This window comes from Carcharodon carcharias, chromosome 31 (assembly GCF_017639515.1).
Source record: "Carcharodon carcharias isolate sCarCar2 chromosome 31, sCarCar2.pri, whole genome shotgun sequence".
Taxonomy (NCBI): Eukaryota; Metazoa; Chordata; class Chondrichthyes; order Lamniformes; family Lamnidae; genus Carcharodon; species Carcharodon carcharias.
In genome coordinates, this window is record NC_054497.1 from 24,734,099 (window position 1) to 24,878,277 (window position 144,179).

Genomic DNA, 144,179 nt, shown 5'->3' on the forward strand with positions numbered 1-144,179 from the left:
CCTGGCATTTGTGTTGCGTGAATGTTACTTGCCACTTGTTAGCAAGCCTAGATATTGACCAGGTATTATTAATGACAACCATGGACATGGACTGCTTCAGTATCTGAGGAGTCGTGGATGGTGCTGAACATTGTGCAATCATCAGCGGATATCCCCACTCCTGTCCGTATGATGAAGGTCATTAATGAAGCAGCGGAAGATGGTTGGGCCTAAGACACTACCCTGACGAACTCCTGCAGGGATGTCCTGGAACTGAGATGACTGACTTCCAACAACCACAACCATCTTCCTTTGTCTTAGGTATGACTCTGACCAGCGGAGAGTTTTCCCCCTAATTTCCATTGACTACGGTTTTGCTAGGGCTCCCTGATGCCCCATTCAATCAATTGCTGCCTTGATGTCAAGACCAGTAACAGTCACCTCACCTCTGGAGTTCAGCTCTTTTGTCCGTCTTTGAGTTAAGGCTGTGATGAGCTCAGGAGCTGAGTGACCCTAGCACAGCCCAAACTGGGTGTCAGTGAGCAGGTTATTGCTGAACAACTGCCACTCGATAGCACTGTTGATAGCCCCTTCCATCACTTTACTGATGATGGATATTAGACTGATGGGGCGGTAATTGGCTGTGTTGGATTTGTCCTGTTTTTTGTGTACAGGACATACGTGGGCAATTTTCCACATTGCTGGGTAGATGCCAGTGTTGTAGCTGTACTGGAACAGTTTGGCTAGGAGCGCAGCAGGTTCTGGAGTCTTCAGTACTGTTGCAGGAATATTGTCAGGGCCCACAGCCGTTTCGTGATATTACGTGGAGTGAAGAGAATTGCCCGAAGACTGGCATCTATGATGCTGGGGACCTCCGGAGTGTTACCACATTTGAAGTCCTGCTTGCTAATTTCCTACCTAGCTTGCTAAAATTCTGACTGCTGGACCATATCATCCCTCTTTCCACCTATGTCATTGGTACCGACGTGGACGACGATCGCTGGCTGTTCGCCCTCCTATGTTCAGCCATTCAAGGACATTCTTGATCCTGGCACCAGGGAGGGAACACACCATCCTGGATTCATATCTGCAGCTGCAGTAACACATATCCATTGCCCTAACTATCGAATCTGACAACATCTGAATTCAATAGTGCAGTAGATTTTTTGTGTAAATTAATGAGGCCTGCATTTCGCAACGTATTGTAATTATTTATATGTTGAAATTATAATTGGGCAATCCTTTTATACTCCGATTTTAATGGTTGTCTATAACTGTGTCATGAATGATGATTATTTGTTTTATTTGTCTTGCCATCACATTATGGCACCTGTCACCATGAATTTTAATCAAATCATTGAATTATCTGTCTCCTATCACTATTGCACTTGCAGTCTTCTTTGTGCCCACCCCCTGTACAGCTGAGCCAGCCGTGCTCCCCTGGGCTTATCTCTCCCCAGATGATCCATCACTTTCATCAGTAAATGCTGGTTGGAGAGCAGTGTCCAAATGTCATTGAGTTCCCTTCCCTCCTCAGCCCAGCATTGTGTTTATATGTCAACATGGCTCTCTTTCAGGCCAAAACAAAGACAACAAACAACGCACAACCTCACCTGATACTGCACTGGGCAGCAATGCGCGGCGATGAGTAATTCGGAAGACAAGCGGTCTCCCGTCACCATGGCGACGGACTGTGCCGATGTTGACGTCGCATCACCCCACCACCCGGAGCGCCCGGCGATTGGCCAGCCGGCGTCTCGTGTTCGCGTCCAAGACCAACGGCCGCCGCTCGCGCCACCTCTCGAGCAACACGCGCGCAGGAATGGGCGGGGCCAGAGGTACCTGGGAGGGCAGGGCCGGGATGTGAGGGGCGGGGCTAAGCGCCTGACGACATGGGGGCCAAGATGGCGGCGGCGTGAGTGAGGAAATGACAGTGAAAGCAACAATGTTGGGTTAAAGGAACAGGATCGTTAACTGAAATAGGCGAAAGCACGACTATCTTATTATAATCTCCCTGTTATAGCAATTCCAATCCATGGACTTTTTAAGCAATGGAGAGCGAGGATATATCGTTTGAGAACATGGACCCCTCACTGAGTGATTTCAGTGAGGGTCTCAATTTTGGGGATATTGATGGTGAGTTCATGTTTTTCCTCCACAAATGTACATTAACTTAATTAAAACCAATCTAAACCACTAAGTTAAGCATTCAGAATGTTTGGGGGTGGGTGGGACGGAAATGTGTGTAAAATTGTTTCCTTTGTTTACTGTCAGTAACCAGCTCACCACTGATCTGATGTTTAGATTGTCAACCTTTCAATTCTATACTGATAGTAAAATGCGGTACTGAGTGTAATTTTACACATTAGGTGGTCAGAGTGTAAAATCTTCTGAAAGCCACAGTTTGGTAATATATTGATTTGCAAAATATTGCAGCATTTTCATTTTTTTTTTGCAACTGTGCATTTTATATAGTACCTTTAACATAATAAAATGCTCCTTGGTGCTTCACAGGAACGTTATCCGCCAATATTTGCCATGTTGCTTTCCCAACATCCGGCATTGTATGAACAGCAATCTCCTCCAATTAAATATTACGAACACAGAAGCCATTGTCATTAGATCCTGCTACAAATTCCAATCTCTAGTCATCGACTTCCTCTCCCACCGTATCAACTCTCTGACATTTCACCAGGCAGTCCTTAATATCTTATTTGACCTCAAGATCGGCTTCCGACCACAAATCGGGCATCACCAAGTCCGAATACTTCCTCCTCTACCACATCGCCTGACTCCGAACTTGTCTCAACTTAACTGCTTTCGTTACCTCTATATTTGACTATTCCAGAGAATTCCTGGCCGGTCTCCCATCTTCCGCCCTCCATATAAAACTTATTTGAAACTCTGCTACCCATGTCCTAACTTGCACCAAATCCAGTTCACCCATCACACCTGTATTTGCTGGTGTACATTGGTTCCTGGTCTGGCAATAACATGATTTTAAAATTGCCATGCTTGTTTTCAAATTCATGCATGCCCTCTCTCTCTAACATCCTCGCATCCTTCAAACCCATCGTTGATGGCTGTGGCTTCAATAGACCTTAAGCTCTGGAATTTCTTCCTTACCACTGTCTCCTTTTCCGATCCTCCTTAAAACCTACATCTTTCACCAAGCTTTTGTCCTAATATCTGCTTCTTTGACATGGTGTCAATATTTTGTCTGAAAATGCTCTTGTGGAATGTGTAACTATGTTAAAGGTACTATACAAATGCAAGTTGTTGCTGTTGACACTGTTGATGGATCAGGAGTAATTTAAGCGGTCAGATCGTTATTATCTTGCCAGGTGCTGACTGAAAGAATGGATTTTGGCGAATGTGCAACATTTCAAAGCAATTGATATTGTGTTTATCAAAGACAATATAAATGCTTAAGCTACTGGCATTTAACAAATGACTTCCATCCTCAGTGATTAAATTTTTGATATCTTTATTTTGCTAAGTTCATACTTCTCCTTGTGTCAGATAAATTGTACAACTCAATATTAAACAATGTTTTGATATAATAAAACTCTTATGTTATGAATTTTGCCCATTTTTGGGATGCCTCAAGGATGTGAAAGGCACTATATAAATGCAAGCTTTTATGGAGAGAAGTCTTTCTTCACTTTAGAAGAATATGCTGAGGGGATGAGTTGAATTAGAGTGGGAGGAGGCTCTCGTAGACACTGTCATAGACCAAGGGGCAAACATCTGCGCAGGATCTCTGTCTTTGAAACAGAACACTCGACTGATTTACTTTTGGGCAATGCTTGTAATACAGCCATCAAGGATTGCGATCCCTGGTTAACTATTTATTCTGGACAAAAGCAAAATACTGTGGGTACTGAAAATCTGAGGTAGAAACAGAAAATGTCGGAAATATTCAGCAGGCCAGGCAGCATATGTGGGGAGAGAAACAGTTAATGTTTCAAGTTGCTCACCTTTCATCAGATCAGAGGTCACAGATCTGAAATGTTAGCCCTGTTTCTTTCTCAACAGATGCTGCCAGGCCAACTAAATATTTCCAGCATTTCCTGTATTTATTCTTGACTCAAGCCTTGGATGCTAAACATGATTGGATGTGTTTTCTGCCCCAGTTGGGAGTAGCTAACTCAGAACAAGGCGCAAATTGAACCTGGGACTTTTTGATCTGTATGACTTGCTACTAACTGGCAAGGTGTTTACCAACTGGGCATCCAGGAAGCTGGATTGTCTGTTGTTATTCCTGCTAATGAATGTTAAAAAAACTACCTGTGCTAAGCTGCAATGAGAGAATCCATTCAGTTCAAATAACAATTGTTGAACATTAGCCACAATCACTTTAACTTCTGACAACGAAACTTTAGGCCACAGTGCGTGCTTGGTGCAAGGGTTAATACACAGTTGGCTGCTTTCTTGGTCTTGTAATTTTTCTGGCTAAGATTCTGTGTGATGATGGGATGTGTTGCCATCTGGAGCAGTGCTGAATCCATGTCTGTGTTTTTTGGTGACTCTGGAATCTCTTGCTGCAGGATAAGATGGAACCTGGGGTTTGAGAGAAAAAAGTTAGCTGTTCTGTAGTGTTTGGTTCATGCTTTAGCTCAACCTCATTCCATGACTTTTGTACATTAGCACGTCCAGATGTGTTACTCTATCTAACACCATCATGTTCAGTTATCCACGCGGGCACAAGTGAGCCTGTGTCAGCATAATTTGTGTTTCCACACTGGAGTTTATAAGCAAACATACAGCTTGTCATCCTCTCAGCCTTTACTGACTGATAGCACTGGCATCTGTGAGTCAGAGGGTTTTGGGTTCAAGTCCCATTCCACAGATTGAAGCTCAAGAGTCTGAGCTGGTGCTTCAGTGCAGGACTGGGGGAGGGCTGCATTGTCAGATGCCATCTTCTGGTTGAGCTGCAAAAACTAGCTCTGGTCTCCCTACTCAAGTCGAGGTAAAAGATCACAGGGCTGGAACCAGAGAGGAAGATATCTCTCTGGTGCCCTGGCCAATGTTTATTCCTCCGTCAAAAGATTAAATCTGGTGGGAATTAGCTGTTCTCAAATTAGCTGTGTTTTCTATGTTATCAGACATTACAATTTATTAGCTGGGATGTCCTGAAGTGCTTTTTTATTTATTCATTTACAGGATGTGGGGGTGCCGTTGGCTAGGCCAGCATATGTTGCCCAACCCTAATTGCCCTTGAGAAGGTGGTGGTGAGCTGCCGCCTTGAACTGCTGCAGTCCATGTGGTGTAGGTACCTCTCACAGTGCTGTTAGGTGGGGAGTTCCAGGATTTTGACCCAGCGACAGTGAAGGAACGGCGATATATTTCTAAGTCAGGATGGTGAATAGCTTGGAGGGGAACTTCCAGGTGCTAGTGTTCCCATCTGTCTGCTGCCCTTATCCTTCTAGATGGTAGTGGTTGTGGAAGGTGCTACCTAAAGAACCTTGGTGAGTTTGTGCAGTGCACCTTGTAGATAGTACACACTATTGCCACTGTTTGTTGGCAGAGGAGGGAGTGATTGTCTGTGGAAGGGGTGCCAATCAATTGGGCTGCTTTATCCTGGATTGTGTCAAGCTTCTTGAGTGCTGTTGGAGCAGCACTCATCCATCCAGGCAAGTGGACAGTATTTCATCAAACTCCTGACTTGTGCCTTGTAGATGGTGGACAGACTTTGGGGAGTCAGGAAGTGATTTACTTGCTGTACGATTCCTAGTCTCTGACCTGCTTTTGTAGCCACAGTATTTATATGGCTAGTCCAGTTCAGTTTGTGGTCAATGGTAACCCCAAGGATGTTGATACTGGGGGATTCAGCGATGGTAACGCCATTGAATGCCTAGGGGCAATGGTTGGATTCTCTCTTGTTGGAGATGGTCATTGCCTGGCACTTGTGTGGCACAAATGTTACTTGCCACTTGTCAGCCCAAACCTGGATATTGTCCAGGTCTTGTTGCATTTGGAAATGGACTGCTTCAGTATCTGAGGAGTTGCGAATGGTGCTGAACATTATGCACTCATCAGTGAACATCCCCACTTCTATCTTATGATGGAAGGAAGGTCATTGATGAAGTAGCTGAAGATAGTTGAGCTGAGGAACTCCTGCAGCGATGTCCTGGAACTGAGATGATTGGCTTCCTACAACCACAACCAACTTCCTTTTGTGCCAGGTATAACTCCAGTTGACTCCAGTTTTGCTAGGGCTCCTTGATGCTACACTTGATCAAATGCTGTTTTGATGTCAAGAGCAGTCACTCTCACCTCACTCCTGGAGTTCAGCTCTTTTGTCCATGTTTGAGCCAAGGCTGTAATGAGGTCAGAAGATGAGTGACCCTGGCGGAACCCAAATGCAGGTTATTGCTAAGCAAGTGCTGCTTGATAGCATTATTGATGACCCCTTCCATCACTTTGCTGTTGATGGAGAGTAGACTGAAAGGGCGGTAATTAGCTGGATTCGATTTGTCCTGCATTTATGTATAGGACTTACCTGGGTAATTTTCCACATTGCCAGATAGATGCCAGTGTTGTAACTCTTTTGAGTACAAACCTGTTTCCATCTGTTTCAGATGAAGTTACATTGTTTCATAGTTTGCCATTGTGAGATTTGAACTCTTGATCTTGGGGTTACAAACCCAGTACCATAACCACTTGGCTGTACTGGAGCAGCTTGGCTAGGGATACAGCAAGTTCTGGAGCACAAGTCTTTAGTACTGTTGCCGGAATTTTATCAGGGCCCATAGCCTTTGCAGTATCCAGTGCCTTCAGCTGTTTCTTGATACCACGTGGAGTAAATCGAATTGGTCAAAGTCTGGCATCTGTGATGTTGGGCACCTCCATAGGAGTCTGAGATGGATCGTCTACTTGGTACCTCTGTTGTGAATGCTTCAGCCTTATCTTTTGCACTGATGTGCTGGGCTCCTCCATCATTGAGGATAGGGATATTTGTGGAGCATCATCCTCCATTGAGTTGTTTAATCGCCCACCACCATTCACGACTGGATGTGGCAGGACTGCAGAATTTAGATCTGATCCGTTGGTTGTGGAATTGCTTAGCTCTGTCTATCACTTGCTTCTTATGCTGTTTGGCATGCAAGTAATCCTGTGTTGTAGCTTCACCAGGTTGACACCTCATTTTTAGGTATGCCTGATGCTGCTCCTGGCATGCCCTCCTGCACTCTTCATTGAACCAGGGTTAATTCCTGGCTTGATGGTAATGGTAGAGTGGGGACATGCCGGGCCATGAGGTTAAGGATTACGGGTGAGTACAATTCTGCTGCTGCTGCTGATGGCCCACGGCGCCTCATGGATGCCCAGCCTTGAGTTGCTAGATCTATTCGAAATCTACCCCATTTAGCACAGTGGTAGTGCCACACAACACAATAGAGGGTATCCTCAACCTGAAGACGGACTTCGTCTCCACAACGACTATGCGGTGGTCACTCCTACCAATACTGTCATGGACAGGTGCATCTGCAGCAGGCAGGCTGGTGAGGATGAGGTCAAGTATACTTTTCCTTCATGTTGGTTCTCTTGCCACCTGCTGCAGACACAGTCTAGCAGCTATGTCCTTTAGGACTCAGCCAGCTCGGTCTGTGGTGGTACGACCGAGCCATTCTTGGTGATGGACACTGAAGTCCTTCACCCAAACTACACTCTATACCCTTGCCATCCTCAGTGTTTCCTCCGAGTTGTGTTCAACAAGCAAGAGCACTGATTCATCAACTGAGCGGGGGGTGCGGTACGTGGTAATCGGCAGGAGGGTTCCTTGCCCATGTTTGACCTGATGCCATGAGACCTCATGGGGTCCGAAATCAATGGTGAAGACGCCCAGGGCAACTCCCTCCCCGACTACAACACTGCCACCTCTGGTGGACCTGTCCTGCGGGTGATACAGTACGTACCCAGGGATGATGATAATGATATGATGAGACATGATCTGTAAGGTATGATTCCGTGAGTGTTACAATGTCAGGCTGTTGCTTGACTAGCCTGTGAGACAGCTCTCTGAATTTTGGCACAATCCCTCAGATGTTAGTAAGCAGGACTTTGCAGGATCGACAGGGCTGGATTTGCCATTGTCATTTCCGGTGCCTAGGTCGATGCTGGGTGGTCCATCAAGTTTCATTCCTTTTTTGTTGACTTTTTAGCGGTTTGATACAACTGAGTAGCTTGCTCGGGCATTTAGGAGTTGACCATGTTACTGCACACCTGGAGTCACATGTATGCCAGATTTCCTTCCCTAAAGGACATTAGAGAACCAGATGGGTTTTTATGACAACTGACAATGGTTTCATGGTGATCATTAGACTTTTAATTCCAGATTTTCATTGAATTCAAATTCCACCATCTGCTGTGGGTCCCCAGAGCATTGCCTTGGGTCTCTGGATTGCTAGTCCAGTGACAATACCACTACGCCACCCTTGTGAAAGGTATTATATTAATGCCATTCTTTCTTGTGTTTTTCCATGCTTGGTATGCTATCCCCCCCTTGTTAAATTGAAGAAAGTATTCATTTCTCTGTCATTTTTTTTAAGAATTGTTTTAAATTAATCCATAACCTTTAGCCCAACAATAATGATAGAACCCTGCTCCAAGAACACCACAAGTTTTGGCTGAAAGTTGTAATTATAGCATTTAGATTGTGTAATCTGGACAATTTTGCTCAGAAACAACTGAAATAGGTGCAAAAGTAGGCTATTCGGCCCCTCGAGCCTGCTCGGTCATTCAATAAGATCACGGCTGATCTATTTGTGTTTCGAATTCCCATATAGCCCTGATAACCTTTGATCCCCTTTCCTAACAAGAATCTACCTGCCTCCATCTTAAAAATATTCGATGACCCCGCCTCCACTGCCTTCTGAGACAGAGAGTTCCAAAGTCGCATGATCCTCTGGGAGAAAGAATTTCTCCTCTTCTCTGTTCTAAAAGGGCGACCCCTAATTTTAAAACACTACTTCTGGGCTCACCCACAAGAGGAAATATCCTTCCTATGTCAACCTTGTCTTGATCGTTCAGGATCTTATAAACCAAGTCACCCCTCCCTCTTCTAAACTCCAGTGGAAACAAGCCCAGTCTGTTCAGCCTTTCCTCATAGACACCCTGCTCATTCCAGGTGTCAATCTAGTAAATCACTTCTGACCTGCCTCCACTGCATTTACATCCTTCCTTAAATAAGGAGACCAAAATGGGTCATAGTTTTCAAGTTATGGTCTCACCATGCTCTGTCTAATTGCATTACATGCTTACTTTTAAGTTCAATTCCTCTCATAATAAAGGATAGTATTCCATTAGCTTTCTTTATTACATGCTGTACCTGCATATTAACTTTTTATAACTTATGAATGAGAACACCTAGATCCCCCTGCACCTCAGAATTCTGCAGTTGTTCTCCGTTTAAGTAATACTCTGCTTTTTTATCCTTCCTGCCAAAGTGAACAACTTCACATTTTCCCACATTATATTCCATCTGCCAGATATTTGCCAACTTACTCAACCTATCTACATTCGTCTGCAGCCTCCTTATGTCCTCTTCACAACCTACTTTCCTACCTATCTGTGTATCAACTGCAAATTTAGCTACCATGCCTTTGCTCCCCTCATCTATGTCATTGATATAAATTATGAAAAGTTGAGGCCCCAGCTCAGACCCCTGCAGGACTCCACTTGACACATCCTGCTAATCCAGAAAAGACCCATTTATGCCAGCCAGCCGATCTTCTAGCCATGCTAATATGTTACCCCCTACACCATGAGCTTTTATTTTGCACAATAACCTTTGATGTGGCACCTCATCAAATGCCTTCTGGGAATCCAAGTAGTATGCCTATAGGCTCCCCTTTATCCATGGTGCATGTTACTTCTTCGAAGAGCTCCAGTAAATTGGGTAAACATCATTTCCCTTTCATAAAATCATGCTGACTCTTCCCGATTACCTTGAATTTTTCGCAGTGCTCAGCTATAATGTCCTTTAATGGTCGATTCTAACACCCCCACAACATTTGTCAAGCTAACTGGCCTATACACTGGTCCCAGCCTGGTTTAGGTGTAGACTGTCCCAACAGTACAGCCCCATTTTCCCCAGTACTGATGTCATTGCTCCACAATTTTCACAAAGCTTTTTTTTCCCACTTTGCTGCTGAATACAAGCTACAGCTAACATTACTTCATTGAGAATGGATAAACAAAATAAATAATAATAGCTACTGTATTTGTACAGCGCCTTTAATGTAGGGGAGCATCTCCTGGCACTTCACAGGAACGTGACCCAAATCGACTTCGGGCTGGGACCAATGTTCTGGTGAGCCGCATAACTAGGGAAGTAGAGAGGGCTTTAAACTAAACAAGGTGGGATGAGGGATCAAGCTTGGATAGATATAGCAAAGCAAGGGGTAGAGCTAAGGTGAGAGAGCAAAATAGTAATATGGGAAATGAGGGTCGTGGAATAGCAGGAAAGGACTGACAAACAGTGGCAGCAGTGTATGCCATCCATAAGATACAGTGCAGAAACTCACCAAGCCACCTAAACACCTTCCAAACCCACTACCATTTAGAAGGACAAGAGTAGCAGACAATGGGAACACTACCACCTGCAAGTTTCCCTCCAAGCCACTCACCATCCTGACTTGGAAATACATTGCTGTTCCTTCACTGTCACTTACTCAAAATCCTGGAAGTCCCTTCCAAACAGTACTGTTGGTGTACCTACACCACGTGGACTGCAGTGGTTCAAGAAGGTAGCTCACCACCACCTTCTCTAGGGCAATTAGGGATGAGCAATACATGCCGGCCTAGCTAACAAAGCCCATATCCCATGAATCAATTTTTAAAAAGGGACTTTTTGTGAGTTAGAATACGGTCAGCGGAATTTTGGATGAGATTAAGATATCGTATGGAAGGTGGGAGGCTGCCCTAGACAGCATTGGAATAGGTGGATCTGGAGGAAACAAAAGCATTGTCGTGGATTTCAGCAGCAGGTAGTTACCATGTTTTAGTGTTGAAATAAGAAAAGGGAATGTTTCTGTATCTCGATGTTCTTGAAACTAAACCAAATTCTTCAATCAGTATTGCTAAAGACGTAATACCTGGTTAACTGTAAAGTTTGATAGCCACAGCAATAAATCTATTACAGGCTAATTGTTTAACAATCTATTCTCAGAAACCTTTCATAAAGATGCAGTTGACTGATAGAAGCAACATAATCAGCTGTGGCTCAGTTGGTAGCACTCTTGCCTGTGAGTCACAATGTTCCAGGTTCAAGCCCCAATTCAGGGCTTGAGCATAAAAATCCAGGTGGATGTTCGGAGGTGCCACCTCTTGGGTGAAATGTCAAACCAAGGCCCTGTCTGCCCTTCCAGGTGGATGTAAAAGATTGCAAGGCACTATTTTGAAGAAGAGATGTTATTTATTTTGTGTCCTAGCCAATATTTTCCCCCAATCAGCATCAATAAAACTTACAGTACTCCCTCACTTGACTTTATCATTTTGTTCCTGAAACAACATTAAGCAAATCAGATTTTCCCATTACAACTAATGTAAAAGTGGTAGTTAGGTTCTGTAGGACCATTCGTTTCAGAAAAAAAAAATTAAAATATTACACCCCATATGTTGGAAAAACTACGCTCCTAAATTCATATATGAAATAACTTTTAAAATAAAAATTAAAAATTACAAAAGAAATATGCTCACTCTTGCTACTTACCCACCGCTGGCTGAGATTCTCCTGCTGGCTGAGACTCTCCTGGTCGCTGCTTCCTTCTCCCGAACCCTCGCTGTGAGCACAGGGCGGTGAGAGGGAAGAAGTGAGTGAGGGAATGAGATGAGTTGCAAGTGGGAGGGTCTTGTGATCAGGAAAGAGTCAGCAAGTGGATAAGAGTCTACAAGCAGGCGAGGCTGCCCCAGAATGGGACTGATTGGGTCTTGCGATGCTTCACCGGCCCCGGCACAAACGTTAAAATGAAATTCCTGATGCATACCGACCCCGTTATATCCGCGATGTTAGAGTGGAATGAGGCAACTTAAAACAGGGACATTAGCACATTGTTATTTGTGGAAGCTTCAATGTCCAATTTGGCTGTCATGTTTCCTAAATTGCAATAGTAGCTACAGTGTGCTATATAAATGCAAGTCTTTTTTTAATCCATGCAAGTAGCATTGTGAAGGAATTTGGTTAATAGAATGAAACCTTGCGTGAAACTTTTTAAAGGTTATGAGAGCATCTCACTACGTTGAAGAAAAAGAAACACATTCCAAAAGACTGAAATATTATCACTGTCATTTTATGGTTAATGATGTTCATAACGAGGCTCATCAAGACTAAAAAAATAAACGTGAAAAGATCTGACTGTATATTCCTTCAGAGCTGTGGTAATACAGTAAATCCTTGATTGGCCAATGCAAATCTCCTATAAGCTAGATATGCTCTGAAATCTAAGTGTTCATAAACCTTTTTATCGTATAAAACTTATTTCATGCCACTGAAATTATATGATTATTGGTCTTTGTTTTTGTTTGTTAAAGTTTTGAACTTATGTTATGTTATGCCCCAGAGTCCATTCTCTAGTCACTCTCCTGTGAACATTCTGAGATTAAAGCTGAGTCTGTTTACAATCTTGGTGTCACATTCAATCCTGAGGTGACCATCCAACCTCATAATCATGGCGTCACAAAGACCCTCAATTTCCATCTCTGTAACTTTGCCCCTGTCTAAGCTCATCTGTTGAATCCCTTTCATGTCTTTGTTACCTCTAGACTGGACTATTCCAATGGACTCCTGGCTGCCCTCATTCTACCCCTCGTAAACTTGAGGTCATCCAAAGCTTTGCTATCCGCGTCTTGACTTGCAGCAAGTCCCATTCCCCTGTCACACTGACCTACATTGGCTTCCGGCCAAGGAAGTTCTTGATTTTAAAATTCTCGCCCTTGTTTTCAAATTCCCCCATGGCCTCACCCCTCCCTATCACTATAATCTCTTCCAACCCCACAACCCTTTGAAACATCTGCACTTTTTCAGTTCTGACCTTTTTGTGCATCCCCAATTTTAATTGCTCCACCATTGGTGGTTGTGCCTTCAGTTGTCTCAGTCCCAAGCTCTAGACTATTCCCTCTCTAAACCTCTCCCTTTCTCTATCTCACTTTCCTCCTTTAAGACACACCTTAAAATCTAACTCTTTGACCAAGCTTTTGGCCAACTGACTTAATATCGCTTTATGTACCTTGGTGTCATACTTTAGCCTATAATGCTCCTGTGAAGTACCTTGTGACCTTTCATGAATTTAAAGGTACTATATAAATATATTTTGTTATGGCAGTTATTGTTGAAAAGTGTGGCTCATAAGTAAGGTGTTCTCATAAACCCTGGATGTACTTTTACCTGCTTGATACTAGTTACTGTATTCTTTTACAGAAATGCTGCAATTTGTCAATGGCCAAGTTGGAGATTTTCCTGACCTATTTGATGAACAATTCAGCAGTGGGCTGACAGGGTGTGACAAGCTTGATCAACCTCCCGTCACCATGCAGCAACAGCAGCAGCAACTGGTGCAGCAACAAGTACAACTGCAGCAGCAACAACTACTGCAACAACAGGCTCAGCCCTCCACGTCACCAGCACTGCCCCAGACTCCATCATCTGCTTCTCAAAGGACCACCCCTGCACTTCAGCCTCGTCCGCCGGCACAGACACAACCACCACAGCAAACGTTCATGATAACTTCAAATTTTACCTCAACCCCAACACAGACCCGCTTCATCCAGCAACCATTACTAACCTACCAGAACCAAGGTGGATTTTCAGGTATCCCCTAATTCGAGCTTGGGTATTTTTTGCATAGGTAATGTGTATGTGGTTTTGGACTGTACCAACACAGGATGCAACAAAAAAAAATTCTGGAAGGCTGTTTTGTACCTAGTATGTAGCATATTCTTTACAGCACAAAAATAGACCATGCGGCCCAACAGGCCTATACTGATTTTGTTTTTTGTATATGGTCCACATGAGCCCCCTTCCATATCTGCATAATCTTCTGTTCCTTTCTCCCTCACGTTTACTAGCTTCTGCTTAAACGTACCTATACTATTTGCCTCAATTATGTCAATGTCTTGTTAGTTACTTTGTTAAGGTTTGTTAATGTCAATTACATTTTTAAGGTTAAAAGAAGCAGGTGATGGGTATTAACTTGACTCTTTGAGCACATATAAATAGGTGGGACAGTGGATTGTGTGGGAGGAGAGCTGTGAGACTGAACAAGTCAATAAATTCTCCCAATAAAGAAAAGCTTTGTGTTTTGGTTTTGGCTTCACCAATCAGCTTGGATCCTAATATCAAATCACTCCCCCATGTAGTAGCGAGTTCTATATTCTAACCACACTCTGGGTAATGAAGTTTCTCCTGAATTCCTTCTTAGATTTATTTGTAACTATCTTATATTTATGGCCCCTAGCATTCATCCTACCAACCCCCATCATAATTTTAAAGACGTCTGTCAGTTCATCTTCAGTTTTCTCATTTCTAGAGAAAGAAACTCCAGCCTGTTCGGCATCCCTGATGGTTGTAACTGACAGGTATTATTGTCAGGAAGATGACATAATTTTCATAATGTTATTGGAATTTATTGTAAAGTCGGGTAATAGTTGTGTGTGTGTGATTTGAATTAAAGGCAGCTGGTCTGAAGGTTTTGATGTATCGGAAGATAAGCTAGGTTTGAAATGTTAAATAGGTAAACATGGGTGAACATTTGCATTTTTAAATAAACCAGACTGGCTTGAATTCAAAGGGAGGGGTAAAATGTTTCACCTAGCCAGGGGAAGTTAAGAAACAGTGTGTTTATTTTTCCCAAAGATTACTGGTAATATTGGTGCTATGATAGATTTTTATTATTAGACAGTTAAAGTCCAAAAAGACAGTGAAACAATAGGAATTTGCATTCAAAGGGAAAATCTGTATAAAGGAGATGAAGTTGTGTGTAGGAAAGAAGGCCTTCTAAGATCTAACAGGTGTGAAAGCCTCTAAGCCTCAAACTGCTGTCTGCAAGAAATGAAGTTAAGAAAACTCACTTTGAATTCGACTATTCAGGGTATCGTGTTACTTTGCCTGGGTCTTTTAAAATATGTGTTTTCACTGTTGCCTTAATGGAGATGTAACTGGGAGTTAGATTAATCAGGGGAGTTAGAAGTTATTATAGTAATAACTTGTAAACCTATGTATGTACTTAAAATCATTTTTTAAATTTAATAAATGTTTAATTTAGTTTTTTAAGAAAGCCAAAAGAATTGGTGGCTGCCTTTTTACCGAATTCTAGGCTGCATCTCAAAATAAATACAAATTGAAAACTTGTGGCAGCTGCTTCAAGTTCAAATCCCTTTGGGATTTGGGCAGCTTGGCATTTACCATCTGCCTAACATTATAAAGAGCACCATTTAAAATTGCCCTTCAGCTCTGGCTTGTTGGTCTTTTTATTTAAGACATTTAGCTTAATTTTAAGCTTGTTGCTTAAAATATAATCATTTTAGATATTAGGTTCTCTTTTTTTTTTCAGTCACCAGAACAAAATTAGCAAGCGGGGGGATGATAAGCTACTGAGCAGGCTCAAGGGCTCGCACAGTCTGCTCCTGTTCCTATTTCTTGTTTTCTTGTGCTGTTATGTGTCTTGAAGCTAATTACAGAGCAGAAATAACAGACCTGAAAATGAGCCACTCACTTGTAATTTAATTTGGAGAATAGTGTCATGATTAAGAGGTGAGGGAATAGCTTTGTGGCTTCACAAATGTAGAGCACATTTCCCCATCCAATTTTACCCCTTCTTCCCTGAAAGTATTTGTGTTGGAATAGAGTTATACAGGGAGGAGGGGCACTTCTGTCCGTTGCCCCACACAGTGGCTATTCTCTTCGCATGCAAGGCAAGAGAAAGAATACTTGACCAAAGGGAGCATTCCTTCATATATCCAACAGTGCTCACTTTCCAGTGGGACCATGGCTCGGTGAGCAGAAGTTTTCCCACTTCCCAGAAACTGTTTGTGACATTGCTAATGCCACTCCTTCTGAATTCAGCTGATTCTGTACAAACCAGGATCTTCTGGTCCGTGCCTCAGTTACATACGTCACTGTCACTGGGACATGGGGAACTGCGGTCTTGACTTCTAAACAAATTTTAACCCTTAACACACATGCAGGATTTTTCAGGGTGGCTGGCTACTTTGCTTATCCCTCAGCAGCTCCTTCCAGTTTCACATGGAAAGGTAATTTACTGAGCCATCAAGGTGACACAAAACTAATTGGATCTTTAAACTAACCACTGTGATATGATTCAGGAGTGAGGAGAAAATGTTAACTTTCTTTTTACATAAACTGATCAGCATAGAATTAGGCCATTTGGCCCAACTGGTTGATGCTATGTTTTCCCCATGAGCCTCCGATCAACATATCCTTCTATTCCTTTCTCCCTCCGTTTATCTAGCTTCCCCTAAATGCAGCTCTGCCATTTATCTCAACCAGTCCTTGTAGTGAGTTCCGCATTCCCATCACTCTCTGAGAAAGCGATTTCTTTTGAATTCCCTATTTGATTTAATAGTTTTGTATCTTATATTCATTATAGTTATAAATATTTTATTTATGGCCCCTAGTTTTGGTTTCCTCTCTCCGCTGGCCTCATCCTATGGTTGGAAACATCTCTACATGTCCCCAATTGAATCCTTTCATCATCTGAAAGTTCCTGATAGTTTCTTCTCTCAGCCTTTTCTTTGCTAGAGAAAAGAGCCCCAGCCTATTCAGTCTTTTCTGATGGATGTAACCATTCCATTCTGGTATCATCCTTGTAAATCTTCTTTGTACCTTCTGGTGGCTCCATATTCTTTCTATAATGTGGAGACCAGAATTTTGCACAGTATTTTTTAATTGTGGCCTCATCAACGTTCTGTACATTTTAACATATCTTCTTTGCTTTACAATTCTATCCATACAGAAATGAATCCTCGTGCTTTGGTTCCTTTCTTTAATGGCCTTACTAACCTGCGCTTTTCAATTGCTGCTCTTTTCAATTGCTGCACTTGAGGCACAAATTGTAGCAGCGCAGCATTTGCTGCCTCGGACGAGAGAGTGGAAGTAGCTCTGCACAAACCTCACCCACTCAAATTTGCTCAATATGCTGGTTGTTCAGCAAACACCAGCTAACATATTAGACATACAAGGTCCTGTGACTTTTTTTTAGGTTCAGTGATGCCCTTACCATTCTGGGGAAGGGGAAGACAAAGAACCCTAAACATAGCCTGCCCTCCCTGCACTTGCCAGTTCACCGCTCCTGGCTGGTCACCAATCACTGCGGTCAAAATATAAAAAAAACAAATTCAAATTGCAGTTGAACCTGCAAATCAAGATTTGGTTTAACATCGCATATGAGACGACACCAGCCCAGATGGTGAACAGCTGGTCTTCTTGCTGAACACTCATCTGTTGAAGTGACAGGAGAATCCATCATCATTAACCTGTGTTGTTACTTTTAGTGATTTATTCATCTGTACCTCCTTTTGCTCCACTACTACATTTAAACTCTCATTTTCTAAGGGGCATGTGACCTCCTCATTCCCCCTACCAAAATTCATCATCACATACCTATATTGAATTAATCTGCCCACTAAGCACCCATTTACAAGTTTATTAAAGTCTGTGTATAGGATAGAGTTTATTTCGAGTACATATGGGTAACATGAAGTGCTGTGATTACTGCTGCACTTAGCCCAGGTTTACTTATTTTAACCTTGTATTTTACAGTTCTTCAGCCTCAGATACAGAACCTGGTCACTTCCCCGCAAGTCCAGCCAGTTACCTTCCAGCAGCAGGTGCAAGGTCTGTCCACTCACAGGATGCTTACTTCAGCCACCACCGTGGGCACCATTCAGACCCTGACCCCAGGCACTACCACTACTGTTCAAACCCTCTCGCCACAGGTACAGCAGGTACCTGTAAGTATACATTTTCTTTAAATTAGCCTCTTAGCTTATTTTTTTCATATATACTTAGACAAATTAAAATTATTTATCTCCTATCACTTAAGGTGGATGAATATCTAATTGGAAATACTCTTGTTGAAAGGGTGGAGATAACTGAATGCTATGTGGACCATGACGGTTTCTGAGCTGATGCAACTGTGGAAATACAGTGTCAAGGAAGGCAACTGGCTTAGGATGTTTGATCTAAATTTAGACAGGTCCAGTGGCTTCAGAGATGAGACATTGACTTCTGGAGCCAGTGTAATGGTCCCACCTGGAATAAACTAGGCTATAAGCAAGTTTAATTCTGAAAACACCAAGTCTTTCTCTTCAGTGTCAAAAAGTGCCTTTTATGGAATGGGAATCAGCAATTGAATGGTGGCCAGCAGTCAAACATCATGTTTTGGAAATAATTGTAACTTGCTGCAATTGTACAGAAGTAAAACAGGCTAGTTTGCTTTTCACAAGCAATGAGGTCTTTTGGTAGGAGGTAACCAAGATCATGTAGCAGATACCAATGCACGCAAATGACTTGGAGGTGGATTCGGAAGCAAAATTGTCCCAATTTTGCAAGTGATACCACACTTGGATGGATTGCAAACAATGAGGTTGTGGGGGGGGGACAGATTCATTAAATTGGGCAATTGAGTTGATGAGTGATAGATGACATTTAACATGGACAAATGCCAAATCATGAGATTGAGAAAAGACAATAAAATGGGCTATACAAGTTAAACGGTAATCCAAGGGCATAACACAGCAGAGGGATTAAGGGGGACTGGCGGATAGATCTTGGATTTATCAGCATAATGATGGCAGAACAAGAGCAAAAAGGATTTTGGATATACAGCTGGAGGAACAGAGCATAGTTCTTCGTAACTGATTCTGAGTTTGTGATGAAAACTGATCCAGCCCTTCCTGGGGCTGAGGTAGAATTATTTTAAAAATTTATCTTGGATTGGCATTTTACCTACATGCATAGAACGTATAGCACAGGCCAGTTGGCTGAACCAGTCTATGCTGATGTTTATGCTCTACATGAGCCTCCACCTACCTTACTCCATCTAACCTTTTTTTTCATTCGTTTATGGGATGTGGGTGTCGCTGGCAAGGCTAGTATTTATTGTTCATCCCTGATTGCCCTTGAGAAGGTGGTGGTGAGCTGCCTTCTTGAACTGCTGCGGCCTATGTGGTATAGGTGCACCCACAGTGCTGTTAGGGAGGGAGCTTCAGGATTTTGATCCAGTGACAGTGAAAAATGGTGATATGATCAAGTTGGTGCGTGACTTGGAGGGGAACTTGCAGGTAGTGGTGTTCCCAGGCATCTGCTGCCCTTGTCCTACTAGGTGGTAAAGGTCACAGGTTTGGAAGGTGCTGTCGAAGGAGCCTTGGTGAGTCACAGGACCTTGTATGTCTAATATGTTAGCTGGTGTTTGCTGAACAACCAGCATATTGAGCAAATTTGAGTGGGTGAGGTTTGTGCAGAGCTACTTCCACTCTCTCGTCCGAGGCAGCAAATGCTGCGCTGCTACAATTTGTGCCTCAAGTGCAGCAATTGAAAAGAGCAGCAATTGAAAAGCGCAGGTTAGTAAGGCCATTAAAGAAAGGAACCAAAGCACGAGGATTCATTTCTGTATGGATAGAATTGTAAAGCAAAGAAGTTAGCAGAATAAAAAGTAGAAAAGTCACTTAGCCTGGATTGGATAATTCTAGATCGCTAAGGTGGAACTTTAGCCAATTGACCTAACGATGGTCGAACCATAATCCAAATTAATTTTCACATGGGAAAATGTGGGTTAATTAATGACAACACCAATTTGTCAGTGGCAAATAGAGCCTGACAAACATGATTGTATCCCTTGATAAAATAAAGGGCCTAAGTGAGACTGCATCTAGAATACTGTGTACAGTTTTGGTCCCTTACTGGAGAAAGGATATAATTGCATTAGAAGCAGTTCAGAGAAGGTTCACTCAACTTACTTGAGGAAAAGTTGAGCAGGTTGGGCCTGTATCCATTGGAGTTTACAAGAATGAGAGGTGATCTTATTGAAATATAGAAGATCCTGAGGGGACTAGATAGGGTGGATGCTGAGAAGATGTTTCCCCTTCTTGGGGAGTCTAGAATGAGGGGACACAATTTAAAAATTAGGGCCCTCCCATTTAAAACTGAGATGAGAATTTTTTTCTGTCAAAGGGTATTTAATCTGTGGAATTCTCTAACCAGAGAGCAGTGGAGGCTGGATCATTGAATATATTCAAGGCTGAGTTAGACAGATTTTTGATCAAAAAGGGAATCAAAGGTTATGGGGGTGGTGGTGGCAGATAAGAAAGTGGAATTGAGGTCACAATCAAATCTTATTGAATGGCACAGCAGGCTTTAAGGGCCGAATGACCTGCTCCTGCTCCTAATTCTTGTGTTCTCTTCTGGGTAGTGCAGCTGATGTAGCGTATATGGACATTCAAAAGGCATTTGTTCAGATGACTGGTTTGCAAAATTGAAGCCAATGAGGCTAAAAGGTCAGTGGCTGCTTGAACAGAGGTCCTAGAGCGGAACTTAAACCCAAGACTGTTTGACTCGAATGTGAGATTGCTGCTAACTGAAACAAATTAACTTTTATTTGTTGCTTTTATCTGCTGCTTTATTATGTCATCGAGAACTTGACCCAAGAAACTAAAGTGAAAGTGCTCCTGCACCTTTCCATTTATCACAATGTAAAGTTTTTTTTTTAAATGCTCAAATGCTCTGTTTTTGTGCTGTACTGCATGGAAATGTTGAGCTTTTCTTCCAAAAAAATTCAACTTTTGGTGCAGAGTTCTTCTCTCCTCTTTTCCAGCAACAACACCACCCCCCACCCCTGCCACATTGAGTTAGCAAAGGCAGGATTCCTGACTAGGAAGAAAATTTAATTTATAAACCACATCCATCTCCTGTAGAATCACTGCTTTGAGCCTCAATTTGCCAAAGCTGAATGTGTTTTTGTTGCTAAATTTGGAATCCAACAAAATTGTGTGTGTGTAGTCGTAAGATTCAGAATCTCCCAGAAGTTAGGAGATTTCATAAATAGCTTTTTGTATAACCAAATAGGTAACAATCTTTACACTGTACTTCTGCTAACATCTAGAATTTTTCTAATTTGACAAGATTACTTTTTGGTGTCTTATCATTAATCAATTGCAGCTTAACATTTTGCTTTTGTATTTTAGATCAAACATTAGACCCTGTTCCCATTTGTGAAATTTTCCAATGCTTCTGAAACTAGTATTTCCATCAGTCAATTACCAGGAATGCCATTAGCAGCTTTTCTATGTTACATCTGGTGCTTTTTATTCTATTCCAGGTACTGGTGCAGCCTCAGCTCATAAAGACAGACTCCTTGGTCCTCACAACTTTGAAAGCTGACCGCAGTCCAGTCCTTGCAGCGATGCAGAATCCAACCATTACCACACTGGCCACCCCAGTGCAGACAACAGCTTTACAAGTCCCAGTACGTTCAATTCAAAGAGAAGTTTGCGTCGTTAATGCCAGTTCAAGTTGCTTTTTTTTAATATGTTGTTTGTTCTGTTATTAAAATATACACTTTCTGACAGGCTTAGGACCTCAAGTAAATGTTAAAGGAACTCTACTGAGACAATTCACTTGTTAGAGGAAAGCAATTTGCTACTGGAGCTCACCCGGTGGCTTAGTTAGTTTAAAAGGCAGCCTGTGACTGAACTGAGCTGATTTAAAGAGTCAGTCCCCCAATGGAGTAATCTACAAATAGCCTCTAACAAACATTTGTTATTATGCAAAGAGCATTTATTAATTTATTTTTAAACACGTACATTTAAAAATGGATGTGAGGCTTAGAGCATCAGGAAGAAAAGAAAATCAACAGCTTGGAAGTGTGTTTAACAAGGATCCTAAGGATCAAAAGAAGTTTGAGTTAGATGGTCTCAGTTGGGTTAGCAAGGGTACTACAGTTAGCTTAGTAACCATAATCTCTAACAAGGGAAAAATGAACTCACTTATAATCCCTGTTGCATGACTGTCGTTGGAGGGCAAGTTGAGGCTTGATTGTGATGCACGCTGGGTTTGAAAAACCAGCTAGTGTTGATTGTCTACACTCAACCACAAAGCCAAAATACCATTTAGAGGGATAGGAAGTGGGGAAAATGTCCATATATCGTCGTTGTCACCATCTAATTGCCACGTTGAGTGTATTAGGCGACCGTGGTCTCCCCACTTTCTGATCATAGCAACAGTGGATGACCTTGTTGTTGGAGTTTAGGTTAAGCCAGTCTTTAATGTTGTCTAGCAGCTCCCTTCATTGTTGGCCTCTTGCTCTTCTTCTGTTAATCCTTCCAGTGGTGTTTAGGCACTCCAACCCTTCTGCATGGATAACATGTCAGAGGAACTCCATTTGGCTTCTTTTGACATTATTTAAGGGTTCCCTTAATCCTCATTCAGTACTTCATTAGTTCTTTTTCCAACCAGCTTACCCCTAGGATCCTTGCTAAGCAGCACATTCCTAAACTGTTGATTTTCTTTACTTCCACATTCCTGATGCTGCAAGCCTCACATCCATAGGTAATGTACATGTTTAAAAAAATAATAAATAGTCTGCTGTTCTTTGTATAATAACGGATGTTTGTTGGAGGCTACTTGTAGATTACTCCATTAGGATAATCATTTTTTATTCATTCTTAGGATGTGAGTATCGCTAGCAAAACCAGTATCTATTCTCCATCCTTAATTACCTTTGAATAGGTGGTGATGACTAGGTAAAGACAACAGATTTCTTTCCCTAAAAGATATTAGTGAACCACATGGTTTTTAGACAACCGGGTAGTTTTATGATCACTATTAATGAGACTAGCGTTTCATTCCAGATTTATTAATTAATTGAATTTAAATTCCTCCAGCTGCCATGGTGGGATTTGAACCCGTGTCTCCAGAGCATTAATCCTCTGCATTACTAGTCTAACATTGCTACTATGCTGCTGCCTCCAATCATGTATTAAAGAATGTTAATGTTTACTAGCCCATCAAAAAAATGAAATTGGCGCTCTTACTAGTTTGATTTAAGTGTTAACTTCAAATGCATTTTGCCTTGGAAGGAGATAGTGGCGTAGTGGTATTATCACTGGGCTAGTAACCCAGAGGGTCAGGCTAATGCTCCAGGGTCATGGGTTCAAATCCAACCAAGGCAACAAGTGGGATTTAAATTCAATTAATAAATCTGGATTATAAAGTTAGTCTTGGTAATGGTAATCATGACAAGTATAATCCATTGCTGTAAAAATCCATCTGGTTCACTAATGTCCTTTATAACCTACATTTGACTTCAGATCCCCAGTAATGTGGTTGACTCTTAACTGCCCTCTGAAACGGCCTAGCAATTGGCCACTCAGTTGAAGGGCAAAGGATTAAAAATAAAGAACCATAGGTGACTGCAGAAGTTATTTTGACAGCTATGCTTGTGGCGTAATTTATGAGTTGATAGCTAATGTCTGCCGCATCATGGGCTCAAATTTCAGCCCTCCTGCCTGATAGTCAAATCTTACCAGTCTGTTGCTGTCATCAGCATTTTGCTGGGATCCTCCAAGTAGGCAGTTAATAATACAATTTGACCATTGTGGTGGCCATTTTAATTTTTAAATACAATTAGCTGCAAGCAGTAACAAGGGTGATTGAAGGGGAATTAATAAATAACTTTCAAAAGGGAATTGAGTAAATACTTGGAAGGGAAAATTTGTCGGTCTGTGGGGAAAGAGCAGGGGAGTGGAACTAATTGGATAGTTGTTTCAAATAGCCAGCACAGGCTTTTCTTGTATTGCATCATTCTATGATTCCAGGGCAATGAGTGCAAAAGATGGATATTATTCTGATTTTATGGAGAGCTGATGACTATATCTATATATGTAATATATATGAATCATACAATCTAGTTCTCAGGGTGCGCAGTTCTCTGCTGCTCTCCTCCCTCCACTTTGGAGAACCCTGTTGTACCTCAACCCCACACAGAGTGCATGTGACCATAAAGTTGTCCAACCATTGTTTATCTTGGACTGTAACTTGTGAACTCCAGAGCAATGTAATTGGGGGTGTACCCCAAAGATGCGCTTGGGTACACCCCACCCTTCCCCTTGGAAGTTCTCAGGTAAGGTTTGTATGGCACTTGTCTGGGAAGTGCAAACTTGCCTTGGGCAAGTGCCCTGCACTGGGAACCATCCAAAAACGTGATTTAAGTCGTAAACTTTGGATGGGCCTGACTGTGTTACATCAACAACAACCACCACCACCCCCCCATCCCCTCCCCGAAACGCAACAGGACTCCCCCCATATCCCCGAACCCCCACTGGATTCCCCCACCTCCCCAATTACCCTAGTCTCCCCCCCACCCCCCGCCAGCCCCAGCACTAATCCCTGTGGCACACCACTTGTCATATCCTACCAACTAGAAAATGACCCATTTATGCCTACTCTGTTTCCTTTTAGATTTTCTTTCTATCCATGCCAATATGTTATCCCTTACACCATGAGCTTTTATTTCTCGCAATAACCTCTGTGAGTCACCTTATCAAAAGCCTTCTCAAAATCTAAGTACAGTACATCCACAGGTTTCCCTTTATCCAGCATCTGGTAGTTCTTTAAAGAACTCTAATAAATTGGTCAAACATGCTTTCCTTTTCACAAAACCATGTTGACTCTGCCTGATTACTTTGGATTTATCTAAGGGCTCTGTTACAACATCTTTAATAATAGCTCCTAACATTTTCCCTATGACAGATGTTAAGCTAACTGGCCTATAGTTTCCTGCTTTCTGTTTCCCTCCCTTTTTGAATAAAGGAGTTACATTAGCTATTTTTCAATCCAATGGAACCTTCCCCAAATCTAGTGACTTTTGGAAAATTAAAACCAACACATCAACTATCTCACTAGCCGCTTCTTTTAAGACCCTAGGATGAAATCCGTTAGGTCCTGTGGACTTGTGAACTTGGGGTTTCAACAATTTGCTAAGTACCACTTCCCTGTTCATTGTAATTTTCTGGAGTTCCTCCCTCCCTCTAATTTCTGACTTACAGCCATTTCTGGGATGTTACTTGTATCCTCTATAGTGAAGACTGATGCAAAATACCCATTCAATTTATCTGCCATCTCCATATTTTCATTATTAACTCCCCAGTCTTACTTTCTATTGGACTAACGCTCACTTAGTTAGCTCCTTTCTTTTTAAAATATCAATAGAAACTCTTACCATCTGTATTTTATATTTTTAGCTATCTTTCTCTCGTACTCTAATTTTTCCCTCCTTATCAATCTTTCGGACGTTCTTCACTTTTTTACGTTCTGTCCAATCTTCTGGCCTGCCACCTATCTTTGTGCAATTATATGCTTTTTCTTTGAGTTTGATGCTATCTTTAACTTTTTTTTAGTTAACCACGAATAGTGGGTCCTCCCCTTGGAATTTTTCTTTCTTGTTGAAATATATCTATTCTGTGTATTCTAAAATATTCCCTTGAATGTCTGCCACTGCATCTCTGTTGATCTATCCCTTAACCTATATTGCCAGTTCACTTTCGCTAGCTCTGCTTTCATGTCCTTATAATTGCCCTTATTTAAATTTAAAATACTAGCCTTAGACTCACTCTTCTCTCTCTCAAACTGAATGTAAAATTCAATCATATTATGATCACTGCTACCTGGGGGTGCCTTCACCATGAGGTCATTAATTAATCCTGTCCCATTGCACAATACCAGGTCTACTATAGCCTGCTCCCAGCTTGGCTCCAGAATGTGTTGATCTAAGAAATTACCCCAAAAGCATTCTATGAATTTGTCATCTATGCTACCTTTACCCATCTGATTATTTCAGTCTCTCTATAGATTAAAATTCCCCATGATAATCACTGTACTTTTCTGCCAAACTCAATTTCTTTTTTGGCACCCCTTCTCACCGTGTGATTACTATTAGTGGCCTATAAACCACTCCCACAAGTGACTTCTTGCCTTTATTATTGCTCATCTCTACCCAAACTGCTTCTGTATCATGGTTTCCTGAACTTGGGTCATCCTTTTTCCCCAGGTGATTCCCCACACTCCCTCTCCCTCATCCCACCCCCACACCCCACCATGGGATTCACCCGCCCACCCCCCCCCCACTTCCCCACAGTGCTGTAAAAAGGAGTGTGGCCTCCTTACATCCGACCGAACTGCCTTCGACACTAGGCCCTGGGGACACATTGCATTGTCTGGATCTCACCCGGCCTGAGTCAGAAGGTCAGGCAAGATAGGATCAAAAAAAATTTCAGGTCAGAGAGTAGGAGCAAAGTGGCAATCCAACTCTGATTGCTACTCCGCGGAAGTTCAGACCCCTTGTTTGTCCACCCAGACTCTGCTGCACCTTGTAGGTTCCTCCCTGATTTCCTTCCCCCGCCTCAGCAGTAATATCACTACGCAATCTGGTTGTGCCTTGATCCAAGACTACAGCCCAAAGAGGGTGATAGGCTGACTGCAATTGAGGTCTGAACATATCAATAGGACCCTATGCCATTTTGTGTTCAATTAGTCTGGGCACGGGCACGATCTAATAACTCAGACTTCAGAAGGAGAGGCTCTGCTAGTCCGCCAGCATCTGTGGAGAGAGAAACAGAGTTAACATTTCAAGTCTGAAGGAGAGTCATAGGGACTCGAGACGTTAACTCTGTTTCTCTCTCCACAGATGCTGCCAGACCAGCGGAGCTTTTCCAGCATTTTCTGCTTTTATTTCAGATTTCCAGCATGTGCAGTATTTTGCTTTTATCTTTGGGGAGCTGAATGGATCTAATTTCCATTCCTCTCATAAGCCTTTGTCATTTTTTGGGTTTGGAATGGAAAATGTGTCATAGGTTTGTTAAAGCCTTGATAATATATTATTTATGGTTTATTTATTCATGTGCTGTGGATGCCAATGGCAAGGCTAGCATTTATTGTCCCATTGCTAATTGGCTTTGAGTAGGTAGCTTCTTGGACCACTGTAGTCTGCGCGGTATGGGTGCACCCACAGTGCTGTCAGGGAGGGAGTTCCCCAAATTCTGACCTAGTGGGAATGAACAAATGGGCTATGTATGTTCAAGTCCAAATGATGTATGACATGGAGGAGAACTTGGAGGTGATGGTGTTCAGATTCACCCGCTGCCTTTATCCTTCTAGAGCTTGTGTGTTTGAAGGTGCTGTTGAAGAAGTCCTAGAGTGTTACTGCGGTGCATCTTGTGGATAGTATACACTGCAAGCCACTGTATGCTGGTGGTGGAGGTAATCTTTGCTTCCCAGTGTCTCAAATCACTAGAAAAAGGACTCTCACTCGGGTCATTAGGTAATGAAATTGTCAGAACCAGTTATTATTTTTTTTTTTTAATTGTGAAGTTTCAGAGACTACCAAAGTTAAAAAGAGAAGATGACAAGCTCAGGAGGTAGTGATTACATGATTACAAGCTTGGGTTTCTAAGGCTTGAAGGTTCTAGGGATTAGGGAAGATTGAGAGGTAAGGGGTGAGGAATTCCACCTTGTTGAGGACCTGGAATGAATGAGTCGCTGTAGGAAACTAAAGACGCAGAATTTCAGCAGCAGAAGGAGAAAGGATGCAAACAATGGCGTATTAGGTTACAAGGAGTTAAAGATGCTTACAGTAGTATTGATGATTTAGACAAGAAAGGTCTGAGGAATTGTTAGGCTATTTTAAATGACCACTTAAAATAAATGGCCTAGTTTATAGTTTCAACCCTAGTGGTAGATGGAGTATTGTCCAGAAAGCCTTTCTGGCTCAACACAGTTGTGCTCCAAAATCCTTTGTTACAATTTCCAAAAGTACACTATCTTGGACGTGCTGGCAGCAGAGATGCCAGATTGCAGCTAGGAAGAAGTTCCAGTTGGGGAGCATATGTCCCCAAGCTACCCCTTTTTCTGTTCTGGCTATGGTCTGAAGGAAGAGGATTGGGAACAAGTTGCTTGCCCGTCCATTAGTGGAATGGCATGTCTTGTTTGAGGGACCTAAATTGAAGGCCAAAAGTACATCAGTGGTGATTCTAGGGAAAAAATAAAAACTGGAAAATGTATTAAACCTTGTATATAATGGATCGGTAGAGAATCACTTTCATGTTTTTCATCTCAGACATTGGTCAGCAGTAATGGAACTATTTTGACCACCGTGCCAATGATGGTTGGACCTGACAAGGTTCCAATCAAGCAGATTGTTGGGAATGGAAAAGCCCCAGTTGAGGGACTGAAGGAAGGTGAGAAGAGAACAACACACAATATCATTGAGAAACGCTATCGGTCATCCATCAATGATAAAATCATAGAACTCAAGGATCTTGTGATGGGGACAGAAGCTAAGGTAAGTTACTTATATGAATAATTTTTGTTAATAGAATGTTGCATTGTAATGGTGTGTTATGTTCATGTATGTCACAGCTCATAAGGGTTAAAGGGAGAAAATAGTATACTGTAAGTGGCATCGCTACATATGTTCCAGGCAATAAATTGCATTTCATTCATTGTTCAAACTAACTGCATTTATTAAATTATGCTATTTAAGCTATCTTATAGCCTTAGTAGATATGCGTATCACACGATGCTGTACTGATTTATTTGAGATCGGAAGATCTGCGGTTTAATCTCTGACTTTTGGATTTGGTGCTTAGATTACTCGGTGTGTTGAAGCAGAAGTAGTATTGTAATTCTTCTTGGCTCCCATGATTCAGAACATTATTAAAGTTTATGTGTAAGGGCATTCAGCAAGGACAGTGTCAGTGTTAGCTGTGAAATGGACCTTTTTTAAAATTCATTTATGGGATGTGGGTATTGCTGACAAAGCCAGCATTTACTGTCCATCCCTAATTGCCCTTGAGAAGGTGGAGATGAGCCACCTTCTTGAACCGCTGCAGTCCATGTGGTGTAGGTACACCCACAGTGCTGTTAGAGAGGGAGTTCCAAGATTTTGACCTGACGATATAGTTCCAAGTCAGTATAGTGGGTAGGTTGGAGGGGAACTTTTAGGCATGCATTTGATTTCCCATGCATCAGCTGCCCTTGTCCTTCTAGGTCGTAGATCGTAGATTTGGAAGGTACTGTCGATGGACCATGGTGAGTTGCTGCAGTGCATCTTGTAAATGGTACACACTGCTGCCACTGTGCGTTGGTGGTGGTGGAAGTGAATGTTTAAGGTAGTGAATGGGGTGTCAATGCATATCTAGAGACAGCAACTTCAGAGCAGGAGGCAAACTTTGAAAAAATATTTTTAACGCCCAGTTACCGGGCTTGCTCACAGCTTATCTTGATCTATAATAATGATCTTGATTTGGGTGTACAGGGCACAATTTCAAAATTTGCAGATGACACAAAACTTGGAAGTATTGTGAATTGTGAGGAGAATTTTGAGAGACTTCAAGTGGACATAGATAACCTGGTGGGATTGGCGGATACATGACAGATGAAATTTATTGCAGAAATGTGTGAAGTGGTTCGGTTTGATAGGAAGGAGAAGCAATATAAACTAAAGATGTATTGCTGGGTGTGATGCGGGGTCTTGTGACCTGACTGGTGCCATTTTGGGATAGCCTCTCCTGCTCCCCAACCCTCCCACCTGCAGATTGCCTCTGAAACCCTGCAACTCGAAGCTGCTCTCTGTTTGTAGTTTCCAGCCTCTTGCTGTCCATCTCCCGAGCCCTCGCTCACAGCGTGAGTTCAGGAGAGGAGAGCAGCAAGCGGGGGGATCAGGCACGAGAGGATGGCAGTGACCGGGAGCAGGAGGGATGGCCAGAGGGAGGGTCGGGGAGCAGGAGCGGCGAAGAGCGGGAGTAGGAGATAAGTAGAAAGAATTAGCATATTTCTTTTATAAATCTAAAAATATTTTATTTTAAAAGTTATTTTTTGTTTACAAATATAGTAATTTAGAAATATATAGCATCTAAACTTGGGGGATATAATATTTTAATGGTTTTTTTTCTGGTGAGAGGTCCCATAGAATCTAACTCAAAGCTTCGGGCAGAATTTTTAGTTCGGCATGTGGACGTGCACCTGACCCGCTCAAGCATAAAATAGCACATGATAACGTCGGGCGAGCATCCCGACATCATCTCGCGCAAGATTTCGGTCAGCGGGCATGCGCAAAAGTCAGAAGCACACCCGCCGACAATTGGGAGGGCAATTAATCCCACTAAAGTTCCAGCTGTTCCCTATTTTTCATGGTCCATCCAACCTTACAGTTGGCAGACGGGCGAATCTGCCAGGCGGACTTTACATTTTTGATGAAGCCTTATCCAAAGGTGGGATGAGGTTTCCGCTGTTAAATTTAGAAAAAATAAATATGCAAAATTTTCATCATGTATATGGTCAGGTGACTGATTCTGATGTGTGGATGCTTTTTTTCTGGATTTTGAAATCTTTATTTATTGCTTTTAAATTCTTCAGCTCCCTGAGGCAGCTCTCTGCCTTCAGGGAGCCTTCATTCTGCGCTCCCGTGCACCTGCGCTTATGTCAGTGCCCGCCCTCCTCCTGCCCCCACCCCGGCAGCGCTGTGTGAAATTGTGGTCGGGGGACGATTGTGAGTGGTGTCCGTTCTCCGGCTGCTCCCGGGCCCATTGATCACGCCCACAAGTCAACCTAAAAGTCCTGCCCTTTATGTTGGTAGTAAAGGGAAAACCTGATTTGCTTAATGTTGTTTCATTTCAAGTTCCTCTTTTCAGGAATGCCAATACTCAGTTAAGCAAGGAATTACTGTAATACTGGTTCAGCCTCAACTGCAGTATTGTGTCCAATTCTGGGCACCATACTTCAGGAAGGATTTACAAGATTGGTTCCAGGGATGACTAGATTCAATCGCTTGGATAAATTGAAAAAACTGGGGTAGTTCTCCTTAGAGAAGAGAAAGTTGAGAGATTTGACAGATGCGTTTGAAATTATGAAGGGTCTAGACAGAATAAATAAAGAGTAGCTGTTCCCATTGGCAGAAGGATTGAGAACCAAAGGACACCAATTTAAGGTGAATGGCAAAAGAACTAATAGTGACATGAGGAAAAACCTTTATGCAGCATGTGGGTTAGTATCTGGAATGTGTTGCCTGAGGGGGTGATGGAGGCAAATTAAATTGTGGTTTTCAAAAGGGAATTGGATAATTATCTGATGAGAAAAGAATAGGACTGTGGGGAAATTACAGGGGAGTGGGCCTGGCTGAGTTTCTCTTGTAGAGAGCCAGCATTGAAATGGCAGGCTGAATGGCCTCCTTCTGTGCTGTAGCCATTCTACAATTCTAGATTTACAGTTACCAATTTGAGAATTGGGAACTGTAGAATGACGGCCTATGAACTGAAAATAAGTTCAGCATCGTTGCTGTTCATGGAATCTAGCCTTTTTTAAATTCATTCTTCGGATCTGGGTGTTGCTGTCAAGGCTGGTATTGTCCTTTACTCGAGAAGGTGGTGGCGAGCACTCACCTTGAACTGCTGCAATGTGTGTACACCAAAAATGCTATTATGGAGTGAGTTCCGAGATTTTGACCCAGTGATGATGAAGGAATGCGGACATATTTTCAAGCCAGGGTAATTTGGAGATGATGTTCTTTAACATTTCTCTTTCCTGCGTCCCACATCCCATCCGTATTTGAGCATCAATACAAACTACGTGATCAAGTATTTTAAATTTATTAATATCGCAGTAACATGAAGAGAGAGAATGCAAATTTCATTGTTAGAAACAAACTGCCAATGAAATAAATGGTCATGGCAACTACACCAGTCTGCAGGGAGGACTTGCAAATATGGCAGCTGCATTCTTAGCCTTGAATAAATTCAATATAAAGATTTTAATGAAAGGATTGAGTTTGATAGATCTTTGGTAGACGGGGGAGTTGGGGTTGTGGAGGGCGGACAGAAGGGTGCAGTTGAGATCACAGTCAGTTTGGCCATGATCTTATAGAATGGCGGAGCAGGCTCGAAGGGCCAAATGGCTTACTCCTGATCCTAAGTCATGTGCTCATAAGTTCCTAAACGGAAAAAATATATTTTGGTGCTCTTACTTTTTAATAAATTAGTTTGAGCAGCCACATCTCATGTTTATGTAATGACTTTAAAATAGTAAATTGTCCCGAGGCATTTCACAGGAATGTAATCAAACAAAATTTGATGCTTAGCCGTGTGAAGAAATATTTAAATTCAAAATAACCGATCATTTATTGTGTTTAGCCTGAGTGACCTCGCTGTTGATAAATCGATTATCACATTTGTCTGCATAAATACACTTTTTTTAAAAAAAAAGCTGAAAGTATGTGGTCAGCAGTGAAGCTAAGGCACTTACCACTGACCTTGAAGAAAGCTACCCACAAAGATCCAGCAATCTCTGTAGGGTGTATTTTTCATCCCCAGAGGGCAGTTTAACTCTAGTGTCAGGTCAGGAGGATGTGTTGGAATGCAGCAGCAATGATCAACAAGCAGATAGGCCAACAATTAAATTGAAGCATTGGCATATAGCAGATCAGGAAGTTAAAAACATTTAAAAATCTTAACTTTTAATTTCAGTTTTTGGAAAGCAAAGTAAATGTATGACTGTTAAGATAGAGGCTAAAATAAAGAAAACAAGGCATTTCTAAAAAAAAATTCTTAAAAATACATGATATTTGTTATCATTGTGGAGAAATTTGACATTCTAGAAATATGCATAATTAACTTTTCAGGGCCAGAAGAGTATTTAGCAGTAATTATGAAGTTAGTACACTGTTAAAACCCAGTCACACCAACTTTAACAAGGTATAACGTTTTTACAGTGAGACTAACATGAATTGATGAGCAGAATTAAGGGAGACGGTGACCTAGCGGTAATGTCACTGGGCTAGTAATCCAGAGTCTCAGGCCAATGCCCTGAATTCAAATCCCACCACGGCAGATGATGGAATTTAACTTCAATTAATAAAATCTGGAATTGAAAACTGGTCTCCGTAATGGTGACCATGAAATTATCGTTGATTGTTGCTAAAAATGTCCTTTAGGGAAGAAATTCTGCCTCCTTGCCCAGTCTAGACCCACAGCAATGTGGTTGTCTCTTAACTACTCTCAAGGGCACTTAGAGATGGGCAACAAATGCTGGCCTTGCCAGTGATACCCACATCCCATGAGTGAAATAAAAAAGTAAATTATAGTTTGTGGCAACCACTGCCAGGCATCCTATGGAAGGATGTGGTTTCATTAGCAACAACTTCTGAGTTTCCATGTTGTTCAGCACATATCCAGTCTCATGAAGTCGCTGTCAATTTCAGTTGAGCAATAACAGAGAAAGCTGACCATTTTGCCATCATTAGCACCGCAAAACCTGGGCCAATGTACATCATTGGATTTGAAGTTTGGATGTCCTGACAACATGAAAGCAATATACTAATGTAAATCTTTCTTTCTAAAGAAAATAAGTTCCAGTGTTCCATGTACTATTAAATTTGAATGAAAATCTAGGCAAATGCTAACATGCTATATTTTGTAGATGAATAAATCTGGAGTGCTGAGGAAAGCCATCGATTACATTAAATACCTGCAACAGACCAACCACAAACTACGGCAGGAGAACATGACATTGAAAATAGCCAATCAGAAGAACAGTAAGTAGTGTCAATTTTGCATCACAGGGAGGTTCCCACTCTCTACAGTCTTTACCAGTAACTAACGTACAATTGTGCCAAACCTTCAATGCCATCCATTTATATTTAGATTCCTTCCTAACACACATGTATATTGAATACTGCCAAAGCTTATTCAGAATGATGTTTTCAAGTGTATTCATGCGTACGGACGTTAAGATGTAAAAATTAAGGTTAAGTTGATTTCTCTTTTCCCTTTACATAATTGCAGAGGGTCTAAAGGCGACTGAGATTTCCAGCCTTCTGGACGTTGATGTTGACTTGAAGACTGATGACTTCAAATCGCATTTATTGATAATGTCGCCACCACCTTCAGATTCTGGCTCCCCAGGCACTTTCTCACCATGTTCCATTGATTCAGAACCAGGAAGCCCTCTCCTTGATGAAGCCATGGTAGTAGCAGTTTAAATTGCTTTCATTTCCATGTGTTTTTACTTCATTAATATCCTGTTAACATTAATGTTAAATTATTGGAGATGGTATATATTACTTCAAAAAAAAAATTGTGCAAAAAAAAAAGGCCTTAGAACTCCAAAGATTTATGATCTACATTTGCTGTTTGTTTCGTTTAAAATGTCTTGTACACAATCTTCAGAATCACAGAATTTTAGCAGCACAGAAGGAGGCCATTCGGCCCATCGTGTTTGCACCAGCTCTCCAAATGAGCATTATGACCTAGTGCCACTGCCCTGCCTTTTCCCCGTACCCTGCACATTGTTTCTATTCAAATAATCATCTAATGCCCTCTTGAAAGCCTCGATTGAACCTGCCTCCACCACATTTCCAGGCAGTGCATTCCAGACCCGAACCACTCGGGTGGGTGAAAAAGTTTTTTCTCAAGTCACATTTGCTTCTTTTGCAAATCACTTTAAATCTGTGCCCTCTCATTCTTGATCCTTTTATGAGTGGGAACAGCTTCTCCCTATCTACTCTGTCTAGCCCCCTCATAATTTTGAACATCTCAATAAAATCTCCTCTTAGTCGCCTTCTCTCCAAGGAGAACAGTCCCAACCTCGCCAATCGATCTTCGTCACTGAAGTTTCTCATCCCTGGAACCATTCTTGTAAATTCTCTTCTGCACTCTCTCCAATGTGTTCACATCTTTCCTATAATGTGCCAGAATTGTACACAATACTTCAACTGAGGTCTAATGAGCGTCTTATATAAATTCAGCATAACCTCCTTGCCCTTGTAATCTCTGCCCCTATTAATAAAGCCCAGGGTACTATATACTTTATTAACTGCTCTCTCCACCTGTCCTGTCACTTTCATTGATCTATGCACATATACACCAAGGTGTTTCTGCTCTTGCACCCCCTTCAAGATTTCACCCCTTATTTTATATTCTGTCCATGTTCTTCCCTCCAAAATGCATCACCTCATACTGCTCCACATTGAACTTCATCTGCCACCTATCTGCCCACTCCACCAACTTGTCTGTGTCCTTTTGAAGTTCTACACTGTCCTCCTTGTAGTTTACAACACTCCCAAGCTTCATATCATCCACAAACTTTGAAATTGTCCCCTGCACACCAAGATCTAGATCATTAATATATATCAGGAAAAGCAAGGGCCCCAATACTGACCCCGGGGAACTCCACTACAAACTCCTCCAGCCCGAAAAGTATCCATTGACCATTACTCTCTGCTTTCTTTTTTTCAGATAATTTTGTATCCACATTGCTGCTGTCCCTTTTATTTCATGAGCAATAACTTTTCTCACAAGTCTGTGTCAAATGCCTTTTGAAAGTCCATGTACACCACATCAACAGCATTACCCTCATCAATCTTTTCTGTTACCTCTTCAAAAAACTCCAGCAAGTTAGTCTTGCTCCCCTTCCATTTCTTATTTGAATAATCCAAATGGACATTTTTAAAAATGTGTTATGCTAATAATGTGGTGTGTGTGTTACAGTGATAGTAGAGGCTCCAATGCTCTTTCCATCACATGGCTGACCAGGAATCTCTCCTGCTCTTAATGCCTGCCATTGGCTTGTTTTGGAAGATTTGCAGATTGATATTCAAGCTGTTTGGATGTGTTATGACCGCACCTTCTTTGAACAACATGTCCTCAGGTGGGACTCGAACCCAGAGTTTGTGACTCAAAGGCAGGGATGCCACCCACTGCGCCACAAGAGCTCCAATCAATAATATAGTCTCTTGCCCCCAAAGGCTGTGGATGCTGAGGGGCAATTGGAGCTTTTGAGAAAAAGATTGATTTTGGAATCAGGAATTCTTTGATTTCATGATTTTTGTAACAAGGGTATCAAAGGATATGGAGTTAAGATACAGATCAGCCATGGTCTAACTAAATGATGGAGCAGGCCTGAAGGACTTTATAGCTTCTTGTTCCTAATATTCCTAAATGTAGTGTTTATTTTAACAAAGTTTCTCTGTACAGGTAAAGGAGGAGCCATTGTCACCCCCTACCCTTGGTATGCTGGATAGCTCTCGGATTCTACTGTGTACCATTACCTTTCTCTGTCTCTCCTTCAACCCACTTACATCGCTCTTTGAGCGTCGAGCTCACTCAGCAACAGTTGAAGATTCTGGACACTATGGTAGAAGTATGCTTGGAATTGAGTCTGGTAAGTGTTAATAGACTTCTTGTAGCAGAATGATTGCTGATCCATAATCTAGTGATGGCTTCCTATTTACCTACCATAATTTTCACTTGATAAAGCTTTATATGGAGAAACATATTGAAATTGCAATACAGAAAGAGGCCATTTGGCTCAACCTGTCTTTGTCCCTCCATATAAACAAATAGTTCCAATCATATTTATCAGCCTTGTTCCAATATCCCTTCAGCTCCTGTTTTCTTTCATCCACCTATTCAATCTAATTTTGAATGTTGATGTAGCTTCTGCGTCAACCACTGGAAGTGCATACCGCAGCCTTCTGGATGTAGAGAGGTTTCTCCTCTTTTTGTGAATTTAGGATCTATAGTCCTTTTGTTCTTGACCTTCAACCATGAGAAAGAGCCTGCTTTCATTTGCCCAGCCGCATTTCTGCATAATTTTTAAACATTTCTATAGTGTTGTCGCATAATCTTCTTACGATAAAAGATCCAGTTTTTCAAGTCTTTACATTTTCTTGTACCAGGCAGCATTTTACAAAATCTGCATTATACCCTTTCTAATGCCTCAATATGCATCCTATAGTGTGGAGACCAATATTGTACACTGTGCCCTAACTGAGGTCTCTGTAAAGTTTTGTATAGGTTTATCATTACCTCTTCGCTTTTCTAATCTGTACAGATTACTATAAAACTATAAATTTTTATTCGTATTTTTATGTCTTTGAAGTGCTGCCTCAAGTTCTGTGAACCTGTACCTGAAAATTCCTCTGCTGTGGGAGTCTACCGTTCTTCAGAGTATTTTTTTTTTTAACCAAAGTACATCAATTGGCAATCATTGAATTCCATCTGTCATTTTTTTTAGCCCATTCCCCCTAATCTCAACAATTTCTCAACAAGCTTCCTTTGATCTTTTAAAGAATTAACTACACCTCCTATTTTATCTTTTTTCGTTCATGGGATGTGGGAGTCGCTGGCTGGGCCAGTATTTATTACCCATCCCTAATTGCCCATGAGAACTGAGTGGCTTAATAGGCCATTTCAGAGGGCATTTAAGAGTCAACCACATTGTTATAGGTCTGGAGTCACATGTAGGTCAGACCAGGTAAGGACGGCAGGTTTCCTTTCCTAAAGAACATTAGTGAACCAGATGAGTTTTTATGGCAATCAACAATGGTTTCATGGTCATCATTAGACTTTTAATTCCAGATTTTTTATTGAATTCAAATAACACCACCTACCGTGATGGCATTCGAACCCGGGTCCCCAGAGCATTACTCTGAGTATTTGGAGCGCTAGTCCAGTGACAATACCACTATGCCACAGCCTCCCCCTATCATCTGCAAACTTGGCACCCCTCTAGGTCTACATCCAAATCATTGATGTAGGCAGTGAACACAACACATCTCAGAATGGAACCTTTTCCATACATAAAAACATAAGAGTCAGGAGCAGGAGTAGACCATCTGTCCCATCAAGCCTGCACCACCATTCAATACGATCAAGCTAGATCTTCTGTCTCAACTCCACCTTTCTCCCTGTTCCACATATCCCTTGATTTCCTGAGGGAGCAAAAACCTGCATATCTCAACCTTAAATATAATCAGTGATGGAGCATCCATAATTCGCTGGGGTAGAGAATTCCAAAGATTCGCAACCTTCTGAATGAAGAAATTTCTTCTCCTCCTCAGTCAGAAATGATCAACCCCTTATTTTAAGACTGTGTCCCTATGTTCCAGAATCTCCAGCCAGGGGAAACAACCTCTTAGTATCTTCCCTGCAAAGCGCCTTCAGAATCTTGTATCTTTCAATGAGATCATCTCTCATTCTTCTAAACTCCAGTGAGCATAGGTCCAATTCACTCAGCTTCTCATCATAGGACAACCCTCACATCCCAGGAACCAATCTAGTGAATCTTCACTGTAATGCCTCCAATGCAAGTGTGCTTTCTTAAATATGGAGTTGAAAACTGCACAGTACTCCTCATGATCTCACCAAAACTCTATTATTATAGCAAGACTTCTTTATTTTTGTTTTTTTTTGCGGAGGACGGGGAGACTTCATTTTAAAGGAGGGCGGGGAGACTTCATTTTAAAGGAGGGCGGGGAGACTTCATTTTAAAGGAGGGCGGGGAGACTTCATTTTAAAGGAGGGCGGAGAGACTTCATTTTAAAGGAGGGCAGGGAGACTTCATTTTAAAGAAGGGGGGGAGACTTCATTTTAAAGGAGGGCAGGGAGACTTCATGTGAGGCTAGTGGCGGAGTGGCTTCACGAACCACGACTTCACGAAGCAAGTACAGGGAAAGCAGCTAATTGGTGAGTAGGATTGATGAGTGCTTCTAGTTTTTAAAGTAAAAGTAAGGTCTTTAGTTTGTGTTTAGGTCTCTAGTTTATTTTTTCTCTTTTTCTTAAAAATAGCTTGTTAAGTATCAGATCGACACTGGTGTGTAAAAAAAAAAAATTACATTAAAGTGTAAAGAGCAGGGGATTCTTCAAGTGTAAAGAGCAGGGATACTAGAGTAATTAATTAATAAATTAAATAAAATACGATGGCAAGATGGGTGATGTATTGCTGCTGCAGCATGTGAGAGCTGCTGGACACCAAGATGATCCAGAGTGAGCACATCTGTACCAGGTGTTTGCAGCTTGAGAAATTTTGGATTTGAACTGGAGTTCAACCTACAGACATTGCGCCACATCAGGGAGGGGAAACGTTACCTGGCCAATTTGCTCCAGGAGGTGGTCACACCCCCCAGATTAGGGCATTCAAATTTGGCCTGTGATCAGAAACAGGAGATTGTGACTGCAGGTGGGGCAGGTATGGGGACCCAAAGGGTAGCATTCGAGGAGCCTCGGTCCCTGCAATTGTCCAACAGCTACGAGGTTCTTGCAAACTGTGTGGACGAAAGCAGGGACTGCAGGGAGGATGAGCGAACTGACCACGACACCTTGATACAGTGAGCCATTTAAGTGGGGGGAGAAAATAAGAACATAGTAGTGGTAGGGGACAGCATAATTAAAGGGATAGTTTTACTGTTCTTTGAGCCGTGAGTGTGAGTCCCGAAGCTGTGTTGCCTGCCCAGTGCCAGGGTTAAGGACATCTCCTCAGAGCTGGAGAGGAGCTTACTGAGTGGGAGGGGAGGGATCCAGTTGTCGTCGTTCATGTTGGTACCAACAACATTGATAGGACTAGAAAGGAGGTTCTGCTGAAAGAATTTGAACAGTTAGGAGCTAAATTAAAAAGCAGAGCCTCCAAGGTAATAATCTCAGGATTACTACCTGATCCACTTGCAAACTGGCATAGCGTAATTAAAGTCAAGGGGCAGAATTTACGCGTAAAATGACGCGCGGTGAGGTCGGGGGGAACTCCTGACATCACCCTGCCCCATTTAAATTTTCAGGAAGATGGGAGCTCAGCAAAAACAGCTGCATGCCCGCTGACCTGTCAATGTCCAATTGAGGCCATTAACAGGGTCAATTAAGTAATTAAACTTATGGTTGATGGGCAGGCCAAGAGCCCCGGCGGGAACTAGAAAAAACATGAAACCTCATCCCGCGGGTTGAGGTTTCATGTAGGTTTTTAAAAATTTAAATAAAGGTTTTGTGAAAATTATAGACTTAATCCAACTCATGACACATGGGACATGTAAGGGAAATTTTATTTTTCTATTTTTGTCTTATTTACATTTTGAGCCGATCTCCCTGAGGCAGCCCTGAGCCTCGGAGATGAGTGCATTCTTTCGTGAGCATGTGTGAAAGAGTGCACTCTCGATTTTGGGATTCCCCCCCCTGCCCGCACAGGGAGTGCATAGTACTCCCGCACTTAATTGGCCCACCCACGTAATATGGCGGTGCAGCTCTGATTGGGCGCGCCGATTGGAAGTGCGCCCGTACACGCCCACCCATCAACCCCCCTCCACTGACGGGGGGAAAATTCAGCTTAGCTCAAAGATTGGTGTGGGAGGAATGGGTTTCAGTTCATGGGGCACTGGCACCAGTACTGGGTTGGAAGGGAGCTGTTCCAGAATGGGCTTCACTTGAACAGTGCTGGGGCCAGTGTCCTGGCGAATCGAATAACTAGGGCTTAGAGAGGGCTTTAAACTAAATAGAGTTGGGGAGGGCTCTGGGGAAGGAATATGTAGGCTTACAAAGCAAAGGGATATGGCAGCCTTGTAGAACAGCCATTTAAATAATGATACCCAGAGTGTGACAGGAGGGGACAGAGTGTACAAATATAAAAAAACAGCAGCAAATAGGGTCAAAGGTTGAAAAATAGTAAAAAGGCAAATTTAATGGCTCTTTATTTAAATACATGTAGTACTTGGAACAAAATAAATAAATTAATACAAATAGAGTTTAATGGGTATGATCTTATAGCCATTATGGAGACGTGGTTACAAGGAGATCAAAGCTGGGAACTAAATCTTCAGGGGTATGTGACTTTTCAAAAGGACAGGCAGGAAGGAAAGTGTAATGGGGTAGTTTTGTCAGTACGAGATGGAATAAGTACAATAGCAAGAAATGATCTTGGATTTGAAGATGTAGGATCCGTATGGGTGGAGGTATGAAATAGCAAGGGGAAGAAGACACTGGTTAGAGTTGCCTATCAGCCTCCTAACAGTAGATATACTGTAGGACCGAGAATAAATCAGGGAGTAATGAGGGCATGTAAAAAAGGCAGTACATTAATCGTGGGTGACTTTAATCTTCATGTAGACTGGGAAAATCAAATTGGCAGAGGTAGCCATTAGCAAGAATTCATAGAGTGTATTAGGGTCAGTTTCCTAGAACAATATGTTGTGGATCCAACCAGGGATCAGGCTGTTTTAGATCTGGTAATGTGTAATGAGGCAAGTTTAATAAATGATCTGAGTAAAAAGAAAAAGAAAACAGTGACCATAACATGGTAGAATTTAGCATTCAGTTTGAGAGTGAGAAACTTGGGTTGGAAACAACTGTGCTAAACTTAAATAAGGCTAATTACAAAGGAATGAGGGTAGAGTCGGCTGGAGTGGACTAGGAAAGCGGTTTAACAAAGATGGTTGATGAACAATGGCAGATGTTTAAGAAAATAGTTCATGACTCATAATAAAGAAAAATCCCAGTGAGGAAGAAGGACTCGAGGAAGGGGATAAACCAACCATGGTTAACTACGGAAGTTAAGGATGGTATCAAATTGAAAGAAAAAACATACAATGTGGCAAAGATTAGTGGTAAGCCAGAGGATTGGGAAAATTTAAAAAACCAACGGAAGATGACCTAAAAAAATAATAAAGAAGGAGAAAATAAACTTTGAGGGTAAACTAGCAAGTAATATAAAAACAGACAGTAAGAGCTTCTTTAAATATATAAAAAAGGAAGTGAAAGGCCAAAGTGAACATAGGACTCTTAGAGAATGAGGCTGGGGAAATAATAATGGGGAACCAGGAAATAGCAGAGGAGTTGAATAAATACTTTCCATCAATCTTCACGGTAGAAGGCACTATTAACATTCCAAAAATACTAAATAACCAAGGGGACAAAAGGGGGATGGGGAGGAGGAATTAAATACAATAACTATCACTAGAGAAAGAGTATTAGGGAAACTAATGGGGCTGAAGACTGATAAGTCCCCTGGATCTGATGGGCTGCATCCTAGGATATTAAAGGAAGTTGTAACAGAGATAGTGGATGCACTGGCAGTAACCTTCCAAGAATCCTTCGTTCCCGGAAAATTCCCAGAGGATTGGAAAACTGCCAATGTAACACCTTTATTCAAAAAGGGACGGAGACAAAAAACAGTAGGCCGGTTAACTTAACATTTGTCATTGGGAAACTGTTAGAGCCTACTATAAAGGATGTATAGCAGAACATTTAGAAATGCATAATATAATCAATCAGAATCAGCATTGGCTTCATGAAAGGGAAATCATGCCTGACAAGTTTATTAGAATTTTTGAGGAGGTAACAAGCAGGATAGATAAAGGGGAACAAATAGATGTAGTATATTTGGATTTCCAAAAGGCGTTCGATAAGGTACTGCACATAAGGCTACTTAATAATATAAGAGCCCATGGTGTTAGGGTTAGTATATTAGCAAGGATAGAGGATTGGCTAACTAATAGAAGACAGAGAGTTGGGATAAAGGGGGTGTTTTCAGGGTGGCAGCCTGTAACTAGTGGTGTGCCACAGGGATTAGTGCTGGGGCCACAATTATTTACAATATATACATTAATGACTTGGATGAGGGAAGTGAATGTACTATCACCAAATTTGCGGACGACACAAAAATAGGTGGGAAGGCAAGCAATGAGGATGACGCAGAGCCTACAAAATGAATGGGCAAAAACTTGGCAGATGGAATGTGGGAGAATGTGACATTATGCACTTTGGAAAGATGAATAGAGAAGCTGAATATTACATAAATGGAGAAAGACCACAGAAAGCTACACCACAGAGGGATTTGTTTCCCCTTGTGGGAGAGTCTTGGACCAGGGGGCATAATCAAGGGGTCACCCATTTAAAACAGAGATGAGGAGTGATTTCTCTCAGGTTAGTCAATTCTTTACCGCAGAGGGCTATCGAGGCTGATTAACTATATTCAAGGCTGAGATAGATTTTTAATCAGTAAGGGAATCAAGGGTTATGGAGAAAAGGCAGAAAAGTGGAATTGAGGATTCAGATCAGCCATGATCTCATTGAATGGCGGTGCAGACTCAATGGGCGAATAGCCTACTTCTGCTCCTACGTCTTATGTACTTATGGTCATTGTATTCCAACCCCCTTGCAACAAAGGCCAGCATGCCTTTACCAGTACCACTCCTCCATCTTTAACTGCTTTGAAGAATCCTATTCTCTTTCTACCTTCTAATCAATTTTTAAACCTCTTCCAATTCCAAAGCCTTTGATCTTCTCTAGAATCTCCCATGGGTTGCCTGGTTAAAGGCTTTCTTAAAGCCCATGTGCAATATAATCACAGCATTTCCCCAATCTACTTGCCTGCTACCTCATCAAATAATATTTGAAGTTTGTTGTGCATGATCATCTTTTGAAATTGATGCTGGCTACTTTTATTCTCTCTCTATCCAGTAATTTGGTAACTTTGTCCATAATTAAAGACTCTAAAATTTTCCCCACCACTGTCTTGTAATTACTTGAATTTACTTAGTCTCCCATTTTAAAAATGGATTCTACATTGATCATTCTTCAGTCCTCCAGCTCATGGCCACACTCACTTGAACCCTGAAATCTCATTTAAACTCTCTGCAATTTATACCCTCATTTTCCAGAATATACCCTGTTGCCAAGTACTTTGTCTCCTTTGGCTTAATTAACCTATCTGAAATATTCCTTTAATCCATCACTATATTGGTCATCTTGGTCTGAACCACTTCAGGGTCCGCACCCCCCCCCCCCCTTTTAATACTTTTCTTATTAGATATATAAGATCTAATGATGTTTTTTCAAAGAGCAGAGAGTGCTCCCAGTGTCTTGTCCAAATTCATCCCTCAAACCAAAAACAGATTGGCCCAGACCTTCTGGTCCCAGTAGTGGCGAGTGTTGCGATGTTACCCTGTCCTTACCCATACTTTACACTTGATTTACTTAGCTGCTAGGCGCACAGCCCTTGAAATTAGGAGGAATGTTAAGCACTCCAGTGCCCCCTCCTGTGCCTCCTCACTGTGCATTCCCCTAGCACGCCCGGCTCCTATGGCGCCCTTTTAAATGTGGCCAGCAGCATATGGCTCCACTTCACTGCCAACCAGAAGATCCGGACCATTAACTCACCATTTCATTTCATCGCTGTTGGCAAGAGCTTGCTGTGAACAAGTTGCTGACATATCGACAGTAAGTCCACTTTAAAAGTAAGCCAAAGCCACCGGCTCTGAAGCACTTTAGGACTTCTGGAAAATGGGAAGGAGTTATATAAATGCAAGTTCTTTACTCTGGATTACTTTTAAAAGTTGATGGAAAACTGGAAATATATTTGACAGGAATCTGCAGTGTGTGCCTGAGTACAATCTTGGTAATGCTGTAATGTTCCGCTGCATTGAAATCAATGGGTAATACTCCAGTGGTAACAGTTTCCTTTTACTTGCTCTAGGGGTGGCACTGTAAGGTTTTTGGAACTGACATGAATGAAGCAATACAACACCGCTGTAAAACTGTACCATTCTCTTTGACTAATTGGGCAATGCTGTGAGAGATTCAATAGTATATAAACGAATAATAATATCCTAATGGCTCCTTGATAAAAAAAATACACATTAGCATCAATGTGTTTACATATTCTAACAGGAGTGTTCTAATTTTATGACCTTTCTGATTATATATTTGTGCAATTGATATAATAAAATGCCATGGGGCAATTTTCTTGTGGGTTTTTTAATGTCCCCTTTTTCTTCTGTTCCAGGAGATTCGAAAGGCTGGTTTGATTGGATGCTGCCCACCTTAATCCTCTGGCTGGTGAATGGAGTCATCGTGCTGAGTGTATTTATTAAACTCTTCATTTATGGCGAGCCCATCACACGCCTCCACTCTCAGTCCTCTGTTACATTCTGGAGACATCGCAAGCAAGCAGATCTTGATCTGTCCAGGGTGCGAATTTCATTTGGTTGGAAATGATGAAAGAGTGTGTAATGATAACCCTGTCATTCCATGTGTTGCCTTGCAATGATCTTGAGCACCCTTGAGATCAGCGGGTAATTTAAGTTAGTGAAACAATGAACATGTTAATTATTATAGAATATAAAAAATCAGAGTTTTTAGAAGAATTATGCCAAAACCTCGAAGAGTTTTAGAGATACTTGTATGTGTTTATTTGCTCTATTTCCGCCACTAATTTAGATAGTTGGGGAAGTTTTGTGTTCTGTAATCGTGTCTGAGGAACCAGAAAGAGTTAGCAGAGGTCAATTATTTGATTCTTGTACTTGTAGTCATTAGCATTACACAGAATGTGTTGGTCAACAATAAAAGGGCAATGTTCCCAGTCACAGTCCCATGTTCAAAGAGAAGACTGCTAAAAAAGTCTGGTATATCTCAGTATGACATTCTAGTCCTAATATATTTTAGATTAGTTGCTGGGAATGAACATAAAAGCTGATGGATAATCAAAATCATTGGAACCTGGGCAGTGGGTAGCCTTGTAACTGGGAGCAGGAATTCTTCTCATTTGACTCTAGATAGCTGTGTAGGTTTATTCTGCTACCCACCACTCCCCCAGCTGAGAGTAGGCAAATTGTTGAACCACAAATGGATTGCCACACTTGGCTGTGTGGTTGCCTGCATGGCCAGCTTGGCCCACGGCCATTTAATGGCCGTTGGGCATTTAATTGGCTTGAGGCAAGACTTCCGCATCCCCTTATGAAAGAAAGTCCTGCCAGTCAAATGGCCGGCAAGCTCTCTGGTCCCAGGAGTGCCATTGGGAATGGTGGCCACTGCTGGAACTACAGTGAATCCCAGAGGAAAGTGTGCTGCCATGGAGCTGGATTTCGAGTAAGTCTGGGGTTTCGCCAGGGCCAGGCTGGCAGACCTGGTTTGGTTGTAGGGGTGCCTCTGATTGGCACAGGGGGCCCTGAAAAGGAGACTCCTTCCCCAGCCCACCAGGTTTCACTGGGCAGGCTGGACTCTTGTCACCAGCCTCCCACACTACAGGTAAAATCCCAGCGGCAGTGGGAGGGGGCCATTAATTGGCCACTTAAGGACCTCAGTTTGGTCCATGGACAAACGGCATCCTTATGCCTCCCCTGCGGTTGGGTGGGTAGGTAGGCACTGGGAATAAGTCCAAGAACAAGCCTTAGAACAATAAATACATTCTAACTGACAAAGTGCCCAATTTTACATCCTTCGCCCACCTACCACCCCAAAAATTCAGCCCAGAAAAAGTGAATCTTTCATTACAGATTAATTAAGACTCTTGACTTCAGTGGAGCTTCATCCACAATCCAAGACTGTGGGGTAGAAACTTGTCTTGGGCAGTAGCGCAAAGCTGGATCAGATGCTAGTTATAACTCTTTCAAGTACAAACCCGTTTCCATCTGTTTCAGATGAAGTTACGTTGTTTCATAGTTTGCCATTGTGAGATTTGAACTCTTGATCTTGGGGTTACAAACCCAGTACCATAACCACTTGGCTATTTAGGCCAAGCTCTAAATCGGAACTATGTTCTGCCATGTAACTCTTTCGAGTACAAACACGTTTCCATCTGTTCCAATTCAGATGAAGTTACTTTGTTTCATAGTTTTGCCATTGTGAGATCTGAACTCTTGATCTTGGGGTTACAAACCCAGAACCATAACCACTTGGCTATTTAGGCCAAGCCCTCCCAGACACTCAACTCTTTCAAGTACAAATCTGTTTCAGATGAAGTTACATTGTTTGCCATTGTGAGATTTGAACTCTTGATCTTGGGGTTACAAACCCAGTACCATAACCACTTGGCTATTTAAGCCAAGCTCAAAGTGACATCTTCGCCCCGGGGTGGCTTCGAACCACCAACCTTTCAGTTAACAGCCGAACGCGCTAACCGATTGCGCCACAGACACGACTAAACAGCGATAATGGTGCAAGGAAGTTGCATTGTTTCATAGTTTTGCCATTGTGAGATTTGAACTTTTGATACTCTTTTGAGTAAACCTGTTTCCATCTGTTTCAGATGAAGTTACATTGTTTCATAGTTTGCCATTGTGAGATTTGAACTTCTTGATAATCTTTTAAAAGATTATCAAGAAGTTCAAATCTCACAATGGCAAACTATGAAAAAAAAACATAACTCTTTCGAGTACAAACCCATTTCCATCTGTTTCAGACGAAGTTACATTGTTTCATAGTTTGCCATTGTAAGATTTGAACTCTTGATACTCTTTTTTTTTTGAGTAAACCTGTTTCCATCTGTTTCAGATGAAGTTACATTGTTTCATAGTTTGCCATTGTGAGATTTGAACTCTTGATAATCTTTTAAATAATACGCAATTGGCCAAGCTTGACAGCGAGATTGTCAAGAGTACAAGGTTCCACCGAGACTTGAACTCGGATCGCTGGATTCAGAGTCCAGAGTGCTCACCATTACACCATGGAACCCAGAAGATGTAAACACATTTCCATCTGTTTCAGATGAAGTTACATTGTTTCATAGTTTGCCATTGTGAGATTTGAACTCTTAATCTTGGGGTTACAAACCCAGTACCATAACCACTTGGCTATTTAGGCCAAGCCCACATGCTAGTTATATGCATGCCTGATATTTAACTCCATCAACTGCAATGGAATGAATATCAGGTGCTGCTTTTACAGATGACCCACTATGACAGATAGCAAGCAAGCAACCTGCTTGCAGGCCTCTTGAGTTTAGCAAAGTCTGCTAAAAGGGAGGCCATTCCTATATGGTGGGAAATATGCCTGTGTAACTTGGTCACATAGCATTCAGTGGCTTCAAATGTTCTGCCTTCAATTCTTTTTATAAAGTATGCATGGGAGACTGGCTGGCACAGTGAGTTAGGGTTTGGTCTTTTAGTTCTGCAATCTCAATTCTCTGCAGTTTCAAATCCAGCCTGAACTGATTGGGATAAAAGTCTACTGCACCGGTTATGAGTCCTACATGAAATTGGTTTGTGGAGTCTCAAATCAGCTCTCAGCATAAAGCTGCTCCTAAATTGCCAATCTCACTTGGAGCCACTGGAAAGTGGGTGCTGGAAGTGGAAAACATTTTAGTACAAAAGATACGCTCCAGAGTTGCGGACACAATGTTTGGCAGAGTAGTAATTTTGCTGCGGATCATGATGAGCAAAATGAAATCCTGTTTATGGGATTGCAACACCAGACCCTGTACTAACACAGAAAAATAAGAAATAGGAGCAGGAGTAGACCACATAGCCTGTCAAGCCTGTCCCATTCAATAGAATCATGACTGATCCTGGGTTCAACTCCAATTTGCCGCCCACTCCTCCTATCCCTTAATTCCCTGAGAGACCAAAAATTTGTCTATTCCAGCCTTAAATGTTTTCAACCATGGAGCACCCACAACCCTCTGGGTTAGAGAATTCCAAAGATTCACAACCCTTTGAGTGAAGTAATTTCACTCACCCCAGTCCGACTCTTAATCCTGATCTACCCCTTATCTTGAGACTGTGCCCCTAAATTTTAGATTCCCCAATCAATGGAAACAATCTCTCAGCATCTACCCTGTCAAGTTACTTCAGAACCTTATTGGTTTGAATGAGATTGCCCCTCATTCTTCTAAGCTCCAGAGAATATAGACCCAATTTACTCAGCTCCTCATCATGGGACAACCCCCCCACCCCCATCCCAGGGTCCAATTTAGTGAATCTTTGCTGTACTGATTCCAGTGCAAGTATACCCTTTTACTAAAACAAAACAGCTGCTTAGTTGGTAACATGGGATAAAGGAGCTTTACATATAGTACCAAGGTATCTGTTTTTTGATTTGTTAGAATGTATTTGTTGTTGTAAGGCTTGTTCTTGACCATATTTTGATAAAGTAACCATGGAGACCAAGAATGATCACATCATATATGACTGAGATTTCATAATTAAGTCAGGAATTTGTTCTTCATCACAGGGTGCCTTTACTGCTGCTGCAGGAAACTTGCAGACTTGTTTGTTGGCGCTGGGACGGGCACTACCTGCCTCTCGGTTAGACTTGGCCTGTAGCCTCTGCTGGAATATCATTCGGCACAGCGTCCAGAAGCTCATGTTTACGCGCTGGCTACTGAAGTGGACAAGAGGGTTTCGACAGGAGGCACAGCTTCAAGAAGAAGCCAAAATGAGTGCACGCGATGCTGCACTAGTTTATCATAAACTGCATCAGCTGCAGTTGACAGGTAATATAATATATTTCATCATAGAGCCTTACAGCACAGGAAGAGCCCATTTCACCATTGCACTTGTTCTGTCTCTTTTAAGGAGCTATCCAATTAAGTGCAGCTCTCCTGCTCTTTCCCCGTCACCATAAATTTTTCCCTTTCAAGTATTAATCTAATTTCCTTTTGAAAGTTGCTATTTAATCTGCTTCTACCACCCTTTCAGGCCAAACATTGCAGTTCACCCACAGCCCATTGCGTTTATACATTGAAAAAAATTCTCTTCATCTGACCTGTGACTTTTTGGCAATTACCTTACATCTTACAAGTCTCATTACGCATGCTTGGCTGAGAGCCCAGACTCTCATAACAGGATTAACTTTCTTTACACAACTGGAGAGAAGTGTTGTCTTTGCTGGATTGACAGCTTTGAGTTATAATCTATTTTTTCTGTAATCTCTGTCAATGGCTCAATGTTTATTTGCTCAAGATTAAGAGGTGTCAAGTGCTTAAAACTTCTGTTCTTGATACTTCAGTGGTCTGGTTGATTGACGTTTTTATTGGGTTGTAGGAACACAAGTTTTTTTTTCAAAAAATTATGGATTTTTTTTAGGCAGTTTCAAACATACCATCGTTAGGGTCAGCATAAGGTTCATTGGCTCTGTACAGTTTGTATACTGGGGGATGGGCAAGGAAGGGCCATGAATTGGTATGTAGGGTATGAGGATCCATTGTGGGGTGGTTTGGGGAGCTTGAGTTGGCATGGGGGCAAAAGGGGCCATGGAGGTGGGTACTGGGCTTGACTTAGCACTGAGTTGGAATGGAAGGGGACCTTTCAAAAGGTCCCTAAATCTAAGCTATGGTTCGCAACCCCTCTAAAGGGTCTCAGACCTGACTCTGTAAAAATTGTGAGGAGCTAGGAGATGCCTACTCCCGAAAATGGAGCCTGCCTGTTTAGGAGTCCAGGGTGTGGGCTCGCTGCCCGCACTCTTAGCCAACGCCAGGGAAAATTGGGGGTGCCGGGAAAAGGAGCAAGAATCCAGTCTCACCTGCCATGTTTAAATGCCACTGGAGGCTTTCCAACTCCGCACAAATCCAGCCCACTAAGTTTGTTCTTTTGCCTGACCTTTACCTGGAAGCTACTGATCACTTAACACTTTGCAGCTGAACTTGTTTTTCTCTTGTTCAAAAGTTCTAATCGCACAACGTTAAGTAGATGGAAATGACCTCTCTTTTCTCCCTTTTCATGTAGATAAACTGGTGCAGAGTCCAGTGCGTGCCATAAGCCTGGCTTTGTCTGCAGTTAACCTGGCAGAGTGTGCAGAGGAGAAAATACCCCAAAGCCTCATGGCGGAAATCTATGTTACAGCGGCCATCTGCCTTAAAACCAATTTTGGTGGCAGACTGACCTTCTTAGCGGTGAGTAGATACTGGGCGCTGTGTGTTGGGTTATTACAGGTTGGCTGTTAAATACAAATATTAATCAGTATCTAATAGTACTGTTCATGCAGTTCTGATGTTTTAACTTCAGGGCAGGAGATCAATGGGGGTCTGTGTGCAGTTGTCCAGTAGGATTTTAGTTGCCTTTTCAAGGCTACCTTATTTTTTAAAATGTAAAATGCTTATGTGTGTGTATAGTATGGTTAGGTAATCAAAGGAGGCCAATCAGAAGTTGAAGCCTTGTTCTGTGTGACATAAGCCATGGCTTTTCTTATGCTGGATAGTGCAATAGTGCACATTGTGGTGTTGGTACTAGAAAGAGCAGAAGGTTGCACATTCATTGCCTGGCATATTTTGATTTGGCGTACCTTAGCCAGGGTAACTGTCAAGGTGCTAATTTTCCACCCTTCCTCCTCCTCCCCTGTCCAAGTTTGGGTAGAGTAGAGAAAAGTTCTCACGGTTGCTATTCTTGATTGCAGAAATGTGCACACATGGACATTGATTCAGACAACACTGGGCTTGACTTTGATGTTCATGACAGTCAAACAGCCTGCTGACACTTTGGGTCTCAGACGGTACCATAGTATGCCTGAGCATCTTCAGGTCAAGATGACAAAATGGGAACCAAAATAAAAAGTTATGACTTAATTTACGTTTAAAAATAATCATTTAGTAGTTCAGAACTTTAGTATGCTTAAAAAAGAAACATGCTGTTCGTCTTGCACTCACCAGGACAACTTGCACGAAATTACCAACAGTAACAGGGAACAACAATTTATACTGCATGAGAAGAGAGTGCTGATTAGTTGGCAAGTGGACTCTGGTGGAGGCGTTACCATGGAGAATGCAGCATGGAATAGTTAGTTGCCCAGCTTTGTTCAAATTAAAACCGGACAGGTGGACTCTGGTCAAGACATTGTCCTGGGGAATGAACCAGGGAATGACTGTTCCCAAAGCTTTTGTTTAGATGAAAAAGGTGCAAAGTATGCACATGTTCCTTCTCTCTGCAAAGGACAGGGCCTGTGTGTGAATATATGTGGCTTCTAGCATGCGTAAGTGAGCCACACTGTGAGCCCCACTGACAATCTTAAATTGATTTTCAGTATAAATCTTCACCATTACAGTTTGGTAATTTCTTGTGAGCTGTCCCTTTGAGTGCAAGACAAAAAGTTTAGATAGCATGTCTCTTTTTGTCAGCAATACTTGTTTAGGTTTTCAGACTATGGGCTGGATTCCCCTCCTCACTGCTGCCTGAAAACTGTGACAATTGAAGGGAAATGCTGGTGGTGAGTCCCGTCACTGCCTCCCGGATCTGCCACTGGCTGTAGATTCCCCACCCACCACCTGCAAATTGCAGCAAGGGCCTGTGTCCCCAGGGGATTTTCCTCTTATTTGCCTGTGTCACTTCTTGGGGCTGCAAAGGTGCCTGTCGTACCCCAAGAAGCAACGGTAAAGGCTCTGAGGTGCCCCCACATGCTTGGCCCAGGCCCAGGCCTTCAGTGATTGGATCTTTTACAGGGAAATATCTTTCACCTCAAAGCTCTGTCTAGGCTCTTCGAAGGATGTAGGATAGGCTCCCTGCTTCTAATAAGCAGCCTAGTAGTAGTGGTAGTGGTAGGCCACCTCTAAGTTGCAGAGAGTCCAACCCACATTCTTAATAAGCCACAACCGAGCAAACAGAGTCAGGTCTCCAACTGATGTCGGTGAGGCAAGCGAGAGTGTCAATCGGCCAGGACATGGAAACTGAGAGGTGAATTCCAGCATGTAAATAGAGGAGGAGAAGAAAAGAGTTGACGTTTCGAGTCCTCATGACCCTTCAACAGAACTGAGTTCTGTTGAAGGGTTATGAGGACCCGAAACGTCAACTCTTTTCTTCTCCGCCGATGCTGCCAGACCTGCTGAGTTTTTCCAGGTAATTCTGTTTTTGTTTTGGATTTCCAGCATCCACAGTTTTTTGATTTTATTTATATTTATATATATATATGTAAATAGAGGAGCCTCTGTGAGGAGCATAAATACCTGCACAGACACGTTGGGCCGAATGGCCTGTTTTTTTGTGCTCTAAATACTCTCTGAAACTTCCTACGTAGCAGAACATGATGCGAAACAGCCTCCTCCAATTTTGTGCAGCATCATGTGTCAGTGCACAATGTAGACAGATAGGAGGAAAGTCCCCTGGGGAGTAAGCAAAGCCTCATTTGTGTACACAGGATACTGTGATCTCACACTGCTGTTATGTTTCAGAAGGTAGACTGTTCAGCACTTTAGGGAGATAAGGCCAATTGAAGCCAACATGCTAGTTTATTTTACATGTAATCTATAAAGGAATGTTATTCTCCATTGTTCCTTATTGCATTGAAAATGACTGTGCAAACTTACCCCTTGATTGTCAGCTTTGATTCTTGCCTCTTGAGTCAGAAGATCATGTGGACTGAAGAGAGTTGAGCACATAATCTAGGATGATACTTTATAATTTTGAGGGAGTGCTACATTCCTGGGGGTGCATTTTTTTTGGAACGAGATGTTAAGCTAAGGACCCTTAATTGCCTGTTTGGCAGGGTGTAAAAGATCCAAAGGAACTCTTCGGAGAGTATGGGAATTTCCTGGTGTCTTGGGCTGTTTTCCAAATAGTTAGGTATTTATTTGTGTTCTGGCCACACTAATAGCTGGTTCAGGTGTGCAGGTCTTGGGCATTACTGCTGAGGTATTGTCAGCCAGGGGTGACCAACTGATCTGGACTTTGCAGTGCTGTCCCAGAATTCGACTTTCGTAGGAACATATGAGCAGGAGTAGGCCATTCAGCCCATCGGGCCTGCTCTGCCGTTCAATATGATTATGGCTGATCATCCACTTCAGTGCATTTTTTCCCACAGTATCTCCATATCCCCTATGTCATTGGTATTTAGAAATCTGTCAATCCCTGCTTTAAATGTGTTCAATGACTGACATTCCACAGCCCTCTGGGGTAGAGAATTCCAAAGATTCACAACTCATGAGTAAAAATATTTCTCCTCACCTCAGTCCTAAGTGGCTCCCCGCTTAACTCTCCATGCAGAGGAAACATCTTGCCTGCATCTACCCTGTCTATCCCTTTAAGTATTTTGTAGGTTTCAATGAGATCACCTCTGATTTTTTGAAATGCTAGAGAAAACAGGACAAGTTTTCCCAGTCTCTTTTCTTAGGGCAGTGCCACCAACCCAGGAACAAGTCTGGTAAACCTTTGTTGCACTCCCCCTATCACAATAATATCTTTCTTAAGGTAAGGGGACCAAAACTGCACACACCACTCCAGGTTCTATACAATTGAAGCAAGACTTTGTTACTCCTGTACTCAAATCATTTTGCGATAAAGGCTAACATACAATTAACTTTCCTACTTACTTGTTGCTTTCAGTGACTGATGACACCAAGGTCTTTTTATATCTACACTTTCTAATCTCTTACCATTTAAGAAATACCTGCACAACTGTTGCTCCTACCAAAGTCGATAACCTCACATTTTTCCACATTATATTCTATCTGCCATGTTCTTGCCCACTCACTAAGTCTGACCAAACCCTCTTGAAGCCGCTTTGCATCTTCCTCACAACACACATTCCTGCCTAGCTTTGTGTCATCCACAAACTTGGAAATATTACATTTGGTCCCAACATCCAAATCGTTGATATATATTGTGAACAGCTGGGGCCTGAGTACTGATCCTTGCGGTGCCCCACTAGTCACAGCCTGCCAACACAAGAATGACCTGTTTATTCCTACTCTTTATTTTCTGCCTGTTAACCAATTTTTAATTCATGCCAGTATATTACCTCTTATCTCATGGGATTTAATTTTGCTAACCAACCTTCTGTGGGGGACTTTATCAAAAGCCTTCTGAAAATCCATATATACTACATTCACAAACTCCCCTTTATCAATTCTGTTAGCAGCATCCTCAAAAAACTCCCAACAGCTTCATCAAATATGATTTCCCATTCATAAATTCATGTTGACTATGCCAAATCAGATAATTATTATCCAATTGTCCATTTATCACATCCTTTAGAATAGATTCTAGCATTTCTCCTATTGAAGTAAGGCTAACAGGTCTGTAGTTCCCTGTTTTCTCTCTCCCTCCCTCCCTTAAATAATGGGATGCCATTTGCTTTCTTCCAATCTGCAGGAACCATTCTTGAATCTATAGAATTTTGGAAGACGATCACCAAGGCATCCACTATCTCCATAGCTACCTCTTTCAACAACCTGGGATGTAGGATATCAGGTCCCAGGGACTTATCAACCTTCAGCCCCATTAATTTCTCCAATACAACCTTCTTACTAATTCTAATTTCCTTTAATTCCTCATTCTCCCTAATCACTTGGATCTCTAATTTTGAGAAATTTCTTGTATCTTCAGCGAAGACAGGCACAAAGTAATCATTTGGCTTCTCTGCCATTTCTCTATTCCCCACTATAAATTCTCCTCATTATATCTGTAATAGACCCATATTTGTCTTAGCCAAACATTTCCTTTTAACGTACTTATTGAAACTTTTACAGTCCATTTTTATGTTTTTTTGCAAGTTTACATTCTATTCTCCCTTTCTTTATCAATTTCTTGGTCCTCCTTTGCTATATTCTGAAACCCTCCCAATCCTCAGGTTTACTACTATTTCTGGCAGCTTTATAGGCCTTTTAATCTTATACAATCCTTAACTTCCTTTGTTAGCCACGGTTGACTGACTTTTCTTTTTGGGTTTTTATATGCCTCGAAGGAATGTACAGTTGCTGTAACTATGTAGTTATTTTTTAAAGACTATTCATTACATATGCACTGTCATACCTTTTAATGTATTTTCCCAATCCACCTCAGCCAATTTGCCCCTCATAACTTCATAATTTCCTTCATTCAAATTTAACAACCTGACTTCAGATTGAACTAACTCATTTTCAAGCATAAAATAAAATTCTATCATATTATGGTCACTCATCCCTAAAAGTTCTTTTACAACAAGATTACTAATTAGCCTTTCTCATTACATAACACCCACATCAGTCCCACATCCGGGGTCCGAGCTTCCTGGAGGCCATTTGTCCCAGATTTTTCTTGTGCCTGAATCTTTTGTGTCTGCGCATGCTCACTGTGCTCCTCTGCGTGCGTAGAGCTGAACCCACACAGCCACGAAAGAGCAGAGGGAGCACTGACTGGCACTCTCCTCTAAGAGTTGCTTGGCTTTGACAGGTTGGGGCTGTCCAGTGGATGTCAGGGTGCTGAGGTCCCAGTCGACAGCAGCAGTGTCAGGCCCGATCCGGAGCAGTGGGGGTTGGGTGGTGTGGTCCTGAAGTCAGGTCAGGTGGCGGAGGCAGTTTCAGAAATGAATGCAGGCTTGTAACTGAACCCTCCCCCAGCAGTACTGACAGAATCATCCTTCCCCGTGGCACTTAAGGCCCCGACCCCACTCCCCCCCCGTCCCATCCAACAATCACGTTAGCAATCCCTTCCAGCCCCCTCCACCCCTACTCCTTTGGTGTCCCATGGTTAAGTGTCCCTTTTTAAACCCCCACAGAGTTGGTCACCCTGTTGTCAAGGTCCTTGGCCTTTACTATGTCCAGTGCACTCAGCTGCTTTTTAATGTGACTTGGACTAAACTGCATTGGATGTACACTGACATCCATGACAGTGCAGACCCCTAGTGAAGGTCTGTGTGAACAGTAACTGACTCTAGATCTTTTCAAATAAAAAGTAGGAACCATTGAGGTTGACTGTTGAGAGGTAAACTGCAGGTTCCACTGCTAGTACAGAGCCTCAAGTGACAAAGGTAACAGTTGCAGTACTAAAGCCCTGATTCTTCGACTTGCGCTCATTGCTAGTGAGATCCTGCCAACAAAGTGGTGTTGTAAAATTATCCCTTTACCAGCTCTGTAATTATTTCAACACAATCCAACATCTTTCAAACTGAGCTGCTTTGGTTTTTTTAAACTGGGGCTAAATAGCACATGATTTCTCCAGACATTGTTCCTCAGATTGTAACCTATTTATTTCCTTCCCATTTCTAGCGCTATTTCCTGCGTCGTGCCCAGCACGTTTGCCAGTCCCCTGGTGGCTCTGACCCAGGCACCCCGCACTGGCTTTTCCATCCCTTGGGATGCCAGTTCTTTGTGGAATGTGATTGGTCTATTAAATCTGCTCCGAGAGAGAGTCTCTTCAGCTCCCTTAGGAATCCAGGTAAGGGATGCTGAGCAAGATCCCAGTACATTGCCAACCTCGGCAAACTGACCGCCTCTCAGTAGAACAACTCTCCTTCCCTAAATGAAAAAAAAAACAATCTGCAGCTTTTCAAAACCTTTTAATGGTTTACCATTGTTCTATTGAGATGGTGAACCATGACCCATAGTCCAGGCACTAGATTTTTTTTTTAAGTTTTTTTTTAAAAAAAAGCAAAATAAATCAGGAGGTAGTCATTATGTGAAACCATGCTTGGATTAAAGGTACGAGAAGATGTGTAGAAGTAAGGAGATATATGGCAGCATTTTCGTGCCCATATGGAGGGTGAATACAAACATTCTGCACATTCGTGCCACCTGGTTTGGGTGTTGCTGACAATGCCAGCATTTGTTGCCCTTCCCTAGTTACCCTTGAATGAGTGGCTTGTTAGGCCATTTCAGAGGATAGTTAAGAGCCAACCACATTGCTGTGGTCCTGGAGCAGGGTGACCAACTCTTTCAGAGTGAAATAAAGGGATAACCTGCCATAGGTGGTGCCGTATGAGCGGGGTTGGGGGGGGGTGGTGTTGCCAGAGCTGTTAGAGTGGCTAACAAAAGGAGAGCAGGTACTACGCATGTACGAAATTTAAAGGTTTGAATTATGGGATAAACAGCATCCCAGCACCATGCAGCCCAGGGCAGTGGACTCGTGTTACAATTGTCCCGTATCTAAGGGACAGTTGGTCACCCTGATCTGGAGTCACTTGTAGGCTAGACCGGGTAAGCATGCCAGATTTCCTTCCCTAAAGGAGATTTGTGTACCAGCCAATTGACAATTTACTACGATTGATGCAATGCTCAAAGCAGAGGTTGATAAATTTCTAGATACCATGTGGCATTAAGGGATACGGGGATAGTGCAGGAAGATGGCTTTGAAATAGAAGATCTAGTTAAACGACGGAGTAGGCTCGGGCTGAATGGCCAACTCCTGCTCCTATGTTTCGTGGCCACCATTAGCAAAATTAGCTTTGAATTCCAGATTTTATTAATTGAATTTAAATTCTAACAGCTGCTGTAGCGGGATTTGAGCCCACATCCTCTGAGCATTAGTCTGAGCATCTGGATTACTAGTCCAGTGACGTTACCACTATACCACCGTCTCCACTGTAACCTATATTATCCGTAGTAGCCCCTTCCATTCATTTCCAACTGGAAATGGCCACTTGTGATACAGTATTACTTACTTACTTTTTCTCTTTCAGTAGATCCAGTAGCCCAGGTGAACCAGGCATTTTGTGAAAATCTGCTTGAAAGAGCTGTATACTCGCTGCTCAAGCCAGAGACCGAGGAAGCTGGGTATGTTCAATAGCCTCATTGTCCTAATGTGCATGTTTGGGGTGGGATGAGGTTAAAAGAGGTAGGTGATTATGAGTTTAGTGTATAGTGGAGAAATTTAGTAAACCATTTCCCACACTTTATTAGTTATTAGTTTTGTGGAAAATCCCATAATCCCTTCAAACCTGTTGCTTTTTAGGAGGGAGAGGAGTTTTGTAACAAGTTATGGTGTGACCAAGAAATGTAGCACAACTATAATATCTATTGAGATGATCTGCATTTTTTAACTTCTAAGTACGAAATACCTGAAGTCAGACTTGCCTTTATTTTTAAATAAGTGATGCATGCTCGAAGTTATGATTCATTGTTCAGTCCTGACGTGAACCTGTCACCATAACAAAATGTCTATCAGGGACCTGTAATGCTGTAGCTTTATCTTTCTACCCTGAATAGCTCTGTTGGCACAAACTGAATACAGTATAATATGGGGAAGTATGTGCTTATTCACTTTAGTTGTAAAAATAGAAAAGTAGATTCTTTTTTAAAAGATGTGAAGTTTGTAAATGTTGATGTACAGAGGAACATGAGTGTGCTTGTAAGAGGAACGCAAAGTTAGCCTGTAGATGCTGTAAGCAATTAGCAAGTTGGCCTTTATTGCAAGGGTATTCGAGTACAGGAATAAAGAAATCTTGCTATAAAATGGCAGGGTTTTCGTGAGACCACATCTGGAATACTGTGTGCAGTTTTGGTCTCCATATTTAAGGAAGGATATACTTGCATTGGAGGCAGTGTAGTGAAGTTCACTGGATTGGTCCCTGGGATGAGAGGATTGTCTTAGTATGAGAGACTGAGTAAATTGGGCCTATACTCTGAGTTTAGAGGAATGAATGGTGATGTTATTGAAACATCAAGATTCTGAAGGAGCTTGACAGGGTAGACACTGAAATAGTGTTTTCATTGGCTGGGGAATCTAGAACACCAGGACACAGTCTCAGGATAATGGTTAGATCATTTAGGACTGAGATGGGAAGAATTTTTTCGCTCAAAGGGTTGTGAATCTTTGCAAATCTCAACTCCAGAGGGTTTTGGATGCTCCGTTGTTGGCTACATTTAAATCTGGACTAAACAGATTTTTGGTCTTCCAGGGAATCAGGGATGTGGGGAGTGGGCAGGAAAGTAGAGTTGGATCCCAAAATCAGCCATGATCATATTAAATGATGGAACAGACTCGCTGGGCCATATGATCTACTCCTGCTCCTATATCTTGTGTACTTGTGTTCCTTTGGACAAAGACTGCACGTCTGAAACAATGCTGCCTGATCTTTAAGCGTTTGCAGCATTTCTTATTTTTTTCTATAGAAATGTAAGCTGTTGTTGAGTAAACTTTCCAAAAAAACCTTAATAAAAATTTGTTAGCAGGATCATTAAGTTCCTGATCTAATAATTATAGTATATTAACCAAGATATATCATCTATTGCAGGGAGTTCTGTAATGCCTTTGAGTACTTGCAGTTACTTAACACTTGTGCTGACACAGCCAGGAGTTCGACCCAGGCATTTGCCACTGATGCCAGTCTGAGAACAACCACAGGTGAGAATATAGCCTGTGAATGATCGGACTTTGAGATAACTCGGTTTCAATGATTTTAAGTGAGCTGAAGTGCAGTATTTTTTTAACAACGGTATTAGATGACCATTCTAGCTATCAAGTTCACTCCCTCCACAGGCTATGTACATTCCTCGTGAATGAATAACTTAGCAGTTAGGTTCTAGTAGCAATTAATTTTCGGAATTTGTTTCAATTTCTGTTCACCCTGCACCCCATCTTCCATGTGTTTGAACAACTGAAATTGCTAAAATAAGATCAGAGTCTGCAACAAAGCCACTTGAAATAATTGGAGGATGATCTTCAATCTCCAATGAACAGAAAGAATGCTGTGTGTGAAAATCTAAAAACATATTTTATACTTATACGAGCAGCTTGTGATCAAATAGTCATTTGGTAGTATAGAACTTGAGTATTGCTGAAAAAAGACATTTTGCTGAAGCTTTTCGTCTTGCATGCATCAGGACAATTGCAAGAATACCAATGCCGGGAAGCAGTAACTTTACACTGTATGAGAAGCGATTGCTGATTGGCTGGCAAGTGGACTCTCCTTCAACAAAATGCCTTTTTTCAGCAATACTCAGCTTATGATCATTAGAATACAGTAATTACATGTGTCTGTAAATTCATCCTCCATTACATCGTCAGGTCCGGACCCTGTCAGTAAGTGGTGGACAGCGGTTGTTACGTTTGCTGTACACTGGCTTCAGGGTGACGATTCAAAGGCTAAAGGATTGTCTACTAAAGTGGAACGAATCCCCAAGTCCCTACAGATGTCTGAGTAAGTTGGTTCTTGTCTTCACAAATCGTGTCCAGCTGAAGGACGATGCTTTTACGCAGTGGTGAACTGTTTTGGAGATCTGAAATAATTCTCTTCCATCAGTAGAGTTTCACTATCAGAATGTTTCACTTTAAAGGAAAGTCCTTTGCCAAAGGAGTTGTTGGTTTCTTAAACATGCGAACGGAAGAGGCCTTTTAGCCCTCGAGCCTGTTCTGCCATTCAATTAGATCAAGGCTGATCTGAATCCCATCTCCAATTACCCCACCTTGGTTTCCTAACTGTTAATACTCTTGTTTAATAAAAATCTATCAATATTAGTTTTAAAATTGGCTCTTGTCCTCAACAGATTGTTGGGGGAGAGAGTTCCAAATTTCCACTACTCCTCTGTGAACAATAGCTCACTGACATCACCCACCCCACTCCCCGCAATGCTTTAGTTCTAATTCTAAAGTTTGCCCCCTTATTCTAAATTCTCCCACCAGAGGAAATAGCTTCTGTCTGTCAATCTCATCAACTCATTTAATTATCTGAAACGCCTCAATTAGATTACCGCTTAATCTTCTATTCTCAGGGGAATACAAGCCTAGTCTGTGCAACCTGTCCTCATAACTTAGCCCTGGTATCTGTAACTAAATTCAATTCCATAATTTTATACTGTAGCTTCCCCAAAAACCTAAATCACAGCTTGAGAGTTTTGTGGTGATTCATGGTCATATTTGCATTGCGCGCTTTCACTTGCCTCATTGGGAAACTTGCCAGTTTTGGGAAATGATAGCCCTGAAGGCAAAAACATTGGTCTCCTTCTGTGCCAAAGTTCCATTCAGTATGTAAAGCCATGGGGAGCTTCAATTAGTATTGTTTCATTTTGTAGCCTGCCCTCCAGTTCCAGTAAAAAACAACTGATCCAACACTCAAAGGACGTACCATTTTTATGGTACGCTCACCGTTAACCAACTGGTTTCCTCATTGTGCCCAACAACTCTCTTTCTAGAAGCCCGCTGCCAAAGGCAATTCTTCACGTTTATAAGGCTATGCAAGCGAGCCTGTTGGGGAAACGAGATGCTCATCAGACAACATTTCTGCGCTGTGAGAGGGCCAGTGGATATCTATGGAATACCTTGACTGTCTCCAGCCCACACCAGGATACCAACCTGCATAAGGTACGGTATTGGTTCCTTGATTTCATCCCACTTCAGGATGTTGTTTGTGTGTTAAAGCAGCAGGTTTGCCTTGCCGCACCTGCAGTTCCATAACCCTGCAAATCTGTTTCTGCAGCAGTAGAAATTCTGCTTTTGGGAGGGAAGTGAGTATATGCAGGTCCAGGGAAGAAGTTTGCTCAGGTCTTTCAGAAAGGAGACAGATGGTGGCCTCTGTGGTGCATTGTAGTTGCATTGCATGTGCCAGCGATGTTGTGCAATGTGTCTGCAGTGCAATACAAAGGTATACCCTGCGCATCGAGATATGAACATATTTTACAGTTATTGAGGTTTTCAATTGGTGGCCAGCGATATGCCATCAACAAAAGGCACAAAATGCATGATTTTTAGCACAGCGCTTCTGGGAATTTCTCGGCGATCTCCACACTCCTAACATGTTTGTGAAAGTTAAATTAAGTCTACAGCACAAAACCAGGCCATTTAGCCAAACTGGTCATTGCAGGTGTTTATGCTCCACACAAGTCTCTTCCCACTCTTCCACTTCTAACCTTATCTGCGTGTCCTTCTATTCCTTTCTCCCTCATGTGTTTATCTAATTTTCCCTTAAATGCATCTATGCTATTTGCCTCAGCCACCCTTTGTGGTAGTAAATTTCACAGTCTAACCACTCTCTGAGTGATGAGCTTTCTCCTGAACTTCGTATTAGATTTATTATTGGCTTTATGTTTATGACCCATATTTTTAGTCTCCTTCACAAGTGGAAATACCTTCTCTACATCTATAAATGGAACACCTTCATAATCCTCTATCAGGTCAACCCTGAGACCTGTCTGAGCGCCAGCCTGTTCAGCCTCTCCTGTCAGTTTTGGTACTTCTTTGTGAATCGTTTTTGCATTTCTTGCAGTGTGTCTTTCTTTTTTATGATATAGAGGCCAGAACTGTGCACAGTACTTCAAAGTTCATTACAGGTTTAATTTCTCTGTTTTTCAATTCAATCCCTCTAGAAATGAACCCCATTGCTTGGTTTGCTTATTTTTAATGGCATCATTAACCTATGTTGCTATTTTTAGTGTATCTGCATTGAAAAGTCTTGCCTTGCCTTTGGCGATCACTAATTTACAGGGAATGCTATAAAACTGTACTATCACCCTCTTTCACCTCTGTGCTGCTACAAGGTACAATTTCAGCAATTAAATTTGCCTTACATGGATAAAATTAAAAATTATCAAGAGATAAGTTTCAATACTGAGTTCTGCCTTATTTGGCAATCCAAGCAAATTTCAAGGATTCTTTATGACCTGTGTTTGTTTTAAGCAGCCATTATAGCAACACTAACTTAGTCATAGGAAATTCTTATTGCAACACCAGGGAGAATGAAATTTAATCTGTGCTGCTTCACTTAATGGACTTGTAGCATATCTTTGAAAGTTATTGAATCTGTTCCCACCAGTGTATTCGCTAACAATTTTATATGAGAAAGAACTCCTCGTCTCCCTTTTTTTCCCCCAATCACTGTGACCTCTGGTTACCAACCAACCTCCCAGTGGAAACTGATTCTCCCTATTCATTCTATCAGAACCATTCATTATTTTGAATGTATCTATTATTATTTTTTCCTTATCCTTCTCTGCTCTAAGGAGAACAATCCCAGCATCTCTAATCTCTCCACGCAATTGAAATCCCCCATCCTTGATGATATGCTAGTAAATCTCCTCTGCACCCTCTCCAAGGCCTTGATATCTTTGCTCTATTGTGATGCCCAGAATTAGATACACTACTCCTGCTGAGGCTAAACTGGTTATTGAGAAAGGTTGAGCATAACTTCTTTGCTCTGCACTCTATGCCTCTATTTATAAAGACATGGGTCCTGTATGCTTTTCTTTGTGAGCAGCCTTATCAACTTGTCCTTCTGTCTACAAAATTTTGTATCTCTCTATTCATGCACCCTATTTAAAATTTTAGCTGATATCGCTTCCCCTCATTCTTTCTCCCAAGTTGTATCACCACACTTCTCTACATTAAATTTCATTTGCCATGTGTCTGTCTATTTCACCAGTCTATGTCCTCCTGAAGTCTACAGCTACCCTCCTTGTTGTTTACTGTATTTCCGAGTTGTGCGCCATTTGCATGTTTTAAATTATGCCCCGTATACCCTAGTCCAGGTCATTAATATATCAAAATGAGCAGTGAACCTAATACTGACCTCTGAAGGACACCATTGTATACTTCCCTCCAGGCTGAAAAACAACTGCTCATCACTACTCTCTCCTTTCTGTACCTGAGCCAGTTTCGTACTCACACCTCTAATCCCACAGGCTTCCAAATTACCAACCTGTCTAATATGTGGTACTTTATAAAACAACTTTTGAAAGTCTTTGGGTTAAAAAAAAACCTGAAAATGCTGGAAAAACACAACAGGTGTGTCAACAGATGTTCCTGCAAAGATAACCTTGTCTCAACACTTTTCTCCAAGCTGCAGAAAAGTTATTTTGAAATGCTGACAGTCATACGATGTATTTCTAGCATTCTTTGCATTTATTTTAGATTTCTAGCATTTGCAGTTTTTTGTTTTCATCTCTCCTTTGATTTAAAGATATGACACCATTAATCTACTTATGTTTAGAACACAAAAACCTTACATCCTTTAATGGAAGCTTGGTGTTGTTCACAGCCTGAGTTCTGATCAGCTCTTTTGCCACTGAAACCCTTATTCATGCCTCTTAATTTCAGACTGGAATATTTCAATGCCCTCTAGGTGGGCTTCCTAACCTCCACCTTCCATAAATTTAAGTTTGTCCAAAACTCTGTCCGTATCCTGACTCATGCAAGATCCATTCACCCATTATCCCGTGCTCACTGATCTACTGATTGGCTCCCAGTCCACCAACATTGCAAGTTGTAAAATACTTATCCTTGTGTTTAAATCCCACCATGGCCTTGACCCTCCCCCATCACTGCAGCCTCCTTCAGCTTTACAGTTTTGGTCCCTTGTGCATCGTTTTTTTTTGGTGGCCGTGCTTTTGGCTAAGTGGGCCCTAAGCTTTGGAATTCTATCGCTAAACCTCTCCACTCTAAACCTCTCCACCTCTCACTTCTCCTTTAAATTGCTCCTTAAAACCTACCTCTTTTGACCAAGCTTTTAGTCATCTACCCTAATATCTCCTTGTGTTGCTTGGTGTCAAATTTTGTCCTGACAACATTCCTTGTGAAGCACCTTGGGGGTGTTTTGCTTTGTTAAAGTTGCATTATAAATGTGAGCTTTTGTAGATGATTTTCCTCTTCAGCATCTGAACATGGAGGAGATTCAGGGAAAGGTGCTTCCAGCTTGTAGCAAAAGCAAGTTGTTAAAAACACTGCAGTGTACTGCCTATTATATATTCAATGAGATCTCTGCTCATCAGCACTTTCAGAACATTAAATCTGGACAGGAGTATGGTACATGTGTAAAGTGCTAGATAGCTTTATTGAAATACTACTCGGGGATTAGAGGAGGTGGAACAGCACAACACAGTCCTGAAGGAAATTAGTTGGTTATTAGCAAATGCCTAAATCAGTCCTTATAACCAAAAGTTTGCCATAGTTCTGAATATTGCACCTTATTAAAGTTACTGAATTTTAGAGTGCAGAAGGAAAATCTCCGAAAGATCTTGTTCTGTTTTATTGGCTATTTTCATGCCCTTTATCAATTTCTCTTTTTACAAGCTGGTTTATGATTCTATGGCTCTCCAAGCCCAAACAACCCTAAATTACCTTTTGTCATCTTCAATTTCCTGTTAATCCTGCACACAGTTAACTAGCTATGGCAAAGACAGACCATAAGACAAAGGAGCAGAAGTAGGCCATTCGGTCCATCAAGTCTGCTCTGTCATTCAATGAGATCATGGCTGATCTGTTAATCCTCAAATTCACTTTCCTGCCTTTTCCCCATAACCCTTGATTCCCTTACTGATTAAAAATCTGTCTTTCTCAGCCTTGAATATACTTCATGACCCAGCCTCTAACAGCCCTCTGCAGTAAAGAATTCCACAGATTCACTACCCTCTGAGAGAAGAAATTCCTCATCATCTCTGTCTTAAATGGGTGACCCCTTACTTTGAGATTATGCCCTCTCGTCCTAGACTCTCCCACAAGGGGAAACAGCCTCTCAGCATCTACCCTGTCAAGCCCCATAAGGATCTTGTATGTTTCAATAAGGCCGCCTCTCATTCTACTAAACTCCAATGAGTACAGGCACAACCTACTCAACCTCTCCTCATAAGAAAATCCCTCCATACTCAGGATCAGCCTAGTGAACCCACTCTAGACTGCCTCCTATGCCAGTATATCTTTCCTTAGATAAGGGGACCGAAATTGTTCACAGTATTCTAGGTGTGTTCTAACTAGTGCTTTGTATAGTTTTAGCAAGACTTCCCTATTTTTATACTCCATTCCCTTTGAAATAAAGGCCAACATTTCATTTGCCTTCCCTATTGCCTGATGATCTTGTATGCTAGTTTTTTGTGATTCATGCACGAGGGGAGCCCCGAGTCCCTCTGTGCTGCAGCTTTCTGCATTCTTTCTCTATTTAAATAATATTCAGCTCCTCTTCTTCCTGCCAAAGTGCATAACCTCACTTTTTCCCACATTATATTCCATCTGCCAAGTTTTTGCCCACTCACTTAACCTGTCTATATCCTTCTGCGTGTCATCATCACCTCTTGCCTTCCCACCTATTTTTGTGTCATCTGCAAACTTGGCGATAGTACATTCACTTCCCTCGTCCAAGTCATAATTGTGGCCCCAGCACTGATCTCTGTGGCACTTCACTAGTTACAGGTTGCCATCCTAAAAATGCACCCCCTCCTTATCCCAGCTGCCTTCTATTAGTCAATCCTCTACCCATGCTAATATACTACCCCCAAAACCATGGGCTCTTATTTTATTAAGTAGCCTTATGTGCGGGACCTTATCAAACGCCTTTTGGAAATCCAAATATATTACATCCACTGGTTCCCTTTTATCTACCCTTTTACCTCCTCAAAGAATTCTAATAAATTTGGCAGGCATGATTTCTCCTTCATGAAGCCATGCTGACTCTGCTTGATTATATTATGTATTTCTAAACTTTCTGCTGTTACATCCTTTATAATAGACTCTCACATTTTCCCATTGACAGATGTCAGGCTTTCCCAAAAGAAAAGCCCAAGCCATTTTCCTCCTCTGCTTTTGAGCTGCTGCTTTTGTTGCTAACAATATGTATACACAGTTCTAGTGTTTTACTCCATTACTTCATTGCAAGCAACAGAGCAGACAGCGGCCAGGAACAAAGATGGCACTGCTCAAATCATCACGGCTGTGTTTTAGGTGGTGTAGTTTTCAGCATGCTATGTTTGGCTGGCTAAGTTTGAATGCGTTTTTAAAAATACCCTTTTGGTGTTTTAGAGAAAACAGAGGGGAACTTACGAAGGAATTGGGAGTTTTAAGACGCAGATCCCTATCTCGTAATTTAATTAGTGCTGGGTACCAAATGTGGGGGAGAATTCTGTGTATGAAGTTGTTTGGAGCTGGGAGTTAGTGTTTCAGTGATATCCTGTGACTGGGTTAAACACTCCTTTGTCACCGAAGGAAACTCCAGCAGGTTTTGGTGACAGGCTGGGTGCAGTGGAGTGACATCATTGAATTTCTGCACATTAGCAAACCAGTCAGATATTGTTGGGCATTTTGCATTGACAGGAGACAGTGCTTTTGAGAAGGTGCCTGACTCCCGCATGAATTTTAACTTCCATCTTGATTGTGTGACATCAAACATTAATGTTCCAATACTGTGTGCTACTCACTATCCCAATTATAATTTAAATGAATGTTATTGAAATCAATGGTTTCTCATTAACTCTTGTTAATGGCTACTGACTAAGCAGTTAAGCAGGCTGTCTGTAAAATATCTTGTAATTACCCATTGTTCACAGTTGCATATCCAGTACCATTTGGCTTTTTGAACTGATGCTGAATTTTACTACTCAGGGTTCTGTAACTTTGTTAAAACAAGTTAATTGTGGTCAGTTGGTAGCATTCTCACCTCGGAGACAGAAGGTTGTGTTCAAGAATAAAAACTGAAAATGCTGGAAATACTCAGCGGCAACTGTGGAGAGAGAAACATTGTTAATGTTTCATGTCTATGTTCAAGCCCTACTCTGGAGACTTGAACACTAAAATAGGTTGGTACTTACCTGCAGTACTGAGGGAATGCTGCACTGCCAGAAATGCCATTATGAAACTGTTTAGACGGAATGAAAGATTCCATGGCACACTTTTTTGCAGAGCAGCATTCATCCCTCAATACACTTAGACTGTTTAACAGATAATTCATGTCATTACTATTTGTTGTATTTTACTAAGTGCGAATTGTGTGCGACTTTTTCCTGCAAGATAGCAGTAATCACACTTGAAGATGAGTTTGTTAGCATGCAGTGCCTTGGGAAGACATAAATACATGGGTTTAAAATTGAATGCAAGTATCCTTTTTATATTGCAAGCCTAGTGTTGAATCAATGTATCAGTAAAACTTATAACCATAAGCTGCAATTTATGCAAAAATATGTAAAACAAATAAGGAAGTGGATAAAATTCCAGCTTCTGAACATCCGAGATGATTTCTCATTGTAATACCCCCTTAGCATGAATGAAAATAGGATTTATTTTGAGCAGTCAAGTAAATATATCAATGCGCTGGTCTGTTGTAAAAGTTTTTTTTTGTGTCCAGTCCAATTTTTGTAAGCTGAATGGTTGATACAAATTCTTTTTTTTAAAAAAACAATAATGTTGAGACAAGCTATTTAACAAGTCGGTGAGAAATCCCAACTCACTGTCCTGTCTGAAGATAACGTGATGTTTCTTTCTTCTTGGCAGGCCGTGCAGCTGTTGGTCTGTGACATTTTGCTTTCAATTCGTACAACGTTGTGGCAGAAGCAGGCGAACTCCAGCCAGGCTGTGGGTGAGACTTACCAAGCTTCAAGTCTAGAGCTGAAAGGATTCCAACGAGACTTGAGCAGTCTCCGAAAGCTTGGCCAGACATTTAAGCCTGCACATCGTAAGGTAAGCAAACAAAGCCATGTGCATTGGTTAACTTACAAAGTAACATGCCTCAAGATGGAAGATTATGGGCACACTGCCCCAAATATTTTTTCTAATAAAACCGTACTGCTGTTAATAAGCTAAAGTACGACTGGCCCAAGTAAATTTTATGCTAATAGAGTCAGTTTATTCCAAGCCATAGTGTGTTTTTAATGCAAGTAGCACTTCTCAAATACTTAATTGCAGTGCTTCCCAAATCTTTTTCGGCTATGACCCCATTTTATTGCTTCACACTTTGTGTGACCCCAGGGTGAAAATTAGGGTGGGGAGGGTGGGTAAGGGGGAGAATTGTTGAGCAGGGTAGGGCTCAAACAGTAGGCATACAGGCACAATAAACACCACCATTTTGCAGGCTCTCCAATATAGTACTGAGGGAATGCTACACTGTCACAGATGTTAGATGTATATAAACTGTATGCAGGTGATGGGCATTAACAGGAGAGTCACTTGTGCTCCTGTAACAAGGTACAACTGAAATTGTGGTCGTTGGATTAGGAGGTGCATGTTTGTAATGTGTAACTCTTGCAAATAATTGCTTATAAAAGTGTGTAAAGATCGGCTTCAGTTCACCACTTGGTTTTCTGGTGTAGAACAGGAGACGCTCTCTTTCACTTGAAATATTAAACCACAAGAGCAGGAGTAGGCCATTTGGACACTCAAGCCTTCTCTGCCATTCAATAAGATCATGACTGATCTGTGTGTGGCCTTAACTCCATGTTCCTGCTTGACTCTGTAACTCTTCACTCCCTTGTCAGTCAAAAATCTGTCTAACTCAGCCTTGAATATATTCAATGACCCTGCCTCCACTGCTCTTTGGGAAAGAGAATTCCAAAGACTTCTGAGAGAAGAAATTTCTCTTTGTCCCAGTTTTAAATGGGAGCTCCCTAATTTTTAAGCTATGTTCCCTAGTTCTAAGCTCCCCCATAAGGAGAAACATTCTCACAGCAACCAGCCTGTCAAGTTCCCTCAGGATTTTAAGTGTTTCAATACAATCACCTCTCATTTTTTTAGACTCCAATGGGCATAGGCCCAACCTGCTCAGCCTTTCCTCGTAAGGAATCCCAGGAATCAGTCAAGTGAACCTTCTCTGAACCGCTTCCAATGAAATTATATCCGTTAAGTAAGGAGACCAAAACTGTACATGGTACTCCAGATGTGGCTGCCCCACAAGGCTCTGTACAGTGGTAGCAACTCTTCCCTACTTGTACACTTGATTCCTCTTACAAAAAAGCTAAATACCAACATCCCATTTGCCTTCCATTTGCTGTACCTAGTGTGAGGTGTAGCCTGCGCTCTCAGGTGTATGCGCTATTCTTTTTGAAGAAGAGCAGGGGTGTTTGCCTTGATGTTCTGGTCAATGTTAATTCCGCATCAGCATCACTGAAAAACAATTAAATAGTCATTCAAACATTGATGTTTGCAGGAGCTTGCTGTGTGCAAATTGGCTGCTGCCTTTCCTACATTACAGCCGTGATTACGCTTCAGAAGTACTTCACCAGCTGTAAAGTACATTAGTGTACTACGAAGCCATGAAATGCTCAATAGAAATGCAAGCCTGTTATTTTTTTTATACCACTAAATGCGGCTAAACTTGCATTGGTGGTGAGTTGTTTCAACGACAGTATTACAGAAACAATTTTTAATGAGTACATATAGCAATGAATACAGGCTTCCTCCAGTAGAATTTCATTTACATTTTTTCAATTAAATGCAATAAGCAGAAATAGGTCAGATAAAATAAAAGGATATTGATTTTTAACAGCCATTATCTTCAGGACAGCTCAAGAATGACCAGCTGTAACGCTTGCACATTTGTGTTTGAGTAGTATCGCCCTAGTTCCTTAGCTTGTCTCCACTTCGTAAAACTGCCCCTTGTTAAGCAGAAACTTGGCAGGCTAACTCCGAACCTTAAAGGTGCCCAGTGTGGAAAAGATAAATGTTATATTACCGTAGTAGAGATGCTCTTCTGTACTCATCTACCTTATTTTTAAGAAAAGCATTTTATTCATTAGCACAAACCTATCTCATTAAGGTGACCAGTGGTGTTGAGAAGTGTTTTCATTAGTGAGGAAAAATTGGACTTGTCACATGTACCTCTTCCACAACTCTCAGAACTCAGGTCTGAACTGACATCACAATCCTAAAGGTAGCATAACCTAAAGCATATGATGAGAAAGTACTGTAAAAGGAGGGTATCTCGTCCTCTGAAGGACATGTAGCTGCTTTAATATTTGCCCTTCCCTTGCTCATATACAATTATGAGGAGAGACTTAAGGTAGTCAGACTACCTTAAGACTGGTGCAGAGGCAGCTAAGATGCTATTTAATCAATTTTTACAAAAATTATTCAAGGCTTTGGTAAAGAGAGGTTATTTCTCCTGGGTGGGGAGTCAATTAAGATGGTTGAGGTTGAATTTATTTGGTCAAAGGTCATGAAAAGCAGCGAGTGATTGAGGCAGAGACCCTTGCACCTTTGAAAGGAAAATTGAATAGATATTTGAAACAGAGGAAGGTACAGAGCAGAGAGACCACGGAGCTGGAATTAGTTTTGGATTGTTGTAGCAAAGAACCAACTTGGAAAAGAATATTGCCACATGCTGTGCTGTAGATTTCTATGGTTTTTCGATATAACTAATTCAGAAACAACTTATATTTGTATAGCGCCTTTAATGCTGCAAAATATCCTAAGGTGGCTTCACCAGAGCATTATCCAACAAGGTCTGAAGTGGAGCCACATCAGGAGATTTTAGAACATGTGGCCAAGAACTTGGCTGAGGAAGTAGGTTTTAAAGAGCGTCTTAAAGGAGGAGAGAGAGATAGCGAGGTGCAGCAGTTTAGAAAGGGAATTCCAGAGTTTAGTGCCTCTGGCAGCTAAAGGCAAAGTGTCAATGGTGGAGTGATGAAAATTGGGATAAGTAACAGGCCAAAATTGGAGGAAAGCAGAGAGTTTTTTTTAAAGCCCAGTATTTGTTGGCCATCCCTGATTGCCCTTGAGCTGAGTGACCTGCTAGGCCATTTCAGAGGGCAGTTAAGAGTCAACTCCATTGCTGTGGGTCTAGAGCTACATGTGGGCCAGACCAGGTAAGGACGGCAGATTTCCATCCCTAAGGACATTAGTGAACTAGACAACAATCTCACCATTACTAGTTTACAATTCCAGATTTTTATTAATTGAATTTAAATTCCCTCAGCTGCTATGGTGGGATTTGAACCTGTGTTCCCAGAGCCCTGAGATTATTAGTCCAGTAACATTACCACTATACCATCATCTTCCTTTATCTTGAAAGCTTGTGGGGATGGAGGAGATTAGAGAAAGGGAGGGGCAAATACATAGAGCAATTTTAAAACAAAAGGGTGCAAGTTTTAAAATCAAAGTGTTGCTGGGCTGGGAGCCAATGGGGAGATGGGTGTCAAGTGTAACATTCTGTCTGTCAGATTATACAATTATTGTGTGTTTAATAGTTTTGTCGTTTTGTTTCACACTCCTATTGTGTTTTTTTAGATGTTTTTGCATGAAGCGACTGTACGATTGATGGCAGGTGCAAGCCCAACTCGAACCCACCAGCTTTTGGAGCACAGTCTGAGGAGGCGAACATCACACCCCATCCAACAAGGTGAACACATTTTCTCCCAGTAGGCCAGATGCCACTGCTAGAGGTTCTTGTGTACAGTCCAGTAGGTCCTCCTGACAAGAGGTTGTATTATTGCAGATAGAAGCATTGGCCAGGGCTTTCTGGCCCCGTTCATGGTGGAAGCCGCCACGTGAAACTTGGCTGCTCAGCCAAAAGCCCATTGACTTTTGGCAGGACCGCACGATCCCAGCGGCAGGTGGAAAATCCTGCCCATCATCTCGCTTTTCAACAGTTTGAAGACTTTTTACAATCTATACGTAGCCTTGTATCTTTTGTTTTGCCTTTTCAGCTATGCCTTTGGTCACCTTCCTTAAGTCTTCCATCTCCTGTTTAGTGTTCCATTCCCCCTTTGTAAAGTGCCTTAGGGCTATCAGTTGTGTAAGTTACTAAATAAGTAGTGCAGTAACATTTTCAAGCAGAACAAGACCTTTGGTCCATCTAGCTCACCGACCTACAGTAGTCCCTTGGTGCATTTCTAATAATCCTGAATCCGATTTATTGAAGTTCCTTCTTGAAATCCATTTAAAGTTTCTTGTTCCATCACCCCTGCCAGTGATCTATTCCACATATTTACAACAACAACATTGCATTTATACAGCACCTTTTTAACATCATAAAAATGTCCCCTAGAGCTTCACAAGAGCATTTAAAGACAAAATCTTACGCCTAATATCTCCTTGGAGGTAATCTCGTCCTCTGCTGAACATGTAACTGCTTTAATGTACTGCACTTGCTCATTTATAACTATGTGGAGAGGCTTGAATCAAAATACGAACATACGAATTAGGAGTAGGAGTAGGCCCCTCGAGCCTGCTCTGCCATTCAATAAGATCATGGCTGATCTGAATGTAACCTCAACCATTACATCTTCTTTTATACTCTGTACTACTGTGTAGTTACAATCAGGGGGCCTGTACACCACTCCCACAAGTGACTTCTTGCCTTTATCATTTCTCATCTCCACCTAAACCGCCTCTACATCCTGGTTTCTTGAACTTAGGTCAACTTTCTCTAATGTGCTAATGCCATCATTAAATAACAGAGCCACCCTCCACCTTTTCCTAACTCCCTGTCCTTCCTAAAAATCACATACCCTTCAATATTCAGGTCCCAAACTAGGTTGTCTTGTAGCCTTGTCTCTGAAATGGCTATCAGGTCACACTTATTGCGATATCAGTTCAATGTTTTAAATTGTTAAAGGTTCTGGTAGGGAGAGGCTATTTCTCCTGGGTTGGGAGTCAATGATGATGGTTGAAGTTGAATTTATTTGGTCAAAGGTCATGAAAAGCAGCGAGTGGTTGAGGCAGAGACCCTTGCACCTTTGAAAGGAAAATTGAATAGATATTTGAAACAGAGTAAGGTGCAGAGCGGAGAGAACATGGAGCCGGAATTAGTTTTAGATCATTACAGTAAAGAACCAGCCTGGAAAAGAAGTTTGTTGCATAAGGAGATATTAGGACTGGTGACCAAAACTTGGTCAAAGAGATTGATCTTAAGGTGCATCTTAAAGGAGGCAGAGAGCTTTGGTAGGGAATTCCAGAGCTTGGGGTCCAGGCTGTTGAAGGCACGGCTGCCAACAATGAACCAGTGAAAATCGAGGATGCACAAGAGCCCAGAATTGGAGGAGTAAAGTGATCTCAGAGAGTTGTAAAGCTGAAAGAGATTAGAAATAGGGAAGGTGAGGAAATAGTTTCTTTCGACCTACCCTGTCAGTTTTTGATTTTAAAACCAAAGTATTGCAGGGCCAGGAGCCAGTGAGCACATAGGAGATGGTTGAACAGGACTCGTTCTTTAATAACTTGTTCTTCAAACACCTCAATTAGACCTCCTCCTACGGCTTCTATTCTCTAGACAGTGCAAGTCCAGTCTTATGCCTTGTTATTTAACCCTTTAAACCCTGTTGTCATTCTGGTGAATCTGTGCTGTACCTCTTCCAATGTCGGTAATATCCTCCCTGTGGTGTGGTGCCCAGAGCTGAACACAGTACTAAAATGGGTTCAGTTTTTGTACCTTCAAAATTAAGATCTGGACATTAAGGTCTGGAAAGCACTGCCTGAGAATGTGATGGAGGAAATAATCAGCCTTAGTGTTTTCTGGACTTGGAGCCCTAAATCTCTTGGCTCCTCCACAGTTTACGGCTTCCCATCATTTAGAAAATACTCTGATCAATCTTTCTCATGTCTAAAGTGAATGATCTTGCACTTCACACTGCGCTCCATCTGCCACAATTTTGACCCTCACTTAATGCATCGCTGACTCTTTATAACTTTCTTCTCCCATCTACACCATCTATCAGCAAATTTGAATATATGGCTTTCTGTTCCTTCATCTAAATCACTGATAACTGTAGTAAAAAGCTGAGGCTCCGGTACAAATCCCCGCTGGATACCACTAATCATCTTAATAACAAATCCCAGTAACTTCTCACAATAGAATTTCATAGTTTACTTCTCCAATCCTCCTTAAACAATAGAGTGGCGTTGGCAATTTTCTAATCCAAGGAGAAAATCAAGAGAGTTTTGCAAGATTCTGGAAAGAAACAGAAATACTTGGGGGGTGGTTTCAGTAAATAGACAAATAACCTCTCTAAAACGTTTAAGATTATCATGGAGCAAATTTGTGAGCTGTAATTAATAATGAGCAAATTGGGGACCTGATAGCCACAAATGTGTTTAAAAAGGCGCAGGGCCTAAACAATTTTTGTTTGTTTTTCCTCTGCGCCACACATCAGGACAGCAGGCACACGGTTTCTGTTACAACTTTTGTTTAGGTGCCAGCCATGCTTCAGTTGGTAACACGCTTACTTCTGTATCACAGGGCTGCAGGTTCAACCCTGTGATACACTCCGCAGCCGACACTCCAGTGCAGTACCAAGGAAATGTTGCGCTGTTGAAGGTGCTATCTTACAGCTCAGACCTTAAACCAAGGCCCCCATCTGCCTGTTCAGCTGGATGTGAAAGATCCCATGCCACTATTTTCACAGAATCAGAATTGTTACACCGCAGTGAAGACCATTCGGCCCATCATGTCTGCACCGCCTCTCCGAATGAGCAGTTCGCCTCATACCATTCTCCCCCTGACCCTGCGTGTTCTTCCTTTTCACATAACAATCTAATTACCTTTTGAATACTTTGATTGAACCTGCCTGCACCACACTCTCAGGCAGTGCATTCCAGACCTTAACATCCAGACTTTAATTTTGAAGAAGAGCAGGGAAATTATCCCCAGTGTCCTGACCAGTATTTATCCCTCCATCAACATCACTAAAACAATAATCAGGTCATTATCACATTGCTGTTTGTGGGAGCTTGCTTGCTGAGGACAAATGAACTTCTGCATTTCCTACATTACAACAGTGACTACACTTAAAAAGTACCGCATTTTCTCTAAAGTGCTTGGAGACCTCTGGTGGTTGTGAAAGGCACTATATAAATGCAAGTCTTTTTTCTTTCTCTTGACTACACTTCATATTTGGTTAGGAGACATGTGTTAGGTGAGGTGCTTACCTCACCTTCCCCGAAGCAACTTTAGAAGCTTCTGGCTTCCTTTCAGCTATGTGGCAATTCTGCTTGTCCTAAAGCTGTTTGACTGTTGTCCAGCGTGAAAGTGTTTGAGTACAGTACAGGTTAAGGATGAAATTTAAGCTGGAGGAAGAGGATCAAAATTTAAAACCAACTTTTAATCACAAACCTATTATTCCTTCCCGAAACAGTGGCCTTTTAAAATGACAAATTTTAAGCATATGTATTCTTGAATATTACTGAGAAGCGAAACATGTCTTTGAAGCTTTTCATCTTGCACTGATCAGAACAAACACAAGAATGCCAAATTTCAAACGATCACAACAATTTATACTACAAGAGAATAGGGTGCTGATTGGTTGGCAAATTGACTCTGATTGGCCGAGATGTTGTCATGGAAAAAGCAACGGGGAACTACAGGCCCCCCCACCCCCAAGCAATATGTTCAAACCTTGCACCATTTTTTGAATTTCCCAAGAGCTTAGGGAGCCTTTAGGTCCCCTTTGTGTAGTCACTGTTGTAATGTAGGAAATGCGAAAGCTCATTTGCACTCAGCAAGCAAGCTCCCACAAACAGCAATATGATAATGACCTGATTATTGTTTTAGTGATGTTGATGCTTTCTGCATGTGCGAGGTCTCAGCCAATCACAGTTGACTTGCCAACTAATCAATATCCTTTTCTCCTGTAGTATAAATTGTTGTGATTGTTTGAAATTTGGCATTCTTGTGTTAGTCCTGATGAGTGCAAGACAAGAAGCTTCGAAAACATTTCTCTCTTTTCGGCAATATTCAAGTTCTGTATTGTCAAGTAACTGTTCATATGCATTCTAAGAAATTCAATGCATGTCCTTTGTATTTTATTGTAATGAAGGTATTGGTTTATTTTAAGCAATGAAGCAGCTCTGTTACAATAGCAAACAATAGAATCATGGTGATTTAGCACCTTGCTGATATTCACAAAACAGAATTTTGAGGTCAGTTTTTTTTAAAGAAAATTTGGAGTACCAGATACAGCACCACAAAAGGCAGGTTCACAATAATCTGTACATATTTGGAACTCCAGTAAATTAACCTATATTTAGTGAAAACAGAGTTGAAAAATATTTTATACTTCATTTTTTTATTTACAGGTGAATTGGACGCTCTTCCAGGCCAGAGAGAGAGAGCGACAGCCATACTCCTGGCATGCCGACACCTTCCCCTCTCGTTTCTCTCTTCTCCGGGTCAGAGGGCAGTCATGCTAGCTGAGGCTGCACGTACACTGGAGAAACTTGGAGACAAGCGGTCTGTCAGTGACTGCCAGCAGGTGATCATGAAACTGGGCAGTGGCACCACAATTGCAGCGAGCTGATAAACACAGTGCTACTCTCCAGCCTGCGGTAAATGCCTTCTATCCTCTGACTGGATCGTACTGTCATGCCCTTAAACAATGAGTGAAGGCACCAGCAGGTGTTTCAGAACCTACATGATTTCCCTCTGGTAAAATGCAGTTTGGCCAATTGACTGGAAAAGATATTTTCGCAATCTTTCTTACCGCTAAGATCACTGTTTGAGCGTGAAGGTTGCTTTTCACAGAATGCTAATGATGGTATTCGAGTAGTTCACTCCTGCGTGATCCAGAATCATCATTAATTTGCACCCTCCCTCCTATTTTCCCCACCAATCTATCTAATACTAGTACACTATTGAAGAGGCCTATCAGCAATTTGTTGCCTTATTTGTTCCTCACAGTCCTATTCTCTCAAAGCTGCAGTTCTCAATCAGAGGGTACAGTCGGCTGGTATCAAAATTCCCGATATTTTAAATAATTTATTAAATTTTTACAGCCTCATACTTTACTCTTGAATGGTGTTAAAGTCGTAAGAAAGTAATTTATCATGTGGACAGACATTTTCATATGTAGGTTACAAGAATTTTTTTAAAAAATCAACGCCCATAAAAGCCAAACGAGTTTGTCCATTTTTAGATCAGCTCTGTCTAACTGCTTTCTCACCATGTAATCTTAATACCTGCAGGATGAGTTTATCGCTGCTGCATTTTAATGAGACTGTTTATTTTTTACTGTTTCAAGTTCCCAGGATCAGTTTTAGTCCTGGCTGATTCATAGTTTAAATGCTTAAGCAGCTCCTCCCCTGGAAATATCCAAGAGATGTACAATACCAATCTTTATGGCAATAACTAAGATTTTAAAAGTCTTGCTTTGTAATTCCCTGGCATTGCTGCACACCAGTAAATGTGGGCTGATGCTTGTCTCAAATGGGCAACTCCACTTAGCCCTGTTCAAAAAAAATTCTCTAAGTCACATTAAACTTCAGTCTAAAAGGTAACTTAAGGCAGGTAGATTTGGTGTAGTGTAAGTGTAGGATTGATTGGACATTATAAAAACAGGCCTTGCATGTTGACACCAAACACACGGTGGTCAATGCTTCTAACTTACATGTGCAAATCCAGTTGCCACTAACACATATATTGACGGACTCATGCACTTTGAAGTGATAGAGCCACAATTGCTGATTTTAATGGTATGAAGCACAGGACAGGAGGATAAAAGGTGATTTTAGATCTTTGTGGGTTTTTTTACAACTTTTAAATATCAATAATTGTATAAGCAAAGCCAAAAAAAAGTGCCATAGAAATGAATGGTGGGAAGTCCTAGAGGTGACTTGTGAGAGTGACCTGGTCGACCTAAGCAGCAGCAAAAAGGTTACAGATGCAAATCCACAGCACAATTTTGCAGTTCTATAAATGGAAAAGTAGACCCATATTACCCAGTGATCATATCAAAACAGAAAGGTACATGTAGACAAGACATGACTGCAGTTTTCTGTACAAGAAACAATGCAAAGACTGTACATAAGAGGCGGGCTGCCCGGTTAAATAGTTCAAATTTCCAGCATCCGCAGTATTTAGCCTTTAGATAGTTCTGACTATGACTTTCCTCTGCATCATTCTTGCTGTAAATATTTAGTAAGTGCAAGTAGCTTGTAGTTTCTTTCCCTGGTTGAACATGTGGAAACATTTTTCTAATTATGACTGGTATTTTATTTAATGGATAAATATCATCAATGTATAGAGTGATTTTGAGGCATTTTTTCCATGGAATAAAATACTTCAGTACCAAATGGATGTTTAGAATTGCTTACTTTGTGACAGGGACATGATCCATATCTTTGTTTTCTTTTACTTGCCCTGTTTATCTCCATTGTGCCTTTCTCCCTCCCCAATCCAAATGATTCCTTTCCCACATGTCTGGTCTCCAGTGTTTTCCCCCCTCTCCGGGATTGAGGAGTCGACGTTGTGCTGATCCATAAGCGGAATGTGCTGTTTCCTTTAGTTGACTGGGAGGACCCACGTGGCTATAAGCAATAGGAGAAATAATGGGGGCTTGTAAGAAAGGTACTGCAATAATAGTGGGTGATTTTAATCTTCATAACATTGGATGCATCAAATTGGTAAAGATAGCATGGAGGATGAGTTCATAGAATATATTCAGGACAGTTTCTGAAAACAATTTGTTCTGGAACCAACCAGGGAGCAGGCTATATTAGACCTGGTAATGTGTAATGAGACAGGATTAATGAATTATCTCATAGTCAAGTATCCTTTAAGTAAAAGTGATCATAGCTGATGAAATTTCACATTCATTTGAGTTGAGAAAGGTGGGTCTAAAATGAGTGTCTTAAACTTAAAAGAAAGCAATTATAAGGGTATGAAGACAGAGTTGGCTAAAGTGGAATGGGAAAATGGGTTAGATGGTAGATAAGCAATGGCAGAAATTTAAGAGATATTTCATAATTCTCAACAAAGATATATTCCATTGACAAAGAAAAACTCAGAAGGATACATCATCTGTGGCTAACAAAGGAAGTTAAGGATGGTATCAAATTGAAAGAAAAGATGTACGATGCTGTGAAGATGAGTGGTAGTGCAGAAGATTGGGAAATTTTTAGAAACCAGCAGAAGGCAACTAAAATAAAAAGGAGGGAGAAATTGAAATATGAGAGAAAACTAGCAAGAAAACTAAAAACAAAGTAAAAGCTTCTGCAAATATATAAAAAGGAGTAGCTAAAGTGAATGTTGGTCCCTTAGAGGATAAGATTGGGGAATTAATAACAAGAACAGGGAAATGTCAGAAACTGAACATATTTTGTATCTGCCTTCAAAGTAGATGACAGAAAAAGCTCCCCAAGAACAGTAGAAAAATCAGCAGGCAAAAGGGAGGGAGGAACTTAAAACAATCACAATCACTAAGGAAAAAGTACTAGGAAAACTAAAGGCTGACCAGACCTCTGATTAGCCTGCTTCCTAGGGTCTTAGAGATAGTGGTAGTAATCTTCCAAAATTCCCTAGACTCTGGAAAGGTCTGTGGATTGGAAAACCACAAATGTAACACCTCTATTCAAGAAAGGAGACAAAGCAGGAAACAATAGGTCAGTTAGCCCAAAACCTGTCATTGGGAAAATGCTAGAAGCCATTATTAGGGAAGTACCCTGTAGTGGCAGGACATTCAAAAAATTATTATATAGTCAGGCAGTCAGTATGGTTTTGAGAAAGGGAAATCATGTTTGATAAATTTATTGGAGTTTTTTGAGGATGTAATAAGCAAGGTGGATAAAGGGGAACAAGTAGATGGGTTTTAGAATTTCCAAAAACCATTTGATAAGATGCCACATAAAAGGTTACTGAACAAGATCCCATGGTGTTGGAGGTGATATGTCAACATGGATAGAAGGTAGGCTAACTAACAGGAAATAGAGTTGAGATAAATGGGTCACTTTCAACTTGGCGACTGTAACTAGTGGAGTACCACAGGGATCAGTGCTGGGGCCTCAATTAGTTATAATCAATAGTAATGACTTGATCAAGGGACCGACTGTATTGTAGCCAAATTTGCTGACAATACAAAAATAGGTAGAAAAGCAAGTTGTGTAGAGGATACAAAGAATCTGCAAAGGGATATTGATAGGTTATGTGAGTGGGCATAAGTTTGGCAGATGGAGTATAATGTGGGAAAATGTGAGGTTGCCTATTCTAACATGAAGAACAGAGAAACAGAATATTATTTCAACAGAGATCGACTGCAAGACTGAGGTACAGGGATCTGGATGTCCTTGTATATGGATCACAAAAAGTTAGCATGCAGGTACAGCAAGTAATTAAGAAAACAAATGGAGTCATAGCCTTTATTGCAAGGGGATGGAATATAAAAGTAGGGAAGTCTTTCTACAACTGTAGGTGTTAATGAGCCCACACCTAGAGTATTGCATGCAATTTTGGTCTCCTTACTTGAGGATCCTTGGTCATACCTTTGAGGCGAACATGACCATGTTCTTCATGTGGGGGTGTTTGATAGTGTTCCAGTGGGTCCAGGTGACTGCTATGGCCAAACTCTGCCCAGAATGTTCTGCTGCAATTAAGACAGGATACCGCAGACGATTGAGTTTTGGATGAGTTGCTAGCTCGGGATTTCCTCCTCCTTGCATTTTCTCTTTGCCTCAGATCTGCACTTGCTTTTGAAGAAGGCCACACCATTTATTTTAATTTTGTTGTGTCAGGTGTGGCAATTCTGGGCGAGCTTCTCCCAGGACTCCCAAGTAGACATCAAAACTTCTAAGTGAAGCCTTCAGAGTGTGTCTGTAGTCCTCCCTTTGACCACCATCAGAGCTCAACCCAGACTCTAGCTCTCCTCCGAAGATTCATTTTGGTAACCAAGTGTCAGGCATTCTGTCTATATGACCAGCCTGACTCGGTTGTGATTGTCTCGATGTGGTCTGGATGCTTGACATGCCAGCTCGGGTGAGCGTCTGTGTCTGGTATTTTGTCCTGAGATCTTATTGAAATTTATAAACATACAAGGTTCTGAGGGGACTTGATAGGGTAGATGCTGAGAGAATGCGTCTCCTCAGATCAACCATGATGTTTCTGAGTGTGGCCTTGTGGAGGAATCTAGAGCTAGGGGGCACAGTTTAAAAATAAAATTTAAAAATAAGAGGTCTCCCATTTAAGACTGAGACGAGAAATTTCTTTGAGGGTCATTAGTCTTCCAGATAGCGGTAGAGGCTGAGTTAGACATTTGATCAACAAGGGAGTCCTGGGTTATTGAGGGCCAGGCAGGAAAGTGGAGTAAGGGCTACAATCAGATCAGCCATGATCTTGTTGAATGGTAGAGTAGGCTCAAGGGGCTGAATGGCCTACTCCTGCTCCTATTTATGTTCTTGTGAGTCAAAAGTGCCATTTAAGATTGGGTAATTACAGTCAAGCACAGCACCAAACTGCTCTTAATTGAGCAGGAATGGCACAGGATATGAAAAATACTGCATAGAATTTATAGCACAGAAACAAGCCAATAATGCAACTAGTCCGTGATGGTTTTTATGTTCCACACAAGCCTCCTCCCACCCCTTTTCATCTAACCCAATCAGTATAACTCCTATTCTTTTCATCCTCTTGTTTACCTAACCTCCTGCAGGAAGGCCTCAGCAATGCGATGGGGTAGTGAGTTCCACATTCTCACCATTCTCTGGATAAAAAAGTGTCTCCTGAATTCCTTATTGGATTTATTAATGACTATCTTATATTGATGGTCACATCCACATCGAAAATATCTTTACATTTATCCAATCAAACGCTTCCATAATTTAAAGACCTCTATCAATTCACTCTGAATGATATTGATTAATAATCAGTTTTAACATAAAACTGTTCCACTCAATCAGGACACTTTATTTACTAACTAATGCAATGGACCATTGAGTCTCAAAAACTTGTCTTATATAAATATATCCAATATCCTATTTGGCAACTAGCTCTCATAAAACCATCTGACGTCTATAAAAAGGGTATCATCTTTATGATGTCATGAATATTGCCATTTTGATGTCACAATGATGTGTCACTTTACAAAGTTGTTGCCCATTAAGTATTTTCACATTAATGACCAGCCGTTGGTGAGACATCAAGGAGAGGTGTGTTTGAAACCAATCTTCGATCCAAGGGCAGGATGTCTGACTGGAAGAATTACATCAACACTATACTGAAGGATAAGAACATGGAAGATGCTGCCATTGTGGGCCACGCTGACAACAAGTCCGTCTGGGCGTCCAAGCCCGGTGGAGTACTGGCCGCCATCTCCCCGCAGGAGGTTAGCCTGTTAGTGGGACAGGACCGCAAGGCTTTCTTACAAACTGGCATCACCATCGGGGGAAAGAAATGTTCCGTCATCCGGGACAACCTCATGGTCAACAATGACGGAGTGATGGACGTGAGGATGAAGGGCGGTCAAGGCAAGAGCATCTGCATCGGCAAAACCATCAAGACCATGGTGTTTGTGATGGGTAAAAAGGGGGTTCATGGCGGAGCGCTCAACAAAAAGGTTCACGAGGTGGCCAACTACCTGAAACAGAGGGGAATCTAAAAAGCTGCACGTCAGGATTCTTTGAGCATAGGGATTTCTAAACTGATAATAAAATATACTTGAATACAATCTTTTATTTTCATAGTGCCTGATTTTCAGCTAGAGTGAAACTGCACCACTCCCAGGCAGCGAGTAACCACACCCATACCCACCACCCCAAAAAGGAAAGTGACATCACCAGATAGTAAGAACGACCGTCCCAAGCAGAAAATAAATGTGCCACCCTCCCAGACAGTGAGTGATCAATCCCCAGTGAGAGTAAATCCTCCTCCTAAGAATAACCCTCTCCCAGATAGTTTGTGACCTCCAGACATTGAGAGTGACACCTCCACAGTGACCCTAGACAGTTAGGTGAGCCCCCCGAGAGTGACGTGACCCACCCTGTCAGAGTGACATACAGACTGAGTGACCCCAGAGTAAATACCAGATAGTGAGTGACCCCCCCAAGATAGTGAGAATGACCACCCAGATAGAGATCTTCAGACCCTCATTCAGAGTGACCCCCAGATAGAGGGAAGCCAAGACAGTGAGTGACCCTCAGACAGAGTGACCACCAGACAGAGTGAGTTACCTGAGACAGAGAGTGATTGCCAGAGAGAGTGTGACCACCCAGACTGACCCCCCGGAGTAAATACCAGACAGAGAGTGACCCTCAGAGTGACGACCCAGATTGAGTCACCCCAGAGTAAATACCAATGAGCGATCCTCAGACTGAGTCACCGCCCGACAGTGAGTGACTGCCAGGGATTGACCCTCAGACAGTGTGTGACCACCCAGCCTGAGTGACCCCCAGCGTAAATACCAGACGGTGAGTGACCCCCCAGACAGTGACCAGCTGGAAGTGAGTGAACCGCAGAGTGGCCCTCGGACTGATTGTGACTCTCAGAGAGTGTAACTGCCGGACAGTGTGACCGCCAGAGAGTGACCTTCAGATCGAGTGGCCCTTAGACAGTGACCCTCAGTGACTGACCCTCAGACAGTGAATGACCATCAGAGTGTGAGCCTCAGTCAAGGGAGTCAGTGACTACCAGATATGAGAGTGATCGCAAGACAGTAAATGATTGCCAGACAGTGTGTGACCGGCATACAAAGTGACCCTCAAACAGTGTGACCACCAGGCAGTGAGTGACCCTCAGACAGTGAGTGAGTGACCTCCAGGCAGTGACCCAAAGACAGAGGGAGTTACCCTGAGAGAAAGATTGTGGCCCTCAGACAGAGGGAGTGAGTGACCCTAAGACAGAGTGTGACCCTCAGACAATGTGAGTGACCCTCAGAGTAAGTGAACCTGAAATAGAGAGTTAGTGACCCTCAGATAGTGACTGACCCTCAGAGAATGAGTGACCCTCATACAGGGAGTGAGTGACCCTCAGGCAGAGAGTGCTTGACCATCAGCGTGAGTGACCCTCAGACGGAGGGTATGACCCTCAGAGGATGAGTGACCCTCAGACAGAAGGTGAGTGACCCTCAGATTGTGACCCTCAGACTAATTGAGTGACCCTCAGATAGTGAGTGACCTTCACACAGTAAGTGATGACCTTCAGATAGAGAGCGAGTGACCCTCAGGCTGAGATTGAGTGATGGAGTGACCCTCAGACAGAGTGAGTGACCCTCAGATAGTGAGTGAACCTCAGACAGTGAACCTCAGAAAGAGTATGACCCTGAGACATAGTGAGTGAGTCAGAGAGTGTAAGTGAACGTCAGACATTGTATGACCCTCAGACTAATTGAGTGACCATCAGAGAGAGTGAGTGAGTGCTCCTCAGACAGTAAGTGACCATCCGACAGTGAGTAACCCTCAGGCAGAGAGTGTGACCCTCTGAGTGTGACCCTCAGACAGAGGGATTGACAGTGAGGCATAGAGTAGGTGAACCTGAGACAGAGTGAGTGACCTCAAACAGAGAGTGAGTGACTGTCTGGTGGAGAGTGAGTGACCCTCAGACAGAGAATGAGTAACCCTGAGACAGAGAGTAAGTGACAATGAGACCGAGAGCAAGTGACCCTCAGACAGAGAGCGAGTGACCCTCAGACAGAAAATGAGTGACCTCAGACAGTGAGTTAGCCTCAGATAGAGTGAGTGACACTCAGAAAATTGAGTGGCACTCAGATTGAGTGAACCTCAGGCAGATGGAGTAACCATCAGACAGAGTGAATGATTGACAGAGTGAGTAACTGCCAGGCAGACAGTGAGTAAGTGACCCTGAGATAGAGGCTGAGTAACAATGAGACAGTGAGTGACTCTCAGAGAGAGAGAGACCCTCAGAGAGAGAGTGACCCTCAGAGAGAGAGAGAGACCCTCAGAGAGAGAGAGTGACCCTCAGAGAGAGAGAGTGACCCTCAGAGAGAGAGTGACACTCAGAGAGAGAGAGAGTGACTCTCAGAGAGAGTGACCCTCAGAGAGAGAGAGAGTGACCCTCAGAGAGAGAGAGTGACTCTCAGAGAGAGAGAGGGAGAGTGACCCTCAGAGAGAGAGAGAGTGACCCTCAGAGAGAGAGAGAGAGTGACCATCAAAGAGAGAGAGAGAGTGACCCTCAGAGAGAGAGAGTGACCCTCAGAAAGTGAGAGACAGTGACTCTCAGACAGTGAATAACCCTCAGAGAGTGAGTGTGTCTCAGAGAGTGAGAGAGTGACCCACAGACAGTGAGTGACCGACGGACAGAGAGTGAGTGACCCTCAGACAGAGAGTGAGTGACCCACAGGCAGAGAGTGAGTGACCCTCAGGCAGAGCGTGAGTGACCCTCAGACAGAGAGTGAGTGACCCACAGATAGAGAGTGAGTGACCCTTAGACAGAGAGTGACCGACGGACAGAGTGAGTAACTGCCAGGCAGACAGTGAGTGAGTGATGCTGAGATAGAGGCTGAGTAACAATGAGACAGTGAGTGACTCTCAGAGAGAGAGAGAGTGACCCTCAGAGAGAGAGAGTGACTCTCAGAGAGAGAGAGAGTGACTCTCAGAGAGAGAGAGAGAGTGACCTCAGAGAGAGAGACTCTCAGAGAGAGAGAGAGTCTCAGAGAGAGAGAGAAAGTGACCCTCAGAGCGAGAGAGAGTGACTCTCAGAGAGATAGAGGGAGTGACTCTCAGAGAGAGTGACCCTCAGAGAAAGAGAGAGAGAGTGACCCTCAGAGAGAGGGAGAGTGACTCTGAGAGAGAGAGAGTGACCCACAGACAGAGTGAGTGACCAACAGAGTGAGTGTCCCACAGAGAGTGAGTTAACCTCAGACAGTGAGTGAATGGCCCTCAGACAGAGAATGAGTGACCCTGAGACAGGGAGAGTGACCATCAGAGAGTGACCCTCAGATGGAGTGACCCTCAGACAGAGTGAGTGACCCTCAGACAGTGAGTGACCATCAGACAGAGAGTGAGTGACCCTCAGACAGTGAGCGAGTGACTTTCAGAAAGTGAGTGAGTGACCTTCAGACAGAGATCCTCAGACAGAGTGACCCTCAGACAGTGGCCCTTGGACAGTGAGTGAACCGCCCTCAGACAGAGCGTGAGTGACCCTCAGACAGATGGAGTGGCCCTCAGACAAAGTGACCCTCAGACAGATGGAGTGGCCCTCAGAGAGATGGAGTGGCCCTCAGACAGAGCGTGAGTGACCTTCAGACAGTGCATGAGTGACCCTCAGACAGAGTGTGAGTGACCCTCAGACAGATGGAGTGGCCCTCAGAGAGATGGAGTGGCCCTCAGACAGAGCGTGAGTGACCTTCAGACAGTGCATGAGTGACCCTCAGACAGAGTGTGAGTGACCCTCAGACAGATGGAGTGGCCCTCAGACAGATGAAGTGACCCTCAGACAGATGTAGTGACCCTCAGACAAAGTGACCTCAAACAGAGAGTGAGTGATCCTCAGTTAGTGACCCTCAGACCCTGACCCTCAGAGTGAGAAGCCCTGAGACAGAATGAGTGACCCTCAGACAGAGCATGAGTGACCCTCAGACAGAGAGAGAGTGGCCCTCAGACAGAGAGTGAGTGACCCTCAGACAGAGCGTGAGTGACCCTCAGACAGAGAGTGATTGACCCTCAGACAGAGAGTGAATGACTCACAGAGTGAGTGACTCACAGAGAGTGAGTTGACCTCAGACAGTGAGTGAATGGCCCTCAGACAGAGAATGAGTGACCCTGAGACAGGGAGAGTGACCATCAGAGAGTGACCCTCAGATGGAGTGACCCTCAGATGGAGTGACCCTCAGACAGAGAGTGAGTGACCCTCAGACAGTGAGTGAGTGACCCTCAGACAGAGTGACCCTCAGACAGAGTGACCCTCAGACAGAGTGACCCTCAGACAGTGGCCCTTGGAGAGTGAGTGAACGGCCCTCAGACAGAGCGTGAGTGACCCTCAGACAGTTTGTGAGTGACCCTCAGACAGATGGAGTGACCCTCAGATCATGACCCTCAGACAAAGTGACCCTCAAACAGAGAGTGAGTGATCCTCAGACAATTAGTGACCCTCAGACTGTGACCCTCAGACAAAGTGAACCTCAGAGTGAGAAGCCCTGAGACAGAATGAGTGACCCTCAGACAGAGCGTGAGTGATCCTCAGACAGAGCGTGAGAGCCCCTCAGACAGAGCGTGAGAGCCCCTCAGACAGAGCATGAGTGACCCTCAGACAGAACGTGAGTGAACCTCAGACAGAGCATGAGTGACCCTCAGACAGAGAGTGAGTGACCCTCAGACAGAGCGTGAGTAACTGTCAGGCAGAGAGTGAGTGACTGTCAGACAGTGAGTGAGTTACCCACAGACAGAGAATGAGTGACCCTGAGACAGATGCTGAGTAACAATGAGACAGTGAGTGATTCAGAGAGAGAGTGTGACCCTTTGACAGTCAGTGAGTGACTATCAGACAGTGAGTGACCTCAGATAGCGTGATTGGCCCTCAGACAGATGGAGTGACCCTCAGATAGATGGGGTAGCCCTCCGACAGAGGGTGAGTGATCGTCAGGCAGGGAGTGAGTGAACATCGGCCAGAGGATGAGTGACCCTCAGTGAGAGAGTGACACACAGACAGAGAATAAGTGACCATCAGACAATGAATGACCCTCAGACAGAGAATGAGTGACCCTGAGACAGATGCTGAGTAACCATTAGACAGAGAGTGAGTGACCATCACGCAGAGGGTGAGTGACCCTCAGAGACTGAGTGACCCTCAGGCAGAGACTGATTGAACCTCAGGCAGAGACTGAGTGACCCTCAGGCAGATTGAGTGACCCTCATGCAGAGACTGAGTGACCCTCAGAGAGTGAGACAGTGACCCACAGACAGAGTGAGTGACCCACAGAGTGAGTGTCCCACAGAGAGTGAGTTGACCTCAGACAGTGAGTGAATGGCCCTCAGACAGAGAATGAGTGACCCTGAGACAGGGAGAGTGACCATCAGAGAGTAACCCTCAGATGGAGTGACCATCAGGTGGAGTGACCCTCAGACAGAGAGTGAGTGACCCTCAGACAGTGACCCTCAGACAGAGTGACCCTCAGACAGAATGACCCTCAGACAGTGGCCGTTTGAAAAGTGAGTAAACGGCCCTCAGACGGAGCATGATTGACCCTCAGACAGAGAGTGAGTGACCCTCAGACAGAGAGTGAGTGACCCTCAGACAGAGCGTGAGTGACCCACAGACAGAGCGTGAGTAACTGTCAGGCAGAGAGTGAGTGACTGTCAGGCAGTGATTGAGTTACCCACAGACAATGAATGAGTGACTCTGAGATAGAGGCTGAGTAACAATGAGACAGTGAGTGATTCAGAGAGACAGTGTGACCCTCTGACAGTCAGTGAGTGACTATCAGACAGTGAGAGACCTAAGACAGTGGGTGAGTGACCTCAGACAGTTAGAGTGGCCCTCAGACAGATGGAGTGGCCCTCAGACAGACGGAGTAGCCCTCAGACAGATGGAGTGGCCCTCAGACAGATGGAGTGACCCTCAGACAGATGGAGCGGCCCTCAGACAGATGGAGTGACCTTCAGACAGATTGAATGGCCCTCAGACAGATGGAGTGGCCCTCAGACAGATGGAGTGGCCCTCAGACAGATAGGGTGACCCTCAGACAAAGTGACCCTCAAACAGACAGTTAGTGACCCTCAGTCCATTACCCTCAGACAAAGTGACCCTCAGAGTGAGAAGCCCTGAGACAGAGTGAGTGACCCTCAGACAGAGCTTGAGTGACCCTCAGACAAAGAGTGAGAGACCGTCAGACAGAGAGTGAGTGACCCTCAGACAGAGCATGAGTGACCCTCAGACAGAGAGTGAGTGACCCTCAGAAAGAGAGTGAGTGAGCCTGAGATAGAAGCTGAGTAACAATGAGACAATGAGTGATTCAGAGAGAATGTGTGACCCTCTGACAGTCAGTGAGTGACTATCAGATAGTGTGTGACCTCAGATAGCATGAGTAGGCCTCAGACAGATGGAGTGACCCTCAGATAATGGGGTAGCCCTCCGACAGAGGGTGAGTGATCGTCAGGCAGGGAGTGAATGAACATCGGCTAGAGGATGAGTGACCCTCAGTGAGAGAGTGACTCACGGACAGAGAATAAGTGACCATCAGACAATGAATGACCCTCAGACAGAGAATGAGTGACCCTGAGACAGATGCTGAGTAACCATTAGACAGAGAGTGAGTGACCATCAGGCAGAGAGTGAGTGACCCTCAGAGACTGAGTGACCCTCAGAGATTGAGTGACCCTCAGGCAGAGACTGATTGAGCCTCAGGCAGAGACTGAGTGACCCTCAGGCAGAGATTGAGTGATCCTCAGGCAGAGACTGAGTGACCCTCAGACAGAGAGTGAGTGACCCTCAGACAGAGAGTGACCCACAGACAGAGCGTGAGTAACTGTCAGGCAGAGAGTGAGTGACTGTCAGGCAGTGAGTGAGTTAGCCACAGACAGTGAATGAGTGACTCTGAGATAGAGGCTGAGTAACAATGAGGCAGTGAGTGATTCAGAGAGACAGTGTGACCCTCTGACAGTCAGTGAGTGACTATCAGACAGTGAGAGACGTAAGACAGTGGGTGAGTGACCTCAGACAGTTAGAGTGGCCCTCAGACAGATGGAGTGACCCTCAGACAGATGGAGTGGCCCTCAGACAGATGGAGCAACCCTCAGACAGAAGGAGCGGCCCTCAGACAGATGGAGCGGCCCTCAGACAAATGGAGCAGCCCTCAGACAGATGGAGTGGCCCTCAGACAGATGGAGTGACCCTCAGACAGATGGAGTGACCCTCAGACAGATGGAGTGACCCTCAGACAGATGGAGTGGCCCTCAGACAAATGGAGTGGCCCTCAGACAAAGTGACCCTCAAACAGACAGTTAGTGACCCTCAGTCCGTGACCCTCAGACAAAGTGACCCTCAGAGTGAGAAGCCCTGAGACAGAGTGAGTGACCCTCAGACAGAGTGTGAGTGACCCTCAGACAGAGAGTGAGTGACCCTCAGACAGAGCGTGAGTGAGCCTGAGATAGAAGCTGAGTAACAATGAGACAATGAGTGATTCAGAGAGAATGTGTGACCCTCTGACAGTCAGTGAGTGACTATCAGATAGTGAGTGACCTCAGATAGCATGACTGGCCCTCAGACAGATGGAGTGACCCTCAGACAGATGGGGTAGCCCTCAGACAGAGGGTGAGTGATCGTCAGGCAGGGAGTGAATGAACATCGGCTAGAGGATGAGTGACCCTCAGTGAGAGAGTGACTCACGGACAGAGAATAAGTGACCATCAGACAATGAATGACCCTCAGACAGAGAATGAGTGACCCTGAGACAGATGCTGAGTAACCATTAGACAGAGAGTGAGTGACCATCAGGCAGAGAGTGAGTGACCCTCAGAGACTGAGTGACCCTCAGAGACTGAGTGACCCTCAGGGACTGAGTGACCCTCAGGCAGAGACTGATTGAGCCTCAGGCAGGGACTGATTGAGCCTCAGGCAGAGACTGATTGACCCTCAGGCAGAGATTGAGTGACCCTCAGGCAGAGATTGAGTGACCCTCAGGCAGAGACTGAGTGACCCTCAGGCAGAGACTGAGTGACCCTCAGGCAGAGATTGAGTGACCCTCAGGCAGAGATTGAGTGACCCTCAGGCAGAGACTGAGTGACCCTCATGCAGAGACTGAGTGACCCTCAGAGAGTGAGAGAGTGACCCACAGACAGAGTGAGTGACCACAGAGTGAGTGACCCACAGAGAGTGATTTGACCTCAGACAGTGAGTGAATGGCCCTCAGACAGAGAATGAGTGACCCTGAGACAGGGAGAGTGACCATCAGAGAGTAACCCTCAGATGGAGTGACCCTCAGATGGAGTGACCCTCAGATGGTGATCCTCAGACAGAGAGTGAGTGACCCTCAGACAGTGAGTGACTGACCCTCAGACAGAGACCCTCAGACAGAGTGACCCTCAGACAGTGGCCCTTGGACAGTGAGTGAACGGCCCTCAGACAGAGAGTGAGTGACCCTTAGACAGCGCATGAGTGACCCTCAGACAGAGAGTGAGTGACACTCAGACAGAGAGTGAGTGACCCTCAGACAGAGTGAGTGAATCACAGACAGAGTGAGTGACCCACAGAGTGAGTGACCCACAGAGTGAGTTGACCCCAGACAGTGAGTGAATGGCCCTCAGACAGAGAATGAGTGACCCTCAGACAGGGAGAGTGACCATCAGAGAGTGACCCTCAGATGGAGTGACCCTCAGATGGTGTGACCCTCAGACAGAGCGTGAGTGACCCTCAGACAGTGAGTGAGTGACCCTCAGGCAGTGAGTGAGTGACCCTCAGACAGTGGCCCTTGGACAGTGAGTGAACGGCCCTCAGACAGAGCGTGAGTGACCCTCAGACAGTTAGTGACCCTCAGACTGTGACCCTCAGACCAAGTGACCCTCAGAGAGTGAGTGATCCTCAAACAGTTAGTGACCCCCAGACAAAGTGACCCTCAAACAGAGAGTGAGTGATCCTCAGACTGTTAGTGACCCTCAGACAGTTAGTGACCCTCAGTCTGTGACCCTCAGACAAAGTGACCCTCAGAGTGAGAAGCCCTGAGACAGAGTGAGTGACCCACAGAGCATGAGTGACCCTCAAACAGAGCGTGAGTGACCCTCAGACAGAGCATGAGTGACCCTCAGACAGAGAGTGAGTGACCCTCAGAAAGAGCGTGAGTGAGCCTGAGATAGAAGCTGAGTAACAATGAGACAATGAGTGATTCAGAGAGAATGTGTGACCCTCTGACAGTCAGTGAGTGACTATCAGATAGTGTGTGACCTCAGATAGCATGAGTAGGCCTCAGACAGATGGAGTGACCCTCAGATAATGGGGTAGCCCTCCGACAGAGGGTGAGTGATCGTCAGGCAGGGAGTGAATGAACATCGGCTAGAGGATGAGTGACCCTCAGTGAGAGAGTGACTCACGGACAGAGAATAAGTGACCATCAGACAATGAATGACCCTCAGACAGAGAATGAGTGACCCTGAGACAGATGCTGAGTAACCATTAGACAGAGAGTGAGTGACCATCAGGCAGAGAGTGAGTGACCCTCAGAGACTGAGTGACCCTCAGAGATTGAGTGACCCTCAGGCAGAGACTGATTGAGCCTCAGGCAGAGACTGAGTGACCCTCAGGCAGAGATTGAGTGATCCTCAGGCAGAGACTGAGTGACCCTCAGACAGAGAGTGAGTGACCCTCAGACAGAGAGTGACCCACAGACAGAGCGTGAGTAACTGTCAGGCAGAGAGTGAGTGACTGTCAGGCAGTGAGTGAGTTAGCCACAGACAGTGAATGAGTGACTCTGAGATAGAGGCTGAGTAACAATGAGACAGTGAGTGATTCAGAGAGACAGTGTGACCCTCTGACAGTCAGTGAGTGACTATCAGACAGTGAGAGACGTAAGACAGTGGGTGAGTGACCTCAGACAGTTAGAGTGGCCCTCAGACAGATGGAGTGGCCCTCAGACAGATGGAGCGACCCTCAGACAGAAGGAGCGGCCCTCGGACAGATGGAGCGGCCCTCAGACAGATGGAGCAGCCCTCAGACAGATGGAGTGGCCCTCAGACAGATGGAGTGACCCTCAGACAGATGGAGCGACCCTCAGACAGATGGAGTGACCCTCAGACAGATGGAGTGGCCCTCAGACAAATGGAGTGGCCCTCAGACAAAGTGACCCTCAAACAGACAGTTAGTGACCCTCAGTCCGTGACCCTCAGACAAAGTGACCCTCAGAGTGAGAAGCCCTGAGACAGAGTGAGTGACCCTCAGACAGAGTGTGAGTGACCCTCAGACAGAGAGTGAGTGACCCTCAGACAGAGCGTGAGTGAGCCTGAGATAGAAGCTGAGTAACAATGAGACAATGAGTGATTCAGAGAGAATGTGTGACCCTCTGACAGTCAGTGAGTGACTATCAGATAGTGAGTGACCTCAGATAGCATGACTGGCCCTCAGACAGATGGAGTGACCCTCAGACAGATGGGGTAGCCCTCAGACAGAGGGTGAGTGATCGTCAGGCAGGGAGTGAATGAACATCGGCTAGAGGATGAGTGACCCTCAGTGAGAGAGTGACTCACGGACAGAGAATAAGTGACCATCAGACAATGAATGACCCTCAGACAGAGAATGAGTGACCCTGAGACAGATGCTGAGTAACCATTAGACAGAGAGTGAGTGACCATCAGGCAGAGGGTGAGTGACCCTCAGAGACTGAGTGACCCTCAGAGACTGAGTGACCCTCAGAGACTGAGTGACCCTCAGGGACTGAGTGACCCTCAGGCAGAGACTGATTGAGCCTCAGGCAGGGACTGATTGAGCCTCAGGCAGAGACTGATTGACCCTCAGGCAGAGATTGAGTGACCCTCAGGCAGAGATTGAGTGACCCTCAGGCAGAGACTGAGTGACCCTCAGGCAGAGACTGAGTGACCCTCAGGCAGAGATTGAGTGACCCTCAGGCAGAGATTGAGTGACCCTCAGGCAGAGACTGAGTGACCCTCATGCAGAGACTGAGTGACCCTCAGAGAGTGAGAGAGTGACCCACAGACAGAGTGAGTGACCACAGAGTGAGTGACCCACAGAGAGTGATTTGACCTCAGACAGTGAGTGAATGGCCCTCAGACAGAGAATGAGTGACCCTGAGACAGGGAGAGTGACCATCAGAGAGTAACCCTCAGATGGAGTGACCCTCAGATGGAGTGACCCTCAGATGGTGATCCTCAGACAGAGAGTGAGTGACCCTCAGACAGTGAGTGACTGACCCTCAGACAGAGACCCTCAGACAGAGTGACCCTCAGACAGTGGCCCTTGGACAGTGAGTGAACGGCCCTCAGACAGAGAGTGAGTGACCCTTAGACAGCGCATGAGTGACCCTCAGACAGAGAGTGAGTGACACTCAGACAGAGAGTGAGTGACCCTCAGACAGAGTGAGTGAATCACAGACAGAGTGAGTGACCCACAGAGTGAGTGACCCACAGAGTGAGTTGACCCCAGACAGTGAGTGAATGGCCCTCAGACAGAGAATGAGTGACCCTCAGACAGGGAGAGTGACCATCAGAGAGTGACCCTCAGATGGAGTGACCCTCAGATGGTGTGACCCTCAGACAGAGCGTGAGTGACCCTCAGACAGTGAGTGAGTGACCCTCAGGCAGTGAGTGAGTGACCCTCAGACAGTGGCCCTTGGACAGTGAGTGAACGGCCCTCAGACAGAGCGTGAGTGACCCTCAGACAGTTAGTGACCCTCAGACTGTGACCCTCAGACCAAGTGACCCTCAGAGAGTGAGTGATCCTCAAACAGTTAGTGACCCCCAGACAAAGTGACCCTCAAACAGAGAGTGAGTGATCCTCAGACTGTTAGTGACCCTCAGACAGTTAGTGACCCTCAGTCTGTGACCCTCAGACAAAGTGACCCTCAGAGTGAGAAGCCCTGAGACAGAGTGAGTGACCCACAGAGCATGAGTGACCCTCAAACAGAGCGTGAGTGACCCTCAGACAGAGCATGAGTGACCCTCAGACAGAGAGTGAGTGACCCTCAGAAAGAGCGTGAGTGAGCCTGAGATAGAAGCTGAGTAACAATGAGACAATGAGTGATTCAGAGAGAATGTGTGACCCTCTGACAGTCAGTGAGTGACTATCAGATAGTGTGTGACCTCAGATAGCATGAGTAGGCCTCAGACAGATGGAGTGACCCTCAGATAATGGGGTAGCCCTCCGACAGAGGGTGAGTGATCGTCAGGCAGGGAGTGAATGAACATCGGCTAGAGGATGAGTGACCCTCAGTGAGAGAGTGACTCACGGACAGAGAATAAGTGACCATCAGACAATGAATGACCCTCAGACAGAGAATGAGTGACCCTGAGACAGATGCTGAGTAACCATTAGACAGAGAGTGAGTGACCATCAGGCAGAGAGTGAGTGACCCTCAGAGACTGAGTGACCCTCAGAGATTGAGTGACCCTCAGGCAGAGACTGATTGAGCCTCAGGCAGAGACTGAGTGACCCTCAGGCAGAGATTGAGTGATCCTCAGGCAGAGACTGAGTGACCCTCAGACAGAGAGTGAGTGACCCTCAGACAGAGAGTGACCCACAGACAGAGCGTGAGTAACTGTCAGGCAGAGAGTGAGTGACTGTCAGGCAGTGAGTGAGTTAGCCACAGACAGTGAATGAGTGACTCTGAGATAGAGGCTGAGTAACAATGAGACAGTGAGTGATTCAGAGAGACAGTGTGACCCTCTGACAGTCAGTGAGTGACTATCAGACAGTGAGAGACGTAAGACAGTGGGTGAGTGACCTCAGACAGTTAGAGTGGCCCTCAGACAGATGGAGTGGCCCTCAGACAGATGGAGCGACCCTCAGACAGAAGGAGCGGCCCTCGGACAGATGGAGCGGCCCTCAGACAGATGGAGCAGCCCTCAGACAGATGGAGTGGCCCTCAGACAGATGGAGTGACCCTCAGACAGATGGAGCGACCCTCAGACAGATGGAGTGACCCTCAGACAGATGGAGTGGCCCTCAGACAAATGGAGTGGCCCTCAGACAAAGTGACCCTCAAACAGACAGTTAGTGACCCTCAGTCCGTGACCCTCAGACAAAGTGACCCTCAGAGTGAGAAGCCCTGAGACAGAGTGAGTGACCCTCAGACAGAGTGTGAGTGACCCTCAGACAGAGAGTGAGTGACCCTCAGACAGAGCGTGAGTGAGCCTGAGATAGAAGCTGAGTAACAATGAGACAATGAGTGATTCAGAGAGAATGTGTGACCCTCTGACAGTCAGTGAGTGACTATCAGATAGTGAGTGACCTCAGATAGCATGACTGGCCCTCAGACAGATGGAGTGACCCTCAGACAGATGGGGTAGCCCTCAGACAGAGGGTGAGTGATCGTCAGGCAGGGAGTGAATGAACATCGGCTAGAGGATGAGTGACCCTCAGTGAGAGAGTGACTCACGGACAGAGAATAAGTGACCATCAGACAATGAATGACCCTCAGACAGAGAATGAGTGACCCTGAGACAGATGCTGAGTAACCATTAGACAGAGAGTGAGTGACCATCAGGCAGAGGGTGAGTGACCCTCAGAGACTGAGTGACCCTCAGAGACTGAGTGACCCTCAGAGACTGAGTGACCCTCAGGGACTGAGTGACCCTCAGGCAGAGACTGATTGAGCCTCAGGCAGGGACTGATTGAGCCTCAGGCAGAGACTGATTGACCCTCAGGCAGAGATTGAGTGACCCTCAGGCAGAGATTGAGTGACCCTCAGGCAGAGACTGAGTGACCCTCAGGCAGAGACTGAGTGACCCTCAGGCAGAGATTGAGTGACCCTCAGGCAGAGATTGAGTGACCCTCAGGCAGAGACTGAGTGACCCTCATGCAGAGACTGAGTGACCCTCAGAGAGTGAGAGAGTGACCCACAGACAGAGTGAGTGACCACAGAGTGAGTGACCCACAGAGAGTGATTTGACCTCAGACAGTGAGTGAATGGCCCTCAGACAGAGAATGAGTGACCCTGAGACAGGGAGAGTGACCATCAGAGAGTAACCCTCAGATGGAGTGACCCTCAGATGGAGTGACCCTCAGATGGTGATCCTCAGACAGAGAGTGAGTGACCCTCAGACAGTGAGTGACTGACCCTCAGACAGAGACCCTCAGACAGAGTGACCCTCAGACAGTGGCCCTTGGACAGTGAGTGAACGGCCCTCAGACAGAGAGTGAGTGACCCTTAGACAGCGCATGAGTGACCCTCAGACAGAGAGTGAGTGACACTCAGACAGAGAGTGAGTGACCCTCAGACAGAGTGAGTGAATCACAGACAGAGTGAGTGACCCACAGAGTGAGTGACCCACAGAGTGAGTTGACCCCAGACAGTGAGTGAATGGCCCTCAGACAGAGAATGAGTGACCCTCAGACAGGGAGAGTGACCATCAGAGAGTGACCCTCAGATGGAGTGACCCTCAGATGGTGTGACCCTCAGACAGAGCGTGAGTGACCCTCAGACAGTGAGTGAGTGACCCTCAGGCAGTGAGTGAGTGACCCTCAGACAGTGGCCCTTGGACAGTGAGTGAACGGCCCTCAGACAGAGCGTGAGTGACCCTCAGACAGTTAGTGACCCTCAGACTGTGACCCTCAGACCAAGTGACCCTCAGAGAGTGAGTGATCCTCAAACAGTTAGTGACCCCCAGACAAAGTGACCCTCAAACAGAGAGTGAGTGATCCTCAGACTGTTAGTGACCCTCAGACAGTTAGTGACCCTCAGTCTGTGACCCTCAGACAAAGTGACCCTCAGAGTGAGAAGCCCTGAGACAGAGTGAGTGACCCACAGAGCATGAGTGACCCTCAAACAGAGCGTGAGTGACCCTCAGACAGAGCATGAGTGACCCTCAGACAGAGAGTGAGTGACCCTCAGAAAGAGCGTGAGTGAGCCTGAGATAGAAGCTGAGTAACAATGAGACAATGAGTGATTCAGAGAGAATGTGTGACCCTCTGACAGTCAGTGAGTGACTATCAGATAGTGTGTGACCTCAGATAGCATGAGTAGGCCTCAGACAGATGGAGTGACCCTCAGATAATGGGGTAGCCCTCCGACAGAGGGTGAGTGATCGTCAGGCAGGGAGTGAATGAACATCGGCTAGAGGATGAGTGACCCTCAGTGAGAGAGTGACTCACGGACAGAGAATAAGTGACCATCAGACAATGAATGACCCTCAGACAGAGAATGAGTGACCCTGAGACAGATGCTGAGTAACCATTAGACAGAGAGTGAGTGACCATCAGGCAGAGAGTGAGTGACCCTCAGAGACTGAGTGACCCTCAGAGATTGAGTGACCCTCAGGCAGAGACTGATTGAGCCTCAGGCAGAGACTGAGTGACCCTCAGGCAGAGATTGAGTGATCCTCAGGCAGAGACTGAGTGACCCTCAGACAGAGAGTGAGTGACCCTCAGACAGAGAGTGACCCACAGACAGAGCGTGAGTAACTGTCAGGCAGAGAGTGAGTGACTGTCAGGCAGTGAGTGAGTTAGCCACAGACAGTGAATGAGTGACTCTGAGATAGAGGCTGAGTAACAATGAGACAGTGAGTGATTCAGAGAGACAGTGTGACCCTCTGACAGTCAGTGAGTGACTATCAGACAGTGAGAGACGTAAGACAGTGGGTGAGTGACCTCAGACAGTTAGAGTGGCCCTCAGACAGATGGAGTGGCCCTCAGACAGATGGAGCGACCCTCAGACAGAAGGAGCGGCCCTCGGACAGATGGAGCGGCCCTCAGACAGATGGAGCAGCCCTCAGACAGATGGAGTGGCCCTCAGACAGATGGAGTGACCCTCAGACAGATGGAGCGACCCTCAGACAGATGGAGTGACCCTCAGACAGATGGAGTGGCCCTCAGACAAATGGAGTGGCCCTCAGACAAAGTGACCCTCAAACAGACAGTTAGTGACCCTCAGTCCGTGACCCTCAGACAAAGTGACCCTCAGAGTGAGAAGCCCTGAGACAGAGTGAGTGACCCTCAGACAGAGTGTGAGTGACCCTCAGACAGAGAGTGAGTGACCCTCAGACAGAGCGTGAGTGAGCCTGAGATAGAAGCTGAGTAACAATGAGACAATGAGTGATTCAGAGAGAATGTGTGACCCTCTGACAGTCAGTGAGTGACTATCAGATAGTGAGTGACCTCAGATAGCATGACTGGCCCTCAGACAGATGGAGTGACCCTCAGACAGATGGGGTAGCCCTCAGACAGAGGGTGAGTGATCGTCAGGCAGGGAGTGAATGAACATCGGCTAGAGGATGAGTGACCCTCAGTGAGAGAGTGACTCACGGACAGAGAATAAGTGACCATCAGACAATGAATGACCCTCAGACAGAGAATGAGTGACCCTGAGACAGATGCTGAGTAACCATTAGACAGAGAGTGAGTGACCATCAGGCAGAGGGTGAGTGACCCTCAGAGACTGAGTGACCCTCAGAGACTGAGTGACCCTCAGAGACTGAGTGACCCTCAGGGACTGAGTGACCCTCAGGCAGAGACTGATTGAGCCTCAGGCAGGGACTGATTGAGCCTCAGGCAGAGACTGATTGACCCTCAGGCAGAGATTGAGTGACCCTCAGGCAGAGATTGAGTGACCCTCAGGCAGAGACTGAGTGACCCTCAGGCAGAGACTGAGTGACCCTCAGGCAGAGATTGAGTGACCCTCAGGCAGAGATTGAGTGACCCTCAGGCAGAGACTGAGTGACCCTCATGCAGAGACTGAGTGACCCTCAGAGAGTGAGAGAGTGACCCACAGACAGAGTGAGTGACCACAGAGTGAGTGACCCACAGAGAGTGATTTGACCTCAGACAGTGAGTGAATGGCCCTCAGACAGAGAATGAGTGACCCTGAGACAGGGAGAGTGACCATCAGAGAGTAACCCTCAGATGGAGTGACCCTCAGATGGAGTGACCCTCAGATGGTGATCCTCAGACAGAGAGTGAGTGACCCTCAGACAGTGAGTGACTGACCCTCAGACAGAGACCCTCAGACAGAGTGACCCTCAGACAGTGGCCCTTGGACAGTGAGTGAACGGCCCTCAGACAGAGAGTGAGTGACCCTTAGACAGCGCATGAGTGACCCTCAGACAGAGAGTGAGTGACACTCAGACAGAGAGTGAGTGACCCTCAGACAGAGTGAGTGAATCACAGACAGAGTGAGTGACCCACAGAGTGAGTGACCCACAGAGTGAGTTGACCCCAGACAGTGAGTGAATGGCCCTCAGACAGAGAATGAGTGACCCTCAGACAGGGAGAGTGACCATCAGAGAGTGACCCTCAGATGGAGTGACCCTCAGATGGTGTGACCCTCAGACAGAGCGTGAGTGACCCTCAGACAGTGAGTGAGTGACCCTCAGGCAGTGAGTGAGTGACCCTCAGACAGTGGCCCTTGGACAGTGAGTGAACGGCCCTCAGACAGAGCGTGAGTGACCCTCAGACAGTTAGTGACCCTCAGACTGTGACCCTCAGACCAAGTGACCCTCAGAGAGTGAGTGATCCTCAAACAGTTAGTGACCCCCAGACAAAGTGACCCTCAAACAGAGAGTGAGTGATCCTCAGACTGTTAGTGACCCTCAGACAGTTAGTGACCCTCAGTCTGTGACCCTCAGACAAAGTGACCCTCAGAGTGAGAAGCCCTGAGACAGAGTGAGTGACCCACAGAGCATGAGTGACCCTCAAACAGAGCGTGAGTGACCCTCAGACAGAGCATGAGTGACCCTCAGACAGAGAGTGAGTGACCCTCAGAAAGAGCGTGAGTGAGCCTGAGATAGAAGCTGAGTAACAATGAGACAATGAGTGATTCAGAGAGAATGTGTGACCCTCTGACAGTCAGTGAGTGACTATCAGATAGTGTGTGACCTCAGATAGCATGAGTAGGCCTCAGACAGATGGAGTGACCCTCAGATAATGGGGTAGCCCTCCGACAGAGGGTGAGTGATCGTCAGGCAGGGAGTGAATGAACATCGGCTAGAGGATGAGTGACCCTCAGTGAGAGAGTGACTCACGGACAGAGAATAAGTGACCATCAGACAATGAATGACCCTCAGACAGAGAATGAGTGACCCTGAGACAGATGCTGAGTAACCATTAGACAGAGAGTGAGTGACCATCAGGCAGAGAGTGAGTGACCATCAGGCAGAGAGTGAGTGACCCTCAGAGACTGAGTGACCCTCAGAGATTGAGTGACCCTCAGGCAGAGACTGATTGAGCCTCAGGCAGAGACTGAGTGACCCTCAGGCAGAGATTGAGTGATCCTCAGGCAGAGACTGAGTGACCCTCAGACAGAGAGTGAGTGACCCTCAGACAGAGAGTGACCCACAGACAGAGCGTGAGTAACTGTCAGGCAGAGAGTGAGTGACTGTCAGGCAGTGAGTGAGTTAGCCACAGACAGTGAATGAGTGACTCTGAGATAGAGGCTGAGTAACAATGAGACAGTGAGTGATTCAGAGAGACAGTGTGACCCTCTGACAGTCAGTGAGTGACTATCAGACAGTGAGAGACGTAAGACAGTGGGTGAGTGACCTCAGACAGTTAGAGTGGCCCTCAGACAGATGGAGTGGCCCTCAGACAGATGGAGCGACCCTCAGACAGAAGGAGCGGCCCTCAGACAGATGGAGCGGCCCTCAGACAGATGGAGCAGCCCTCAGACAGATGGAGTGACCCTCAGACAGATGGAGTGACCCTCAGACAGATGGAGTGACCCTCAGACAGATGGAGTGGCCCTCAGACAAATGGAGTGGCCCTCAGACAAAGTGACCCTCAAACAGACAGTTAGTGACCCTCAGTCCGTGACCCTCAGACAAAGTGACCCTCAGAGTGAGAAGCCCTGAGACAGAGTGAGTGACCCTCAGACAGAGTGTGAGTGACCCTCAGACAGAGAGTGAGTGACCCTCAGACAGAGCGTGAGTGAGCCTGAGATAGAAGCTGAGTAACAATGAGACAATGAGTGATTCAGAGAGAATGTGTGACCCTCTGACAGTCAGTGAGTGACTATCAGATAGTGAGTGACCTCAGATAGCATGACTGGCCCTCAGACAGATGGAGTGACCCTCAGACAGATGGGGTAGCCCTCAGACAGAGGGTGAGTGATCGTCAGGCAGGGAGTGAATGAACATCGGCTAGAGGATGAGTGACCCTCAGTGAGAGAGTGACTCACGGACAGAGAATAAGTGACCATCAGACAATGAATGACCCTCAGACAGAGAATGAGTGACCCTGAGACAGATGCTGAGTAACCATTAGACAGAGAGTGAGTGACCATCAGGCAGAGAGTGAGTGACCCTCAGAGACTGAGTGACCCTCAGAGATTGAGTGACCCTCAGGCAGAGACTGATTGAGCCTCAGGCAGAGACTGAGTGACCCTCAGGCAGAGATTGAGTGATCCTCAGGCAGAGACTGAGTGACCCTCAGACAGAGAGTGAGTGACCCTCAGACAGAGAGTGACCCACAGACAGAGCGTGAGTAACTGTCAGGCAGAGAGTGAGTGACTGTCAGGCAGTGAGTGAGTTAGCCACAGACAGTGAATGAGTGACTCTGAGATAGAGGCTGAGTAACAATGAGACAGTGAGTGATTCAGAGAGACAGTGTGACCCTCTGACAGTCAGTGAGTGACTATCAGACAGTGAGAGACGTAAGACAGTGGGTGAGTGACCTCAGACAGTTAGAGTGGCCCTCAGACAGATGGAGTGGCCCTCAGACAGATGGAGCGACCCTCAGACAGAAGGAGCGGCCCTCGGACAGATGGAGCGGCCCTCAGACAGATGGAGCAGCCCTCAGACAGATGGAGTGGCCCTCAGACAGATGGAGTGACCCTCAGACAGATGGAGCGACCCTCAGACAGATGGAGTGACCCTCAGACAGATGGAGTGGCCCTCAGACAAATGGAGTGGCCCTCAGACAAAGTGACCCTCAAACAGACAGTTAGTGACCCTCAGTCCGTGACCCTCAGACAAAGTGACCCTCAGAGTGAGAAGCCCTGAGACAGAGTGAGTGACCCTCAGACAGAGTGTGAGTGACCCTCAGACAGAGAGTGAGTGACCCTCAGACAGAGCGTGAGTGAGCCTGAGATAGAAGCTGAGTAACAATGAGACAATGAGTGATTCAGAGAGAATGTGTGACCCTCTGACAGTCAGTGAGTGACTATCAGATAGTGAGTGACCTCAGATAGCATGACTGGCCCTCAGACAGATGGAGTGACCCTCAGACAGATGGGGTAGCCCTCAGACAGAGGGTGAGTGATCGTCAGGCAGGGAGTGAATGAACATCGGCTAGAGGATGAGTGACCCTCAGTGAGAGAGTGACTCACGGACAGAGAATAAGTGACCATCAGACAATGAATGACCCTCAGACAGAGAATGAGTGACCCTGAGACAGATGCTGAGTAACCATTAGACAGAGAGTGAGTGACCATCAGGCAGAGGGTGAGTGACCCTCAGAGACTGAGTGACCCTCAGAGACTGAGTGACCCTCAGAGACTGAGTGACCCTCAGGGACTGAGTGACCCTCAGGCAGAGACTGATTGAGCCTCAGGCAGGGACTGATTGAGCCTCAGGCAGAGACTGATTGACCCTCAGGCAGAGATTGAGTGACCCTCAGGCAGAGATTGAGTGACCCTCAGGCAGAGACTGAGTGACCCTCAGGCAGAGACTGAGTGACCCTCAGGCAGAGATTGAGTGACCCTCAGGCAGAGATTGAGTGACCCTCAGGCAGAGACTGAGTGACCCTCATGCAGAGACTGAGTGACCCTCAGAGAGTGAGAGAGTGACCCACAGACAGAGTGAGTGACCACAGAGTGAGTGACCCACAGAGAGTGATTTGACCTCAGACAGTGAGTGAATGGCCCTCAGACAGAGAATGAGTGACCCTGAGACAGGGAGAGTGACCATCAGAGAGTAACCCTCAGATGGAGTGACCCTCAGATGGAGTGACCCTCAGATGGTGATCCTCAGACAGAGAGTGAGTGACCCTCAGACAGTGAGTGACTGACCCTCAGACAGAGACCCTCAGACAGAGTGACCCTCAGACAGTGGCCCTTGGACAGTGAGTGAACGGCCCTCAGACAGAGAGTGAGTGACCCTTAGACAGCGCATGAGTGACCCTCAGACAGAGAGTGAGTGACACTCAGACAGAGAGTGAGTGACCCTCAGACAGAGTGAGTGAATCACAGACAGAGTGAGTGACCCACAGAGTGAGTGACCCACAGAGTGAGTTGACCCCAGACAGTGAGTGAATGGCCCTCAGACAGAGAATGAGTGACCCTCAGACAGGGAGAGTGACCATCAGAGAGTGACCCTCAGATGGAGTGACCCTCAGATGGTGTGACCCTCAGACAGAGCGTGAGTGACCCTCAGACAGTGAGTGAGTGACCCTCAGGCAGTGAGTGAGTGACCCTCAGACAGTGGCCCTTGGACAGTGAGTGAACGGCCCTCAGACAGAGCGTGAGTGACCCTCAGACAGTTAGTGACCCTCAGACTGTGACCCTCAGACCAAGTGACCCTCAGAGAGTGAGTGATCCTCAAACAGTTAGTGACCCCCAGACAAAGTGACCCTCAAACAGAGAGTGAGTGATCCTCAGACTGTTAGTGACCCTCAGACAGTTAGTGACCCTCAGTCTGTGACCCTCAGACAAAGTGACCCTCAGAGTGAGAAGCCCTGAGACAGAGTGAGTGACCCACAGAGCATGAGTGACCCTCAAACAGAGCGTGAGTGACCCTCAGACAGAGCATGAGTGACCCTCAGACAGAGAGTGAGTGACCCTCAGAAAGAGCGTGAGTGAGCCTGAGATAGAAGCTGAGTAACAATGAGACAATGAGTGATTCAGAGAGAATGTGTGACCCTCTGACAGTCAGTGAGTGACTATCAGATAGTGTGTGACCTCAGATAGCATGAGTAGGCCTCAGACAGGTGGAGTGACCCTCAGATAATGGGGTAGCCCTCCGACAGAGGGTGAGTGATCGTCAGGCAGGGAGTGAATGAACATCGGCTAGAGGATGAGTGACCCTCAGTGAGAGAGTGACTCACGGACAGAGAATAAGTGACCATCAGACAATGAATGACCCTCAGACAGAGAATGAGTGACCCTGAGACAGATGCTGAGTAACCATTAGACAGAGAGTGAGTGACCATCAGGCAGAGAGTGAGTGACCCTCAGAGACTGAGTGACCCTCAGAGATTGAGTGACCCTCAGGCAGAGACTGATTGAGCCTCAGGCAGAGACTGAGTGACCCTCAGGCAGAGATTGAGTGATCCTCAGGCAGAGACTGAGTGACCCTCAGACAGAGAGTGAGTGACCCTCAGACAGAGAGTGACCCACAGACAGAGCGTGAGTAACTGTCAGGCAGAGAGTGAGTGACTGTCAGGCAGTGAGTGAGTTAGCCACAGACAGTGAATGAGTGACTCTGAGATAGAGGCTGAGTAACAATGAGACAGTGAGTGATTCAGAGAGACAGTGTGACCCTCTGACAGTCAGTGAGTGACTATCAGACAGTGAGAGACGTAAGACAGTGGGTGAGTGACCTCAGACAGTTAGAGTGGCCCTCAGACAGATGGAGTGGCCCTCAGACAGATGGAGCGACCCTCAGACAGAAGGAGCGGCCCTCGGACAGATGGAGCGGCCCTCAGACAGATGGAGCAGCCCTCAGACAGATGGAGTGGCCCTCAGACAGATGGAGTGACCCTCAGACAGATGGAGCGACCCTCAGACAGATGGAGTGACCCTCAGACAGATGGAGTGGCCCTCAGACAAATGGAGTGGCCCTCAGACAAAGTGACCCTCAAACAGACAGTTAGTGACCCTCAGTCCGTGACCCTCAGACAAAGTGACCCTCAGAGTGAGAAGCCCTGAGACAGAGTGAGTGACCCTCAGACAGAGTGTGAGTGACCCTCAGACAGAGAGTGAGTGACCCTCAGACAGAGCGTGAGTGAGCCTGAGATAGAAGCTGAGTAACAATGAGACAATGAGTGATTCAGAGAGAATGTGTGACCCTCTGACAGTCAGTGAGTGACTATCAGATAGTGAGTGACCTCAGATAGCATGACTGGCCCTCAGACAGATGGAGTGACCCTCAGACAGATGGGGTAGCCCTCAGACAGAGGGTGAGTGATCGTCAGGCAGGGAGTGAATGAACATCGGCTAGAGGATGAGTGACCCTCAGTGAGAGAGTGACTCACGGACAGAGAATAAGTGACCATCAGACAATGAATGACCCTCAGACAGAGAATGAGTGACCCTGAGACAGATGCTGAGTAACCATTAGACAGAGAGTGAGTGACCATCAGGCAGAGGGTGAGTGACCCTCAGAGACTGAGTGACCCTCAGGGACTGAGTGACCCTCAGGGACTGAGTGACCCTCAGGCAGAGACTGATTGAGCCTCAGGCAGGGACTGATTGAGCCTCAGGCAGAGACTGATTGACCCTCAGGCAGAGATTGAGTGACCCTCAGGCAGAGATTGAGTGACCCTCAGGCAGAGACTGAGTGACCCTCAGGCAGAGACTGAGTGACCCTCAGGCAGAGATTGAGTGACCCTCAGGCAGAGATTGAGTGACCCTCAGGCAGAGACTGAGTGACCCTCATGCAGAGACTGAGTGACCCTCAGAGAGTGAGAGAGTGACCCACAGACAGAGTGAGTGACCACAGAGTGAGTGACCCACAGAGAGTGATTTGACCTCAGACAGTGAGTGAATGGCCCTCAGACAGAGAATGAGTGACCCTGAGACAGGGAGAGTGACCATCAGAGAGTAACCCTCAGATGGAGTGACCCTCAGATGGAGTGACCCTCAGATGGTGATCCTCAGACAGAGAGTGAGTGACCCTCAGACAGTGAGTGACTGACCCTCAGACAGAGACCCTCAGACAGAGTGACCCTCAGACAGTGGCCCTTGGACAGTGAGTGAACGGCCCTCAGACAGAGAGTGAGTGACCCTTAGACAGCGCATGAGTGACCCTCAGACAGAGAGTGAGTGACACTCAGACAGAGAGTGAGTGACCCTCAGACAGAGTGAGTGAATCACAGACAGAGTGAGTGACCCACAGAGTGAGTGACCCACAGAGTGAGTTGACCCCAGACAGTGAGTGAATGGCCCTCAGACAGAGAATGAGTGACCCTCAGACAGGGAGAGTGACCATCAGAGAGTGACCCTCAGATGGAGTGACCCTCAGATGGTGTGACCCTCAGACAGAGCGTGAGTGACCCTCAGACAGTGAGTGAGTGACCCTCAGGCAGTGAGTGAGTGACCCTCAGACAGTGGCCCTTGGACAGTGAGTGAACGGCCCTCAGACAGAGCGTGAGTGACCCTCAGACAGTTAGTGACCCTCAGACTGTGACCCTCAGACCAAGTGACCCTCAGAGAGTGAGTGATCCTCAAACAGTTAGTGACCCCCAGACAAAGTGACCCTCAAACAGAGAGTGAGTGATCCTCAGACTGTTAGTGACCCTCAGACAGTTAGTGACCCTCAGTCTGTGACCCTCAGACAAAGTGACCCTCAGAGTGAGAAGCCCTGAGACAGAGTGAGTGACCCACAGAGCATGAGTGACCCTCAAACAGAGCGTGAGTGACCCTCAGACAGAGCATGAGTGACCCTCAGACAGAGAGTGAGTGACCCTCAGAAAGAGCGTGAGTGAGCCTGAGATAGAAGCTGAGTAACAATGAGACAATGAGTGATTCAGAGAGAATGTGTGACCCTCTGACAGTCAGTGAGTGACTATCAGATAGTGTGTGACCTCAGATAGCATGAGTAGGCCTCAGACAGATGGAGTGACCCTCAGATAATGGGGTAGCCCTCCGACAGAGGGTGAGTGATCGTCAGGCAGGGAGTGAATGAACATCGGCTAGAGGATGAGTGACCCTCAGTGAGAGAGTGACTCACGGACAGAGAATAAGTGACCATCAGACAATGAATGACCCTCAGACAGAGAATGAGTGACCCTGAGACAGATGCTGAGTAACCATTAGACAGAGAGTGAGTGACCATCAGGCAGAGAGTGAGTGACCCTCAGAGACTGAGTGACCCTCAGAGATTGAGTGACCCTCAGGCAGAGACTGATTGAGCCTCAGGCAGAGACTGAGTGACCCTCAGGCAGAGATTGAGTGATCCTCAGGCAGAGACTGAGTGACCCTCAGACAGAGAGTGAGTGACCCTCAGACAGAGAGTGACCCACAGACAGAGCGTGAGTAACTGTCAGGCAGAGAGTGAGTGACTGTCAGGCAGTGAGTGAGTTAGCCACAGACAGTGAATGAGTGACTCTGAGATAGAGGCTGAGTAACAATGAGACAGTGAGTGATTCAGAGAGACAGTGTGACCCTCTGACAGTCAGTGAGTGACTATCAGACAGTGAGAGACGTAAGACAGTGGGTGAGTGACCTCAGACAGTTAGAGTGGCCCTCAGACAGATGGAGTGGCCCTCAGACAGATGGAGCGACCCTCAGACAGAAGGAGCGGCCCTCAGACAGATGGAGCGGCCCTCAGACAGATGGAGCAGCCCTCAGACAGATGGAGTGACCCTCAGACAGATGGAGTGACCCTCAGACAGATGGAGTGACCCTCAGACAGATGGAGTGGCCCTCAGACAAATGGAGTGGCCCTCAGACAAAGTGACCCTCAAACAGACAGTTAGTGACCCTCAGTCCGTGACCCTCAGACAAAGTGACCCTCAGAGTGAGAAGCCCTGAGACAGAGTGAGTGACCCTCAGACAGAGTGTGAGTGACCCTCAGACAGAGAGTGAGTGACCCTCAGACAGAGCGTGAGTGAGCCTGAGATAGAAGCTGAGTAACAATGAGACAATGAGTGATTCAGAGAGAATGTGTGACCCTCTGACAGTCAGTGAGTGACTATCAGATAGTGAGTGACCTCAGATAGCATGACTGGCCCTCAGACAGATGGAGTGACCCTCAGACAGATGGGGTAGCCCTCAGACAGAGGGTGAGTGATCGTCAGGCAGGGAGTGAATGAACATCGGCTAGAGGATGAGTGACCCTCAGTGAGAGAGTGACTCACGGACAGAGAATAAGTGACCATCAGACAATGAATGACCCTCAGACAGAGAATGAGTGACCCTGAGACAGATGCTGAGTAACCATTAGACAGAGAGTGAGTGACCATCAGGCAGAGGGTGAGTGACCCTCAGAGACTGAGTGACCCTCAGAGACTGAGTGACCCTCAGGGACTGAGTGACCCTCAGGCAGAGACTGATTGAGCCTCAGGCAGGGACTGATTGAGCCTCAGGCAGAGACTGATTGACCCTCAGGCAGAGATTGAGTGACCCTCAGGCAGAGATTGAGTGACCCTCAGGCAGAGACTGAGTGACCCTCAGGCAGAGACTGAGTGACCCTCATGCAGAGACTGAGTGACCCTCAGAGAGTGAGAGAGTGACCCACAGACAGAGTGAGTGACCACAGAGTGAGTGACCCACAGAGAGTGATTTGACCTCAGACAGTGAGTGAATGGCCCTCAGACAGAGAATGAGTGACCCTGAGACAGGGAGAGTGACCATCAGAGAGTAACCCTCAGATGGAGTGACCCTCAGATGGAGTGACTCTCAGATGGTGATCCTCAGACAGAGAGTGAGTGACCCTCAGACAGTGAGTGACTGACCCTCAGACAGAGACCCTCAGACAGAGTGACCCTCAGACAGAGTGACCCTCAGACAGTGGCCCTTGGACAGTGAGTGAACGGCCCTCAGACAGAGAGTGAGTGACCCTTAGACAGCGCATGAGTGACCCTCAGACAGAGCATGAGTGACCCTCAGACAGAGCGTGAGTGACCCTCAGACAGAGCATGAGTGACCCTCAGACAGAGGGTGAGTGACCCTCAGACAGAGAGTGAGTAACTGTCAGGCAGAGAGTGAGTGACTGTCAGGCAGTGAGTGAGTTAGCCACAGACAGTGAATGAGTGACTCTGAGATAGAGTCTGAGTAACAATGAGACAGTGAGTGATTCAGAGAGAGAGTGTGACCCTCTGACAGTCAGTGAGTGACTATCAGACAGTGAGAGACCTAAGACAGTGGGTGAGTGACCTCAGACAGTTAGAGTGGCCCTCAGACAGATGGAGTGGCCCTCAGACAGACGGAGTAGCCCTCAGACAGATGGAGTGGCCCTCAGACAGATGGAGTGACCCTCAGACAGATGGAGTGACCCTCAGACAGATGGAGTGGCCCTCAGACAGATGGGGTAACCCTCAGACAAAGTGTCCCTCAAACAGACAGTTAGTGACCCTCAGTCTGTGACCCTCAGACAAAGTGACCCTCAGAGTGAGAAGCCCTGAGACAGAGTGAGTGACCCTCAGACAGAGCGTGAGTGACCCTCAGACAGAGAGTGAGTGACTTACAGACAGAGTGAGTGACCCACAGAGTGAGTGACCCACAGAGAGTGAGTTGACCTCAGACAATGAGTGAATGGCCCTCAGACAGAGAATGAGTGACCCTGAGACATGGAGTGACCCTCAGATGGAGTGACCCTCAGATGGAGTGACCCTCAGATGGAGCATGAGTGACCTTCAGAGAGAGTGACCCTCAGACAGAGTGACCCTCAGACAGAGTGACCCTCAGACAGAGTGACCCTCAGACATGGCCCTTGGATAGTGAGTGAACGGCCCTTAGACAGAGCGTGAGTGAACCTCAGACAGAGAGTGAGTGACCCTCAGACAGAGTGAGTGACCCTCAGACAGCGCATGAGTGACCCTCAGACAGAGAGTGAGTGACCCTCAGACAGTGAGTGACCCTCAGACAGCGCATGAGTGACCCTCAGACAGAGAGTGAGTGACCCTCAGACAGAGAGTGAGTGACCCTCAGACAGCGCATGAGTGACCCTCAGACAGAGAGTGAGTGACACTCAGACAGAGAGTGAGTGACCCTCAGACAGAGTGAGTGAATCACAGAGTGAGTGACCCACAGAGTGAGTGACCCACAGAGTGAGTGACCCACAGAGAGTGAGTTGACCTCAGACAGTGAGTGAATGGCCCTCAGACAGAGAATGAGTGACCCTGAGACAGGGAGAGTGACCATCAGAGAGTGACCCTCAGATGGAGTGACCCTCAGATGGTGTGACCCTCAGACAGAGAGTGAGTGACCCTCAGACAGTGAGTGAGTGACCCTCAGGCAGTGAGTGAGTGACCCTCAGACAGTGGCCCTTGGACAGTGAGTGAACGGCCCTCAGACAGAGCGTGAGTGACCCTCAGACAGTTAGTGACCCTCAGACTGTGACCCTCAGACCAAGTGACCCTCAGAGAGTGAGTGATCCTCAAACAGTTAGTGACCCTCAGACAAAGTGACCCTCAAACAGAGAGTGAGTGATCCTCAGACTGTTAGTGACCCTCAGACAGTTAGTGACCCTCAGTCTGTGACCCTCAGACAAAGTGACCCTCAGAGTGAGAAGCCCTGAGAGTGAGTGACCCACAGAGCATGAGTGACCCTCAAACAGAGCGTGAGTGACCCTCAGACAGAGCATGAGTGACCCTCAGACAGAGCATGAGTGACCCTCAGACAGAGCGTGAGTAACTGTCAGGTAGAGAGTGAGTGACTGTCAGACAGTGAGTGAATTACCTACAGACAGTGAATGAGTGAGCCTGAGATAGAGGCTGAGTAACAATGAGACAGTGAGTGATTCAGAGAGAGAGTGTGACCCTCTGACAGTCAGTGAGTGACTATCAGATAGTGAGTGACCTCAGATTGCGTGAGTGGCCCTCAGACAGATGGAGTGACCCTCAGATAGATGGGGTAGCCCTCCGACAGAGGGTGAGTGATCGTCAGGCAGGGAGTGAGTGAACATCGGCCAGAGGATGAGTGACCCTCAGTGAGAGAGTGACACACAGACAGAGAATAAGTGACCATCAGACAATGAATGACCCTCAGACAGAGAATGAGTGACCCTGAGACAGATGCTGAGTAACAATTCGACAGATAGTGAGTGACCATCACGCAGAGAGTGAGTGACCCTCAGAGACTGAGTGACCCTCAGGCAGAGACTGATTGAGCCTCAGGCAGAGACTGAGTGACCCTCAGGCAGAGACTGAGTGAGTGAGAGAGTGACCCACAGACAGATTGAGTGACCCACAGACAGAGTGAGTGACCCACAGAGTGAGTGACCCACAGAGAGTGAGTTGAACTCAGACAGTGAGTGAATGGCCCTCAGACAGTGAGTGAATGGCCCTCAGACAGAGAACGAGTGACCCTGAGACAGGGAGAGTGACCATCAGAAAGTGACCCTCAGATTGAGTGACCCTCAGATGGAGTGACCCTCAGACAGAGAGTGAGTGACCCTCAGACAGTGAGTGACTGATCCTCAGACAGAGACTCTCAGACAGAGTTACCCTCAGATAGTGGCCCTTGGACAGTGAGTGAATGGCCCTCAGACAGAGAGAGAGAGAGAGTGACCCTCAAACAGAGTGACTGACCTTCAGACAGAGATTGAGTATCCCTCAGACACAGAGAGAATGACCCTCAGACAGAGATAGTGAACCTCAGACAGAGTGTGTGACCCTCAGACAGAAAGTGAGTGACCCTCAGACAGTGAGTGACCATCAGACAGAGACAGAGTGAGCCTCAGACAGAGACTGAATGAGTGACACACAGACAGGAGTGACCCTCAGAGTGAGAGGCCCTGAGACAGAGTGAGTGACCCTCACATAGTGAGTGACCTCGGACAAATTGGGTGACCCTCAATCAGAGTGGGTGATTGACGCTCAGTTAAAGGGTGAATGACCATCAGAGAGAGAGTGAGACCCCCTATGGCAGAGAGTGAGTGACCCTCAGCCAGAGAATGAGTGACCATCACTTAGAGAGTGACTCACAGACAGAGAATGTGTGACCCTCAGACAATGAATGATCCTCAGACAGAGAATGAGTGACCCTGAGACAGAGGCTGAGTAACAATGAGACAGTGAGTGATTCAGACAGAGGGTGACCCTCAGACAGTGAGAGAGTGAACCTCAGACAGCGAGAGAGTGAACCTCAGACAGAGAGTGAGTGACCCTCAGACAGAGTAATCCTCAGACAGAGTGAGTGACCCTCAGATAGACAGACAGTGATCTTCAGACAGTGAGAGAAAGACCCTCGGTCAGTGAGTGTCCCTCAGACAGTGAGTGACCCTGAGACAGTGAGTGAGCTTCTAACAGAGAGTGAGTGACCCTCAGAGAGAGAGTGGCCCTCAGAGAGAGAGTGGCCCTCAGAGAGAGGGTGAGTGACCCTCAGAGAGCGAGTGACCCTCAGAGTGTGAGAATGACCCTCAGACTGAGTGACCCTCAGACAGAGAGGGGGTGACCCTCAGACAGAAAGGGGGTGACCCTCAGACAGAGAGTGAGTGACCCTCAGATAGAGATTGAGTGACCCTCAGACAGAAAGTGAGTTACCGACAAAGTGACCCACAGACAGTGTAAGAGTGACCCACAATCAGTGTAAGAGTGACCCACAGAGTAAACCTCAGACACACATTGAGTGACCCTCACACAGAGAGTGAGTGACCCTCAAACAGTGAGTGACCATCACACAGAGAGTAAGTGACCATCAGACAGAGACAGAGTGACCCTCAGACAGAGACAGAGTGACCCTCAGGCAGAGACTGAGTGAGTGACACACAGACAGGAGTGACCCTCAGAGTGAGAAGCCCTGAGACAGAGTGAGTGACCCTCAGACAGTGAGTGACCTCGGACAAATTGAGTGACTCTCAATCAGAGTGGGTGATTGACCCTCAGTTAGAGGGTGAGTGACCATCAGAGAGAGAGTGTGTGCTCATCAGGCAGGGAGTGAGTGACACTCGGCCAGAGAATGAGTGACCCTCAGTTAGAGAGTGACTCATAGACAGAGAATGTGAGAGCCTCAGACAATGAATGATCCTCAGACAGAGAATGAGTGACCCTGAGACAGAGGCTGAGTAACGATGAGACAGTGAGTGATTCAGACAGAGTGTGACCCTCTGAAAGTCAGTGAGTGACTATCAGTGGGTGAGTGACGTCAGACAGTTAGAGTAGCCCTCAGACAGATGGAGTGGTCCTCAGACAGATAGAGTGACCCTCAGACAGATAGAGTGACCCTCAGACAGATGGAGTGACCCTCAGACAGATGGAGTGACCCTCAGACAGATGGAGTGACCATCAGACAGATGGAGTGACCCTCAGACAGATGGGATAGCCCTCCATCAGAGGGTGAGTGATCGTCAGGCAGGGAGTGAGTGAACATCGGCCAGAGGATGAGTGACCCTCAGTGAGAGAGTGACTCACAGTTAGAGAATAAGTGACCATCAGACAATGAATGACCCTCAGACAGAGAATGAGTGACCCTGAGACAGATGCTGAGTAACCATTAGACAGAGAGTGAGTGACCATCAGGCAGAGAGTGAGTGACCCTCAGAGACTGAGTGACACTCGGACAGAGACTAAGTGACCGTCAGACAGTGAGTGAGTTACCCACAGACAGTGAATGAGTGACCCTGAGATATAGGCTGAGTAACAATGAGACAGTGAGTGATTCAGAGAGAGAGAGTGTGACTCTCTGACAGTCAGTGAGTGACTATCAGACACGAGTGATCTCTGATAGTGTGAGTGGCCCTCAGACAGATGGAGTGACCCTCAGACAGATGGAGTGACCCTCAGACAGATGCGGTAGCCCTCCGACTGAAGATGAGTGATCGTCAGGCAAGGAGTGAGTGAACATCGGCCAGAGGATGAGTGACCCTCAGTGAGAGAGTGACTCACATTCAGAGAATAAGTGACCATCAGACAATGAATGGCCCTCAGACAGTGAGTGAATGACCCTCAGAAAGAGAGTGAGTGACCCTCAGACAGAGTGAGTGACCCTCAGACAGAGTGAGTGAACCACAGACAGAGAGAGTGACCCTCAGACAGACAGTGAGTGACCCTCAGGCAGAGACTGAGTGACCCTCAGGCAGAGACTGAGTGACCCCCAGGCAGAGACTGAGTGGCCATCAGGCAGAGACTGAGTGACCCTCAGGCAGAGACAGAGTGACCCTCAGGCAGAGACTGAGTGCCCCTCAGACAGTGATTGAACCTCACAGAGTGAGTGAATGGCTCTCAGACAGAATGAACTTCAGACAGAGAGAGAGACCGTGAGTTACCCTCACACAGAGAGTGAGTGACCCTCAGACAGAGTGACCCTCACACAGAGACTGTGACCCTCAGAATGTGTAACCCTCAGACAGAGACTGAGTGACCCTCAGAATGTGTGACCCTCAGACAGAGAGTGAGTGACCCTCAGACAGAGAGAGTGACCCTCAGACAGTGAGTGACCCTCAGAAAGTGTGACCGTCAGACTGAGAGAGAGTCGCACAGACAGTGAGTGTGTGAACCTCAGCCAGAGTGATAGTCAGACAGTGAGTGACCCTCAGGCCGACTGACCCTCAGACAGAGAGGGTGTGACCCTCAGACAGTGAGTGAATGACCCTCAGACAGAGTGAGTGACCCTCAGACAGAGAGTGAGTGACCCGCAGACCGAGTGACCCACAGACAGAGAGGCAGTGACCCTCAGACAGTGAGTGAATGAACCTCAGACAGAGTGTGAGTGACCCTCAGACAGAGAGTGAGTGTCCAACAGACAGAGAGAGTGACACAAAGACAGAGAGACTGACCCTCAGAGAATGACCCTCAGACTGAGTGACCCTCAGACAGAGAATGGGGTGACCCTTAGACAGTGAGTGAATGACCCTCAGACAGAGAGTGAGTGACCCTCAGACAGTGAGTGAGTGACACCCAGACAGAGAGTGAGTGACACACAGACAGAGAGACTGACCCTCAGAGAATGACCCTCAGACTGAGTGACTCTCAGACAGAGAGGGGGTGACCCTTAGACAGTGAGTGAGTGACCCTCCGACAGAGAGTGAGTGACCTTCCGACAGAGAGTGAGTGACACACAAGCAGAGACAGTGAACCACAGACAGAGAGAGTGACCCACAAACAGAGAGAGTGACCCACAGACCGAGAGAATGACCCACAGACCAAGAGAATGACCCACAGACAAAGAGAATGACCCACAGACAGTGTAAGAGTGACCCTCAGACAGAGTAAACCTCAGACACACATTGAGTAACCCTCACATGGAGAGTGAGTGACCCTTAGACAATGAGTGACCATCGGACAGAGTGTGAGTGATCCTCAGACTGAGAGTGAGTGACCCTCAGAGTGAGTGAGTGACCCTCAGACAGTGAGTGAGCGACCCTCAGACAGTGAGTGAGTGACCCTCAGAAGGAGTGCCCCTCAGGCAGAGACTGAGTGACAATCAGGCAGAGACTGAGTGAGCCACAGAGGGTGAGAGAGTGACACACAGACAGAGAATGAGTGACCCACAGACAGAGCATGTGACGCTCAGACAGAGAGTGAGTTACCCTCAGACAGTGAGTGAGTGACCCTCAGACAGGTAGTGATCCTCAGACAGGGAGAGAGAGTGACCCTCATACAGAGAGTGAGTGACCCTCAGACAGAGAGTCAGTGACCGACAGACAGAGAGAGTTACACACAGACAGAGAGACTGACCCTCGGAGAATGACCCTCAGACAGAATAACCCTGAGACAGAGAGGGGGTGACCCTTAGAGAGTGAGTGAGTGACCCTCAGAGAGAGAGTGTGACCCTCCGACAGAGAGTGTGCGACCGACAGACAGAGTGACACACAAACAGAGAGAGTGACCCACAGACAAAGAGAGTGGCCCACAGACAGAGAGAGTGACCCACAGACAGAGAGTGTGACCCACAGACAAAGAGTGACCCTCAGACAGGGTAAACCTCAGACACACATTGAGTGACACTCACACGGAGAGAGAGTGACCCTCAGACAGTGAGTGACCCTCAGACAGTGAGTGAGTGACCCTCAGAGACTGAGTGAGCCTCAGACACAGACTGAGTGACCCTCAGACTGAGACTGAGTGTCCCTCAGACAGGGTAAACCTCAGACACACATTGAGTGACACTCACACGGAGAGAGAGTGACCCTCAGACAGTGAGTAACCCTCAGACAGTGAGTGAGTGACCCTCAGAGACTGAGTGAGCCTCAGACACAGACTGAGTGACCCTCAGGCAGAGAGTGAGTGACCCTCAGACTGAGACTGAGTGTCCCTCAGACAGTGACTGAGTGACCATCAGACAGTGACTGAGTGACCCTCAGGCAGAGAGTGCGTGACCCTCAGGCAGTGACTCAACCTCAGAGAGTGAGTGAATGGCCCTCAGACAGAGAGAGAGTGACACTGAGTGACACTCACACGGAGAGTGAGTGACAGAGAGAGTGACCCACAGACAGTGAGAGTGACCCTCAGAATGTGATTGACCCTCAGACAGAGGGTAACCCTCAGACAGAGAGTGAGTGACCCTCAGAATGTGTGACCCTCATACAGAGAGTGAGTGACCTTCAGACAGAGAGTGAGTGACCCTCAGACAGAGAGCGAGTGACCCCCAGAAAGCGTGACCCTCAGACAGAGTGATAGTCAGACAGTGAGTGACCCCCAGACAGAGATTGACCCTGAGACATTGAGTGACACTCAGACAGAGAGAGTGACCCACAGACAGAGAGAGTGACCACAGACAGTGTAAACCTCAGACACACATTGAGAGACCCTCACACAGAGAGTGAGTTACCCTCAGACAGTGAGAGACCATCAGACAGAGACTGAGTGACCCTCAGACAGAGAGTGAGTGACCCTCAGACAGACAGAGAGTGAGTGACCCTCAGACAGTGAGTGAGTGACCCTCAGACAGAGTGACCCTCAGGCAGAGACTGAGTGACCCTCGGGCAGCGACTGAGTGACCCTCAGGCAGAGAGTGAGTGACCCTCAGGCAGTGAGTGAGTGACCCTCAGGCAGGTAGTGATACTCAGACTGAGAGAGAGAGTGACCCCCATACAGAGAGTGTGACCCTCAGAGAGAGAGAGAGTGACCCTCAGACTGAGACTGAGTGACCCTCAGACAGTGACTGAGTGACCCTCAGGCAGAGAGTGAGTGACCCTCAGGCAGAGAGTGAGTGACCCTCAGGCAGAAAGTGAGTGACCCTCAGGCAGAGACAGTGTGACCCTCAGGCAGAGACAGAGTGACCCTCAGGCAGAGACAGAGTGACCCTCAGGCAGAAAGTCAGTGACCCTCAGACACAGACTGAGTGACCCTCAGGCAGAGACAGAGTGAGCCTCAGGCAGAGACTGAGTGAGCCTCAGGCAGAGACTGAGTGAGCCTCAGGCAGAGACTGAGTGAGTCTCAGGTAGAGACTGAGTGAGCCTCAGGCAGACTGAGTGACCCTCAGAGAGTGAGAGAGTGACACACAGAGAGTGAGTGACCCACAGACAGAGTGAGTGACCCACAGACAGAGTGACTGACCCACAGACAGAGTGTGTGACCCACAGACAGAGCATGAGTGAAACTCAGACAGAGAGTGAGTGAACCTCAGACAGAGAGTGAGTGACCCTCAGACAGAGTGACACTCAGACAGTGAGTGACCCTCAGACAGAGAGAGTGACCCTGAGACAGTGAGTAACCCTCAGGCAGTGAGAATGACCCTCAGACAGAGACTCAACCTCAGAGAGTGAGTGAATGGCCCTCAGACAGAGAGAAAGTGACACTGAGTGACACTGACACGGAGAGTGAGTGACCCTCAGACAGAGGGTGACCATCAGACAGAGAGGGAGTGACCCTCAGACAGAGAGTTAGTGAACCTCAGACAGTTAGTGACCCTCAAACAGTGAGTGAACGCCCTTCAGACAGATAGTGACTCTCAGACAGGGAGAGTAACCCTCATACAGAGAGTGAGTGACCCTCAGAACGAGAGTGAGTGACCCTCAGAACGAGAGTGAGTGACCCTCAGTCACAGAGAGAGTGACACTCAGAGAGAGAGTGACCAAAAGACAGAGAGTGACCCTGGGACAATGAGTGTTCCTCAGACAGTGAGTGCTCCTCAGACAGTGAGTGACCCTCAGACAGTGAGTGACCCTCAGACGCTGATTGAACCTCAGAGAGTGTGAATGGCCCTCAGACAGAGAGAGAGAGGGAGAGTGACCCTGAGTGACCCTCGCACGGAGAGTGAGTGACCCCCAGACAGAGAGAGAGTGATGCTCAGAGAGTGAGTGACCCTAGACAGAGAGACTGACCCTCAGAGAGTGACCCTCAGACAGAGTGAGTGACCTTGATACAGTGAGTGAGTATCCCTCAGAGACAGAGAGTGACCCTCAGACAGCGAGAGAGTGAAACTCAGTGCGACCGTCAGAGAGATTGTGAGTGACCCTTAGACAGTGAGTGACCCTCATTCAGAGGGTGACCCTCAGTCAGAGAATGAGTGACCCTCAACCGAGTGACCCTCAGACAGCCAGTGCATGACCCTCAGACAGAGTGAGTGACCCTCAGACAGAGAGTGAGTGACCTACAGACAGAGAGAGTGACACACAGACAGAGCGACTGACCTTCAGAGAGTAACCCTCAGATCGAGTGACCCTCAGACAGAGGGGGTGACCCTCAAACAGAGAGTAAGTGACTGACAGACAGAGAGAGTGACCCAAAGACAGTGTAAGAGTGACCCACAGACAGTGAGTGGCCCTCAGACAATGATTGAACCTCAGAGAGTGAGTGAATGGCCCTCAGACAGAGAGTGAGAGAGTAACCCTGTGTGACTCTTACACGGAGAGTGAGTGACCCTCAGACAGAGTGACCCTCAGACAGAGAGAGTGAACCTCAGAGAGTGACCCTCAGATAGAGTGAGTGACCCTCAGACAGTGAGTGAGTATCCCTTAGACACAGAGCGAGTGACCCTCAGACAGAGAAGCAGTGAACCTCAGATAGAGTGGGACCCTCAGACAGAAAATGAGTTACCCTCAGTGAGTGACCCTCAGACAGAGTGAGTGACCCTCAGACAGAGAGGGGATGACCCTCAGTGAGTGAATGACCCTCAGACAGTGAGTGAGTGAGCCTCAGACAGAGAGAGTGACCCACAGACAGAGTGACCTTTAGACAGAGAGGGTGTGACCCTCAGGCAGTGAGTGAATGACCCTCAGACAGACAGTCAGTGACCCACAGATGGAGTGACCCTCAGGCAGAGACAGAGTGACCCTCAGGCAGAGACAGAGTGACCATCAGGCAGAGACTGAGCGACCCTCAGGCAGAGAATGAATGAACGTCAGACAGTGAGTGAGTCACCCTCAGACAGCAAGTCAGTGACCCTCAGGCAGAGACAGAGTGACCCTCAGGAAGAGACAGAGTGAGCCTCAGGCAGAGTCTGAGTGAGCCTCAGGCAGATACTGAGTGAGCCTCAGGCAGATACTGAGTGAGCCTCAGAGTGTGAGAGAGTGACACACAGACAGAGAGTGAGTGACACTCAGACAGAGTTAGTGACCCTCAGACAGAGAGTGAATGACCCACAGACAGAGAGTGAGTGACCCTCAGATAGAGTTAGTGACCCTCAGACAGAGTTAGTGACCCTCAGACAGAGAGTGAACGCCCCTCAGACAGATAGTGACTCTCAGACAGAGAGAGAGTAACCCTCATAAAGAGAGAGAGTGACCCTCAGAACGAGAGAGAGTGACAATCAGCCAGAGAGAGAGTGACACTCAGCCAGAGAGAGAGTGACACTCAGACAGAGAGTGACACTCAGACAGAAGAGAGTGACACTCAGACAGAGTGACACTCAGACAGTGAGTGACCAACAGACAGAGAGTGACCCTGGGACAGTGAGTGCCCCTCAGACAGTGAGTGAGTATCCCTTAGACACAGAGCGAGTGGCCCTCAGACAGAGAGGCAGTGAACCTCAGATAGAGTGGGACCCTCAGACAGAAAATGAGTTACCCTCAGTGAGTGACCCTCAGACAGAGTGAGTGACCCTCAGACAGAGAGGGGATGACCCTCAGTGAGTGAATGACCCTCAGACAGTGAGTGAGTGAGCCTCAGACAGAGAGAGTGACCCACAGACAGAGTGACCTTTAGACAGAGAGGGTGTGACCCTCAGGCAGTGAGTGAATGACCCTCAGACAGACAGTCAGTGACCCACAGATGGTGTGACCCTCAGGCAGAGACAGAGTGACCCTCAGGCAGAGAATGAATGAACGTCAGACAGTGAGTGAGTCACCCTCAGACAGCAAGTCAGTGACCCTCAGGCAGAGACAGAGTGACCCTCAGGAAGAGACAGAGTGAGCCTCAGGCAGAGACTGAGTGAGCCTCAGGCAGATACTGAGTGAGCCTCAGAGTGTGAGAGAGTGACACACAGACAGAGAGTGAGTGACACTCAGACAGAGTTAGTGACCCTCAGACAGAGAGTGAATGACCCACAGAGAGTGAGTGACCCTCAGATAGAGTTAGTGACCCTCAGACAGTGGGAGAGAGAGAGAGTGACCCTGAGTGACCCTCGCACGGAGAGTGAGTGACCCCCAGACAGAGAGAGAGTGATGCTCAGAGAGTGAGTGACCCTAGACAGAGAGACTGACCCTCAGGGACAGCGTGACCCTCAGGCAGGGATAGAGTGACCCTCAGGCAGGGACTGAATGACCCTCAGGCAGGGACTGAGTGACCCTCAGGCAGGGATAGAGTGACCCTCAGGCAGGGACTGAGTGAGCCTCAGGCAGGGACTGAGTGAGCCTCAGAGAAAGGGAGAGTTACACACAGACAGAGAATGAGTGACCCTCAGACAGAGAGTGAGTGACTGACAGAGAGAGTGACACCCAGACAGAGCGACTGACCCTCAGAGAGTAACCGTCAGACCGAGTGACCCTCAGACAGAGAGGGGGTGACCCTTCGACAGAGAGTGAGTGACCCACAGACAGAGAGAGTGACTGACAGACAGAGAGAGTGACCCACAGACAGTGAGTGACCCTCAGACACTGATTGAACCTCAGAGAGTAAGTGAATGGCCCTCAGACAGAGAGTGAGAGTGACCCTGAGTGACCATTACATGGAGAGTGAGTGACCCTCAGACAGAGAGGGAGTGACCCTCAGACAGAGAGTGACTGACCGGCAGAGAGAGTGACACACAGACAGAGCGACTGACCCTCAGAAAGTAACCCTCAGACCGAGTGACACCCAGACAGAGAGTGAGAGACCCTCAGACAGAAAGTGAGTGACTGACAGACAGAGAGAGTGACTGACAGACAGAGAGAGTGACCCACAGACAGTGAGTGGCCCTCAGACAGTGAGTGAGTATCCCTTAGACACAGAGCGAGTGACCCTCAGACAGAGAGAAAGTGACACTCAGACAGAGAGAGAGTGACACTCAGACAGAGAGACAGTGACACTCAGACAGTGAGTGAGTGATCCTCAGACAGAGTAACACTCAGACAGTGAGTGACCAACAGACAGAGAGTGAACCAGGGACAGTGAGTGCCCCTCAGACAGTGAGTGACTCTCAGACAGTGAGAGTGACCCTCAGACAGTGAGAGTGACCCTCAGACAGTGAGTGACCCTCCGACAGAGTTAGTGACCCTCAGACAGAGAGTTAGTGACCCTCAGACAGAGAGTGAACGCCCCTCAGACAGATAGTGACTCTCAGACAGAGAGAGTAACCCTCATACAGAGAGTGAGTGACCCTCAGAATGAGAGTGTGTGACCCTCAGTCAGAGAGAGAGTGACACTCAGCCAGAGAGAGAGTGACACTCAGACAGAGAGAGAGAGTGACACTCAGACAGAGAGAGACACTCAGACAGTGAGAGAGTGATCCTCAGACAGAGTGACACTCAGACAGTGAGTGACCAACAGAGAGAGAGTGACCCTGGGACAGTGAGTGCCCCTCAGACAGAGAGAAAGTGACACTCAGACAGAGAGAGAGTGACACTCAGACAGAGAGACAGTGACACTCAGACAGTGAGTGAGTGATCCTCAGACAGAATAACACTCAGACAGTGAGTGACCAACAGACAGAGAGTGACCCTGGGACAGTGAGTGCTCCTCAGACAGTGAGTGACTCTCAGACAGTGAGAGTGACCCTCAGACAATGAGAGTGACCCTCAGACAGTGAGTGACCCTCAGACAGAGTTAGTGACCCTCAGACAGAGAGTTAGTGACCCTCAGACAGAGAGTGAACGCCCCTCAGACAGATAGTGACTCTCAGACAGAGAGAGTAACCCTCATACAGAGAGTGAGTGACCCTCAGAATGAGAGTGTGTGACCCTCAGTCAGAGAGAGAGTGACACTCAGACAGAGAGAGAGTGACACTCAGACAGAGAGAGAGTGACACTCAGACAGAGAGAGAGAGTGACACTCAGAGAGAGAGAGTGACACTCAGACAGAGAGAGAGTGACACTCAGACAGAGAGAGAGTGACACTCAGACAGTGAGAGAGTGGTCCTCAGACAGAGTGACACTCAGACAGTGAGTGACCAACAGAGAGAGAGTGACCCTGGGACAGTGAGTGCCCCTCAGACAGAGAGAAAGTGACACTCAGACAGAGAGAGAGTGACACTCAGACAGAGAGACAGTGACACTCAGACAGTGAGTGAGTGATCCTCAGACAGAATAACACTCAGACAGTGAGTGACCAACAGACAGAGAGTGACCCTGGGACAGTGAGTGCTCCTCAGACAGTGAGTGACTCTCAGACAGTGAGAGTGACCCTCAGACAGTGAGAGTGACCCTCAGACAGTGAGTGACCCTCAGACAGAGTTAGTGACCCTCAGACAGAGAGTTAGTGACCCTCAGACAGAGAGTGAACGCCCCTCAGACAGATAGTGACTCTCAGACAGAGAGGGTAACCCTCATACGGAGAGTGAGTGACCCTCAGAATGAGAGTGTGTGACCCTCAGTCAGAGAGAGAGTGACACTCAGACAGAGAGAGAGTGACACTCAGACAGAGAGAGTGACACTCAGACAGAGAGAGAGAGTGACACTCAGACAGAGAGAGAGAGTGACACTCAGCCAGAGAGAGAGTGACACTCAGACAGAGAGAGAGTGACACTCAGACAGTGAGAGAGTGGTCCTCAGACAGAGTGACACTCAGACAGTGAGTGACCAACAGAGAGAGAGTGACCCTGGGACAGTGAGTGCCCCTCAGACAGTGAGTGACCCTCAGACAGTGAGAGTGACCCTCAGACAGTGAGAGTGACCCTCAGACAGTGAGTGACCATCAGACAGTGAGTGAGCCTCAGGCAGAGACTGCGTGAGCCTCAGGCAGATACTGAGTAAGCCTCAGAATGTGAGAGAGTGACACACAGACAAAGAGTGAGTGACACTCAGAGAGAGTTAGTGACCCTCAGACAGAGAGTGAGTGACCCTCAGACAGAGTTAGTGACCCTTAGACAGAGTTAGTGACCCTCAGACAGAGAATTAGTGACCCTCAGACAGAGAGTGAATGCCCCTCAGACAGATAGTGACTCTCAGACAGAGAGAGTAACCCTCATACAGAGAGTGAGTGACCCTCAGAACGAGAGTGTGTGACCCTCAGTCAGAGAGAGAGTGACACTCAGACAGAGAGAGAGTGACACTCAGACAGAGAGAGAGTGACACTCAGACAGAGAGAGACTGACACTCAGACAGTGAGTGACAAACAGACAGAGTGACGCGGGGACAGTGTGCCCCTCAGACAGTAAGTGACCCTCAGACAGTGAGAGTGACCCTCAGACAGTGAGAGTGACCCTCAGAGAGTGAGTGACCCTCAGAGAGTGAGTGAATGGCCCTCAGACAGAGAGAGATTGACCCTGAGTGACACTGACACGGAGGGTTAGTGACCCCCAGACAGAGAGCGAGTGATGCTCAGAGAGTGAGTGACCCTCATACAGTGAGTGAGTATCCCTCAGACACAGAGAGAGTGACCCTCAGACAGCGAGAGAGAGTGAAACTCAGTGCGACCGTCGGACAGATAGTGAGTGTCCCTCAGACAGTAGTGACCCTCAGAGAGAGAGTGACCCTCAGTCAGAGAATGAGTGACCCTCAGACCGAGTGACACTCAGACAGTGAGTGAATGACCCTCAGACAGATAGTGAGTGACCCTCAGACAGAGAGTGACTGACTGACAGACAGACAGAGTGACACACAGACAGAGCGACTGACCCTCAGAAAGTAACCCTCAGACCGAGTGACCCACAGACAGAGAAGGGGTGACCCTCAGACAGTGAGTGAATGATCCTCAGACAGAGAGTGAGTGACCCTCAGACAGAGAGTGAGTGACTCACATACAGAGAGAGTGACTGACAGACAGAGGGAGTGACCCACAGACAGTGTAAGAGTGACCCACAGACAGTGAGTGGCCCTCAGACACTGATTGAAGCTCAGAGAGTAAGTGAATGGCCCTCAGACAGAGAGTGAGAGTGACCCTGAGTGACCGTTACACGGAGAGTGAGTGACCCTCAGACAGAGAGGGAGTGAACCTCAGATAGAGTGGGATCCTCAGACAGAGTTAGTGACCCTCAGACAGAGAGTTAGTGACCCTCAGACAGAGAGTGAACGCCCCTCAGACAGATAGTGACTCTCAGACAGAGAGAGTAACCCTCATACAGAGAGTGAGTGACCCTCAGAACGAGAGTGTGTGACCCTCAGTCAGAGAGAGAGTGACACTCAGACAGAGAGAGAGTGACACTCAGACAGTGAGTGAGTGATCCTCAGACAGAGTGACACTCAGACAGAGAGAGAGAGTGACACTCAGACAGAGAGAGAGTGACACTCAGACAGAGAGAGAGTGACCCTCAGACAGTGAGTGAGTGATCCTCAGACAGAGTGACACTCAGACAGTGAGTGCCCCTCAGACAGAGAGTGACGCTTGGACAGTGATTGCCCCTCAGACAGTGAGTGACCCTCAGAGAGTGAGAGTGACCCTCAGACAGTGAGAGTGACCCTCAGACAGTGAAAGTGACCCTCAGACTGTGAGTGACCCTCAGACTGTGAGTGACCCTCAGACGCTGATTGAACCTCAGAGAGTGAGTGAATGGCCCTCAGACAGAGAGAGAGAGTGACCCAGAGTGACCCTCGCACGGAGAGTGAGTGACCCCCAGACAGAGAGAGAGTGATGCTCAGAGAGTGAGTGACCCTAGACAGAGAGACTGACCCTCAGACAGTGACCCTCAGACAGAGTGAGTGATCTTGATACAGTGAGTGAGTATCCCTCAGAGACAGAGAGAGTGACCCTCAGACAGAGAGAGAGTGACTCTCAGACAGCGGGAGAGAGTGAAACTCAGTGCGACCGTCAGAGAGATTGTGAGTGACCCTTAGACAGTGAGTGACCCTCATTCAGAGGGTGACCCTCAGTCAAAGAATGAGTGACCCTCAGACCGAGTGACCCTCAGACAGTCAGTGCATGACCCTCAGACAGAGTGAGTGACCCTCAGACAGAGAGTGAGTGACCTACAGACAGAGAGAGTGACACACAGACAGAGCGACTGACCTTCAGAGAGTAACCTTCAGACCGAGTGACCCTCAGACAGAGGGGGTGACCCTCAAACAGAGAGTGAGTGACTGACAGACAGAGAGAGTGACCCAAAGACAGTGTAAGAGTGACCCACAGACAGTGAGTGGCCCTCAGACAATGATTGAACCTCAGAGAGTGAGTGAATGGCCCTCAGACAGAGAGTGAGAGAGTAACCCTGTGTGACCCTTACACGGAGAGTGAGTGACCCTCAGACAGAGTGACCCTCAGACAGAGAGAGAGAGCGATGCTCAGAGAGTGAGGGACCCTCAGACAGAGAGAGTGAACCTCAGAAAGTGACCCTCAGATAGAGTGAGTGACCCTCAGACAGTGAGTGAGTATACCTTAGACACAGAGCGAGTGACCCTCAGACAGAGAGGCAGTGAACATCAGATAGAGTGGGACCCTCAGACAGAAAATGAGTTACCCTCAGTGAGTGACCCTCAGACAGAGTGAGTGACCCTCAGACAGAGAGGGGATGACGCTCAGTGAGTGAGTGACCTTCAGACAGTGAGTGAGTGACCCTCAGACAGAGAGTGAGTGAGCCTCAGACAGAGAGAGTGACCCACAGACAGAGTGACCTTTAGACAGAGAGGGTGTGACCCTCAGGCAGTGAGTGAATGACCCTGACAGATAGTCAGTGACCCACAGATGGAGTGACCCTCAGGCAGAGACAGAGTGACCCTCAGGCAGAGACAGAGTGACCATCAGGCAGAGACAGAGTGACCATCAGGCAAAGACTGAGCGACCCTCAGGCAGAGAATGAATGAACGTCAGACAGTGAATGAGTGAACCTCACACAGCAAGTCAGTGACCCTCAGGCAGAGACAGAGTGACCCTCAGGAAGAGACAGTGAGCCTCAGGCAGAGACTAAGTGAGTCTCAGGCAGATACTGAGTGAGCCTCAGAGTGTGAGAGAGTGACAGACAGAGAGTGAATGACACTCAGACAGAGTTAGTGACCCTCAGACAGAGAGTGAATGACCCACAGACAGAGAGTGAGTGACCCTCAGATAGAGTTAGTGACCCTCAGACAGAGTTAGTGACCCTCAGACAGAGAGTTAGTGACCCTCAGACAGAGAGTGAACGCCCCTCAGACAGATAGTGACTCTCAGAGAGAGAGAGTAACCCTCATACAGAGAGAGAGTGACCCTCAGAATGAGAGTGTGTGACCCTCAGTCAGAGAGAGAGTGACACTCAGACAGAGAGAGAGAGACAGAGAGAGAGAGTGACACTCAGACAGAGAGAGAGAGTGACACTCAGACAGAGAGACGGAGTGACACTCAGCCAGAGAGAGAGTGACACTCAGCCAGAGAGAGAGTGACACTCAGACAGAGTGAGTGACCTTCATACAGTGAGTATCCCTCAGACACAGAGAGAGAGTGAAACTCAGTGCGACCGTCAGACAGATAGTGAGTGAACCTCAGACAGTGAGTGACCCTCAGAGAGAGGGTGACCCTCAGTCAGAGAATGAGTGACCCTCAGACCGAGTGACACTCAGTGAGTGAATGACCCTCAGACAGAGAGTGAGCGACCGACAGAGAGAGTGACACCCAGACAGAGCGACTGACCCTCAGAGAGTAGCCCTCAGACCGGGTGACCCTCAGACAGAGAGGGGGTGACCCTCCGACAGAGAGTGAGTGACCCTCAGAGAGAGAGTGAGTGACCCTCAGAGAGAGAGTGAGTGACCCTCAGGAAGAGACTGAGACCCTCAGGCAGGGACAGAGTGACCCTCAGGCAGGGATAGAGGGACCCTCAGGCAGGGATAGAGTGACCCTCAGGCAGGGACTGAGTGAGCCTCAGGCTGCGACTGAGTGAGCCTCAGAGAAAGGGAGAGTTACACACAGAGAATGAGTGACCCTCAGACAGAGAGTGAGTGACCGACAGAGAGAGTGACACCCAGACAGAGCGACTGACCCTCAGAGAGTAACCCTCAGACCGAGTGACCCTCAGACAGAGAGGGGGTGACCCTCAGACAGAGAGTGAGTGACCCATAGACAGAGAGTGAGTGACCCTCAGAGAGAGAGTGAGTGACCCTCAGACAGAGAGTGAGTGACCCTCAGGAAGAGACTGAGACTCTCAGACAGGGACAGAGTGACCCTCAGGCAGGGATAGAGTGACCCGCAGACAGGGATAGAGTGACCCTCAGTCAGGGATAGAGTGACCCTCAGGCAGGGACTGAGTGAGCCTCAGGCAGAGACTGAGTGAGCCTCAGAGAAAGGGAGAGTGACACACAGACAGAGAATGAGTGACCCTCAGACAGAGAGTGAGAGAGTGACACACAAACAGAGAGAGTAACTCACAGACCGAGAGAATGTCCCACAGACAGTGTAAACCTCAGAGACACATTGAGTGACCCTCACATGGAGAGTGATTGATCCTCAGACAGTGAGTGACCATCAGACAGAGAGTAAGTGACCCCCAGATGTTGACTGATTGAACCTCACGCAGGGACTGAGTGACCCTCAGACAGTGATTCAACCTCAGAGAGTAAGTGAATGGCCCTCAGACAGAATGAACTTCAGACAGAGAGAGTGAGTGACCCTGAGTGACACTCACATGGAGAGTGAGTGACCCTCAGACAGAGTGACCCTTAGACAGAGTGACTGACCCTCAGGGAGTGACCCTCTGAAAGAGAGAGTGACCCACAGACAGTGAAAGAGTGACCCTCAGACTGTGAGTGACCCTCAGCCAGAGGCTGACACTCAGACAGAGATTGTGGGACCCTCAGTCCGAATGACCTTCAGACAGTGAGTGAGTGACCCACAGATAGAGAGTGAGTGACACTCAGTCAGAGAGAGAGTGACACTCAGACAGAGAGTGACACTCAGACAGAGAGAGTGACACTCAGACAGTGAGTGAGTGATCCTCAGACAGAGTGACACTCAGACAGTGAGTGACCAACAGATAGAGAGTGACCCTGGGACAGTGAGTGCTCCTCAGACAGTGAGTGACTCTCAGACAGTGAGAGTGACCCTCAGACAGTGAGAGTGACCCTCAGACAGTGAGTGACCCTCAGACAGAGTTAGTGACCCTCAGACAGAGAATTAGTGACCCTCAGACAGAGAGTGGACGCCCCTCAGACAGATAGTGACTCTCAGACAGGGAGAGTAACCCTCATACAGAGAGTGAGTGACCCTCAGAACGAGAGTGTGTGACCCTCAGTCAGAGAGAGAGTGACACTCAGACAGAGAGAGAAAGACACTCAGACAGAGAGAGAGTGGCACTCAGACAGAGAGAGACACTCAGACAGAGAGAGTGACACTCAGACAGTGAGAGAGTGATCCTCAGACAGAGTGACACTCAGACAGTGAGTGACCAACGGACAGAGAGTGACCCTGGGACAGTGAGTGCCCCTCAGACAGTGAGTGACCCTCAGACAGAGAATGACCCTGGGTCAGTGAGTGCCCCTCAGACAGTGAGTGACCCTCAGACAGTGAGAGTGACCCTCAGACAGTGAGAGTGACGCTCAGACAGTGAGTGACCCTCAGACAGTGTGTGACCCTCAGACAGTGAGTGAATGGCCCTCAGACAGAGAGAGATTGACCCTGAGTGACCCTGATATGGAGAGTGAGTGACCCCCAGACAGAGAGCGAGTGATGCTCAGAGAGTGAGTGACCCTCAGACAGAGAGACTGACCCTCAGAGAGTGACCCTCGGACAGAGTGAGTGACCTTCATACAGTGAGTATCCCTCAGACACAGAGAGAGTGACCCTCAGACAGAGAGAGAGTGACTCTCAGACAGCGAGAGAGAGTGAAACTCAGTGCGACCGTCAGATAGTAAGTGACCCTCAGACAGTGGGTTACCCTCAGAGAGAGGGTGCCCCTCAGTCAGAGAATGAGTGACGCTCAGACCGAGTGACACTCAGACAGTGAGTGAATGACCCTCAGACAGAGAGTGAGTGACCCTCAGACAGAGCGTGAACGCCCCTCAAACAGATAGTGACTCTCAGACAGAGAGAGTAACCCTCATACAGAGAGTGAGTGACCCTCAGAACGAGAGTGTGTGACCCTCAGTCAGAGAGAGAGTGACACTCAGACAGAGAGAGAGTGACACTCAGACAGAGAGAGTGACACTCAGACAGAGAGAGAGAGTGACACTCAGACAGAGAGAGAGTGACACTCAAACAGTGAGTGACCCTCAGAGTGAGGGTGACCCTCAGTCAGAGAATGAGTGACCCTCAGACCGACTGACCCCCAGACAGAGAGGGGGTGACCCTCAGACAGTGAGTGAATGATCCTCAGACAGAGAGTGAGTGACCCTCAGACAGACAATGAGTGACTGACAGAGAGAGAGTGACTGACAGACAGAGAGAGTGACACACAGACAGAGAGAGTGACCCACAGACAGTGTAAGAGTGACCCACAGACAGGGAGTGGCCCTCAGACAGTGAGTGCCCCTCAGACAGGGAGTGACCCTCAGACAGTGAGAGTGACCCTCAGACAGTGAGAGTGGCCCTCAGACAGTGAGTGACCCTCAGACAGTGATTGAATGGCCCTCAGACAGAGATTGACCCTGAGTGACCCTGATACGGAGAGTGAGTGACCCCCAGACAGAGAGCGAGTGATGCTCAGAGAGTGAGTGACCCTCGGACAGAGAGACTGACCCTCAGACAGAGAGAGAGTGACTCTCAGACAGCGAGAGAGATTTAAACTCAGTGCGACCGTCTGACAGATAGTGAGTGACCCTCAGACAGTGAGTGACCGACAGAGACAGTGACACACAGACAGAGCGACTGACCCTCAGAGAGTAACCCTCAGACCGAGTGACCCTCAGACAGAGAGGGGGTGACCCTCAGACAGTGAGTGAATGATCCTCAGACAGAGAATGAGTGACCCTCAGACAGAGAGTAAGTGACTGACAGACAGAGAGAGTGACTGACAGACAGAGAGAGTGACCCACAGACAGTGTAAGAGTGACCCACAGACAGTGAGTGGCCCTCAGACACTGATTGAAGCTCAGAGAGTAAGTGAATGGCCCTCAGATAGAGAGTGAGAGTGACCCTGAGTGACTGTTACACGGAGAGTGAGTGACCCTCAGACAGAGAGGGAGTGAACCTCAGATAGAGTGGGATCCTCAGACAGAGTTAGTGACCCTCAGACAGAGAGTTCGTGACCCTCAGACAGACAGTGAACGCCCCCTCAAACAGATAGTGACTCTCAGACAGAGAGAGTAACCCTCATACAGAGAGTGAGTGACCCTCAGACAGAGAGTGAGTGACCCTCAGACAGAGAGTGACTGACCGACAGAGGGAGTGATACACAGACAGAGCGACTGACCCTCAGAGAGTAACCCTCAGACCGACTGACCCCCAGACAGAGAGGGGGTGACCCTCAGACAGTGAGTGAATGATCCTCAGACAGAGTGAGTGACCCTCAGACAGAGAGTGAGTGACTGACAGAGAGAGAGTGACTGACAGACAGAGAGAGTGACACACAGATAGAGAGAGTGACCCACAGACAGTGTAAGAGTGACCCACAGACAGGGAGTGGCCCTCAGACACTGATTGAAGCTCAGAGAGTAAGTGAATGGCCCTCAGACAGAGAGTGAGAGTGACCCTGAGTGACCGTTACGAGAATGTGTGATCCTCAGTCAGAGAGAGAGTGACACTCAGACAGAGAGAGAGTGACACTCAGACAGAGAGAGAGAGTGACACTCAGACAGAGAGAGAGAGTGACACTCAGACAGAGAGAGAGAGTGACGCTCAGACAGAGAGAGAGGGTGACACTCAGACAGAGGGTGACACTCAGACAGAGGGTGACCCTCAGACAGAGTGAGTGACACTCAGACAGAGAGGGGATGACCCTCAGAGAGTGAGTGAATGACCCTCAGACAGTGAGTGTGTGAACGTCAGACAGAGAGAGTGACTAACAGACAGGGAGAGTGACCCACAGACAGTGAAAGAGTGACCCTCAGAGAGAGGGTGACCCTCAGACAGAGATTGAGTGACCCTCAGACAGACAGTCAGTGACCCACAGATGGAGAGACCCTCAGGCAGAGACAGAGTGACTCCAAGGCAGAGACAGAGTGACTCCAAGGAAGAGACTGAGTGACCCTCAGGCTGAGACTGAGTGACCTCAGACCGAGACTGAGTGACCCTCAGCCTGAGACTGAGCGACCCTCAGGTCGAGACTAAGTGATCCTAAGGCAGAGACTGAACGAGCCTCAGAGAGTGAGAGAGTGACGCAAAGACAGAGTGGCCCTCAGACAGAGAGAGAGTGGCCCTCAGACAGAGAGAGAGTGGCCCGCAGACAGAGGGAGAGTGGACCTCAGACAGAGGGAAAAGGGGCCCTCAGACAGAGAGAGAGTGGCCCTCAGACAGAAAGAGAGTGGCCCTCAGACAGAAAGAGAGTGGCCCTCAGACAGAAGGAGAGTGGCCCTCAGACAGAAAGAGAGGGACCCTGAGACAGAGAGGGGCCCTCAGACAGAAAGAGAGTGGCCCTCAGACAGAAAGAGAGTGGCCCTCAGACAGAAAGAGAGTGGCCCTTAGAAAGAAAGAGATTGGCCCTCAGACAGAGAGTGGCCCTCAGACAGAAAGAGAGTGGCCCTCAGACAGGGAGAGAGTGGCCCTCAGACAGAAAGAGAGTGGCCCTCAGACAGAAAGAGAGTGGCCCTCAGACAGAAGGAGAGTGGCCCTCTGACAGAAAGAGAGGAAACGTGAGACAGAGAGGGGCCCTCAGACAGAATGAGAGTGGCCCTCAGACAGAGATAGAGTGGCCCTCAGACAGAGAGAGAGAGTGGCCCTCAGACAGAGAGAGAGTGGCCCTCAGACAGAAAGAGAGTGGCCCTCAGACAGAGAGTGGCCCTCAGGCATTGAGAGAGTAACCTTTAGAAAGTGAGTGAGTGACCTATAGACAGAGAGTGAATGACCATCAGGCAGATGCTGGGTGACCCTCAGACAGAGAGTGAGTTTCCCTCACACAGTGAGTGAGTGTCACTCCGCCAGGGTGTGAGCTTCACTCCGACAGGGAGTGAATGTCACTCCGACAGGGTGTGAGTGTCACTCCGACAGAGAGTGATTGTCACTCCGACAGAGAGTGAGTGTCACTCCACAGAGAGTGAGGGTCAATCCGACAGAGAGTGAGTGTCAATCAGACGGAGAGTGAGTGCCACTCAGACAGAGAGTGCTTGACACTCAGACAGAGAGTGATTGACCCTCAGAGAGAGAGTGACCCTCAGACGTGAGTAAACCTGAGGCAGAGATTGAGAGACACTCAGGCAGAGTGAGAGTGGCCCTCTGACAGAATGATACTGGCCCTCAGACAGAGAGAGAGTGGCCCTCAGGCAGAGAGAGACTGACCCTCAGACAGAGAGTGAGTGGCCCTCAGACAGAGAGAGAGTGGCCCTCAGACAGAGAGAGAGTGACCCTCAGACAGAGAGAGAGTGGCCCTCAGAGAGAGAGTGGCCCTCAGGCAGAGAGAGACTGACCCTCAGACCGAGAGCGACTGGCCCTCAGACAGAGAGTGAGTGGCCCTCAGACAGAGAAAGAGTGGCCCTCAGACAGACAGAGAGTGACCTCAGATAGAGAGTGAGTGACCCTCAGACAGATCGAGAGTGGACCTCAGCTATTGTGAGAGTGACCTTAAGACAGTGAGTGAGTGACCAATAGACAGAGAGTGAGTGACCATCAGGCAGATGCTGGGTGACCCTCAGACAGAGAGTGAGTTTCCCTCACACAGAGAGTGAGGGTCACTCTGACAGAGAGTGTGTGTCAATCTGAGAAAGAGTGAGTGTCTCTCTGACAGAGAGTGAGTGTCACTCTGACGGAGAGTGAGTGTCACTCTGACAGAGGGTGGGTGTCACTCTGAAAGAGAGTGAGTGTCACTCAGACAGAGAGTGAGTGTCACTCTGACAGAGAGTGAGTGACCCTCAGAACGAGAGTGAGTGACCCTCAGACAGAGAGTGAGTGACTGACAGACAGAGAGAGTGACTGATAGACAGAGAGAGTGACACACAGACGGAGAGAGTGACACACATACGGAGAGAGTGACACACAAACAGTGTAAGAGTGACCCACAGACTGTGAGTGGCCCTCAGACACTGATTGAACCTCAGAGAGTAAGTGAATGGCCCTCAGACAGAGAGTGAGATTGACCCTGAGTGACCGTTACACGGAGAGTGAGTGACCCTCAGACAGTGAGTGAGTATCCCTTAGACACAGAGCGAGTGAACCTCAGACCGAGAGGGAGTGAACCTCAGATAGAGTGGGATCCTCAGACAGAAAGTGAGTGACACTCAGACAGTGAGTGACCCTCAGACAGAGGGTGACCCTCAGACAGAGGGTGACACTCAGACAGAGTTAGTGACCCTCAGACAGAGAGGGGATGACCCTCCGAGAGTGAGGGAATGACCCTCAGACAGTGAGTGAGTCTCCGTCAGACAGAGTGACTAACAGACAGAGAGAGTGACCCACAGACAGTGAAAGAGTGACCCTCAGAGAGAGGGTGACCCTCAGACAGAGTGTATGACCCTTAGATAGAGAGGGGATGACCCTCCGAGAGTGAGTGAATGACCCTCAGAGAGTGAGTGTCCGTCAGACAGAGAGAGTGACTAACAGACAGAGAGAGTGACCCACAGACAGTGAAAGAGTGACCCTCAGAGAGAGGGTGACCCTCAGACAGAGATTGAGTGACCCTCAGACAGACAGTCAGTGACCCACAGATGGAGAGACCCTCAGGCAGAGACAGAGTGACTCCAAGGCAGAGACAGAGTGGCCCTCAGACAGAGAGAGAGGGGTCCTCAGACAGAGAGGGAGTGGCCCTCAGACAGAAAGAGAGTGGCCCTCAGAAAGAAAGAGAGTGGCCCTCAGACAGAAAGTGAGTGGCCCTCAAACAGAAAGAAAGTGGCCCTCAGACAGAAAGAGAGTGGCTCTCAGACAGAAAGAGAGTGGCACTCAGACAGAAAGAGAGTGGCTCTCAGACAGAAAGAGAGTGGCACTCAGACAGAAAGAGAGTGGCCCTCAGACAGAAGGAGAGTGGCCCTCAGGCAGAAAGAGAGGGGCCCTGAGACAGAGAGGGGCCATCAGACAGAAAGAAGAGTGGCCCTCAGACAGAATGAAATTTGCCCTCAGACAGAAAGAGAGTGGCCCTCAGACAGAAAGAGAGTGGCCCTCAGAAAGACAGTGAGTCGCCCTCAGACATTGAGAGAGTGACCTTTAGACAGTGAGTGAGTGACCTATAGACAGAGAGTGAATGACCATCAGGCAGATGCTGGGTGACCCTCAGACAGAGCGTGAGTTTCCCTCACACAGAGAGTATGTCATTCCGACAGGGAGTGAGTGTCACTCCGACAGGGAGTGAATGTCATTCCGACAGAGAGTGATTGTCACTCCACAGAAAGTGAGGGTCAGTCCGACAGAGAATGAGTGTCAATCAGACGGAGAGTGAGTGCCACTCAGACAGAGAGTGCTTGACACTCAGACAGAGTGTGATTGACCCTCAGAGAGAGAGTGACCCTCAGACGTGAGTAAACCTGAGGCAGAGATTGAGAGACACTCAGGCAGAGTGAGAGTGGCCCTCTGACAGAAAGATAGTGGCCCTCAGACAGAGAGAGAGTGGCCCGCAGGCAGAGGGTGACACTCAGACAGAGGGTGACCTTCAGACAGAGGGTGACCCTCAGACAGAGGGTGACCCTCAGACAGAGAGGGGATGACCCTCAGAGAGTGAGTGAATGACCCTCAGACAGTGAGTGAGTGACCGTCAGACAGAGAGAGTGACTAACAGACAGAGAGAGTGACCCACAGACAGTGAAAGAGTGACCCTCAGAGAGAGGGTGACCCTCAGACAGAGATTGAGTGACCCTCAGACAGACAGTCAGTGACCCACAGATGGAGAGACCCTCAGGCAGAGACAGAGTGACTCCGAGGCAGAGACAGAGTGACTCCAAGGCAGAGACTGAGTGACCCTCAGGCTGAGACTGAGTGACCCTCAGACCGAGACTGAGCGACCCTCAGCCCGAGACTGAGCGACCCTCAGGCCGAGAATAAGTGAACCTAAGGCAGAGACTGAATGAGCCTCAGAGAGAGAGAGAGTGAGAGAGTGACGCAAAGACAGAGTGGCTCTCAGACAGAGAGAGAGTGGCCCGCAGACAGAGGGAGAGTGGACCTCAGACAGAGGGATAAGTGGCCCTCAGACAGAGAGAGGGGTCCTCAGACAGAGAGGGAGTGGCCCTCAGACAGAAAGAGAGTGGCCCTCAGACAGAGAGCGAGTGGCCCTCAGACAGAGAGCGAGTGGCCCTCAGACAGAGAGAGAGTGGCCCTCAGACAGAGAGAGAGTGGCCCTCAGAAAGACAGAGAGTGGCCCTCAGAAAGACAGAGAGTGGCCCTCAGACATTGGGAGAGTGACCTATAGACAGAGAGTGAGAGACAATCAGGCAGATGCTGGGTGACCCTCAGACAGAGAGTGAATTTCCCTCACACAGAGAGTGAGTGTCACTCCGCCAGGGAGTGAGTGACACTCCGACAGAGAGTGAGTGTCACTCCGACAGAGAGTGAATGTCACTCCACAGAGAGTGAGGGTCAATCAGACGGAGAGTGAGTGCCACTCAGACAGAGAGTGCTTGACACTCAGACAGAGAGTGATTGACCCTCAGAGAGAGAGTGACCCTCAGACGTGAGTAAACCTGAGGCAGAGATTGAGAGACACTCAGGCAGAGTGAGAGTGGCCCTCAGACAGAAAGATAGTGGCCCTCAGACAGAGAGAGAGTGGCCCTCAGCCAGAGAGAGAGTGGCCCTCAGACAGAGAGTGAGTGGCCCTCAGACAGAGAGTGAGTGTCACTCTGAGAAAGAGTGAATGTCACTCTGACGGAGAGTGAGTGTCACTCTGACGGAGAGTGAGTGTCACTCTGACAAAGGGTGGGTGTCACTCTGACAGAGAGTGAGTGTCACTCTGACAGAGGGTGGGTGTCACTCTGAAAGAGAGTGTGTGTCACTCTGACAGAGAGTGAGTGTCACTCAGACAGAGAGTGAGTGTCACTCTGACAGAGAGTGAGTGACCCTCAGAACGAGAGTGAGTGACCCTCAGTCAGAGAGAAAGTGACACTCAGCCAGACAGAGAGTGACACTCAGACAGAGAGATAGTGACACTCAGGCAGAGAGAGAGTGACACTCAGGCAGAGAGAGAGTGACACTCAGGCAGAGAGAGTGTGACACTCAGGCAGTGAGAGAGTGACACTCAGACAGTGAATGAGTGATCCTCAGACAGAGTGAGACTCAGATAGTGAGTGACCAACAGACAGAGAGTGACGCTGGGACAGTGAGTGACCCTCAGACAGTGAGTGAATGGCCCTCAGACAGAAAGAGATTGACCCTAAGTGACCCTGACACAGAGAGTGAGTGACCCCCAGACAGAGAGCGAGTGATGCTCAGACAGATTGAGTGACCCTCATACAGTGAGTGAGTATCCCTCAGACACAGAGAGAGTGACCCTTAGAAAGAGAGAGAGTGACTCTCAGACAGCGAGAGAGAGTGAATCTCAGTACGACCATCAGACAGATAGTGAGTGACCCTCAGACATTGAGTGACACTCAGAGAGAGGGTGACCCTCAGACAGAGAATGAGTGACCCTTAGACCGAGTGACACTCAGACAGTGAGTGAATGATCCTCAGACAGAGAGTGAGTGACCCACAGACAGAGAGTGAGTGACTGACAGACAGAGAGAGTGACTGACAGACAGAGAGAGTGACACACAGACAGAGAGAGTGACACACAGACGGAGAGAGTGACACACAGACGGAGAGAGTGACACACAAACAGTGTAAGAGTGACCCACAGACAGTGAGTGGCCCTCAGACACTGATTGAACCTCAGAGAGTAAGTGAATGGCCCTCAGACAGAGAGTGAGAGTGACCCTGAGTGACCGTTACACGGAGAGTGAGTGACCCTCAGACAGTGAGTGAGTATCCCTTAGACACAGAGCGAGTGACCCTCGGACCGAGAGGGAGTGAATCTCAGATAGAGTGGGATCCTCAGACAGAAAGTGAGTGACACTCAGACAGTGAGTGACCCTCAGACAGAGGGTGACACACAGACAGAGGTTGACACAGAGTGAGTGACACTCAGACAGAGAGGGGATGACCCTCCGAGAGTGAGTGAATGACCCTCAGACAGTGAGTGAGTGAACTTCAGACAGAGTGACTAACAGAAAGAGAGAGTGACCCACAGTCAGTGAACGAGTGACCCTCAGACAGAAGGTGACCCTCAGAAAGAGATTGAGTGACCCTCAGACAAACAGTCAGTGACCCACAGATGGAGAGACCCTCAGGCAGAGACTATGTGACGCTCAGGCAGAGACTGAGTGACCCTCAGGCAGAGACAGAGTGACTCCAAGGCAGAGACAGAGTGACCCTCAGGCAGAGACTGAGTGACCCTCAGGCTGAGACTGAGTGACCCTCAGACCGAGACTGAGCGACCCTCAGCCCGAGACTGAGCGACCCTCAGGCCGAGAATAAGTGAACTCAGGCAGAGACTGAATGAGCCTCAGAGTGAGAGAGTGAATCAAAAACAGAGTGGCCCTCAGACAGAGAAAGAGTGGATCTCAGACAGATGGATGAGTGGCCCTCAGACAGAGAGAGAGGGGTCCTCAGACAGAGAGGGAGTGGCCCTCATACAGAAAGAGAGTGGCCGTCAGACAGAAAGAGAGTGGCACTCAGACAGAAAGAGAGTGGCACTCAGACAGACAGAGAGTGGCACTCAGACAGAAAGAGAGTGGCCGTCAGACAGAAAGAGAGTGGCACTCAGACAGAAAGAGAGTGGCACTCAGACAGACAGAGAGTGGCCCTCAGACAGAAAGAGAGTGGCCCTCAGACAGAAAGAGAGTGGCTTTCAGACAGAAAGAGAGTGGCCCTCAGACAGAGAGGGGCCCTCAGACAGAAAGGGAATGGCCCACAGACGGAGAGAGAGTGGCCCTCCGACAGAAAGAGAGTGGCCCTCAGACAGAAAGAGAGTGGCCCTCAGACAGAAAGAGATTGGCCCTCAGACAGAGAGTGGCCCTCAGACAGAGAGAGAGTGGTCCTCAGACAGAGAGAGAGTGGCCCTCAGACAGAAAGAGTGTGGCCCTCAGACAGAAAGAGTGTGGCCCTCAGACAGAAAGAGGGTGGCCCTCAGACAGAAAGAGAGTGGCCCTCAGAAAGAGAGAGAGTGGCCCTCAGGCAGAGAGAGACTGACCCTCAGACAGAGAGTGAATGGCCCTCAGGCAGAGAGAGACTGACCCTCAGACAGAGAGTGAGTGGCCCTCAGACAGAGAGAGAGTGGCCCTCAGGCAGAGAGAGAGTGGCCCTCAGACAGAGAGAGAGTCCCCCTCAGACAGAGAGTGGCCCTCAGGCAGAGAGAGACTGACCCTCAGGCTGAGAGAGAGTGGCCCTCAGACTGAGATGAGTGGCCCTCAGAGAGAGAGAGAGTGGCCCTCAGACAGAAAGAGAGTGGCCCTCAGTCAGAAAGAGAGTGGCCTTCAGACAGAAAGAGAGTGGCCCTGAGACACAGAGAGAGTGGCCCTCAGACAGAGAGAGTGTTTACCTCAGACAGAGAGAGAGTGGCGCTCAGATAGAAAGAGAGTGGCCCTGAGACAGAGAGAGGCTGCCCTTTAGACAGAGAGTGAGTGACCATCAGGCAGATGCTTCGTGACCCTCAGACAGCGAGTGAGATTCCCTCACACAGAGAGTGAGTGTCACTCCGACAGAGAGTGAGTGTCACCCCGACAGAGAGTGACTGTCACTCAGAGAGAGATTGAGTGTCACTCCGACAGAGAGTGTCACTCCGACAGAGAGTGACTGTCGATCAGAGAGAGAGTGAGTGTCACTCTGACAGAGAGTGAGTGTCACTCTGACAGAGAGTGGCCCTCAGACAGAGAGTGGCCCTCAGACAGAGAATGAGTGGCCCTCAGACAGAAGGAGAGTGGCCCTCAGACAGAAAGAGAGGGGCTCTGAGACAGAGAGGGGCCATCAGACAGAAAGAAGAGTGGCCCTCAGACAGAATGAGATTGGCCCTCAGAAAGAGAGAGAGTGGCCCTCAGACAGAAAGAGAGGGGCCCTCAGACAGAAAGAGAGTAGCCCTCAGACAGAAAGAGAGTGGCCCTCAGAAAGACAGTGAGTGGCCCTCAGGCACAGAGAGAGTCGCTCTCAGACATTGAGAGAGTGACCTTTAGACAGTGAGTTAGTGACCTATAGACAGAGAGTGAATGACCATCAGGCAGATGCTGGGTGACCCTCAGACAGAGCGTGAGTTTCCCTCACACAGAGAGTGTGTCATTCCGACAGGGAGTGAGTGTCACTCTGACAGGGAGTGTGTGTCATTCTGACAGAGAGTGATTGTCACTCCACAGAAAGTGAGGGTCAGTCCGACAGAGAATGAGTGTCAATCAGACGGAGAGTGAGTGCCACTCAGACAGAGAGTGCTTGACACTCAGACAGAGAGTGATTGACCCTCAGAGAGAGAGTGACCCTCAGACGTAGGTAAACCTGAGGCAGAGATTGAGAGACACTCAGGCAGAGTGAGAGTGGCCCTCTGACATAAAGATAGTGGCCCTCAGACAGAGAGAGAGTGGCCCTCAGCCAGAGAGAGAGTGGCCCTCAGACAGAGAGAGAGTGACCCTCAGACAGAAAGAGAGTGGCCCTCAGACAGAAAGAGAGGGGCCCTCAGATAGAAAGAGAGTGGCCCTCAGACAGAAAGAGAGTGGCCCTCAGACAGAGAGAGAGTGGCCCTCAGACAGAGAGAGAGTGACCCTCAGAAAGCGAATGGCCCTCAGACAGAAAGGGAGTGGCCCTCAGACAGAGAGAGAGTGGCCCTCAGACAGATAGAGAGTGGACCTCAGACTGAAAGAGAGGGGGCCTCAGGCAGAGAGGCAGTGGCCCTCAGACAGGGAGAGAGTGGCCCTCAGACAGAAAGTGGCCCTCAGGCAGGGAGAGAGTGGCCATGAGAGACAGAGAGAGTGGCCCGCAGACAGAGAGAGTGGCCCTTAGACAGAGAGAGTGTGGCCCTCAGACAGAGAGAGAGTGGCCCTCAGATAGAGAGAGAGTGGCCCTCAGATAGAAAGAGAGTGACCCTCAGACAGTGAGAGAGTGACCTTTAGACAGAGAGTGAGTGATCATCAGGCAGATGCTGCGTGACCCTCAGACAGCGAGTGAGTATCCCTCACACAGAGAGTGAGTGTCACTCCGACAGAGTGAAAGTGGCCCTCAGACAGAGAGAGAGTGGCCCTAAGACAGAGAGAGAGTATCCCTCTGACAGAAAGAGAGTGGCCCTCAGACAGAAAGTGAGTGGCCCTCAGACAGAGAGGGGCCCTCAGACAGAAAGAAAGTGGCTTTCCGACAGAGAGAGAGTGGCCCTCGGACCGAGAGAGAGTGGCCCTCAGACTGAGAGAGAGTGGCCCTCAGACAGAGAGAGAGTGGCCTTCGGACAGAGAGAGAGTGACCCTCAGACAAAGAGAGAGTGGCCCTCAGACAGACAGAGAGTGGCCCTCAGAAAGAAAGAGATTTGCCCTCAGACAGACAGAGAGTGGCCCTCAGAAAGAAAGAGATTTGCCCTCAGACAGATAGAGAGGGGCCCTCAGACAGAAAGAGAGTGGCCCTCAGACAGAAAGAGAGTGGCCCTCAGACAGAGAGAGAGTGGCCCTCAGACAGAGAGAGAGTAACCCTCAGAAAGCGAACGGCCCTCAGACAGAAAGGGAGTGGCCCTCAGACAGAGAGAGAGTGGCCCTCAGACAGGGAGAGAGTGGCCCTCAGACAGAGAGAGAGTGGTCCTCAGACAGAAAAAGAGGAGACCTCAGGCAGAGAGGAGAGTTGCCCTCAGACATTGAGAGAGTGACCTTTAGACAGTGAGTGAGTGACCTATAGACAGAGAGTGAGTGTCACTCCGACAGAGAGTGAGTGTCGCTCCGACAGAGAGTGAGTGTCACTCCGACAGTGAGTGAGTGTCACTCCGACAGAGAGTGAGTGTCACTCAGACAGAGAGAGAGTGGCCCTCAGATAGAGAGAGAGTGGCCCTCAGACAGAGAGAGAGTGGCCCTCAGACAGAAAGAGAGCGGCCCTCAGGCAGAAAGAGAGTGGCGTTGTGACAGAAAGAGAGTGGCTTTTTGACAGAAAGAGAGTGGCCCTCACACAGAAAGAGAGTGGCCCTCACACAGAAAGAGAGTGGCCCTCAGACAGAGAGAGAGTAGCCCTCAGACAGAAAGGGAATGGCCCTCAGACAGAAAGGGAATGGCCCTCAGACAGAAAGGGAGTTGCCCTCAGACAGAAAGAGAGTGCCCCTCAGACAGAGGGAGAGTGGCCCTCAGACAGAGAGAGAGAGTGGCCCTCTGACAGAAAGCGAGTTGCACTCAGACAGAGAGACAGTGGCACTCAGACAGAGAGTGGCCCTTTGACAGAGAGAGAGTGGCCCTCAGATAGAGAGAGAGTGGCCCTCCGACAGAGAGAGAGTGGCCCTCAGACAGAAAGAGAGTGGTCCTCAGACAGAAAGAGAGTGGCCCTCAGTCAGAAAGAGATTGGCCCTCAGTCAGAAAGAGATTGGCCCTCAGAAAGAAAGAGAGTGGCCCTCAGACAGAGAGTGAGTGGCCCTCAGACAGAGAGAGAGTGGCCCTCAGACAGAGAGAGAGTGGCCCTCAGGCATAGAAAGACTGACCCTTAGGCCGAGAGAGACTGGCCCTCAGACAGACAGTGAGTGGCTCTCAGACAGAGAGAGAGTGGCCCTTACACAGAGAGAGAGGGGCCCTTAGAGAGAGAGAGAGAGGGTCCCTCGGACTGAAAGAGAGTGGCCCTCAGACAGAAAGAGAGTGGCCCTCACACAGAAAGAGAGGGCTACTCAGACAGAAAGAGAGGGGCCCTCAGACAGAAAGAGAGTGGCCCTCAGACAGAAAGAGAGGGGCCCTCAGACAGAGAGAGAGTGACATCAGACAGAGAGAGAGTGGCCCTCAGATATTGAGAGAGTGACCTTAAGACAGTGAGTGACTGACCAATAGACAGAGAGTGAGTGACCAACAGGCAGTTGCTGGGTGACCCTCAGACAGAGAGTGAGTTTCCCTCATGCAGATAGTGAGTGAGACAGAGAGTGAGTGTCACTCTGAGAAAGAGTGAGTGACACTCTGACAGAGAGTGAGTGTCATTCTGACAGAGAGTGGGTGTCACTCTGACAGAGAGACGGTGCCACTCTGACAGAGAGTGAGTGTCTCTCTGACAGAGAGTGAGTGACACTCATGCAGAGAGTGAGTGTCACTCTGACAGTGAGTGAGTGTCACTCTGACAGAAAGAGCATGGCCCTCAGATAGAGAGAGAGTGGCCCTCAGACAGAGAGTGAGTGGCCCTCCGACAGAAAGAGAGTGGCCCTCAGACAGAGAGAGAGTGGCCCTCAGACAGAGAGAGAGTGGCCCTCAGGCAGAGAGAGAGTCGCTCTCAGACATTGAGAGAGTGACCTTTAGACAGTGAGTTAGTGACCTATAGACAGAGAGTGAATGACCATCAGGCAGATGCTGGGTGACCCTCAGACAGAGCGTGAGTTTCCCTCACACAGAGAGTGTGTCATTCCGACAGGGAGTGAGTGTCACTCCGACAGGGAGTGTGTGTCATTTCGACAGAGAGTGATTGTCACTCCACAGAAAGTGAGGGTCAGTCCGACAGAGAATGAGTGTCAATCAGACGGAGAGTGAGTGCCACTCAGACAGAGAGTGCTTGACACTCAGACAGAGAGTGATTGACCCTCAGAGAGAGAGTGACCCTCAGACGTGAGTAAACCTGAGGCAGAGATTGAGAGACACTCAGGCAGAGTGAGAGTGGCCCTCAGACAGAAA

General features: G+C 46.6%; 2 protein-coding genes and 1 non-coding gene across 5 annotated transcripts; 2 read left to right on the forward strand and 1 right to left on the reverse strand.

Annotated features, from left to right (window-relative positions):
* The first annotated feature begins 1,850 nt into the window (after positions 1–1,850).
* srebf2 (sterol regulatory element binding transcription factor 2) lies at positions 1,851–78,875 on the forward strand. Of its 3 annotated transcripts, none has more exons than XM_041177725.1 (19): positions 1,851–2,115; positions 13,400–13,789; positions 17,759–17,949; positions 21,315–21,461; positions 28,107–28,331; positions 33,461–33,575; positions 33,826–34,007; positions 36,016–36,202; positions 44,585–44,769; positions 48,748–49,009; positions 50,241–50,407; positions 56,465–56,633; positions 57,874–57,967; positions 59,428–59,537; positions 60,201–60,333; positions 61,325–61,493; positions 68,376–68,561; positions 72,102–72,213; positions 76,884–78,875. In XM_041177725.1, exons 1-19 carry the CDS (start codon positions 2,031–2,033, stop codon positions 77,102–77,104), a joined length of 3,330 nt encoding a protein of 1,109 aa, XP_041033659.1. In that variant the 5' UTR covers positions 1,851–2,030; the 3' UTR covers positions 77,105–78,875. The 3 variants fall into 3 exon arrangements, with proteins under 3 accessions (XP_041033659.1, XP_041033660.1, XP_041033661.1); XM_041177726.1 differs by having other exon boundaries at positions 57,877–57,967; XM_041177727.1 differs by having other exon boundaries at positions 13,400–13,777.
* Positions 47,179–47,250, reverse strand: trnaq-cug. Its single transcript has one exon. It is a non-coding gene; the product is annotated as a tRNA-Gln (tRNA).
* Positions 78,876–82,753: 3,878 nt separating the features above from the next.
* On the forward strand, positions 82,754–83,167 carry LOC121271820 (profilin-3-like). Its single transcript, XM_041178111.1, has one exon. The coding sequence runs from the start codon at positions 82,754–82,756 to the stop codon at positions 83,165–83,167; it is 414 nt and encodes a 137-aa protein (XP_041034045.1).
* The last annotated feature ends 61,012 nt before the right edge of the window (positions 83,168–144,179 follow it).

Coding starts and splice junctions, on each gene's coding strand:
- srebf2 (XM_041177725.1), top strand. CDS start 2,031: ATGGAGAGCGAGGATATATCGTTTGAGAACATGGACCCCTCACTGAGT. Junction 17,950..21,314: donor CACAGGTACAGCAGGTACCT/GTAAGTATACAT, acceptor ATTCTATTCCAG/GTACTGGTGCAGCCTCAGCT. Junction 61,494..68,375: donor AGGATACCAACCTGCATAAG/GTACGGTATTGG, acceptor TCTTCTTGGCAG/GCCGTGCAGCTGTTGGTCTG.
- LOC121271820 (XM_041178111.1), top strand. CDS start 82,754: ATGTCTGACTGGAAGAATTACATCAACACTATACTGAAGGATAAGAAC.